This window comes from Vanellus vanellus, assembly GCF_965231255.1.
Source record: "Vanellus vanellus genome assembly, chromosome: 3".
NCBI lineage: Eukaryota > Metazoa > Chordata > Aves > Charadriiformes > Charadriidae > Vanellus > Vanellus vanellus.
In genome coordinates, this window is record NC_138907.1 from 93,587,671 (window position 1) to 93,697,755 (window position 110,085).

Here is a 110,085-nt window from a genome sequence, read left to right on the forward strand (position 1 = left end):
ATCTGAGTAAAAAATTACAGTGGATTTTTCATCAGAAAAGTCTAGTAGTTCACTCCAATTTCCAGAGGAGCTACGTTAATAGGAATTAAAAATCATACATGTAAAAGCTTCTGTTTCTGCTTTAGTCATTTGCTATGCAATACATAAATAAAATAAAAAAAATCAACAGCATGGTTTTCTCATCATGGTGTAAAGTCTGCTTGCTTTTTCAGCTCCTTCTTTACTGAATTTTTGGAAGTTAGATTCTTCCAGCCGAGAATGCAGTACAACCTCAAAAATCAACACCACAGTTGTTCTGTTTGAAGTCTCTGATCTTTAAAGAGTGTACTCAGTTTCTTAAGTGAGAAAAATAGGGCTGTCACAAGGGACTACTTAGATGTCTCTTCTGCTTTTGCAGCTATCCTGCAAATGTGCACCAGAAGTACATGCATTTTTTATGCTAAGTAATCTAAAACTTTTATAAGAATTCTTAACTGTTATTCTATCCGAAGTGAAAAACAATACAAACAGATACATTTAATTAGGTAGCCATCTGATACCTTACACTGCAGAACACAGCCATGCTACTCTTAAAGCATTTGTAATCTTAAATCTTATAAAGCAATATACAACTTATTCTTTCCTCAGAGTGTATGTGTTGTCATATAATCATCAAATAAACATATCTAGTCCCCAGCCCACTAACTTCCACTGAAAAAATCTGATTCAGAAAAATTCACTGGTAAAACTTGTCAGACCACAAAACACGGTAGTGTAGCTGACCATTATGTTACAAACAGACACCTAACAAGCACATGCAGTAGTGAGCTCTGTAAACCACGTCAGTAAGGTTTTAAATAACTCATTCTTAATTCTGTGGGGTTTTTTCTATTAACATCACATTTTATTAAAAAAATAAGTTTCCTATATTTAACATGTATATTAGCTTGCTGTATATGACTGAAGATCTCAAGACCTTTAACATTAAATGATAATAAATCAAACACTTTCTTCACAGCTTTGAAAAAGGGGAGGGAGGAAGAAGGGGAGGACAGGAAAGAGGAAGGAAAAGGAGGAAGCACCAGGCCATTCCTAGCAAGAGAACCAAATAGTTCTACAGCATCAAATTATGAACCTGCATCATCACAACTGTTAGAAGGAAAAGTAACTATTATATTGATCAAATTTGGATATATTCCATATAATTAGAACATACCATTGGGAAAGACTAGACTGGGAAGGAATACATTCTATTTGCAATTGTCTCTTTTCTGTATTTCCAAGAAATTCTTTTCCTTCCTTCTCTACAAGCCATCACTGATTTACTTGCGTTTGTCTATTTTACTATTCCAGTATGTCAGTTGCACTGAAGCCAGATACACAAGGCCCTGGACGGAAACAGTCTGAAACTATTTTATCTCAGATTTTCCCCAACAATGACAATAATACTGGCTGAATTTGACGGAAGAAACAACTCGGAGGTGTGCACGTTACCTATTTAACTTGTAGTCCACAAGATTTCCCCCACACACTTTCAACAAGAAATCTATGTAGAAGTCATCTCTAACAGAACGTATATACATGGTGCTTACATATTCTCCATGGGGCCCAGGGTCTACGCAAGAAGAGAGAGATGAGGGATGAACAACTCCCCTAAATCCCACGGGTTATCTGTGCAAGAGATTAACAGCCCATGGTTGTATTGCTCTACATGCAATCAATCACTCTGCCTTGGTGAGTGAACCCCCTTTTAAAACAGAGGGTTTCACAGAGAGTCGTCTGTGCAGAAATGCCCTGGCAGAAACGTCATTAGCAGCCATGTTTTCAGGGTTTAGTGAGAATGAAAACTCATGGAGAACCTGAAGTACTGGTTTAGACTTGATCTTGTGTATAAAAATTGATCTCAGGGGACACAGAGTTCACCTAACAAATCCTCTGCTGCTTCTCTTTGAGAGAAGGGAATGACAAATGACATTCCCAATAGAAAAATCAGGAAAGACTATCTGCAAGGAGAGATAGACGGTCCCTCTCTTCCCCCGACAGGTTCTTTCCTGGGAAGGGACAGTTTCTGGTTCCCTTCAAAGATATCTACATTAGTAGAACACTAGAGAGAGATATATATCCTTGCACAAACCATCTCCTACTTTCCTCATTTGACTACCAGAGCCTTTCTATAACAAGGATAAAAGGCTATGTTAGCAGTTTAAGCAATGATGGCATTTTAGATTGTTGTAAAATCAAAATACACTGGAAATATCCAAACAAATCCCAACATTAGTCTGATGCTACCTAAAGCCAAGAACAAACAAGCAAGCAATGAACACTGGTATTTTGGTTTTTTTGCGTGGATATTACAAAAAATAGTAATCGTACACTTTTTTCTTTTTAAATGTTCATTACTTAGATAAAGCACATATGAATGTAACATTCAGAATTGTAACATAGAAAATGTAACGTGGGCAATCTGCTATTCCAAGTACACTTACCAAAATACAATTTTATAATGAAGAAAGTCTCAAAATACACCTGTACAACAATTGGGATCCACAAAATATGATTTAATAGTATCACTCAAGATCACTTCATTGAAACCACTTTTATAATACTGTTTGAAAAGTAATCTCTGGTCAAAGAGCATTCTCCCCCTTTTCCTAGCTCATCCCACTAAAGCACGTGTGGAATTTTAATTGCAATGCGTATCTTTTAAAACCCCAAATCTGAAGCAGTCCTATTAACTATTACACTGCCTACACTTAGATACTGGGAGGACAGGAATCACCCTCTCTGAGGCCATGGTACATTGAGACACCCATATTATTGTTTGTAGCGCAAGCAGAATAATCTTGTAAAGGGCAACTAAATAGGGTCAAAATAGGAATTAATTATCTCACTACCAAATCGTTCCCTATGTGTTACTTAAGCCTGTAACATTACAACTTTACTGAAAAAGAAAAAGTTAACCATTTTATCCTATAAATATTTTCTTTATTTGCTTTATGTTTAGAAGTTGCTATTTAAGATCTATTAACAGAAATACATAACGAAAGCTCCCTAACAAGTGGAAAAAAAGTAATTACAAATGCTGAAAAAGTTGGCCTCATTAACATATGTACAGACTTGCTTACTTAATACACATCTTTGTGGGAATTAAATCATTTTATGACACACATTTATACAGGCATTAAACATTCCCAAGTAACTTTGAGCAGAGAATACGCCAAATCTTTAGTCTGGGCAGACAAAAATGTATATTTCAGTTTTGATTGTGGAGCTAACATGCAACAGATACAACATTCAGTCTGAGCTGCTGTTGATAAGTTGTTCTGTTTTTTCCTGCAAAGATCTTTCCATTGAACTTGGGTCCTTTTGTCCCTTCTTTTCCTTGTTCTGCTGTTCCTGCAGCTTCAGGATTATTTTTCGTATTTCTTCTCTTTTGGTTTTCATTCTTGGGCGTGGAAACCAGTCTGTTAAGTTCATTGGTAGCTCAAAACTCAGAATGGGATTCTGAAAAGAAAGGGCATTTGGATATTAAAGCAAGGAGTTATAACCTAAAAGACTGGAAAGAACTGTAGTGGGGAAAAGTACATTCTTCCTCACCTCATTCCATCAGCATGGAACAAAATTTCTACAATTTGTGTGTTTTGTACATGTACAATTAAGGTAGAATCAATCAAGCTTCAGTATACTACACAGTACCATTCATCCAGATCACAGTTCTAGTTATGGAAGTGCCCAAATAATCTACTCAGTTTGCTACAACTTTTATACAAAGTATTTGACTGCATAAACGTGTAAAATTGTTCAAATTAAAAAAAAAAGGGGGGGGGGGAGATAAAATTATTGTAATGATATAGCACATTTTTTTTAAGGACGACTAGCATAAAAATCTAGAGCTGATTAGGAATCCGTTCCTGTTCTTATAAATACCTTTAGGACCACAACCACCTAGGAAAGTTAATTTTACATTTCACCCTAAAAACAGGGCCTGTGAAAAGCCCCTGGCTACTGCCAGCCCTTTTTAGGCTTACATTTTGTTTTCTTGATAGCAGTCATTCATCCAAAGAATTAAGAGAATGATTATTATGCGACACTATCTACACCACTTCTGTGACACTACAACAATTTCACCCTAAACAAACAACAGGTTTTGGAACAGTGTTTTCTCTCGAAAGAAATTCCTCCCGTTGTGTATTGTAGTTTACATCATTAATAGGGTTACTTAACAGTGAATTATATTAATTCACTGAGCTAACGCTAGCAAGGCTGCTTGGGAAAAAACTAGTCACATTCTGCATAGGAATCACAGAATGGTCAGGGTTGGAAGGGACCTCTGGAGATCATCTAGTCCAAGCCCCCTGCCAGAGCAGAGTCACCTACAGCAGGTTGCGCAGGACGGCATCCAGGTGGACTTTGAATGTCTCCAGAGTGGGAGACTCCACAACCTCTCTGGGCAGCCTGTTCCAGTGCTCTGCCACCCTCAAAGTAAAGAAGTTCCTCCTCATGTTTAGGTGGAACTTCCTATGCTCAAGTTTGTGCCCATTACCTCTTGTCCTATTACTGGGCAGCACTGAAAAAAGACTGGTCCCATCCCCCGGCACTCTCCCTTTAAGTATTTATAAGCATTAATAAGATCCCCCCTTCAATCTTCTTTTCTCAAGACTAAAAAGACCCAAGTGTCTCAGCCTTTCCTTATAGGAGAGATGTTCTAATCCCCTAATCATCTTAGTAGCCCTTTGCTAGACCCTCTCCAGCAGATCCCTGTCTTTCTTGAACTGGGGAGCCCAGAACTGGACACAGTACTCCAGATGTGGCCTCACCAGGGCAGAGTAGAGGGGGAGGATGACCTCCCTCGACCTGCTGGCCACACTCTTCTTGATGCACCCCAGGATACCATTGGCCTTCTAGGCCACCAGGGCACATTGCTGGCTCATGGTCATCCTGCTGTCCACCAGGACTCCTAGGTCCCTTTCCACAGAGCTGCCCTCAAGGAGGTCAGCCCCCAACCTGTACTGATGCATGGGGTTATTCCACCCCAGGTGCAGTACCCTACACTTGCCCTTGTTGAATTTCATAAGGTTTCTCTCTGCCCAACTCTCCAGCCTGTCCAGGTCACGCTGTAAAGCAGCACAGCCTTCTGGTGTGTCAGCCACTCCTCCCAGTTTTGTATCATCAGCTAACTTGCTGATGGTACACTCTATCCCTTCATCTACGTCATTGATAAATACATTGAACAGGACTGGAACCAGTACTGACCCCTGAGGGACACCACTTGTTACTGACCTCCAACTAGACTCTGCACCACTAACCACAACCCTCTGAGCTTTATCTGTCAGCCAGTTCTCAATCCACCCCACTGTCCATTCATCTAACCCACACTTCCTAAGCTTGCCTATGAGGATGATGTGGGAGACCATGTTGAACACCTTGCTGAAGCCAAGGTAGACAACCTCCACTGCCTTCCCCTCATCCACCCATCCAGTCACCCCATCATAGAAGGCTATCAGATTAGTCAGATGTGACTTCCCCTTGGTGAATCCGTGTTGAGTACTTCTGATAACCTTCTTTTCTTCCAGGTGCTTTGGGATGACACCCAGAACAAGCTGTTCCATCATCTTTCCAGGGATGGAGGTGAGGCTGACCGGCTTGTAGTTTCCCAGTTCATCCTTCTTGCCCTTTTTGAAGACTGGAGTGACATTGGCTTTCCTCCAGTCCTCAGGCACCTCACCTGTTCTCGAGGACCTTTCAATGATGATGGAGAGCAGCCCAGCAATGACTTCCCCTAGCTCCCTCAGCACTCGAGGGTGCATCCCATCGGGCCCCATGGACTTGTGGATATCCAGTTTATCTAACTGATCTCTAACTTGTTCCTCATCAACCAAGGGAAAGTCTTGCTTCCTCCAGACTTTCTATGTTACTCGCAAACTCTGGGTCTCCTGAGGACTGGCCTGAGCACTGAAGACAGAAGCAAAGGCGGCATTCAGCAACTCCGCCTTCTCTGCATCATCTGTCACCACAGCACCCGTCTCGTTCAACAGCTGGCCCACATTTTCCCTAGTTTTCCTTTTGTCTCCTTTATACTTAAAGAAACCCTTCCTATTGGCCTTGACATCCCTTGCCAGGAACACGTCAGTGCTTAATGTCATACTAGCTACATTACTCCACATCCAAACAGAACATCAATTAGATAATACAGCAATAAAAAAAGCCACCTGTGTTGAACTGACTTTGCTAATGAAGCTATTGAATACCAGCAGCAAGTAGACTTCAGAAGAATAACACTAAAGATGCAGAAAATCATGAGCAAAACCTGAATCGGTTTTCCATTGTTTCAATTACAAAACAGACCATTAAAAAAAAAAAAAAAAATTAGTGTGTTTACCAAAACCAGAAAGATATTTATTCTGAACACATCCTTAACTAGGGTTTGTTGTTGTTGTTGTTCAGTTTGGGGAAGAAAAGCAGGGATACAGGCCAGTCGCCAGTTGTGCACATATTCTCCTGCCACAGAGCTTCCCTCTTGCTTTTCAAGTTCTGTTGTCGTGAACTGACGTTCCCCATTCCCTCACCAAAGCCCCGGCTCCCGCTGCCCGACCTTTCGGGCCGGCAGCCGGCCGTGTCTGCAGGCGGAGCCCGTCCGCAGGCGGCCCCTGGCGGCGACAGCCACGTCCCGGGCCGCCGGGCTGAGCCGGCCCCGCCACGGGCCGCGCATCTGGCAGGTCAGAGCTGTCCCCCAGAGCCGATGGGCAAAGCTTGGAGGGAGGGCTGAAAAACTACCTGCTGTGACAGCTGACAGGTATGCTCCTTATCATGCTACCCACTCTGTCAAATGAGTCTTGAGTTTAAAAACACACGTCATTATTTTAACCCTTATTATTAAAAAGAATATTTGAAATAAATCCACAAAGATGTGCCTGAATAGTCCACAAACATCAAGTTAAGCACCTCATCCCACATACTCCCCATTCAGTTTGTACAGCTGCTGAAAACCATGAGACACTGCAATTTTTCAAACACATTAGCAGCCAAAATTATTACTTCAATAACCGTAAGACAGTCAAGTACTGCGCAGGTAGTACAGGTCTTCCTTTCCCGCTAGTGTTACTTCTGAGAATACCCTGTGATTTGCTATCTGACACATCAACATGCCATCCCTGTTCCCCAGCAGCCAAAGCCGCCGCATACTGCAAGACCAGCCAGGACAAGGGATTTGGCCTGACATAATTCAGCAATCAATTTGCAAGAAGGAAGGGGCTAAGATTATTAAAACTCAGTTGCTCCTCATATCCCCTGGGTACAAAAAGGAAGCACTTGAGGATGGCTCTAAGCTCGCAAGGGCTCAGTGGTAAAGCAAAAAAGCTTTTGGCTTCGATTTGCATGAATGCACTCTGCTAAAGCCCCACTGCTCTCGTGTGAAGTATGAACGAGGAGAAGAAACCACTGGCTTTCTCAGGCAAGGTTAGTTACCAGAGTTTAGGAACAGTGCTCAAGTACTATGGACTGTAAACAGAGTTAGTGTCCTATGCAGGCAACACCTCACTTGACCATCATTTCTCCTCCCAACCCAGACCTGAAGGTGCTAACGCCTCCTCCACTTGTGAAAGGAGCTGTAACTTGAAGATCCAGACAGTTAAAGTAAGATTTTAACCAATTTCAATGGAATCAAAATTTGGCATTTAACTGAAGTGATTCCACTTACATGTTTTAATGCAAGTTAAAAAAACCTAGCTGTATCATATTAATAAATTTATTCAGAGTGACATTTCTTAGGGAAAAAAGAACAAGATTTTTGTACTGCATCTTTAGTTTAGAATACAAACTCAAATTTGAACTCTGTTTCTTACCGGGTAATCTTATAGTGCATACCCTTTAAAAACACAAAGAAAGACACTAATTATATTTTCTTAACATCCTCTCAGAAAATTCCACAGCTTCCGATTTCTGATACATGTGTGCAACTAATAATGACAACTAGTTTCTTTTCCAAAACAAATTATTATGTATATTAGTGTATAAATTAGTTTATAATGCACAATCTAATAAATAGGTATGAGCTAAACTAGAGAGCCTTTTATTATTGTAATAGATCATATTTGATTGCTGCAGGAGACCCAAAAAATAGTTACACAAACAGGTATACATACCTCAAAAAAGCTCTCCACATACTGCAGTATGTACACTCCACAATCACTGAAGTTGTTCTGTTGTGGCACTTTCGGGTTGGAACCTTTCATGACATCTTTGGAAAAGCTTCTTTTGTTGCCTTTCCTGACTTCCCATTCCACCTCTAAATATCTATGATAAAAGACCATGCAAATTCAAACTTTCATTTTCTTGCAGAATTTTGGGGAAAACAAAAAAGAAAAGAAAAAAAAAAGGAAACCAACAACCCAAACCCCCAGATACGAAACTTACTCTCTTAGTGTTTTCACAACATTTGACCGGGAAGGGCCTCTCAGTGAGTCCATAAGCAAAATGCAGGGCCTAAGAGAGAATACAGTTTTTAAGTACACAATATTTAACAGCAGTTTGGAAAACACAATGCTACACAGCTAGCTAGCTATGAAATAAATTGTGGGGTGACCTGGAACAAAACTAGATTAATACCACGAAGCGTTACCCGAGCTGCTGTAATCCCCTAACTGGGCAGCTAAATGCTAAGTTGTCTTTAGATTTAACCATACAGTAAGTACAGAGAACTTCGGAATACACTTAGAAAATATAGTATTGTCGGATTGAAAGCATTTGTTACAGTCTAAGTCTAGCTGCCTGAAACCTCCTCGGGTGTCTCATGCTCTTTTAGATGCACAGGTATCTGGAACACCAGCAAGAGACCAGCAAGTGAGGCACAGCACCCATACACATCCTTCTGGAGTACAGATGGGACAGTCCACAGCCCCTAAGAAGACACTAGGTATGCGTGTTCAAGAAGAGATCCCAACCAATGAATCTGAAATCTACCCGATAGTTACCCACAAAACACACATGTACTCTATTTCACAGACTTTAGAAAAATAACATGTCCATAAACAAACATTTTCTGGAGAACCAAGTCTGCTTGAACAGTCTCTTGCACATTACGGGTGCTTACATCCTATCACTAGATCTAGAGGGTACTTTTTGATTGCTACCTTTGCAGTAGCTATAAACATAACAACCATATCAGCTGCTGTATAGCCAACAGCTGGATTTATACATCAACGCTGACTCATACCAGAGTTCAGAATCTCAGCCTAAGATGTAAGATGTATTTTGAGGGATAAATGGGATGCAGATCGCTTTTCATAAAGCTCTGCTTTCTCTTTGCTAACAGTAACACATGTGCATTCAGACAAGGTGTCTTTTAAAGAAACTGCAAACTAGTAAATTCAGACCAAATACCTGCATGCATTTATGTATAGGTTTGTTTGCATTTATAAACTATTTTACATGCATGCAATTTTTTAGGCATAAGCATATAATCACTTGAATAATGTTTGGTTTTACTTGTACTTGTTTTAATTTCTAACAAAAGAAAGTTATTATTTACATAGGCAATGCTCTTTAAAAATACACAAGCCAGTGCTTTGGAGGATGGGGCAGAGGGGGAAAGAAGTGAAAGTTTTTTCAAGGTAATTTTTTCATATAGAAGTAATTAAAAAATATGCTAATAGTAAATATTTAAGTACCCTTAATGACTTTTGATACTTAAATGTCCAAGATCTTATGAAATCTCATGGTTAGATTAAAACAATGTCTGCTGGAAAGTATTATGTACAGATAATCCATCATCAGAATGAGACAAATTTAGCCAAGATATAATCAGAAGTTCATAAATGTGCTTAAAACTCACAACACAGATGGATTTTTACCCTTTCATGAAAACATATGACGAACAATTCATACACATTCCATATCTTGTATAAATATATAATGTTATCCCGCACGATAAGAATGTATTGTGAAAGCCTTTACCTTTCTAGTAACCATTATATTCACAAAGAAGGAAATATAAAAACAGATAAATTGGGGAAAAAATACAAACGAAATTGTGAAGACAGCAATACTAGTAACAATATTTCTAGATTTGGAATCATGCATTTTGGTCACACCAAAATGCAAGCAACTGCAGTCAATGATTATAAATAAGTAATTTCTGCATTTCAAACATAAAAAAAATAAATTTTAAGAGTTTTAAAATCCAAAACAGGTAAAAAGGTAAAAAAAAAAAAAGTAACTGAATTTAGTACTGGGGACTATTCTTATTAGACAAAAAAGGAATAATGCTAAGAACAGAGAGAGAAAAAAAAGAATACTACTAAGATTAGAAGGAGACAATAAAGAGAAACAGCTAGAACCCATTTAGAAATGGGAGCAAGTAAATGGGAGCAAGTAAAATTATTCCCATTTTCCTGTACTAATTTGAGTAGTGACAGGTTTTCTTTAGTAGTAATTTAATTATTTTCATCTAAAGGCATTTTTTTTTTAATATAGAAGGATACATTTAAACATGCTTCTGCACCTTCTTTTTGTAGGAATCTAAGTGCAGGATATCAAAGACCAGCCTTATTTGAAGAAACGATCTTCAATTGCCTGAAGCAGCACACAAGCTTAACAGAAACCCAAAAAGCTTCACTCATACTGTCATTCATTAAATTTTCGGCTCACTGAAGATGTTGATACTACAAAGTACAAAATTCTTTCTCAAACACTAATCAAACATGCTCATTAAAGTGTTTGAAGACTGATGTATGACCATTTCCCATAATTACTGTCATTTAAAGTCCATAAACTTTTATGGAATTTCCATTTTAACTGTTTTAATACTTACTGTTTGCAGATAGTAGGCTTCAGGTGCCATTGTCCCATTTCTGAATTACAGTTATCATCTACAAGGCCACCATCATCACTACTGTCTTCCTACAGAGGCAACACATTTATAGGTGTTTAAAAGCTAATACTGTTTTTCAAACAGATGCAAAAGACACTATTGCTTTACTCACCATTTTTAACCAAGACCAGTAACATAAGTTTAATAAAGAAGTGGTAGCCTTAATCTGAAACCATTCATTGTTTGTAAAGTTTGCATTACCAACTTTTAGTCACACAGTTTCTCAAATCCATGCTGGAATGACACGGAGTGCACAGTGCTATTTATTTAATGACTGCCAAAACTAGAAAAAAACCTGCAACTGACACTTCCAAAGCATTCCTGGCTTAAAAGAGGTGCATCTCCATTACTTGGTTATAATCCAAATTATCAGTACTGTCACTTGCTAGTGATTACTAGAAACTTGCTTGGCGGTTTCATGTATGTTATATTGTAGATGGAATGAGACAAAATATGCAATGTACTCAGCAGGAAAATTTGATCTTTGTTCCAGAACGCACCAACTTGGTCCTTAGGGCAAGGGAAATTAAACCGCTGTGATATATATCATGGGTTGCAAAAACAGTCATGTCACAAACGTAGAAATATCCTTTGACTTCAATATTGATTGCTATGAAGGATATGGAAGTTGTATTAAGAAAACCACTAAGTTCTTGTATCTAAAAGTAACCAAATGATCCATGGTCTTACCCTTGTACTGAGTTCACTATTACTACCACAGACCATTGCGTTATAGGGAAACGGATGCTTTCCAAAAAATGGGAACCCACATATCAGCATGACTTGTGAAATTTTTGGTGAGAATTATGTACACTTCACTAACACACAGGATCCTATGACTGAAATCCTCATGCTGGATCATGAGGATGTTACCATATTAAAAACTACTGCCTAATTCCTAATACACTTGCTTCTGTTGCAGCCTCAACTCCATTTTTGGCAGGTGCGAAGGTGCACTCAGCCTGTCACGGCCTACCATTTCCATACTTGCTTTGTGTATTCTAGAAGGTATCAGTGACAGCTTCAGCCTGATTTAAGTTCTAAGCTACAACACAACCAGGGAACTTGGCATCTTTTCCTCATGGAACACAGCTGGCCATGCACTTTCTTCCCTGCCTTCAAGCCATGTAGGTTGGAAACTCTCTACTACTCATTCTCCATCTTCAGGGAACTCTAACTGCTACAAAATAGGCAGAAAGGCACTTCAACCAAGTGCGAAACACAGAACGTTTGAGGAAGTGGCAGGACAGAGGAGGTGGGTTGAGTCTGTACGAAAAGCATAGTAAGGTTTCCACATAAACCGGAGCTTTTATATGTGTGCACACACATACATATTATTTGGAAGCCATTACAAATAGCTGCAGACTTTGGAAAATAATTGTTTGTTCTGGACTCAAAGGTCAAAACCAGATAATTCCTAGCCCATATATTTGATAGCCTCTGAGATTCTTTATTTTGGACAACTTGGAGTCATACACCTGGAACACAAACAGGAAGGCCAATTAGGAAGAGTAAATATGTAACTCCTAGCTTGTCACATTTAACTTACACTGTAGAGGCAATGGGGCTATGGAATAATGCCCTCATACCCAGTAGTGAGTCAGTAAAGGACATGTTAATGATCAGTCTTTCCACAGCTGTAAAATCTAATTGTCTTCCAATTTGAACAAGGACACTACTTGATTATAAATCCATGTCGTTTAAATTTGATTAGGAGACGCACCAATGAAACAAACCAGCAGAGTAGCACCTACTTACAAATGTGTCTGTTTATGTCCGGGAAACGCAGCTGAAAGAAGAGTAACTTGTTCTTGGGTCTGGTAGATAAGCGTGGGGGTGGGGGAGATGAAAGATCGAAACGTGTTGACTTTCAGAGTTTCCACTAAAATTATTGTGTAATATTGTCACTATGCAAGAGATTCACAAAATTAAATGCAGGATCAGTACAGCAGTGTCCTATTAAACAGTTTAATGAACGAATGTACAATCCTCTCCTGTTAGATAATTTGCAAATTTTTGTTGGTAACCAGTGCTTTGGATTTGACACTTGTAAAGATAACTACCTTTAGGCAATGCATATTTACAATGTGTATACAGCTTCTAAGCTGCCTATTCAAAATACAACACAACAGTTAGCACTCCCAAATAAAACTGCTAAATTCTTTACCTGGTTATCTTGGTCTTCAGAAAAATCTATAAGCTCATCTTCATTTAGCTTACTGCCATCAGCTGAGTCTTCGCTATAGTTTAGCCTGATTTTGTGTAATCCATCTGTATCAATCATAGACAGTAGTATATTTAAACATCAAATACTATGTCATCATTGAAGACCAAACTCATTTTAAATACCTCAGATTTCCTCACGATTGTTCACAATAACTGTGATGCAACTGACATATTTTATTCATGCATATGAACAAAAGTGAAAACTTTCTTCTAAGTAACAGCAGATACTGTTCCTTATTTTGTGAAAAGCTGAAGTAAGTTCTAGAGACCTAGACTAAAATCCACCATGAAATTACCCTGTAGTTCCATGAAGTCTTTGCAACAGTATAAATTGGTACTGCTACCAAAAGGAGCAGTCTCATTTGGTCCCTAATATAACTGTTTATTCCCATCCCTAGCTGGTTCCTTCCATCGCTCCAGATACATCCACACACTGGACCAGACTGAGAAAGTCAGTCACAAGCTTATTCTTTAACTTGAACAATTTCTTTGATCAGATTCACTGTGCAGTTATATGAAGACTTGTGCTGGTAAAAGGGAAAAGGCAGCTTTGGAACATGCTGCTAGGGAAGGGAAAATGCAGGATGAGCTCTCCTGGGAGCAGCAGCTTAGAAATGTTTGTGAAACTTCACTGTTTGCTACATAAAAAGAGTATCTGTGAATTCACTCCCTACCCCCTCTACATATTTAGTCACTTGGGAAACAGCATCAGAAGAAATAATGAACTTTATAGCTATACCAGTGAAAGATGTAGATACAGACAGCTACAGGCTCACTTAGTCTTACTATTGTACCATGCAAGACTTCAGAACAGACTTTGAGAAGAAAAACAATAAGCTACATGGAAATAAGTTAAAAAATAGTAAAGTGCCAGCAAAACCTGAAATCTTCATAAGAAAGCTTTTCCTAGAAAAGGGCTATATAATATACCTAAACAATCACAAAAATAAAAGCGTTGGTTATGCTGTCACTGGAGGATTTATTACTTATTAAAGAAAACCAGGACTTCTGTAAGAAGAGTAAAGAGGGCAATGAACTAGCTAATGGAAAAAATGGAGACGACCTGCATTTGAGAATACTTCAACAGAAAAGTTGAAGTAACACTTTGGAAAGAGGTTACCAGTGGAGTTCCACTGGGACAAACTTGGGAATTAGTCTTACTCAGTATCTTTGAAAAGACCTTAGCACAAGAAGTAGGGCATATACTAATGTGACTTATTGCTGACAGATTAAAAAAATAAGAAGTGGTATCAAGAAGAATCACATCTCATACAAGAATTGAGCAATAAAAAAAGGATTATTTAAGTAATTAAAAAATACATATTTGGGGTGATTTCTTCAAAGTTATTTAGCTATCAACTCCTACTGATTTACAAGTCCAACACCAGGATTTAGCTTGAGATCAAGACATCTAAGTTTAGGCTCCCATGTAGAGTAGGCATCTAGGGTCTCACAATGTTAAGTGGAGACCATACTCAGAGCAGAGAGCTACTCAACTAAACAGCTATTCTGCGTCTGCTTTAGGATGAGCAGAGGAGGTCTCTTGGTTTCATTGACTATACCATCAAAGAAGCACCTGCTGTCTTTTGAGATATCCTAGGATATCCAGGACACACATATGGATTTGGCAGAGTCAAGACCCACACCCTTTTTGAGCAACAGCTGAAGGCTGGGCAGAAAACTCAAGGCCTACATCCCCATCTTCCATCTGTTTGAAACGGAAGTTTAGATACATACTGCATCTAAATTTAGCTACCTAAACATAGGCTTAGTGTCAATCCCAAATTGAATCTCACCCCTCAACCAGGACTGCGACCCATAAGAATGTCTGCATTAATGAAAGGGTGCATCCTCTGCAATAGCTGAGCAAGAGAGTCTGGGTGTTTTAGTCAGCAACAGAAGAATGACCATCAGCCAATAATACAATGCAGCCATAAAAAAAAAAGAAATGTAAACCCAGCAAAAATATGTCATAAAGTACGTTCCAACTAATTACAGACAAGTAACAGCAGCATCATCCAAGACTCAAGACCTTATCATACCCCAGCAATATCATAAAAAGTAAGTCACACATACAGTGAAAAATAAATTTTAAAAAGTGCAGATCTACGCACACCCCCAGTCCCTGCCCCCACCCCGGACCTTCTAGGAGAAGTGACAATGTTATCACAAATTAATAAATATAAATTAGAAAGTAGGAGAATGCTTATACCCACAAAGATATTAAATTTGTAATGGCCTGAAGGATACAGACAGACCATATGATTGATAATATTTTCAGATTTGTACTATAAGCGATGCAATTACTTATTGTGTAAATTAAGTCAGTAGGAATATTATCTGACTAAAGTAAAAGTTTTTGCATGACCAGATGTTTTGTCGTCTATGCCTCAAGGGAATCCAAACCTTGCAGTGAGCAGAGAAAACAATCTTTTCCTAATTCCTTCATATGCCTTTAAAAGTATGTCAGCTCCTTTGTTCACTTTAGTACAAACACTGTTCGAGATCACTGAAATCAGCCTCCACAGCACTGATGCATGGAGAAAGCCTCTCTAAACGTAACACAGAGGTAACGCGCGAGATTTTTTTATTATTATTATTTCTTCTTACTCTTTTTACATACCTTTTTATCAGGATATTAAAGAATTAATGGTGTTGAAGCAAAACTTCAAATACCAGAAGACACTGGAATTAAGGTTGCTCACACAATCGTAATTCAGTTCCCCCATGAACATACATTATGAGGATCCATGGTCAACTACTATTCTTTCCTTAACAATTACAGTGTTAAGTGATCCAAAGTGATAGCTACAAAATGATTTTGTGTGGAAAAAAAAAAAAGGTCACACAACTGAAAAATTAATCCGATTTAGGAACAGAGTGTTTTATCTCCAGCCCTTTGCCATGAGAGTTACGTCAACAGTCACAAAAACATTTTATATGCAATGGCTATAAATTACTTATATTGCAAGCAACCAAACTTCAGCCACATACTCAACTTTCAAAATATGAAGTTTATACAATTGCAAAAGTAGTAACAGAAGTGAAATCTCCAATTTTTTCATTAAAAAAGTGCGTATTATTAAATTACATACCCATAGATTGGCTAGCAGTTGTGAATTCACCCTGTATACCATTTTTGTCCGAAGTCCTATGGTCTAGTTTATGGCATGCTGATTCCACAGCGTTAGGTTCTTCCACATCACTGTCTATTTGATTTAGTTTTTTGAAAGCAATTTTTCCCCTACAAGGACTTCTTCTACAACATGAAGACTCACTGTCCTCTGTTTCAGTGTTTGGGTCAATTAAAGCTGTATTATACTTTTTGGTCAATGTCTTCTTTACTGTGGACTTGGAAGGTGAATTTTGTGCATCTAATTCATTTGGCAAAGGAGATGGTGTGTTGGTCTCTCCATCTGAAGAGGAAGATTTTATCTGTGTTGTAGCATTTTCATGATAGTGGGGATTTGGTTCATATTTGGGTTTTTCTAAACCAGGAAAACAGATGACAGCCAAAAACCAGTGGGCACTGCAAAGGAAAAAAATACAATAAATACCAGTAAAAAAGACATTAAAAACTAGTAATTACAATAATGCTCACAGTTAAACACTGAGTGTGTGCGCAAACACACACAAAAAACCAAACCCTGCCTCCCACAGTTATCAAAGATAGCTGTTCACTCTTCTGAGCAGGTTTTACTCAAGCCTTCATAATCTTCTCTGAAGGTAAGATCACTCCATGCAAGTAGTCACCAACAAATTAATTAATAGGATGCAGTTAGTTGAAAACAGGTGCTGTCTAAATATTTATTTCAGTTCGCTCGTGCTTTATACATTCTTTCTTCCTTCTTTGAATTAAATCTTGTTTCTTTTTTAACATTTTCTTTATCACTGCATGAATTGGAGATTGTGTAGTTCATGTTTTATGGCTGTATAAAGTTTTCTAGTAGTACAGCACTAGCAACACAAATAGTCAGATCTAATGGTATAGCTGAATTGCCTGTATTCTTCCGACTATGAGATCTTCCAATTGTATATAACACTTCAACTTCACATTTTAAATAAATCTTGTCAATAGTGAATGAAAAAAGGGGAGAAACGAGTGTTTGTAATGCCATCACAACGACTGTGTTGTCCTCCTCACCCTTCACAGAACTGACATTCTAACCCTTTCAGGATCAGAAATATTTATATGCCCCAACATAAAATAAGATAGGAGATACGTTTTGCCCCAGTTTCTTCCTTCTCTCCTTGCCTCTTCAGACTTAACTGACTTGCCACTCAACCAGAAATGGAGCAGCAGAAAATTCAGGGATTGAGGCATTGCAAGTAGGTATCAACTGACCTGATTTAGAAATTTTCACTTGTGAAACCACATTCCAATACGTTTTATAAAAAAGAAAAAACAGTAGGTAAAAATGCATGTCTAACTGACGTACTAAAAAATTAGACAATTATGAAGCCTAAACTCCATCAAAACTCTATGGCAGTTACAGTAAGCGGCCTTTGAAAGCAGCATGTGAAGTATGGAGGCATTTTGTCTTGAATGATTCACCACACCTAGTTAATGAATATATTAAGTATTGCCAAACCCGGAAATTTGTGTGTGCTCTATTAATATAGGCTTTATGTACCAATTATGTAAATAGATGAGCAAATTAACCTGGATCTAAAACAGAAATAGCTTGTAACTTTTAAAAGAACAACCTGTTTCCATTGGAGACTTAAACAAAAAGGACTCTACTGCCAAAGGACGCTGATGCAGTCACGATTAAATTAGCCATATTGTTCTGAAGTTAACTCTCCCCTAGATTCATCCTGCCCACCTCCAGTTATTGCAGTTTGACAACTTGTTAGATGATGAGCCCGCATTCCCTAAACTAGTGCTTATGGGAGAGTCTGGAAAGACTTTCTGGAAGTAGATACTGAAGTCCAGCAACTCCAAAGCAGTCATTTCTACAACCAGATGCCAGAATAAACAGCTATGTCCTGAAAGAAATAAAAGCATCGCTCTAGGCAGCACAGGAGAAATGTTATCAGCAACAACCATTTGCAGCATTCCTATAATGTGAGAGAAGCTCTCAAGTCTTCTCAAACCCTAGAATAATTTGTTTCACATATTACTTAAATTTGAGACACAAAGAAGCAGAAGAAACTCTGAGACTAGTTCTTAACCAAACTAATTTTGCCACACATTAAGGTTTGACACCTTTTATAAATAGTAATGAATGCAGAACTTTCACTGGAACCAAAGAAACTTCCATACCTTTGATCCACTGTTGTATCACATAGAGAAAATTCTGTTTACAAGGACTAATTACCAGCATGAAACCAGGTGGCAAATTCCTGAAAAATACCTGCAGTGCTGCAATGCTTCAAGTTGCAAACACTGAGAGAGTCTAGACAACTCAAGGCTGTATACAAGTTCTATGATCATAATCTATGAAGACAAAGAATAAACCGATGGAAGAGAAGTGGGTGATGAAATCCTTACTACACTATATTAGGTTGCACATCACAGAATCATGGAGTTTTCGGAGTTGGAAGGGACCTCTAGAGCTCATCTAGTCCAACTGCCCTGCTAAAGCAGGATTGCCTAGAGCACATTACTCAGGACTGCATCCAGGCGGGTCTTGAAAATCTCCAGAGAAGGGGACTCCACAACCTCCCTGGGCAGCCTGTTCCAGCGCTCTATCACCCGAACCTTAAAGAAGTTTTTCCGTGTATTTGAACGGAACTTCCTATGTTCTAACTTGTGCCCATTGCCCCTCGTCCTGTCACTGGGAACCATTGAAAAGAGCCTGGCTCCATCCTCCTTCAACCCACCCTTTAGGTACTTGTAAGCATTAATAAGGTCTCCCCTCAGCCTTCTCTTCTCCAGGCTAAAGAGTCCCAGCTCTCTCAGCCTTTCCTCATAAGGGAGATGCTCCAATCCCTCAATCATCTTAGTTGCCCTTTGCTGGACTCGGATACAGATGTCCAGGGTAAGGCATGTTGAAAAAATTCTGAAAACCAGGTTCTCCAAAAACCCCACACAGAGCAGCACGTACTTTGCTCTCTATACACCACAGGCATTAACTGGCTCTCCCTCCTCACCATTGATTGATTCTCTGTGCTCTTAGCATTTTCACTAATCCCTTGAAGTTATGAGGCAATGCCCCGATTACAAAAAACAAACAAACAAAACCAACTAAACAGCTAAACACCAAGTAGTTGGAAGTTACATTCTGCTGAACACACAGCATCTAAACGCCCCCATTCTTGTCAACACAACGCATGACAGTCTTCATACTGAGAGTGAGGAACAGGACAATGAGGAAATTTGGGGAAATTACATAACACAAAAGAAATCACGAGGGAGTTTCTGAAAAAGCTGCAACTTAGTACAGGTATTAGGTCCCAGCCCACAGCCTTCATCGTAGGACCTGCATGTCCGAAAGACTCATTGCAGATTAAGAAGCCAACTAATATACAAATCAGCATCACAAATATATAAAAATATCGTATTTGGCACAAAAGCAGGGTTTCACAGTCCTATTAACGAAGTCCAGGGGCTATATATTTCATAACACATTATACACACAGCTACAGAATGCTACCTGAGGCTGTAACTTACACAAATAGGATCTATATTGTACTCCTAACCAGATCAGAAATCCTTTAGGTTAGTATTTTGCCATTTAAGACAAAAAAAATAATCAGCACTTCTTGGGGATGGCAAGGATGAAATCTGCAGTGGACAGGAGGAATATCTTCCATGACTCATTTTCATCACCTAAGGACTGTCTGTCTTCCCATGGCTGTACAGAGGTCACAGCATCCCAAATTCTGAAGTCGGTGCTTGTGAAGAGATTTCTCAGGAATTTACTTATGACTTTATAACAAAGACAGATCTATGGTCAGTTACCTTAAAACCGCCTCTTTACAGGTGAGGAGGTGGGAAAAGAGAAGATTCAGAAATTTTCCCCCACTGCACAATGGCACCATCTCTAGATAAATTTCTTTGAAGAGCTTTTAATTAAAAGAACCCCTATTCTTTGAATTTTTAAAAGATCAGTTAGGTATGCCTATGATAAGTCAGTTACAATTCTCTTGTCTCTCTGTCCTTACTTTAAATGCCTCTATGTGAACACACATAGCATGGGGAATAAACAGGATGAGTTAGAGATGTGCACAGGCCTGCAGAGCTATGATCTCATTGGCATCCCAGAGACATGGTAGGATGGCTCCTATGACTGGAATGTTGGAATGGAGGGATACAGGCTCTTCAAGAAGTAAGGCAGGGCAGATGAGGAGGGGGTGTTGCCCTCTATATCAATGACCAGCTGGAGAGCACAGAGCTCTGCCTGAGCATGGATGACAAGCTCACTGAGAGCTTATGGGTTAGGATTAAAGGGGGGGGCAGGGAGAGGTCTGTGGGGGTCTGCTACAGGCCACCTGACCAGGAAGACTGAGAGGATGAGGCCCTCTATAGACAGGAGCAGCCTCACGTTCGCAAGCCCTGGCTCTCACAGGTTACTTCAACCACCCTGACATCCATTGGTGGGACAACACAGCAGGGCATAAGCAATCCAGGAAGTTTCTGGAATGCGTGAATGAATTTCCTTCTTTAAGTGACAGAGAAGTCAACAGGAGAAGTGCCATGCTGGACCTTGTTCTCACCAACAAGGAAGGGCTGGTGGGGAATGTGAAGCTCAAGGGCAGCCTTGGCTGCAGTGACCGTGGAACGGCAGAGTTCAAGATCCTTAGGGGGGTTAGGAAGGTGCACAGTAGCCTCACTACCCTGGACTTCCAGAGAGCAGACTCCAGCCTCTTCAGGTATCTGCTTGGTAGAGTACTGTGGGATAAAGCCCTGGTGGGAAGAGGGGCCCAAGAAAGCGGGTCAATATTCAAGTACCACCTCTTCCAAGCTCAGGAGCGATGCATCCAAACAAAGAGGAAGTCAGGCAAAAATGCCAGGACTCCTGCATGGATGAACAAGTAGGTCCTAGACAATCTCTAACAGAAAAAGGAAGCCTACAGCAGGTGGAAGGAATAACACGCAGCCTAAAACGACTACAGAGAAATTGTCTGAGCAGCCAGGGATCATGTTAGGAAAACTAAAGCCCTGACAGAATTAAATCTGGCCAGGGACGTCAAGGACAGCTTCTACAGGTACCTCAGTGACAAAAGGAAGACTAGGAAAAATGTGGGTGTTCTTTGGAAGGAACTGGGTGACCTGGTCACCCGGGATATGGACAAGGATGAGGTACTCAATTTTTTTGCCTCAGTCTTCACCTGCAAGTTCTCTAGCCACACTTCTCAAGTTGCAGAAGGCAAAGGCATGGACAGGGAGAATGAGGATGGTGTGAGACCATCTAAGGAACCTGAAGGGGCTCAAGTCCATGGGACCTGATAAGACCTGGGACCTGATGATTTAGATTAGATATTAAAAAGAAATTCTTCCCTCTGAGGGTGGTGAAACACTGGAATACGTTGCCCAGAGAAGCTGTGTATGCCCCATCCCTGCAAGTGTTCAAGGCCAGGCTGGATGGGGCTTTGAGTAACCTGGTCTAGTGGAAGTTGTTCCTGCCCATGGCAGGGGGCTTGGAACTAGATGATCTTCAAGGTCCCTTCTAACTCTAACCATTCTATGATTCTACGGTTTTATTGTATATTTTTAACATGCAGTAGTTCAACCTTCCTAAATATTTTGGCTTAAGGACTGCTTATAGTCTTTTTGTGAAACGTTGAAATGTGTTTGTGAGAACCTGCTCTGATCTTAAGGAAAGAGAGCATCATTAAAAGTCCTTAACAACCACTAGAATGCTAACAGCCTGTTTCCTGACACAAGAAAAATATCAGGACAAAAGGATATGAAAAACAAAATAAAAAGTTTCCAATACAGGGCAGTAGAGATTTTCAGTCACCTTTTCTTCCAATATAGGTTTATTGTAACTAAAGGATGATTGCATCTATATCCAAGAGATCTCATTAGAACAAAAACTAAGGACTAAAAAGGGCAAATTGAAAAGCTATCAGTGACAGCAGCTTAGAAGAAAGAACTCCAGAGGACTGTTTAAAACCTAGAAAAAGTACTCAAAGTTCATTTTTGCTTAGTCTTTATATTGTCTGATGCCTCTTATACTACAACAACACACTTAAAGGTCTTACATTGCTATTTTCTTTTTATCACTTGCAAAAAGACGTTTATTCTCTCAATTTTTAACTTCAATTCATACTATAACTTTCAAGTGCAGAATTCTGAAGCTTAACACTTTATCAAATGAAATAAAAAGGTATTTTTACTTACGCTTCATTAAGGGGAACAAAAATGAAATCTTTCTCAAAAATGTCAACATGCCGTGTCCACGTTTTCACTCGCCCATGTCGTTTTTGTTGTATTCTACAAGAAGAAACCAAGATGTGACTTGTAGAGTGGCTTATTTTAATTGAAAGACTACCTTTGCAGATATTTTCAACTTAACAGCTTCTTAAGATTTTCATGGCATATTCTAGCTTTATTATAGGTGCGGATGCTTCCTAGAGTTCTGTTGCTATCATAATGAGGATTTTATCTCTGTAAAGCATCTGTTCTTGTAGTCTTCACTGTACTTAGCTCTTAGTTGCACTACCTTATCAACAGACTTACGAAAGGTTTGAAGTTTCATGAATACTTCTTCTTTCTCTTTGATTAAGGCGTTTATAGAAGAATGAACTGAATACGTGTATTCTATCAGCATCTTCTTTTTTCAGTTTTTCAAGTACCAAATACCTAATTAGTAAAAAAAAAAAAAAAAAAATCATGGAGGTGTTAACTCAAAGTATTCATCACCAGAGTAAGAAGGACTACCAACAGTGCTACCTCCCCACCAAATTCTTGCAGCCTCTCACAAAATAGCTATAATAATATAAGAGCAAACTAACCATAGCAGCTAATTAATGCAAAATCTGTGTCAATATTTCAAGGTACTAACTGCTCTGCTCAATCAACAAGTTGTTCTGCTGCTGTTGTATTTATTTTTATATCATGGCAAGAAAACAATCTTTCAATGAGTTTGTTACATGATGACCTATCTAAGAAAGACCCACGTTTTGTAAGTGAGCCACTAAATCTCCAAATAGTCTCAGAGCGATGCACTTATTTTCTTTCCACCTCTAAAATATTGTAACAGACTGAAAATTATGCACATGCACCTTACGTGTAGCTTAAACACAGCAGAACGCAACAATTTAAGACTCTTCTAACATCTGTAGCATCGGTGACACCAAAATTAATTTATGCATTATGTTAATTAAAAAAATGAAATTCCAGGAAACACAAATACTCTGGAAAAAAACAAACTTAAAAAAGCTTTTTTTTTTCTTGCAGTTAAAATTCCTCTTCAGATGTTAAGAAATTTTAAAGGACATTTTTTCCAAGTGAGAACAATGTCATTGTCAAGACATTGTCAAGGAGGGGAACCAAAATTTCTTCCAAAGGTACAAAACAACCTTTACAATTACAACAATACATAGTTGGAGACCAAGTGTTATCAACTGACCTATGAATTTTTAATCTCAGAACTTTTCAAGTTTCAAAGTAAAAGACTACTAAAAACTGATTTGAAATAAAACTTACTTTAAATAAAAATCAATAATAACATCATTTAAAAATTCTCCTTCATTTAGACAATGGAGGTCTTCATTGGTCACAGAAATACCACCTTTAGCTGGAGGAGGTGGATAAACTATCAACCTAAAAAGAAAAATACATTCAATAATAAATATGAAATGCCGAAAAAACTTACAGAATTGTTACAGGGCAAATATGAATATCTTACTTTTCTATAGGACCAATAAATACTGTATGTGGTTCTCCAATTTCTTCATCATCATCAAAATACGGCAACTGTTTATTTCGCTGCTGCAATTTGGACTCAGGCGCAACCTTAAAAGAATGAAGTCAATATTAATTTGCACACTGTGCTCAAACTTACCAAAAAAATAATAAAGCTTTGTGAAGTCAAGCAGTGTACTTCAGGTTTGTGATTTTTCCTTTCCTAGTTCATTTATTACATTTAGGTCTGTACTCATTTCTTGCAGAGCCACAAAACTTTCAAATTCTTTAAGAGGTAGTTTTATTTAAAGAAAGCATTAAACTTAACTACAACATTGCAACGAAACTTCTTGCTTGAATTATTACAATTTTACCAGTAGATGAGTTTGGAAACAATTATTGTTTAATTATAGTACAAATTTCTCATCCCTTAATAATTTTTAAATGACAGCATTACTTGTGGATCATTGTACAACCTTATGATCAAACTAAACACATTAAAAAGTATTGTGAATGCACAGACTATTTCCCATACTTTCATAACCCACCATGGACCAGACTGGGAATCCTTATATAAAAGCCAGCAGAAGTTGTTCGGATTTTTTTTTTTTTGGTCTAGGACTAGCACACTATCTTCAGTGTATTTGTAACCCAAATAATATAAGGACTTTGTTTTAAGACAAAAACATAATTACGTTTTTTATTTTGTTTTCTCTGTGAGATGGACTTCCTTTGGAATTGTCTTCCAAGCACTTAGTAAATGCAACAAGCCTGCCATTGGCTTCTTCGAAGGAGATTTTCACAAAGAAGTCAGAAATATTATTTCTAATACCAATGTCAGTAATTATTTTTTCAAATATTGAGTTTGCATGAGTATCAAGACCAGTTTCAAAAATCAAAATGATGTACTGTTCTTCTTGACCTAAAAAAAAAAGCAGACAGAATACTATTAATTTGGAAACAAAATGAAATATGTTGCAATTATAAACAGTTTTCAAAGAAATGTGGACCAACACGTGTACACGCTGCTGACAATGCATACAAGCAGTAATATACATGTACACAGATGGACAGAAAGATTAACTACCTACATTTGCAAACAGAGTGCATTCAAATTCTGCCTTAATCTAGAGATGTTAATTATTGCACCTGATACATTTTTAAAATAATAGAATAATAGAATGTTTAGAGTTCGAAGGGTCCTTAAAGATTGCCTAGTTCCAACCCCCCTGCCACAGACAGGGACACCTTTCCACTAGACGAGGTTACTCAAAGCCCCATCCAACCTTGCCTTGAATACGTGCAGGGATAGGGCATCCACAGCTTCCCTTGGCAACCTGTTCCAGTGCCGCATCACTCTCACAGTAAAAATTTTCTTCCTGATAGCTAATCTAAATCTATCCTCTTTCAGTTTAAAACCATTACCTGTCATCCTATCACTACACTCCCTCAAAAAGAGTCACTCCCCATCTTTCCTGTAGGCCCCCTTCAGATACTGGAAGGCTGCTATAAGGTCTTCCCAGAGCTTTCTCTTCTCCAGGTGGAACAACCCCAACTCTCTCAGCCTGTCCTCACAGGAGAGGTGTTCCAGCCCTCTGATCATCTTTGTGGCCTTCCTCTGGACTCTCTCCAACAGGTCCATGTCCTTCTTACGTTGAGGGCTCCAGAGCCGGATGCAATACTCCAGGTGGAGTCTGGGTCTGACCAGAGCAGAAAAGAGGGGCAGAATCACCTCCCTTGACCTGCTGGCCACGCTTCTTTTGATTCAGCCCTGGATGCGGTTGCCTTTCTGGGCTGCAAGCACACATTGCCAGCTCATGTTGAGCTTCTCATCCACCAGCACCCCTAAGTCCTTCTCCTCAGGCATGTCAACCACACCACTCAGCTTGGTGTCGTCCGCAAACTTGCTGAGGGTGCACTCAATCCCACTGTCTACATCATTGATGAAGATATTAAACCGTACTGGCCCCAATACAGATTGATCCCTGAGAGACATCATTTGCCACTGAGCTCCATCTGGACACTGAGCCATTGACCACTACCCTCAGGAAGCAACCACCCAACCAATTCCTCATCCACCGAACAGTCCGCCCATCAAATCCATATCTTTCCAATTTAGAGATATACATGCATAAACAGCACTGACCTCTACATGTCAGCTCTTTCAGACAATAGAGATTCTTAGAAACAATGACAGGTTGGAAAAAAAAAAAACCTGCTCTAAACTGGGGTAGCTAGCAAGTAGGATGCAAAATGTATTAGCGACTAAACTGAACAGAATACTACGTGGGGAAAAAAGTACATTTTTGAGACAACTGTTTAGAGACTTAAGTGGGAAAATAAGCACGACTTTTTAAAAAGTGGATACAAACTGTATACCAGATATTAAAAGCACAAAGTTCTAACAAAACTACTCTTACTGACTCTAGGCAGGTGTTGTTGGGTACATAAGTACAAAAACCTGTAACAGCAATTTCACAAAAGAGTTATTTTTCTCTGATCAGATTTCTGTTACCATAGAAACAGAAACCTCTTAAGGATCTCCATTCCACTGGCAACCAGTTTTCATTTCTAAAAATTACGCATTTGAACAAGGAAAGGAATTTAACATGTCACAGTAATCAAAATCTTCATCTCCTTGCACAGGTAAATGGATCTCACCACCTAGAAGAGCAAAGCCCCGATTTTAGGTCCTGCAACATAAACAACCCAAAATCTCCCTGCCCCTGGTGAACATTCTGTGAACAGAATACCGTCAGGTGTTCTCTTGTGCTTAGTCTTGCCAGCCCTAATAAACCTCATATTTCTTTTGATACAGTGGTTTAGCTTCAACAGGTCAGCCTACACCTTTAGCAAAAGTTGCAGAATGTGAGTTGGATCAATCAGCTATTGTATAAATACCACCCGCCCACATCATCAGAAAAATAAAAAAGCAGCAAGTTGCACAAAGAGCAATTATTTAGGCAGACAGGAATATGATTCAGGCTGCAAATCCCAGTTTCATGTAGCTGGCTAACTCAGAGCTGCGGGGACCTCTTTTTCTTTAAGAGAAGAGTTTCAGACACATGCGTAACCATTTCCTTTTGGTTATTCTTGACTTGGCATGCTAACTGTTGTGAAAAATAATTTTTCAGCAGCGTATTTCCCAATTCACTGCACAGAGAATTTAGGTGTCTAACTGGGTTTTGTGTGTTTCTATTTTGGGAAGTAGGCATCTACACACAATTGTTTACACAGCTATGGATTCAGGCTTAAAGTAATTTCATTGCTTACAAAGCCAATAGCAACTGTTATCAAAACGTACTCCTATATATCAAGTACAATAAAGCAGTTAGGTGTAAAGCTAGAGCAGTGCCACAGCCTCAGAGGGAAAAGCTGGAGAGAGAAAGGCTGAGACATGCTAAGGGAAAGATTTCTTAACCGGCCAAGTCAGGAAGCCTTTCCTTTTTTCACTTGTGAACATCTGTGTTCATCTTGGGTCTAATGTCTGCTCCCAGGATTGTGTCTAGCTCCCCTGCGTGCTCTCCAATTAGTATTGTAATTACAATACTCCTTACAGCTCATACTTTTTATAGGAGATGGATGAAGTTGTTATAACAGTATTATGTGTTCAAAGCACAGAATTCTGAGATGGTTAAAAGCATTCTTCCTCCATTTGAATGCATCAAGTATCTATGAAGCTGAGTAAAAGTATAAATAACTACAAAATTTAATCTAAAGAAAAGCCTATTTAAGGGGAAGAAGACTCTATGCTAATTTAAAAAATAGTGTGCATATTAAGATAAAAAAACTATGTTGAAATTAAACTTAATTTTAAGATACATGAAGATCATCCATTTATTTTCAAAGCAGATATTTGTCTACATCACAACATCACTACAAGCATATGGGAAAAAAAAAAAAAAAAAAAAAACAAGCCAACCCACACAACAGTTTCTACTGAAACTAAGACCTGGAAGCATTGCAACACAGAAAGCAGAAGTAAGTATACTGACAGCTGTCATATAAATGTAAAGGCCCGTACACAAAAGCTACTCAAACCAACTTGCTTTCATTCAGTATAAATATTAGTGATAAAAGTAATACTAAACTGACTACACTCTGTAACTAGCATGTGGCTGGACAAACAGAAGACTACAGTTTTGCCAAGCTGTTCTGAACTGTACTCCTCATCAGCCTGGGAAGGTGAGGGTGCCTGGAAAAACACTACACCTGCCCCAGTCAATGATGCCAATTTTATTCTTTAGAGCAGTCAGTCATGATCCAAGACATTAAAATACAATTTAAAGTGAAATAGTAGACCAAAATTGTTTTACTTACTGTCTCCTTTACATTCGTACCAGACATTATCTTTACTCATTTTCAGTTGGTCTCTCAGGCTACTACAAGTTGACGGTACTGTTTGTAGGAAAACTACTGGCAATTTTCGGACACTACACCATTCACATTTGGTAAGTTCTGAAGTTTTCAGGTTAATCTCTCGGATATCACTTTCTGATTCTAGAAGAAATAATGACATTATATTAAATTATAGCAAAAATATGTACGTTTCCTTTATAATTTCCCTCTTCATTTTAACAAGAAATCAGTATGTGCTCATTAACTTCTAAGAAAGTTTTTAAAAGTTTAAAATTAACACATATCCAGGAAGTGATGTCTGTTAATATCTTAAAAGATGAAGTGAACTTCACTGCCACCTTCCAGGAAAGTCAGACACAAACTGTTTTCTTCTCACCAACTTTAATCTAATTTTTATTCCACAGAAAAAACAGCATTTCCAGTGACAATTTAAATTTGCAACTACTGCTATGACATATTTTACAACAGGTTTGTAAAACTTTCTTTGTAGATTTATCTTTGACCAAGTTCCCTTACGAAAAATAACTTTAAAATGAAGAGAATAAACACATGCAGAGAAACGATCTGATTGCCTGAGGAAAATAAGGTACTGCTCTCAATTTTCTACCAAAGAGAAATGTCAGCAACATGGTAAATTTTTTAACACTACATCCAATGCTGCTAGTGCCAATGTTGAATATTTTACAGGTTTTATTGAATTATAAAAAGGGAAGGAAAAGTGTGTGAAGTCGTAATTCTTTGAATTTGGTTAAGAGACCCAAAATTTCAATGCCAGTAATTACTGCTAGATCAGAAAAAATGGTTAATGGTAGTCACTTAAAAAAGCTTTAGTTAGTGGCAGCTTCCACCATTCTACCACATGCTTGATGGCAGCCTCCACCAGAAAAACTATATCCCCTTACCTAGGGGACAAAACATAGACAGGATAGAAGGACAAATGGAGACAACATGAAGTCCTTCTAACAAATAAAAACCAATGCATGAAGTATGTCTCCTCCTTCTTTCCCCATAAATTGAGGAGACTGGAGGGAATTCCTGAAAAGAATAAGGCCTTTCTTAAGTTAAATTCTAGTAAACTTTTCATGACCAGAGAGATGATGAGTAAAAAATTAGTAAAAAGGTTACCACATGAAGAGTTTAATTTGCACCACCCTGAACATAACTGCATAAAACCATATGATGAAAAAAAAAAAAAAAAAAAGACATAAAAGCATAAAAGACATACCATTACTTTCTACCTTACTAGTATTAGTTATTAGGCGTTCTTATTATTGGTGGAGAGAGTGCATTTTTTTTTTTTTACTCCCCTAACCCCCCCCCTTTTTTTTTTTAAACTGATTCCCCTACGCCTTCTCTTGGCATTTAGCAGCCAATGTCCAGCAGCAGCTCTCTACATCCTCTCTTCTTGTTAGCAACTGAATTCACACCCCTGTGCCTGCTGCTCATAAAGACAGGGCAAACAGTTACCCAAAGCAAAGCATCCACTGTCTGCAGACTGGAAGTAGTGGCCACCACAGTTTCTGTGAAGAAAAGCAGCTCTCTTTTCCTTCTAAACCTCCAATACCCCAGGGTCCCACTAGCTGGAGAAGCAGCAGCCCAGCTCTGAGTCAGGCTGCAGCAACAATGTGCTTCCTTCAAGCCAACTGGGCAGCATTTACTGCTCAGAACAGTAGTTTGCCATCTCATCAGAAAAAGAGCAGCAGAAATACACTGCAAGGATCTAACTAGTCCATCTTCTTGCACTGATTCTCCTTTATTTCCCTGCGGACTTACATAGGAGAAAATGAAGCTAGTAACTAAAAGGTTTATAGATGACTCCTACAGTCTTCTCTCCTTTGTGTTTAAAACAAACAACAAAACAGCTTTCCAAGGCTAGGCTGTAATACCACAGTCTTTACAGTAATACTTCAGTTTTATACTTCCTAAATGTACGCACTTTCCTTAATTCATTTCACCTAACTTTCCACTTTCAGAGGCAAACCGCAATAACGACAATCCCAACTTAAAAGTGGATTCAACCCATTTAACTGAGACATGCATGTCCTTCTAATAGTGTCTAGATAGAAGGTCCTTGCTAAAACACGAGCTACTTGGTCTTTGCAGAAAACTCTGAATCCTTCTAACTATATTTGCACTGAGATGGAGCATACTGACTTTCATGTGACAGGAAGACTGCCTACTCTTCAGACGAAAATTTAAATCACATTCATCCTTTTGCATTGAGACAGGCATCTTCTAAAACATTTCAGCATAAACGCCTTAACCTATTAACAATATTCCCTGTAACACTGACATAAGACAGATAACAGGACTTATCCATTAAAGGCAATGTGAATAGTTTTTCACACGTTAGAAACGGAAAGCTCTTTCCTTGAAAAACCAATTGGGAGTTGCAGAAAACTGACAAGGGATGTGGAGACAATTTTGAGAACTTGACATATATTTATATATGCAAAAACAAACTCAAGGCAGGACAGTACTGCTATTTCTACAGCTGTTCAAAGCATTTGCCTTTCCCTGAAAAAGCATGACCATTGATACCAATCTAAAGAAAAAAAATACTAGGTGCCATTTCTTTTCCTCAAAAAATGAGAAATTTTTTTCTCTCTCTTATTTGTATTATAACAAATCATCTTATGATTATGAAGTTAATAGAAATGGAGCTAGCTGGGAATACACCCATCCTCTTCCAGATACAGAACTCAAAAAATGAAATGGAAAAGTGCTAAACGTTCCAATAAATACAGCATTTAGTGAATCACCATTTTTATGCTAATAAGGGATCAAGTCCCATGGAAATAATTTCACCACAGAATCACAGAATGATAGTGGTTGGAAGGGACCTCTGGAGATCATCTAGTCCAAGCCCCCTGCCAGAGCAGGGTCACCTACAGCAGGTTGCACAGGACGGCACCCAGGTGGACTTTGAATGTCTCCAGAATCAGAGATGCCACCACTTCTCTGGACAGCCTATTCCAGTGCTCTGCCACCCTCAAAGTAAAGAAGTTCCTCCTCATGTTTGGATGGCACAAACTTGAACATATGAAGTTCCCATTACCTCTTGTCCTATCACTGGGCACCACTGAAAAAAGACTGGTCCCATCCCCCGGCACTCTCCCTTTAAGTATTTATAAGCATTAATAAGATCCCCCCTTCAATCTTCTTTTCTCAAGACTAAAAAGACCCAAATACCTCAGTCTTTCCTCATAAGAGAAATGTTCCAGTCCCTTAATCATCTTTGCAGCCATTTGCTGGACCCGCTCCAGCAGTTCCCCATCCTTCTTGAACTGGGGAGCCCAGAACTGGACACAGTACTCCAGATGTGGCCTCACCAGGGCAGAGTAGAGGGGGAGGATGACCTCCCTCGACCTGCTGACCACACTCTTCTTGATGCACCCCAGGATGCCATTGGCCTTCTAGGCCACCAGGGCACATTGCTGGCTCATGGTCATCCTGTTGTCCACCAGGACTCCCAGGTCCCTTTCCACAGAGCTGCTGTGCAGCAGGTCAGCCCCTAACCTGTACTGATGCATACGGTTACTCCTCCCCGGGTGCAGTGCCCTAACACCATGCAGCTGTTTTGACTAAGAATTGGTAGACATTTTCTACAGATTTTACTAAGCTTCTTAGCATTTTTTAAAATATATTTAATGCATGAAAAGTGGTAGTTTCTATGCACCTACATGTTACATGCAACATACTTTAATATTTGACTGAGCAAAGGCTACGCTTATCTTTACAGGTTGTCAGACACCATTTTGCACATAATAATGACAAAATACAATAGTTCTGTTTTACAAATAACAAAAGGCAAAATTTGATAGGACTGCATCTTCATGGAAACTTAAGATTAACAAAAGGAGGCAAAACTTATTTCAGGCCCAAAGCAAAACAAAGGAAAAAAAAAACAGTTGTAAGGTCACCATTTCCTAAACCATGTCACTGTATTTCTTTCACTAACATAAAATATACAAGTTATAGGCTAGAGAATAAAAAAATTTCAAGGGAGATATAGACAGGAAAGGTCAAAGACACACGTGTGGTTTTTATTCTACCTACTGTCTGCATCCGAAATAAAAAACTAATAAAGTGTTAAAAAGCTAACATGTTTTACAGGAGGTTACTCGTCTTTTGTTTTTGTTAATCATCTGCAAGACAACCTTTGCCAATCATGATCAGAATATCTACAACTCTTCAACCAGGATGAAGGGGAAGAACTATTAACTCCTACCAAATTTTCTTTCTGTCAGTAGAAGGCAGAGATAATGCAACATCATTTTGTTTTTTATTCACCAGGCAGTTCAGGTCAAATTTATACTTTTTTTTTTTTTTTCTCTTATCTGACTACAGGGACCCAGTATAATTTATTACATACATAAAACCAGAATCGACTTTTCATTATGATTCACTTGTTAATTCCTTTTGCAAAGTTATTTCATTCAAAATATATTGAGTATTAACATAAAATGAAATATGTACTCACCTTCTTGACTTTCTAGGCGTATTTTGATATAATCCAGGCAAAACTGTGGAAGACAACACAATAATAAGGTTTCACATCTTCTCCAAACCAAAGTTGACTTAATGCCTTTTAACTGTTAGTAAACATATTTCAATTGACTAAGTACTTAAGTAATGAAAATTTTAAAATAAAAATGTAAAATGTAATTTTTTTTTAGAAGTGTACATTTTAGCACAACTCAAAGAAAGCAAGTATATTCTTTAGTATTCCGTGTCTCTTTCAGTCATATTGACTGTTGAAACTTACGTACTCCGTTTTCAAAAAGGTTTAAAAGATACTGAAAAATACCAGAAATTATAGGGAGAAAAAAAATATCTTCAAAAGAGAACGTCATCTATCAGTATTTAAGGAAATCAAACAATAGGGTTTTGCAGAGAGGTGGGAAGAACAAGTAACACCTCTCTGCTATTTATGTAGTTACCCCAGCAAGCACGCATTTTATCTCGCTTACTACGTACAACGTCTCCTTGAAAGCCTCCATGTAACTTAGAAGGCTAACAAAAAAAGATACTGTTCTATAGAAGCAAAATTATTCACCTGCAGACATGCTGCTTCTTCCCACCTATCAATATCCATTTTTTGGTAATTGTTGCTTTCAATTTTCTTAACAAATGCACGCTAATCCATAAGCCCCCCTCCCAACCAAGGAAACACAGTTTTCAAGGGTTTCGCAGGCATGATGTTTTTATTAAACACCAGAACTAGACCGTATGTGTTAGTATGTAATAGTACTTTGGGATTCTTTCGGAATCACAGCCTCTGAAATAGAGACAAACTTAGTGTTCCATAGACAAAGGCAAAATATTGTGTTGATCAAGTATGAAAATGACAACAACAAATCTCCTTTCAGTTTTGATGGTTAAATAACAAGTTTACTTACAATGACAGGTTCTACTACCATTCTTCGTAGCGTTCCTATTCGTATACTTCGACAGTTCAGAATGACACTTTCACAGGAATTTTGGTAATTTAGAGGTACAGCCTCTGTTACAATCTCTTGAGAAATAACTTTACGACGTTTTATTGGAGCGTTAGACACAATGTTCCCAAACTGAAAAGTAATTTTCAAGGTTTCAGAATGTCTCACTAAGATTTATTGCTAAAACAAGCACGTTAAAAAATAGTGATTAAATTTTCGGCTACTTTTCTGTTGGTCAACAGGATTACTTACAATAGCAGCCACCTCAACCATATACAGAAGGTAGAAATTTCCTAAGGGACTTTTTGAAACACCTGATGATGTTAATATTGCTAGATTCAAGAAAAAAAAAAGTAAGCTGAAACTTGTAGACTTTTTTTTTTTTTTTAACATTTCCAAATCACAAATAAGGATTCTAAAACTGCCAAAGCCAATTTAGTTTTTGTCATTTTGAAACACCATTCAGCCCAGCAAAACAAATTTAGTTTTCATATATTTGTTTATTTATATAAAAACACTAATGCTGTAAGAGCACCACAATATTGGTGATTTTACTTCTTCTTTCAGTTTTTATTAGTCCAAGCTTTTGATGACTGAAAACACTGAGTAATTACTGAAGTACAGTAGCAGAGCAGGAATATATACAAATAAGTAAGCCAAATCAAAATTTCTTAAAACAACTTTACAGAACTATTAAGATGTTTTCAGGATAGATTCCAGGGTCAGAAGACTACATACTGAAAGAAGGCCACATGGACTTTGGCTCCAGATGCTGAGTGAAGCTGTAATCTCAATTAAGTCTCCTGTTTATCAGCAGAACAATCTTACAAAAAAACTATTAAAACAAAGGAAAGCTGGCTGAGAGCCCTCAGATTAATATATTTATTTGTTGTTTTGCTTATAATGCTCTACTTTGTTGAAGGATTTTCTGTACACTAGTCTTTTCTTTGGTACTTATATTGTTTCATAAAGCTGCCCATTAATAAACATTCTTTTGGGTTACAAAATACAATTAAAGTCCCACAGGAAAACATTTTAAGGGATTCAATACTTCTATTAAGACTAAATCTCGACAATTATTTCAAGTCCCTGATCACTAGCCTATCTTGGCCATAATTCAAAATATAGTTTTGGATGCTTCATTTAAATACAGTGGAGAAGCCATAGATTCTAAATGCCTGCAATTAAAATATTTTCCTAGGGCTCTCGTTGAAGACAGTTTTTCATTTTTGTCTGGTGGACTAGCTAAATTTTATTAAAAGCTCAAAACTCAAATCACAGACAAACAGTAAAACAGTAAACATTAAAGTGGTGCTATATTCAAGTAGTCTCTTCAGTAAAGAATTGATGAATATTGTGAGAGAAAAACAGGCAAAGCTTAAAACTTCTTCTATAATAACTGACAAAAACACTGTGATAGCTGCAATTCTTGGCAGTTTCCTTGAATCAATGCAAAGTTTGTGCCAAATTTAACCAAAAAAAAAAAATTATCTTTCCCTTGTTTTCAAAACCAAGCTCTTTTCTACTTTTGTATAAAATATGCAGGTAATTTCCAATGTTACAACTGGTTCTTAAAGACTAGTGAACAGGAACATATGGATATACAAAGGAAAACATTTGGCAGAGTTTCACAAGTCTTAGACACCAGTGCCTTCACAATGCAATGCTTTCAGTTAATCCAGCATGTAATACTAGAATAACTGAAAATCAAAGTATTTATCATTCAAGCTTTTATATTGTAGGCTAGAGGCTGACAGCTTTATAATGATGATTAATTATACACCACATTATAAACACTCATAATTTCATCAATTACAGCACTATAATATTGGCTTCTGAATCTCAAAATAGCATGAAGGTTTTGGCGTCATTACTCTAGTGTTCTAACTCTGAAAACAAAAGATTTGAGACTGCAGGTGGAAATCCGATCAGATACTCTTGTTGAACCAAACTCTCAATAGTGAAACTGGACAAGTGACTCAAGAATGATTTTAATCAGCACTATTAATTTAACACCAGTTATTACAAGGAATTTATTCTTCTTAATGGCTCACTACTGAGGTATTTTAAGCTTTTAACATAGCATGAAAGCTGTCCCCTTTGACAGCACTTAAGGAGCCTGTTCATGGTGCATTTTTTGTCTTTGTTTATCCAATTCTTGCAGTGGTACTCAACTAAAAATAAAAAAGGCCCACCATGAAATCCTTAAAATAAGCGCTATTAATTGAGACAGTTGTCAAAGTATTTTAAATTTAAAGGGCCACTATTGTTCCCAGTGTCTCTTTTTATGTTTGAGTTTGTGCGTCCAAAGTCTTACCAGGCAACAGCTGGTACTGACATTCTTCTGCAAACTAAGGAGGCCCTTGAGTTTGAGAGATACCCTGCCCAGTCTCAAAGAGTATACATTCAACACAGAAGCATCTACGTTAAAAGCATAATTCAAATCATTATGAACACTTGTGAAAATATAATGAACACATTTTCGTATGTTTCCAGTATTATTTAACCAGATACTACTGGGTGAGCTGCTAAATAAAAAAAGCAATCAAATACAGTCAACTGCTGACAATGCAAGACAAGCCTTTACATTTTCCATTTACGATTTGATTTTTGTTTTCTTTAAACAAAGCATTAAATAGTACCTGATCTTTCATTCTTGCTTTTCTTGGTAGTGTGACTGCAATTTCTGTATCTGTTGTTATACTACCTATCCTCTGTTCTATTCCACAACTGTTTTCCTTTAATGCTGCTTCCACCTTTCCTGTAGAAGGAGCTGGGGAGGAGCGGGCTGAATCTGCAGGACGAGGTGAAATGCTTTCCATTCTCCTAGTGCTGCCACTATCCTCCTCATCATCATCATCACTAGACAAAACAACTAAACAGAAAATATTAAATTCTCAACTACTACATTTTTCTGTAACAGAAATTTCTTTTCAAGCAACAGCTTAAAAATAATTTATGTAATTGTCCTGCAGTGCCAAAAAAGTCCACATTTATCATTATATTATGCTATTATTAATGTTTATTTGGAATCTGCTCGCAGGTGCTCTCTCCCTCAGTTTTTATGTCTTACAACGACTATACAAAAACTGGGTATCATTAATCCGCCTCTAGACACAGAAGTGAAGGCATACATTTCTGTGTTCAATCAAGAATTGACAGTGAATAATACAACTTTAAGAAAAACTGACATAAGAAATCATGACTGACACTGTTCAAATGAGAAAGACAACATGGTCTAGTAAACTAAACATGGAACTAGAAACATAATTTCCCAAATTCCACTTCCTTCCTGATTATAGATGAATTCAAGTTTACTCAGAGAAAGCACAACAATTACCATTTTACAAATGATAAAATTCAAATAAATGCATAGCTCAAAAGGAAGGAGGGAAAAAATATAAAATAAAAAAAAAAAGTCCTTTGGGACAATAAATGATGGAATTTTGCCAAGAACATTTTTCTTAAAATTATAAAGTGTAAGTCTTTAAAAATAAAAAAAAAAATAGAAAAAGATTCATGAAATAATGTTTGTTTATCCCAGTGTTCATCTTTCTCAGGGAGTGCCTCAGCATATGAAAAGGAAATTATAAAAAGTTGTGTCTCTCTTCCCCAAGAACACATCCACAAAAAATTTTCATTCAAAATCAGAAATGTAAACCTGCAAGGACAGTTCCTTCACTATAAAATATTTTGGGCTTCCAGTTTATGGCTATATTCACAAAAAAGGTACTTACTTGGGTCATTTAGTTCAGATGGTCTTGCACTCCTCTGTCTTAAGCTTCCTGTAATTTTAGGACTTTTTGTCCCAGTTATAAGACCAACTTTTCCATTTTGTCTTAACATAGAATGTCCTACAACTTCATTACTCAGTAGAATATCCGTTGGACCTTTCCCAACAGCAGAACTATAAAACTTCTTTGTGTTGAACCCTGTACCTGAAGATTTTTGCCCTGTTGAATTCTGATGTATTGAAGAACGTGATAAAGGTCCCACAGATTCACTTAATGTCACAGTTTGTCTGGAGACTCTTTGTAAATCTTTTAGAGAAGCACTTTCACAATGTCGGCATTTGGTCTGGTTTTCATTTGCCCGGCCACAATTTGGACAATCAGTTGAATAATCAATTTGTTCCAAAAGCTAGAGGGGAAGCACACACACAAAATCAGTAACTGTATAAGTACAAAGATACCATTTCCAAATCTTGCATTTAATTTCTGTTGAGAATGAAGATAGACAACACTATATTAGCAATTACAGCGAAAGCAAACATTAAAATACAGTTTGATTTTTTTCATTTAAGAAAATTAAAAATGTTCTAACAGGAACAAATGCTATTTGTGGCATTTTTTAAAAAGGGATTAATGTTGGACAATTCAGATTTTCCTTTTTGCCTTTTTTCTTTCCATATGTAAAAGGTTGCACACTGTTCAGATATATATATATCCATCAGCAAGAAGGTCCAGTTACATCAGTTCTGCAAAAATAGTTTCACTGGACGAAAATAAAGTAACCTAAGGATCCACAAAGGTAAAGAGAACTAGAAGCGACCTCCTTGGTCATGAAGTTCATCTGTCCTCCCAGGATATCTTCTAACTGCCTGGCAAAACATGCAGAAAAATCACTCCTTAAAAAGATAAATTAAAAAAATAAAGAGGGAGAAAAAAAAAAGAAAAGGAAATACATTGCTCTGAAGTCCAGTATCTCAGAAAAGAAAACAGGACTTGAGGAAAAGAATTCTCTAAACTTTCAAGAGGAAAGCAGGGGCTCCAAGGGAAAACATATCCTATCGCTTGAAAGACAAAGATGTGTTTTGTTTCTCCCACATGTACTAGGTCTTACTTAATTACGTATCACAAGTGCAGAACTTGGACTTCTAAGTCTACGGGATTCAATACTAACACATAACCTACTGAAAGCGTACTGAGTTGAATACAGAACACCCTCTAGAACTGAAATTTAATGTTTGTTATTGTCTCCTGGAGCACTTTTCCAATAAAGTGGACTTCCTCAGGTGTGGGATCTTCAATCATTTTTGAAAATAAATGTAAAGACAAAAGTCATACAAGAAGAATATATTATTTTTACAAAATTTCTGCAATTTCACAAAGCTACACATATTGTAGCAAAACAGATGCAAAAAAACCCAAAAAGGTGTATAAAATGTATCAGACCTTTAAAACCCAAGTGGTGGGATAAGATAGCAAGTGACATGAAAACCACTGTTGTGCCTCAGTGCTCAGTTAGTTACAGGATACAGTTTTTACAAAGATATTGCTAATCACATTGAAGAATTTCAATCAGACATTAAAACACTCAACAGAAGCTATCAATAGTACCTGAAGGATCTTAAGTATAAAACAACTGCACCCCTATACTTCGACCACACGCCAAAAATTTAAAACCAACTTCCTTTCCATGGTTGCACAGCCTGCATCTTGATGGTGGGGGTAGCAGTGTTTAACAGGGGCATACTCTTTTTTAGACTCTATTTTAAGATAAATGACTACTTAAGTAGATGTGTTCTACCTAAATATGTCTGCTTTACAATTTTTATAATAAAGGATTTTCTTAAACTTTAAAATCTGCAAAATACAAATACTATATGCACTATACAAATACTCTGCCCTATCTCTAAGTAATGATTCAGAATCCAAAGCTTTTGTTATTTTTCAGCTTTTTTATATATAGTAAGCACATATGAAGTAGAAGATCCGCCTTCCTTTAAAATTATGTACATTTTTAACAATTAGAAAGTGCAACCTGTTATAGTCTAGTAAGATGAAAACCATTGCACTTTGCCTGGCAAGCAGCTGGTTATGTCTGTAATTCCTCTGGCACAAATCCACTAACAACAGTTTTGAATTGTTCAGAGTTTCCACAAACCTCTGATTGATCACCTGCACACTTCAACTCATGGCTCATGAAAATGCATATGGTTCATGACAAATGCATAAATCATTGTGTTAAAACCCTTTGCTGTAACAAAGGATAAAACTCTTAAGCCATTTAAAAAAAGAAAATAAAACCAAGAGTTGTATTAGTGAATTCAGTTGCACCAAGATCTGTTCTATATCCAGAAAGCATATCCACAGACTATACAGTTTTAGAGGATCATAACTATCCTATGCGATTACAGTAAAGGCTCATCTAGCCCTGTGCTGTACTTTCAACAGTAGCCAGTGGTAGTATTGGGAGCACAGGGAATAGAGTAAGGGCATATCCTCCTTACTTTATGTAATTACCAATTCAGATATTTCCTGAATCAGCATTTGAATTTAAATCAATCTGTTTAATGATGATGCAGCCTCTCAAATGTTATCAATCCCTTTTTGAAATCTCATAATACGTTGTGTGAAAAATATTGGGGTTTTGCCTTTTTTAAGCTTACTGCTTGACACTTTTACCACAGGCACTTAGATCTTGTGTCTAAGAAAAAGCAACTAACTGGTTTCCACTCGTGACTGTTGGTGTTCTCAACTTTACATATTTCTAAGACACGCATGGGAAAAAGTACCACATGTAATTATTAAATACTGTTTACAAGTGCAATCTGTCCGATGGCTTTGGAAATAAAACCATACCCCTGGAACAACATAATCGAGTCTGCGTTTTTTCATCAGGGAGACAGAGAACAGCTTGTTTTAGCAATGTGGTCAGCTACATGCAATCTGGCTCAAAGACACCAAGCTGCTGATGCTGCTACATGCAGCTCCAACCCTCACCCTCCACATGTATACAATGCAGGAAGTAGTTCTGGAAGTCAGTACCATGGCTTTAATAGGGAGGAATATGCTGAAAGCATGCCTTGCTTCTACATGTACAGAGTCTTCTAGTTCGAGCTAGGAGATAACGCAAATGGCCTGCACAGATCACAATCCAGCCACAAATGATGAAGTTGCTCTCCTTCCTCTCATGCTAATTCGTTATTTGTAAGCAAGAAACTATGTATTAAAAGATGACATCCGTTAGGTCCTCAGACTGAAAATTGTTTTATCAAGGCAGTGACAAGATTTTATTTGTTTTTTTCAATGACCATTTCAATCTAGGAGACTGTTTCCTGCTCTTGTCCCTTACCTGACAGGACATAAGCAATGAACATTTCACTTTTTTAAACAAACATAAATAAAGTTATCAATATAATGATTAAAACAAAACCCACAGAACTGTAATGTCTTATTTTGCTTTTAACTGCTTTGCTACTTCATTACTTAGCTTTTATAGATCATATCTATATAGATGTCATAGGTAGATCAAAACATCATTTTAAAATTTCCAAGTAACATCATATTAATTAGCTAAATATATAATGGAAATGCATAAGATTTAGTACTAAATGTTTCATCCTAACAAAGAAATACAGTCTGACTTACTTTCTAATATACAGCAGCAATAACAAGCTGATTATACGTTAACAGTCACAGATCTACTTTTTGGTTTGTTTTTGTGCTTTGTTTTTTTTTCTGATCAAAAACTCCTTACAGGAAGTTTGGCTTTGCTAGTCAGTGTGATCTCTATGTGGGTATTATGAACCTTCCATAGTAACCTTGGAAAATGATAAGAAACACAGAAAGGCTCACAGGAATTTCCAAAATATCTTACATCTGATATTCAGAAAAGTTCCAGACAAAACACCCTGGTTGGCTGCATCTAGACCAGAAAATGCCATTTGGATACCTGCACTATTTTCACTGAGAAAGAGAGCAACTTAGTAAGAAACACTTGTATCTTTGCAGTACCTCTGTCTTCATTGTTATAATGAGTACAGAAAATCATGACGCCTTAAAAAAAAAAAATCTGTCAAAGAGTAAAATATTATTCCTCTATTTCATAGACAGCAAACCAAAATTCTCAGTTTCTGGTTTACTGATCAGCCAATCAATTTAAACACAGGTTCTTTGCTTTCCAGTACAGCATCTATTTGTTCAAATCAGAAAATAAATACTTCATAGCTAGTGTCAATATTAACACTTCACTATCTCTATCATTGTAACTTTTTAAAAAATTTAATTATCTAAATCTTTCTCCCAACTCTAAGGATTTTTAGAACATCAACTTATTTTACAACTGAATGCCTGTTTTTAAAATATGTATCAACTTTAAAAATTAACAGAAGTTTACATGTTTTTAAAATCTAACCCACCTTTAATTGGCTTAAGCATTTTTTTGTAGCAGAAGATAGAGTCAAGTCAGATTGGTAAGAATTGCAGTGACGTTTTTGTTGCACCTTCCTCTTAATTTCCGAATCTGATTCTGATTCTGACTCTTCTGTGTTTTCCATTATACTGTCTAGTAGGGAAAAAATGCAAAAATGTTAACACGACTTATCAACTCATATGCTGTTAAAATTATCATCAACTTATTTCTTCACATACAGTAACTTGAACTAAACATAACTTTTTAAAGACCCAAGCTACACTGCTTCAAGTGTCTCATGGTTTGTTGTATGAATAAGAAAAAATTCCCCAAAGTAACTTTGAAATTTTTTGTTCACGAATACTACTTCAGTGTTCCTTGGTGACAATAGGTAACTTAATATCTTTGGAAGCAGCTTTGGACTTGAATATCAATACCAACTTCACTACAACTAGAATGGAGCCTTTGCTACCAAAAGTAGGAGGGGATCTGGTAGATTATGCTGACGATAATTTTCAATAAAGGATTGCTGGTGAATGCATATAGAATCATTGGAAATGTGTGTAATTAGGATTTATTACTTCAAAACCAGACTCAGCAGTACAGTGAACTATACTGCCATATCCTGGTTTATACTGGGGCACTCATTTAAGTACTGGAAGAGTACAGGAACAAAGAAATCCATAATCTACTGGATTATGGATCCATAAACTAACAATGCAGAATGAGATTTTCTTTTAATAAGCACAGTATGTTGTACAAGAGAGCCTTAATTCAGTTTAATGTAAAAGCACTATTTACACTCCCCAGTCTAATTGCAGTCTCCACACTGGAACTTTAAGTTTGTTTGTTGGTTGGGGTTTTTTTTTTTTTGTTTGTTTTTTTTTTTTTTTTTTATTGAAAACACTTTTCAATATACAAACTGATAGTCTCACAAACATCCTACCATTAGAAGACATCTCAAAACTACAGAATCCGTCATCTTCAAAAAAGAAACAATAAGTGAGTTTTTCCTAGGTTACTACTTTTGCAGAGAATTCATGAAGTTCTACTTAGATTAACCTAAAAAGGCACAGCAGAATAGCTGGCCAGTGTAGATGGATAAGCAGCTGCATAGCACATTTACAGACTGTGTCTCTATTTATACTGACAAAGCTCAACCAAACAGCGATTTTTCTTTTCCAATTTCACAATTTCCACACCTCAAAGCACACTGTATTTTCTCTCTTGCATCTCCATCAATGGCCCCTAACCAATAATATAAGAGCGTATTTCAGTTGAGCTACAGGGCAGTGCTGATGCTGACTTTTCTACTCACAGCCTCAGTGCCTGAATATACTTCATACCAAGTGTTATTTACCGTGTTGTGTTTTTCACATACTAACAGTGCTACAGAAGTTCCTCGTCAATAATTAGAGAATAAGTTGGGGGCTTGGATTAGATGATCTCCTGAGATCTGATCCAATTCCAACAGTTCTATGATTCTAAATTTTCCCAATTTCAGTTATTTTTAAAATAACTGAAGCCTAATTTAAAATTAATTCTAACATGACTGAACAGGTTGCAGAAATCTGTCAAAAAGGGCAAAGTCATCCCTTGCTGCAAACTTGTATAAGTCTAGAATAACAGGATATAAGGATAGAAATAGATATACTAAAGGTTACACAAAGTTTGGCAACACACCCACCCAAAGCAGGTATTCAAAAATTATTCTGCTTAAAAGAAATGAGAACTCTAAACATAACTTACCCACTCCTTGAGACCGTGGTAACCTAATGTGGTCTGCTTCTACTTTCTGAAGCTGAGGGGGGTATTCTTTTCTGGAAAATAAATTAGATACACAGTTGTTCTTTTGACAGGCACCATTATAATTTAGCCACAATTATACATGAACAAAATAAACCTGAAATGTATCTGAAAACTACAAATAAGTAAATTCTCCAGTTACACGCTATTTGTACACTTCAAAAAATATTACCAGAATGCTATGAACAGCTACAGTAGTGTTTCTGATCTAAACCCCTTTGATAGTAATCGACAGTTCAGGAGTTTCTCACTTTCAGACCCAAGTCTTCAAAGACTGAAGCCTGAATCTCCTCCTCCTCTTCCATGAAGTACAAGACAGATAAAGTCCAAAAATAGAAACAACTATTATTTTAATATTAAAGTAGATTCCACAAGTTCCACAACTTAAAAAACAGGAAGAGAAGACGTAAAACAGGAAAGGGATCCGATGTCAAAAATTGTTGTGGCCAAAAAATAAAAAGAACAAAACAGAAGAAGATATAGTTCCTATGTATTTGTTTAAAAAAATATAATAATATAGACAAATTAGTGAATAATAAAACTTTTCTTGGTATAATTTGCATAATATGCATACCACTTTTTTTTTTTGTGCAAATTAATGCAATATAAAGCATTATAGTAAGATTTTTTGAGTCTCCTGAAAGTTATTTTCAGTTTATGCACAAGCATGTCAAATCATGCTACTCCCAAATTAAGACTCCTGAAGCTCACTGCACCTCAGTTACTGTTTGTTGCAGTTCTCCTTCTCAGATGTCTTACCCTGCTCTGGTGCTGCAGATTGCTGTTCCTGTTACAACACAAGATGGCACACACCTGAAACTCAGGAGGCCTTGCCAACCACTTCAGCAGAAACTTTTTATTGGCAAGTTAAGCCAGTACACTGGGCTGCAAATGGGTAACATTCATCCCACACTGCTACCTCTAGTTACAAGGACATTAATCAACAGCAACAGGGCAAAGAAAACAGCCGTGGGCAGTAACATCTCAGACTAAGAGCTAAATTTTGAGGACTCACCTGGCAAAAATTTGGCTATGGCTGAAGAAGGCTTCAGCACTAGGCATAATTTTTCTATTTCTTTCAGCACAACATTTCCTAATGCAGCAAATCATAAAAACTTTGAGTTTTCTGCATTTCTAGGTAATATTTCTCAGGGTTTTCCCATATTTTGTTATTAACTAACGTCTTTGGAACAAGATTAATCTACAATGCCCTTTAAGATAATTCTTACCTAAATGCAAACACATTTTATTGTGTCGAGGGGCTGCAGCGTGAAGGAAAACTCAGGCAGAAAGAAGGACTGAGAAATAAGCGTGGTTGGATTGCAACACAGAATGTAGAGATGTCAGTACTTTACCATGACTGTTCACAAGCACATCACAGATGACAGATTAAGTAGTTTATTTGTTACCGTGTCAAACATTTCTGAAATAATCCTACTCCCCTCAAAAGTTTTTTTTAATGCCTGCACACACAAAAACTGAACCAAAATCAGACACTCAACATATTTGTTCATAATTCAGATGTATGTTGGTTTTTTTTACATTTTCTTTAAAAATTTAAATCACGAGGGATTATTTTAAAGGCAGGATTGGTGGAAATATAAGGCAGAGCTCAAACTAATCATTACCTAATGAGAAGCTGTTACTACCAAAACCAATGATAATGACACTCTAAAGGGTAGAAAAAATATAAGCTTTGCAGTAAGGATGTGTGAGTTGTTGTTTGACATGTTATAATTATCTTCCAGTAATACCTCATAACAGTAAGTCTTGTTTTGAACATAACCATTGTTAGAAAAATTATTTTCTGTAAAATGTTTTATATGTGAAACATTTAATTGATATTTAAGAGAAACAATACTGAAACTGACATTTAATTGAAAGCAATGAAAACAGTATGGTAGATTTAGAATACTAAAATTTCTTTTAAAAATTAGTTTGATAATTCAAAGTCTTTGGACATTTGTAAGTTATGATTTTTAGAAGAAAAATCATAGAGCTTTGTATTACATTTTTAACATGCAACATTTATTTATCTTTCTAAGATGATACATTCATCACTTACCATACATTGCTGAATAATTTTTTGACAAAAAATAAGAATATAGTAGCATTATTTACCCTTGTCTGAATTTTGTGCTATCAGCATAGACTCATATTGATACTTATTAAATGGCCAAGCATTGCAAGAATACACAAGGGCTAGCATAAAACAAGTATCTTTCTTCTCCCACAATACAAGACTTTTACTCGTACGCTCACAACAAACCAGTAATACTCAAACCTAAGGTACAAAAACCAGCTCCAAGTCAACTGAGGCTTCCTAACACACTTTAACTTGGTCAGCAATTCAAGGTCAGATTTGAAGTCACTTTGAGTTAGAAACAACAGCGAAGATAATTTTAAATACTACTTAATTGTAGACTTAATCTGAAAAAACTGCTTTCTTGGAGACAGTAACAGCCATCCGACAAGAGGACAGCAACTTGAAGCGCCTCCTACTAGTTTCCTTTCCTGAAAAACCTCCACACAAGCAGTAAGGCAGAGCTCCCCCGCCCCCCCCAAGTTTCTACAGATGACAAAATGAAGGCTCCCCCCTCAGTTGCCATTTGAACAGCTGCAGATCCATTGATACCTCCTCCAGTAAAGTACTTAATACACTGAACAGTTTAATTGTGTGTCAGTGCAGAAACAGCATGGAAACTATAGTAGATTTTTTTTTTTTTTTTTTTAAATTGAACATGACACTTATCTTTAAAAGGACTATTGGAAAAGAAGAGTCTTGTAAGTAATGAAAAAGCATACAGTACTTCAAAACAAATGCCTTCTTGCTGTTAAATCTTAACTTAAACCAATAGTCTCACATTTCAAAAGGAATAAGTGATGGATAAAATAGCTATACAGATCCAAGAGGCAAGACTACATACATACTGTGTCTAACAATGAAATACATTCTTGAAAAACAAGAAATACAATATTGATTGCTATTCCTACCATCCTAGCAAATATTAAAAATACACAACATTTTTTGCCTGTTAGGTTTCCTAAAAATAGAAAATTTAGATAAAAAATAAAATTAAAAATAAAAATTTAGATTTTGCTTGAAGGCAGCAGCTCCGTGCTTGGAGATTAAATCATTTTAGGCATCTCATTTATCTCACCCATTATAAGCAGTTCTGGTTTTAATACCTTTAAGGGCAGGTTGACCAGTATTTGATAAAAGCAATCTCAAGAAGCAGTAAAGCCTCAAACAGCAAAACTAACTACAATATCAAGAAAAATCAGGCTTTTCCTGCAACAGACTTGACAGAAATACTGAGGTAGTCTGGACTTTGGAGAGTCCTGAACTTTCGACACATCTTAACAGCTAAGTGGTACAGCATTCTTAACTAAACACGTTTTGCCCAGACAGAACAGTGACACTGATTTAGTATTTTCAGCAACATTCAAGATTACTGCCACATTCCTTTACTGATGGAACTGGACCTTAATATCTTCACCTTGGGCTGGCAGACACCCTCCATCCAAAGTGAAATTTTAATATTAAAATTTATTCTCTAGAAACAAAAAAAAAAAGGGGGAGGCGGGGGGGGGTGGGGGGAGGGGGCGACACGATGATGACAACACAGGGACAACAATTTTTGTTCTGTGCCAGAAAGTAATAAACCTAAAGAAACATTTGGATCTGGGAATTTAGGATACAGTGCTGTCTTAGATCAGAGCTTTCAAAACTACCTGCAATCTGGTCTGAGCCACATCAAAAATACCCTATATGTGCAAGGCTGCACCAACTCCTAACTTTGTTGGGGTGTGGGCTCACACAACAGCTGTGTTTAATGTGCAGCCTGGCTCTTTGAGAGGCTGCTTTATTCAGCCTTTCCTCACTCTGTCTCTGTATACTACTATTTGGAGGTATACCACCACAAACAGGCTGTTGGTGTCTACATCATTACACAAAAGCAGAGTAAAGCATGATAAGACAGGAAGCACCAAGCTGCTGAGGTGAGATTCACCTCCCGTGTGTCTTATAGGAAAAGCAAAATACAAAAGTCAAAGGCTGAAAGAGAGAAGCAGCAGCACGGGGAGTTGGGTTTTTAATACACAGGTAAGGAGCACCATTTCACCCAGAAAGTCAGGAGTTGCAGCTGCACTTACCATGATAGTAATGATTAAAACTAAATTTAGTAGCTCCTGCCTAAATCATCTCCCCCTGCTAGGACAGCACAAAAAGGAGGGAAGGAAAAAAAGAACACATCCAGTAGTACTGGATTAAGAAGCAGCAGGTGTCCCCAAGGGAAAATTAAGATCGCCAGCATGCAACTCAATCCTAGTATTGTATGACACAGTGCCAAATTAAAAACATTAATAGCTGGATGGTTAACTAATAACATAAATGCAGCACAAAGAAAAACAGGAAAAATACATGAACTCAAAGCCCAGACAGCACGAGGATGATCAAATCCCTTCTAGAGGGCCAAAACTAACTGGTGAGTATCTCTCTGGTATTTCTTTTAAGAAATAACAAGACACAGTAAAACAGAAAGGCTTGATTTTATGACTGAATTTGAAATAAACCTAGAAAATCCTGAATTTACAAAGAACAGATCTACACTAGATTTCTGTGTTATTTATATCATTATCAGTTAAACATGATATACACTGTTTAAACAATTCAATCTGATACCAAGTGTATAATGCTAAAACACACCTACATAGGCAGGATATTTAAAAAAAAAATAAAATCAATGAGTTCATTACTACCAACAAAACATTTCCACTAACATAAATTTACGCTGTACAGGAAGAAAAGCAAATGTATGGTATTTCATATTGCTAACAAAATATTAACAGCAGTAAAACAGAAGCAAAATGAGTGAGAAATGAGCCTGAAATGAGCAATGAAAAACCAGTGTGCCTGGTTTTGCTATGTGTTTTCTGTTAATTGCTTTAACATATACACTTCATGAACAGAATGTAGGCAGTAAGGCAATAAAAACCTTTAATGCTATTCAAACCAAGCTGAGATGACAGAGTGAAAGCAGTTAAACACCTTACTAAGAAATGCTTCAGAACCATCCTATTACACAGTTTGTTGCTGTATGAAAAGAATTAGCAGTGAATTCTTAAATTCCCAAGAAAGTCAGAATTTATCTGTTTCACATTGGATATATAAATAGATAAATAAATTTAAAGTGGAAATGTACCCACAGTTCACATTAACATGGCATTGTCTAGAGATGAACGTAAAGGTCCTTTTCTGGTAAAAAGGAGTAAGTGAACCACAAAACAAAAAAAATAAAAGCAACTAACCCCCCTCACACGTGAGCAGATAGGATTGACTGGATTGAATATTCTTTAACTAGCATTGATAAAGCACTCATTCAGATAATTTTCTTAATGCTCATTGCCATGCTCATTTCATCAACAGTAAACTTACCTTTCCTTTCGGTCCAGATTGCTTAAAATATGAAAAAAGAAAAAAAAACATAAGATGCAAAGCCCCACATGTGTTGCACATCACTAAATCCAAGTTATTAAATATAAACTGTAACTGTTTTGTTGTCTCTTGCACTCACTGGACTAGTTTTTAAATGAGCATTATTATTTTTCACAGCATTTTTGTAACAGTAATTATAAAAGCACAAATGTTACTTCACAGACAGAAATGGTCAGTGGTCTAAATACTACATTGTCTTGCCTCTTTTTCAATGTGTAAATTTTGATTAATTCTGAACTCAACCTGGTTGTCTCACTTAATTCACTGCAATGTAGAACCTGATGTGACAGAATCCCAATACATGAATTAAAATAAAGCCTCATTTCCAATCCCTGATTGCCATGCAAAAGGAGATAAAACAAATTTACATAAATATTTTTTGAAGAGTTGAAAACAAGTTGTTAAGTGTTAAAATTGAGAAAAAAAAAATTCAGAAAGCTCTACTTAAATATTTAGGAGACCACGTGCAATCAGCTACTGGATAGAGAAGGATAAACAAAAGCAACCGGCCTCTTCCTGAGGTTTTGGCTAAAAACAATCTCCAAAAGTATTTAGGGCTACTAGTCTCAGAAGCGTCTCCTTCAACATCAGTGAATGTAGCTGGTGCTCACAACTCAGGTCCTTTGTATACCAAGTCTGATATAAAAATAGATCTAACTAAGCACCGCACAAAGACAACTTGAAAACAGTATCTTTATCTCTCCTGCCTTTTCAAAACTTGCGATACGGACTGCTGTAAGCTTGTAATCTATGTGGCTGTTCCTCCCAAATATCAAAAGCCTAGCAAACTTCTAATATATGCATTACACTAACAGTATTCTAAAACAGAACAAATTCAAACTGTTTCCTGCTTTACTTCAGTCAAATTAAACAGAGTGATAATATTACAGAGTAATAGAAACTCATCCTCCTTTTCTTTTACAACCAAAACACTCACAAGTATAAAGCAAACTCTAACTCTCTGTTACCCAGAAGAACGCCAGGATTGAAAGTATACCAGGTAAAAAGGTAATCCTGATAATTCTACAAAGCACAGTATGAAAACACATTCAATCCCCATAGTGCTCTGGGTTCTGGGAAGAGAGTAAAAGGAATTCAAAACCGAATGTGGTGACTACAACTCAGACTGGGGTGGGGGTAATCAGCCAATGCTCCATGAAAGCAGGGAAAAATTGCTTCCAACTCAACCTAGCCTTTACAAACAATAAACACTGTTTTTGTGCAAGTCACATCCAAGTTTATAAATCCAGTCAGATCCAAACCATGTCCATATGGAGTCATATCCAGTATCTTTGTATCCTTGGCGCAGCTAATATGTAACTTGGATTAACTGTTTGCAGGTGCTGTAAAGAGTCACACTGTTAGGAATTGTAAATTTTAATGCTAAGGAAACTTAAAGGCAGGAAAAAGATTTCCAGAATGCCTGATACTGTACACTGCCATTATATTAGATGCCTTGCTTGTTTTAAGATCATAGAATCATTTATGTTGGAAAATGCTTTTAAGATGATCGAGTCCAACCATAAACCTAACACTGCCAAGTCCACCAAATCCCTTATTAACATAACACATTCAAAAGAATTCTCACTTTTACATTTCAGAAAGAATGAGAATTCTGGACAGAACCAGGAATTATAATGAGCAATGACCATACAAATTGCTTCATGCAGCCCATGCATTAACATTTGTTAGACATGCTGTACATACATGCTACTCCAGTGCCAAGTCTTGGAAAACAGTCACTAGCGTAAGATAGAACTATGCGTCTATTAAATGAAGCAAAATAGTTTGAACCAACTACAACACTAGGCTACGCTGTATCTGAAAATCTGTTGTATCAGAAGAAAACAAATTTTAATTTCATCCCCATATTTCACTGGAAAAAAACATGAATATTTATCAAAATAGTATTTTGAAATGCCCAATTTTGTTGTACTGGAAGCTTATATTTGAATGATGAGTGAAACAGATACTCAACCAGAATTTAAATTAACATGCATGTGCAAAAAAAGTTGGAGAAAGATGAGAAATACAGTACATATCACAAGCTCCAAATTCAACTTGGTAGAGATTAGAACTGAGTTTCATAATTAGGTTGCCCCATGTGACACCAGCCCCACTCAAAGAACCTAGCATAAATAACAAAATCTGTAATGTCAGTGCCAGAGACTCAATCTGCTCAGAACTAATTTAATCATGTTTTTATTTTTGGTTATCCTTTTAGTAATCCACTATACATTTAAGAACAACATGTCAGGTTAGTTAAAACTATTTTCCCCATGTTGTTACTGATCACCATACCATAAAACAACTCTACAAATACAAACACAAAAGAACACAACTTTGTGTTGCCTGACAATTAGTATAGAAAAAACCCCAACACCTTAGAACTCAATTTCCATGCTACCAGCTTTTCTTTGTCTTGGTATATACCCAGAATTTTATTCTTGGTTTACAACCCACGTTCTCTGCATATACTCCTTTCTGAGGAGACACCATCAAAATTTAGTTTTAAACTCAACAATTGTCTTATGTAAGTAAAAGTAGCAAAAAAATATATTAAAAAAATTCCAAACAACTAAAATTTTATGACCAAAAGAAATTACCCAGTTTATATGCACTGGAATTTTGTATTATGAACAGTTTTACAGTCCTAGTTATTTTTTCTAACAACTATTGTCTTCTCATTGATAAACCTACATCTTCCATACCAAGAAGCCTTGAGAACCCCCTTCTTTATTAATAATAATAATAATAGAAAAAGTATGTCAGGAGGCTATGTTCCCATTATTTTCAACCCTCTAACTCAGAAACAGATTTAGAACCTTTTAAAAAGCAGTCAATTGAGTCAACTGGCAAAAGATACTGGAATTAATCCTTTGCATAGTTCCCATATAAAGTTCACCCTCAGTCAGTTAGATCGTGCTGGTTCTGACATCCTCCAGTAGCAAAACATTGCTTGGAATTGTTATGACTATTTCCTGCTTTTGAAACTCCCAAAATATTCTTAGCATAAGAGTTAACTGTCTGTTGTTAATGTACACTACAATGTTGTTAATGTTAACTACAGTAACAACCCTAGAAGAAAACATATTTAGAAACATTCAAGATTACTACTATCCAATTACTTCATGCAATATTCAGCTTGTCTATATGCATTAGTTTTATTTTTGTGTGTCACACATATGAAGTCACTACTTTTTTTTTTTCCCTCCACATTACATTGTAGGCTTATAAAGCAGCAAGTTGCATAGGTGAGAGAGGCAAGCTGTCAAGTCTAACATCATCTCAAGATTAAGAATCTGTGGAGTAGACTCTCTTGCATACTGAAGAAGCCTACAGCGCTTACCTAGATGTGATGGCTGTTTCACAGAACCATCTTACAACAAAACTTAATCAAGTACACTAACATTATTAAGGTCAGCATTCAGAGATCCAAGAAAGAGCAGTCTTGCATGATTTTGCTTACTTCAAATAATTTTAATTAGCACTGCATATCAAGATTTTATCCCTTAGAATTACAAAAAGAAAAAATAAAGTGAATGGTAAGGGCATGAATACTTAAGAGATGTCCCGTGCTTTCCTCAATGAAACACCGAACAAAAATATTCTAAAAAGGACTGCATGCAAGAGAGAACAGTTGGTTCAGCCTAAACCACACTGGTAACATAAACCTTGATTTTCAGTTAATTTGTGGGAAAGGTTCTGCTAATCCTCCTCAGTCATCCCTGCCCTGCAATGATGGGAAGAAATGTAAAGAAAAGGGAGATGTCTATTACTGCATCCAGTATTACTAAGGGGAAGGAAATGTCCATGCTATTTATTTTCCATTTAGAGATGATAGTACAGCTTAAAATGGAAGGAGGCAACAATGGTGTAGGTCCTCAGGGACAGGACTGCAAAATCATTTTTCAGTCTGTTTCTTCAATGCCAGATTACCTCAATACATGTTTGGATCACATCATTCACTCACATTAGTATACAGGCTTTGTTTTTTGGAAGACAGCAAAGGAAAGCAAGGGAAGTGGGATGAAAAAGAGGATGATGCCTACATATGATCTACCACCCCAAAAAATCTATACTAAAAACCAGAGAGGTACAAAGGAGGCAGAAAAAGGAGGCTACAAAAGGCTGACAGGATGAAGCACTCGTGGGCTGGTGGAAATCCACAAAATTCATAGATAAAAAGAGCTCTGAATGGACAAACGTTGAAAGAAAATTCCTTAAAGCAATGGTATCACAAACATATGAGCTAACATGTTGGGTGTGAAAATCCTGTAAAAAAAATTTTAAAACAACCCTGCAATTTATAGAAGTCTGATATAGTTTTAAGTTTTCAAAATAATTAAGTTTAATTCAGCATAGCTGAGTAAGATTCCCCAATTTCCAGTTGTCCATTCTAACAATTATTTATATAAATGCAAAACTTTGCTTCTGTGAGATGTTCCAGTTGATATCTTCATGCTCTATTTACAGACTACATAGAATCAACAGATCTATAACTTAGTCTTTAGATGGATCTTATTCAAGCTGGAATTTCTGTGAATTAGTATTTGATGATCATGTCAGTTATGTGAACTTCTACTGCATACTATGTTTGTCCATTTAGAAGTATTTTCTATTGTATTTACACAAGCAGGTGCTCTCCTGCCATATGTGTGCTTTAAAATTAGTAAATTCTAAGATTATATAAGCCATAAATGTTAAGTTTTATGAAACTTTAGTATTTAAGATCAAAGCTCATGATCAAGAATGCACCATATAATCACTTATATTTCCTTAAAACACTTCATAGCCTGAGGAAAACCATTACACACAAAACCACAAAGCGCTTTTTTCAATTGGAACACCTGGAAAAACAAATGTTATATCTTACCTTTGGGCTGCTGTTTTTACTGCTGCTGTCTGTGCATGTGCATGGTGAAAACGTCTACCATGTACCACAGTGACAGGACAAGACATATTCTGAGCATTTTCACTGCAAACATACAGAGAAATGGTTAAAGAAAAGACTCTGGTGTACTTGTACGTTGTCTTAGCTAAAAATTGTGGTGTCCTGCTTTTACAATAACAGCCATACAAAACCAAAAATCAACAAAGTATTTCTAAATCAGTAATATAACTTATTACGATCTTCTGACAGGCATAAAAACATTCAGGCTAGAATGAAAGAGACAAATAAGAATATATACAATTATTTTTTTTTTCCTGGAAGAAAAAGTAAGGAATTTTTAAAATTCCTTTTATTAAAGCTTATTTATTTATTAAAATATTTATTAAAATATTCATTTTATTAAGCTATTCCTTAAAGCTCTCCTTTACTTAATCTCATCACTGCAAAACACACTGCCTTTTAAAATTAATTATAACCATTTATAATTAATTTTATACTTCAATCTAAAAATTTTATTAAGGCATAATACTAAGTTTTTTAAGATGACTTAAAGGGCATAACATGTGAACAGATTGAATTGCACCTTCAGGAATTTCCCTCATCTTATTACTCATAAGAGAAAACGAACGCAGAAAATTTATGGATGTAAGATGGCTGGTAACTGAAACAACACAATACAGCTCGAAAAGAAAAGGGAAGGATTCTCCAGTGCTCAAATGTCTCAGCAGGACTCTGCAGAAAGACAGTATATTCACCAATGACTTTTAGCATTTCCTTGATTTCTTCATTTCTTGCCTTTTGGCACTTTAATCTTGTTACTAGGTAAAACATGTAATTCTGGAGAGAAGATTACTTACCATTACCCTCTCTAGTAAAAGCTGATATGAAGATATGGCAGATCAATAATACAGTACTCCTTTGAAGATCATTAGACCGTAGCAATTATCCTGTACACTTCTGTGACAGGACACGCAATATTGCATTTGAAATGTTCAAAAAACATGCAACTTTTACCAGACAGCATGTTGGTAATGCCAACTGTTTCAAATTATGGAACTACAACACTTAAATTTTGCTTGTAAAATTGCTTGGAAATTTTATTTGCACTAAATAAAGCATTCTGATTGATAGAAATATTTATCAGAAATATTATTCAACAGAATTTTTGCTCCTGCCGTTTGTCCTGTTATGGCCAATGAAAAAACCTGAAGTACCAGAATTCCCCCAAAAGCTGACAACCAATTCCTCATCCTTCCTCTACATTCCCCCAAAAGGTGAAACTAAGCAAATTGCTAGATTGCTTTTTAAATTCCTTTTCAGTTTAGAGCTACAAATCCTTTTGGGAGCCTTATATCAAGTATCATAAGTTATTATTAGAAGCTTTCAGAGGATTTCTGACTGATGACTGTTATGATCTGACTGATCATTACATAACCATGAAAACGTAACAGAACAAGACCTATCAAAAGCAACCAAATGGTAAAACTCTCTTTTCTAGAATATGAAGTTTAGAAACATCATAAACGTTCTGAGGTAAAAGTTCAACTCCTCAAAACTAACCTAACAGCATCCCATTCAATCACCAACTCCTTGAAAGGTAAACACACTCATCACACATGCTTCCAAGTCAAGACTAAGCAACTCTAGCTGGTTAGTCACCATCCATACTAATTTACAGACAACCTTTGGTTTAATGTTGTCTCTTGAGAAATAGAAAGCCGACAGCTACCTGCCCTAAATACTTTAGGGTGTCTCAAATCCTCTCCATCTTCCAGTTTAATGTCTTTGAAAGAGATACTATAAAAGAAAACACATGCAGAGAGCAGCAATGCCTTCTCAAATGCTTAAGACTTAAGGAGTTTAAACAAGCAAGCAATTCTATAAACAAACCTAATCTCATGTTTTTCATTTTATTTGTTGAATCTGAGCTTGTGATTGGGAAACTCTAAGTCTTGTGCCCCTGCAGCACAAAAAAAAAAAAAAAAAAAAAAACAAAACCACCAACAAAAAAAAACTGTTAAGCAGCGCTTCTGCTTCCTGCCTCACACTCAAGTAGGGAGAAACGCCAGTAATTGCTGGAATAGATTATCACAGCCTGCTGGGTGATCCCATTTGAATCAAAGCAGACTGTTGTAGATGACACGCTTAAATGGTTCACATGGCATCAGATATGCTTCCAAGTAGGACAGCAGTAAAATACAATCTGCTCTATAATCCTGTTCTTTGAATAGAACATACCCAGTGCAGACAGAATCAGCAGAAAATTTAATCATAAATTCCTAGCAAGTTGCAAAATGGGCACATCCAAACTGAAATCTGGGTTTTCAAGTTTCAGCACAGTTTCAAGAAAACTAACATACAACACTAAAGCCAGGGTACTGTAATGGTCAGAAAGTTCCTTGAAAGAGCAAGCGTTCCAGAAGTCTCAAAGAACTTACAATGTATTAACAATATGTATCTTCTTGACATGACCTCAGAAACCACAGGATCACTTAAAGTCTAGGCTCTGATGAAAATAAGGTTACACTATCACATTCTATCAGCTGATCTTAGGACCTTCTTAACACCACACATTCAACAAAGTACAGGGTAATCTTGTGCTGGGCAAAGGGATGGATCTAGAAGTAATGAAGGCATGAAATTTGAGGAACAAAGGACATAACTATAGACTATATTAATTCTGCTGTTCATCCAATTAACTTTTTTATGAAATATTACCAAAAAAATTCTAAAAGGGACTTAATAAGGTGAAAAATTTTTATACAAGTTACTGAAAGCTATCAAAAATAACAGCAATTCAAAATAAGACCTCATGATTAAAACCTCCAAAACCCAAAACTATTAGGGTTAAGTTAGAGTTTGATACTGGATTTGCTTAACCAGATAACAGACGATAATTTTTTGGTTGGTTTAAATTATTGTACATGTAAGTGGATATGTACAGGGAAAATTTCTTCTCGCTGTCCTTGCATATCCCATCTTCCTATCACTCATTTTCTGAATTTTAGGGAATACTGTACTACAATAATACTAATTTAATTCCACCGATCTAAAGAGTTTTTAATCCCTATTCTGTAGACAAAGTGGGGAAAAAAAAAAAAAAAAAAAAAAGAGATAAACATCACCATGAACAGCTCGAGAATCTCAAGTATCTGATCTTCTTGTATTAAACCTAGCAGCTTAACTGCATGATCAACCTTCAGATTTTTCTCTCAAAGAGTCCAGATATTGAAAGGACAACTATTAAGCACCTTCCATGCTGCATGGCAAAGTGAACACACCACCATTCTTCAGTACAGATAGCGACTGGATCGCAAACCTTTACTGATTTGTGGATTTTGTTAGGATACATCAGTTATGAAAGATATAATGCTATCACAATTAAGTTATTAAATCAAGATAACCACTTATAGCATAATCACATTTCCAAGCAGACTAGTGACCAAAATCTGAAAAGAAGTTAAATAATGTTTGATTAAAACTCATACTACCAAGTGTTTACGGCAGTCATAGTGGACTACACACATCCATTATTTGCAAATAAATTCCTTCATTAATGACAGTTTATTAAGAAGAAGGTGGATACTTATATTTTCTATTTAAATTCAGCATGCAGCTCAGTACTAGACAGAAGGCAGATGCCTGCATTCAAAGTAGATCATGTGACCTTTAAGTAAGGTAACATACACGCAATATATTTTACTTTTTTTTAGCTGAATTTTACAAATCATACTAAGTCTTAGGTTTATAATGTAGTATTTGTCAATAGAAGAAAGTCCCAACCCAAGTAACAGAATGTCTGAACTAAGTGCTTAGATTGTCTAAAAAGCCCTCAGCAATAATTTACCTTAAAAACAAAATAAAACCCACATACCTCTCTGGAACTTAAGAAAAAACATACACAGTCAAGTATGACTGCTTTAACAGACAAGGGAGAAAAATTATGTAGTAAGGTTGGATTTCACTACAAATCCCACAGACAGACAGAAGAAAATTCTAGTTTCCAGAGGATTAGAGGAATATTATTTTAAATGGTTAGGTGTACTGAAAACAAACAACAAGTAAAATGTACATGCTCGGGCTTCTTCAGTACTAAAACAGATCAAAGAAGTCCTGACAGATTTGTAACAGGCATTTGTATCTTTACATCTACATTCAAGAACAGAATCCTAAAGACTGGAAGTAACCAGGGCGATTCCCTAAGAACTGGCCAATTTGAAGAGAAGCATGGTAGAAATCTGGATATAATCTTATAAATCTGTTGTGTGTACTAAAAATTAAAGACTGAAACACAAAACATCATTTGCATAGCATAAATCAAGGATAATTAAGTACTACGCTAATTTATGGAAATGTAAAAAGAATTCAAAAAAGGGATGGAAGGAAGTACCCATGTTCAGAGTTAGCAAGAGCTGCCAAAGAAGTGCTTAAATATGTTGAAAAATAACAGACTCCTGTGCAATGGCACAACTTTTAACCTATAACAAAAATACTTGCCATTATAAAATCTATTTTATTTTTAAAAAGATTTTAAATTCCACATAACATCCTATTAGTCTATCTCAAAAACCAAGACATTGTCTGTATTCCCATCAAAGGCAGGCAGGGAAAATGTACGTGCACTCTCACCAAAAAGCTCAGTGAAATCTTTTTCATAAACGTCTGATCATGTCTGATCTGTGGACCTGATCTGATCAGGTCTGCAACATCTGTGGAGGGAATGCAATGGTTGCTTTTATGTTTTATTGGACATTGGAAGGCAGTGACTTCAGTTTAGGTTTATATGAACAAACCCTATATAAGAAAGCTCTGGGCAGAGGTGAATTTTTAAACAGAGATGGGATGGAAGAGACTAATACTTTTATATAAGTCTACACGCCTTTTTTTGTCTTTATTGATACAACATTTAGCTAGAAATCTCAATTCTTCTGACAAGACGACAATTGAAAACTTAACAAAATGTAAATAAAGTATTAAAAACAGATACTTAAGATTATTCAAAATAACCTAAGTATACAATACTTAATATCCTGTAGTTACTGTTCCAAACATACATTACATACACCCACAGAATCCCCTATACAATGGTATGTTGGTTATAACAACAATAACTCGAACTATTATGAGTGCAGAATTTTATTCATCAATGAAAGTTTCACTGTTTTTTGTCAAAACTCAGCCACTAAAAAACAAAAATGCAGGATAAGAATATCCTTTATTCACCTAATAAGCTAAACTATTGTTTACGTGGTCCTTACAGCAATAGTTGCTAACAAGAAAATGTTCATAACGTCTTCTTTTATAAGAAAATTCAGGATCTGTGGGGGTTAGTTTTGTTTTGGGTTTGTTGTTGTTTGTTGGTTTTTTCTTTATTTAAGAGTGCGCATGAATTTAAGACCATCCACAAGCTACAGAGAAACTACATTAGAGCCCTATGTCTCATAATTGGTTAAGATTGTGGGTAAAGGGTCATTTAGGTTTTGAAATTCAACAAGATCTACTAATATGTGGGAACAAGTTACAATTACTATATAAAGGCAAGAACAGTCCTTATTTTGACTGAACTATGTACAAATCTTGTATTCATTCTTTCCTATCAAACTGATGGGCTACCAGTCGAGAGTGGAAATTCTGGATTTGTTCTCTATACATCAGGCAGAACAGCAGGACACACATCAAACAAGACTTCAAGGATTTATTTTCTCAAAAGACTTTGTGATAAGATGGTCCCACTAACCTACCAAGCTCTACGGATCAGCACGCAAGAACAAAGACAAGGACATCCCTCGTACAGCTATGTATGGGTTAGATAACTGATGACTGGCCCAACTACAGCTAGCTATCTTATGAACTTTTCCCTCCTGCAAAGGTAACCAAATTGAGTGCACTGTAGCAACACTCCCAGAGGAAGTTATATGAACGTATCATTTTTTATTATATACTAAATAGTATAGTAGATCAGTCTGTTACAAGTTAGGCACAGTAGTAACAAGCAAGTACAGCACTGAATGCTTAAACACTGTTCCTGTCAGCTCTAAATGCAAGTGACAATCTCATGCTATCATGTAGGAGTATGGATATTTGTCGAATCCTTTAAAGGAACAGTCTGTGATTCTTAAATCAAATGATATCTTGCAGCAAAAAAAACAGAAAATGCATCCTCAGTTAACCTTGTCAATTCACAGTCATGGAAAGAAGAAATAATTGATGGGGATATTAGAAATATTCTTCTACCTGGTAGCACTGTATAGAAGAAACAATAGCACATGCAGACAACTTTGTTAAGGCACTGACAAGTATGCCAGTGAGTACTCTAACTCTATTTTAATAATTTTCTGGTACTTTACTAATGTACTATTTAACATTTTGAAAGAGGAAGAACCTTAATCTAGTTTTCTATCTTTGCTCAGAAGCACAGAACAGCGTAGCTTCTTAAAATGCACAGCAGATAATGCAAATGTACTATAAATTCTGTTCATTTAGCAATGATTTATATCAATGATCAAGTAGGTAAGTAAACAGAAAACTATATTTAGTACCTCAGTTTCTTGCTATTTCCCATCATGTTGAGGCCAATTGAGTTCCCTTTAAAAAGTCTCAAGCTTGCAGCTTTGCCTCGCCTTGCATATGTTTTTATGAAATCACCACTGGTGCCGACAGCTCCAGGCCGACAACGAAGTGACTGTAACGACAGAATTCACATATATTAAAATACTTGTATAAAAGTTAAAAGGAAAAAATGAATTGCAAAGTATTCACATAAATATTACTTCGACTTCATTTTCAGACTGCTTTTGTACCAAATTTCACATAAAATGCACCTCGCCTACACCCTTACTCACTAGAATTCCTTACTAAACAAAATATATTTTCAAAGTATTATGAAGCATCTTGCAGTTGTAAGCGATTTTGGTATACATTAAAAAAAAACACCACAAAATGCATCGTCTCCTTTTCTATATATATCCACACATATATATGCATACAAAACTGGGAATATGACAGTAAGCAATCATGAGATACAAGGATTGATATTTTTAATTAAAAAATATAATCCCATTAATGATAACTGTCGACACTTAAAACTAGTTGTTCATGCTCTTATTTTCAGAATACTATACAAACCAACAGGAGTATGAGGAACAAAAACATTAAGGGTACGCAGAAGGATAGCTTGAGCATATGTTGCTAAATTAACACATAAACTTTCATTTTATAATACCGCACAGATAAGTAAGCAACATTGTTTAAGAACCTAGCAAGCTTTAAAGATACATTTTCACCATGAGATAGGGTACTTACCTTTCTTTCTTCATTGGGACTGAAAGGCCCATCACTGTCATCTATGCTGAGCAGATTTGCCTCACTAGGTAGGTATGCGAGAGAAAAGCAGATACATTGTAAGTGAAATAGAATACCAGCAAAACATTGTAAACACACAAAGGGCTTTTTTTTTTCCTTCCCTCTTTATATTTAAATGCATCACATATACATTGTGTATATATGCCCAAAACATCAGAAACATAAATTGGGCAACGTAGTGATCTAGACATATTACGTGAACCTGAACTTAAAGTGTACATCAAATTATTTCACAAAAAGTAAAATTAAAAGGATGTTATTAATTCAAAATAGAGAATATTATTGAACCTTCAATATTTTTATACCAATGTTACTGACATCATGAAAGATTCTATACAACCCTATGCATCAATTGAGTCAAATACTAAATTAACCTATAAAACATAATCTTAGTTTGTTCATGCATATCAGTGTTCAAGTATGTAGTTCAAAACTGCAAACTTCACAGTGCTTCAGGAGAAAAACTTTCGTATAAGTAAATTTTATCCCATAGGAATTACTACCAAAATATGTCTTCCTAAAAACAGTGTATTCAGTTTGGCTCAACTGCTCATTAAACTGTGTTTCTTAGTACTTCTGTCTGTAATCTTAAGCTATTACAATGGGGAAGAAAAAAAAAAAAAGAAACCTGGAACAGGCTGCCCAGGGAGGTTGTGGAGTCTCCTTCTCTGGAGACATTCAAAACTCGCCTGGACGCCTTCCTGTGCAACCTCATCTAGGTGTTCCTGCTCCAACAGGGGGATTGGACTAGATGATCTTTTGAGGTCCCTTCCAATCCCTAGCATACTGTGATACTGTGTGAAACCCACCCCATGATACTGCGAAAATGTACTCTTTTCAGTAATAGACAATTATGCTCAAATAATCTTAAATATTTAAATTAAAACCCCAATCATACATTTTATACTGATAGCACCTCGATTAGGCTAACACATTCCTGCTTCCAGGAAAAGCAACCTGCAGATAATCGTTTCTCGTCCATCCAATAAGGTTACTCTTCTCTTGGTCACAACAAAATAATACAACTTTAGCCACCTTGTAATTGCATGGGTTTTGGCTTTTTAATCGAGATAATTCAAGGCAGAAATTACTTCAGAATACAAGCAGTTATGCCAGGAGCTACACAAGAGAAACAATGATGGAGGTAAAGGTGAAACATTTCTTAGCTGCAGATATGGCATGATGATTGCACTATGTATATCGTAGTGACTTTAGCTCTCTATATAGGTAACTACTCAGTATCACCCCCCCAATTTCCTAAAAACTTCTTTCGTGCACAAGATTTCCCGTCATGTTACAGTTTGTTTCTCCACAGATATCCCTACATCAAATAAATAAAAGAAAAAAAGTTCTTGACTCACAGGGTGAGAACTGCAAACCCTGAAGCTTTAGGAGATAAGATTGTGCACACAATTGAATTTGATATGGGAAGAATGATGTAAATGTAAGTGGCACTGTTGCATTATCCTTTCATCTACAGACCACAACAATTCTAGGTGCATCATGGTAAAATGAACAGTGTAGTGGATCATCACTAATTTCCAATACAAAGTGTCACAAAGACAAAAGAGTATAGTTGCACTTCTGTACAGACTATCCAGGGATATTAAAATTTTAAAATACTGTAACCTTTTTTTTTTATACTGTCTTCCAGAATAGCTTATTCCTTCAAGGGAGGCTCATTGAGCTTTCTCAATTCTTCATCAGAAGACAACGAGTTTAACGATTTCAGAAATTTTCCAGATCCTAAAGCATAAACAAAATCCTGCAGCACAGACATGAATAGCAGCCTACAGTAGGTACCTGCAGCTCTGGCATTCACCTACTGTGTTGACCTAGCTAGATCACTCCACCTCTAGATATGTTTTCCTTCTTCAGCTCCAGCTTGTACAAAAATCATGACTATTTTCAAAATGCCCTTGTACAGATGCTTTTAGAGCTTTAAGATGCCACAATACTGCAACCATTTTAACAAAGGGTGTTTTGGTGGGTGGGAGAAGGTAACAGACTGCAAAGGAACAAAACACTGAAAAAATCCTTAAATCAAACTGAACAAGAATAACTCTTATGATGCAACTAAAATAACATGACTACAAAAATATTTGGGAATTGGATGCTTTTAAAGAGCCAATGATTTTAGATTTTAAGGAATGCAAAGTATAGGCATCAGTACCAGAAAGGCTGTTTTTTCAGACAGCAGAATACATAGCAACTGAGTAATGTCTCTTTGCTCATGTATCACATGCTTACAGTTGCCTGCTTAAATGATGTAAATTATACAGACTGGGAAAAAAAAAACACTATACCACACTCCCACATACCAGACAATAATGTTTTAACACTACTGAAATGAAACCTCAGAGGTCTTCCTGGAAGGAAGCTACGCCTCCACACTTTGTCACTTTTAACCAGGGAATCAGAGAGAGATATTTTCACATTAGAACAATAATTTCTAACTTTTCAATACTTTAATTAAAATTTTATAACAAATTAAAGTCTTTACAAAAATTAAGCAAAACATAGAAGCAAGTAATTTAGGTAAACAGAGTCCTTTCCAAAGGGGAGTTCACAATTATGTATTCAAATGTAGGCAATGAACAAGAAAAAAAAATATTCCATTTACTTAACTCTAATCACTTGTCATTTTTTTAGTATTTTAAAACATTAAGAACCATGTAATAGTTTGTTAGATACCTCAGTTTAATAGACCATGTTTTCACTATTATCTACAAGCAACCCAAACTTTAAACTTCTGTTGATCATGGAGGTTACACTCCAATGAGCTGCAAGCATATTTCTACCAACTACCAACTGATTCAGTCACGTTTCAAACATAATTGGAATTTCTTTCTCAAAACTTTTACATACAAAAACAGGAGGCTGACATATTTTCTCCTACTGCACACTGTGTACACTCTTTATTTTAAATTACATGGTGGTAGGCAGCACATTTAAAAAAGCCGTGATACCAGAGACATAAAAGAAGTAGTGGTATTATTCAACTCATGCACAATGCCATCCCATTAAAAATAACCTTAACTAAAACTGCTAAAAATTAAGAACTGAAGGTGTGAACAAAGAGTTTTTTATCAATTTAAAGGCTATAGTGCCTTACTAACAGGGTCGCAAAAGAGGGATAAAACTTCTACATAAATATGAGGGTGTGGGGTGGGAGGGTGGTGTGAAAAAGGCATAAAAAGGAAAAAAGTTAAAACAGAAATTAAAAAATTAAAAATGCTCTTCCAGTCAGGAATACAAGGGAAGAAACAGTTTATCCCTCTAAATAAAAGGAAAAAAAAAAAAAAAGAGTTTTGAAAGGAAATGTTAGTTAAGAAGGGATACCATAGTGCAAATAACTTAGAGACACAAATTTATTTGTATTCAGTTTTTTGATAAGGCTATTACTGAACAAATATCAGGGCAAGGCCCAAGTCTGGACTATTAAAAAAACCAGCATAACTGCCAAGAGAAAATTGGGCCCATCCGTTTACAAAACCACTGTGGGGCATATCAAGACATATTTCAAAAACATTTACCCAGATATTAAAAAGGAAGTAAACATAAGTTATTCCAAGACGCTTCAAGAACAATAATCTGTAAAACTAGAAAGCATCTTATAACATGTTAATTTCAGAAATCAATTTAATTAATATATTACTTTGACCATGTTTGCATAAGTCTGCCATCCTTTCATGTCTTCTGCTACAGAAGACACGTATAATTTCCATTATTTATCCTGGGATGGTCTACACAGGCTTCAGTGTGTTCAACTGACCAACTGGTCTTATTGTGATACAGCTCATCTAATTCCCCAAGTAAGTTCAACAACACACTTTTAAAATAATCTACCTATTCTAAAAATTGCTTTGGTAGGAGGTCATTAGCCACATATTTTGTGTTCATCTCACCGAGGAAAGACAATCCAAGCAGACATCCAGTACTGACAAACAACATTAGCACAGGTCTCATGGGGTAACACAGCCAATCACTTAAATGCTGGAATGTTATTCTTGGGCCAGTTCAAAAACTTATTGTGTGTCTGCCATTAAGAGGGCAAAAAGCTGTGATAAGGTCAGACATTAAAATGCTAGTGCCTCACCAAAAAGCATGACATGCATCCAGATGCTTTCTTCAGATTTACAGCTTTCTCCACGCAAAAATGCAGTAAATGAAAGGCACTGCTAGTAAATATCAGCATAACATAACAAATAAGAATGACATTTAAAAAAAAATTGCCAGAACATATACTTATTGCATAGTATAGTCAAAATATTGGGGAGGATGACAAAGCTTTAGGCTAGATCAATTCTATAAACTAAAGCTGCTAATCTTTGAAATGTGCTAAGGGTTAAGGGAATTTAGAAAGGAAAGGACAATTTACTGTCAAATCATTTGTCTTCTAAAGATGCCCTTCTGTCAATATTTTGTTATATAAAATAAAAACATACCAGAAATACACAGTTGTTTGGTTGCTGTTGTTTTGTTTTTTGTTTTTTTCCAAAATGCTCAAAGCTTACAATGCCATTAAGACACAAAACCCCAGGTGTTACCAAAAGTAAATATGTGAGCAGCTTAAAACATGTAGCTGTTTGGAGGGAGTGAGAAGCTGCCTGGAACGGTATCAAAGAAGGGGTAAGCAAAACAGTCAGGATCTCCAGTTTAAATCAGTTTTCAACTACTCTTTTTTCAAAACTTTCAGATAAGATTCTGCATAATTCATAGGTATGAAAACATATTACTAATGTGAGTAGGTAATAAAATTTCAACACTGGCCATGGGAAAACCATATCATACAGAATATTTTAAAGGAATGAAAAATCACTCAGAAATACAATCTTAAAATCAGATATAATTATATAAAACATATATTCCATAATCAGTTTTTCAAACTTTTTTTTTAGCATCACTACACTACACATGCGTCATTCTGTGTTCTTAAGTCAACATCAGCTGGAGACAGATGGAAAACAGCAGTAAACTACTACAAGAAAAAAAGCTGCTATGCTTACAAATGTGAGTTACTTTTATTTCTGAAGACTAGCAAAATGCAAATACTAACTGTATTGTATGTACTGCCACTACACTTAAAACATATTACTATGCACCAGAAATGGATGTATAACTGTGAAGAAAAAAAAAAAAAAAGCAAGCTTAATTTTATAACACTAAAATGCCCTAAGTTTGAGCATCTTTTAAAAAGGGGTTTAAAGTTCTGATACAGTTCTGTTTTGACAAAAGCTCTTAATGCTTACCTCACACTTCAATTAACTCCTGAACTCATTTTGTAATGACTAAAACATCGTATTTCTTAATGTTTTTGTCAGATTACAGCATAGCCTGCTGCTGCAGCCTAAGTGGTTATTTGTCTACTTTCCCATCTCCCTTTCAACGCACAGTATTTGGCAGAATATTAAAGGATATACATTCATATGACAATTATTTTTGTACTTAACCACAGGATTCAGTTTTTCCTTACTAGAGAACCTTGGCATTCTTCTTAAACTTGCAGGTCCTACTCTACAAATATCTAAGAACAACAAATAAACCTAGCATGAATTCTTCATGCATGTAAACTATTGTTCTTTTAACAATTCATTAGTCTTTTTGGAAATAAATACGTTAATATCGAGGAAAACATTAGCAACAATAAAATGTCACAGGGACAAAGTATGTATTCAAACTATACACCCAGGGTTTAAGTATTAGTCAAAACCCAAACAAACTAAGTAAAGAAATAGATGATCAGGGAACAAAACCAGCCTTAAGTCTGCCCAGTGAGATAAGACAATGGAGTCCTTTAAACTCAGTTTAACTTGATTTAGACTTACGGCTACTAAAGTACCTTAACCATAACTGTGAAGTACTGAGCAGCATCCCCACTAAAGGAAAAGTTGAAGCTGCTTGGATACCCTACCTTTATATTTCCTTACTTTGCATGTTGACATATTTCTCGTCTTGTGTTCCATATGCTTACACAGTAGCTCCCAAGACAAATGCAACATTTCTGAAATGTACTGTGCCCTATGTTGTAAGCCCCATGTTCACAATTAACTTTACATTATAATGCACTTTTATATGGCAATACTATTTAAAATAATTACTTCTTTGAAACTGTTTTTCTTAATCACCGAAGTTTTTAAGATATTATATGTTGTTTCTTATCAATAAATTACAAAAAAGTATTTATTTATAAATGTACACTTATACTTTCAATAGCCTAGATAAAAGCATCCTTACTCTTTCTCTGCATCTCCTTCACTTTCTTCTGCATGATCAAAGCTCCAATTATTTTTAAAACCTCCATCTCTCTTGGACTGTGATCTATCCAAAGCTGAAATGAGAACAAGTTAAAATAAGTCTTGATTTCAATCTGAGTTATTAATCAACACAAACTAGAGGAGTAAACCAGATGCATGGATTTTCCCCAAGTATTTATTTTGTTGATGTCAATGTTTAACTATCATTTGACAAAGTAAGTTAATCAATGCAGCAGTGACTCATTTTCCTAAATAAATACAAGTGAGTATCTGTCAACATCTTGATTACTAATACAACAAGTTAACAAGCTATTAAAAATGACGACGTGAGGTAGTTTTACAAGGATTTCAACTGTTTTACTGACCCATGTAAATTTAAGTGTTCTTTCTCTGATATGAACTATATGCACGCAGAAAGGGTCCTAAACTCTATTTAAATGTCTAATACCCAAGCTCGTATTTAGTTTTTCCATATACAAGTAACAGTTCTGAACTGCCCAAAGGACAATTTCAACATAATACGCTTTTTTTTTTTTTTAATTCAACATATGACACTGGCTGGAATTAACATCTGATGATTTCAGTGCTAGCATGAAGTAAGTAAAAACCTGAACTTTCTGAGAACAGCCATATTACATCAAATTTCAGATTTATCTACTGCAATATCCAACAGTATGGAGATTTTCATATAACATGATGGCATAAGGGTATTCTTAAGTGAAGGAGGTCCAAAGCATGAAGACAGCATTCATTAAGGCAAGGCACTGTTCACCCCATGCTTTAATTACTGTGACTAAGAGCTGTCTAGCACAAATTCTGCATGACAGACTATGCAGGGGCTTCAATTTTGGTATAGTTTAAATGTGTCTTACTGTGTTTTTCTTTATATAGTTGGAAATGCATTCAGAAATAATGAATGCAACTCTATGTTTTGATAGAAAAGAAAAAAGATCACAACCAACAACAGAGGTCTAGAGTAAAGCATAAAGAGTGCACACGGAAATATCTATTGCATGTTCAACCTCTGATTCCAGCTACTTACATCTACCAAGGACTTCCTGAGCCATGGGTGATATTTTTGTTAATAACAGCCATTGCTGGCCTTTTTCTTCTACCCACTTGCCTACTTTATAGAATCAACAGCATCTTGCAGTAGACAGTACCTCAGCTTAATTATACATTTTATGAGTAAGTATCTCCTTTTGTTTGTCCTGATTCAATTTGGCATCTTTTGCTCCTACTTAGTACTCCACTCCTTCGGTTCTTGTACTTTGGAAAATAGTAATAAGTAATCCTTCCCTATTCACTCATGATCGCATAGATCTCTGCTGTGTTCTTTCACGGTCATCCTTTTCCCAGGCAGAAGAAGAAAAAAAAAGAGTCAATTTTCCTCACATAAAAGCTGTTTCATGCCTTCAAGTCACTCTCAATGCTTCTCTCTGAACCTCTTCTAGTTTACTGTACCCCTTTTGAGATTAGGATACCAACTCTATGAGGAATATTCAAGATGCATACGTGCCATGAATTTCTACAGAAGCAGTATGATGTTTCTGGTTTGTTCTTTATTCCTTTCCTAATAAGTCTTAACACTGGATTTGCTGTTTTCACTGCTATGGAGAACTGCATTGATCTTTATGCACTAGATAATTCCATCTTTCACTCACAGTTGGTAAGAACCAGTTCAGAGCCATTCATTGTCTACAAAAATTCTCTCTCCTACTTCTTATTCACTCGGCATTTACCTACACTGAATTTCATATATGATTTTAACCCACATAACCCAAAATCTGAGCATCTGCAATTTTCTTTAATTAGCTAGCCATTATACTAACCCAAGTAAAGTTTGCAACATCTACAAACTCACTATGAAACCCTTTTCTTTATATGTGTGCACCAACGTTAACACAGTACCTTGTAGAATTCAATGGGTTACTCCTATTAACAAAACGAACCATTTTTGCCCTCTCTTTCCATCTGTTGCCAGCTGTTCCTTATAAAACTTTCCATTTTCTCCACAGGCAACTTAGCCTCTCTGAAAGCCTTTGGTAAAGGACTTTACAGAGGGAATAATGAAATTAATTGTGGTCTTCATTATCATTTTTACAAATTTGGGTTGTATGGTCACAAAGCTCATGGATGTAAAGCCTCTCAAATACTACCTTTTTAAAAAGCTGGTATCATCTAGCTACCTTCTTTACCTGTAGCAGAAAGCCTGTAACCAACAAGTAACACACTAGTCATTAGCTCCTTTATCCCCGAGTTCCTGTTAAAACACTTGGATGAATGCCATTTGATCCTGCTGCCTTGTTCATTGTTTGCTTAATGTACTGCAATTTCTTCCACTGATGTTTTGTTTTGAGTTATATACTCTATCACACTCTTTCTTAAGAAATATTCTGGCATAAAGACCTTTCTAAGTGTTGCCAAAGTGGGTGCAAGCAATTCCATTTTTCAGCTATGACCTTCTATCCTCCAAAACCACCTTTTACAACTTGGGTGTCTACTGTCCCTACAAATACTCCAGAAACTTTTCTGCTGAGTTTGAAGAAACACTTAACAATAGTTTTTATGCCTGTTGGGAGTTACTAATTTTTTTTTTTTGCCTGCCTCATTAGAATTATAGGTTTAAACCACCACCTTTTTTATTATTCTTTATTTTCATCATTTGGACAAAAGTTCAGAGGCAAGAAGGATGATATTTTATTTCAGACATCTCCCCTTACTCTGCTGTTTAGCCATACCAACATATTGCGGGTCTTTTCAAGTCTATTTAATTAAGCAGCATGCATGTACTGTAAGCCTCCAATATGGCATCTTTAAATAACTTCCAAGCTGTCTGCAAATATTTTACACTCTGGCTGCATCTTTCAGTTTCTTTTCAAAAAATTTCTTAATATTTTCTTTAGTCCTTTTTATTAATTAAATATTTCTGTATCAGATGGTTTTCCTTCAGGTTTAAAAATTCAGCATTCTTGCAGGACATGACAGACTTCAAAAACAAGTTGCAAGACTCTCCAACAACACTCTCTATATGCTGCAGAGCAAGTACATTCAAGAGTCCCAATTTCACATGAAAGGAAATTGCTGAAATACACTGCCACTTCTTTTTGCACACAGCATTCTCCTCTAGCAGGAGAACTGGAAGGCAGTGTTGCACCGAGACTTCCCTCAGCATCTGTGTCTGCAGCTTTCAGAGTTTCTCTTAACTGGTTACAACAGTCATCATCCTGGTCAAGTAACTGCTAATGTAATTCCAATGTCATATTTTTTACATAGTCCTTCAATCTATCTGGATTTCGTATAACTTTTGGAGCCATTAAGTCTGATCTGACTTGAACATTTTCTGGAACATAGAGTACTTCTTCAGTCAACACAATCAATTCTCCTCCACCAATCCCCCTTTAGTCTCAAATTGTCATAAGGTCCCTGTAATTATTTTCCTTCTATCTGATTTCAAATAAGTTAATTCTACCAGTTTCCAGTTCTCCCATTTTACCTAAAATATTTTCTCTAGGTTTTTTCACACAAATGAAGCAAACACATTTCTTGGTATTGGGGTTCTTTTGGTTCTTTTTCTGTTTAAATTAGGCTGTTTATATGTGATTTTCTACATCATTTTTACCAACTTTTACCACCTCAGTTTTACCAACTTCAGTAGAGGACATTTGTTTGGTTGTTTGGTTTTTTTTTGTTTTGTTTTGGTTTTTTTTTGTTTTGTTTTGTTTTTAATAGTTTTATCCACTGAGCATAAATTACATCAAACCATGTGCTGCTCACATGTATCAGCCTCCTCCCACTCCAGGTGCCACAACACTGGTTCTATTTTCATTTTGAGAAAATCCATCCCCACTGCATAGAACTCCCACTCTAAAGAAGGAATTTACAACTCATCTTCCCTGCACATTATTTTCTGTCATTGCAACTGCCCATTTTTGTGACCCTGCACCTGCTACAGAAGATGCTAAGATTTCTGTCATGTGCATCAATGCTACCAGTTCTTCTGTTGCATTCTCTACAATTCTTCAGACATCTTATAAAGTTTACCATCTCTGCTCCCAAGAGACAATTTGCCATGTATCCTGTCTGCTGTCATAAACCCAGCAACCTATTTGTGCAATAATCCAGTTCACCGCTACAGACAACCTCAGTTGTCCATGAAAGAATAGTCTTAGTATCCCAGCTCAGATCACTCAGATCTGGATCAATTTCCACTCTCTCTATTACTCTTGGTCCTACCAAAAATGCAAATCTAGAAGTATACCATCACGTTAGCCAGATTGTTCACCTAACAGAGTTACTTAATCTGAATGGTCAATTAGGATCTGATTCTATACAGGATTGAGATTTTTTTTAAACAGGGATGACAAGTGATCTGTCACACAGCCTAAGTCTCTATTTTGTACTAAGACTTAAATTTGGAACTTCTGTGTTGCAATTTTTACTATGTATATTGTGAAGACCATTTTAATCAGCAAGACACATTCATACTCAGAAGGCAAAAATATTCAAATGAGCGGACCTGGCCCTAAGATATTGAGCGAACAGAAGTCAATGGCTATGCCTCTGCCCAAGAAAGCAAGCACAGTGGAGCAGATTTCACTAGCAATGACAAATCATTTTTCTTCTCACTATAAGCTCCCTTTGGTGCTGTTATACCAAGGGAGATTAGCAATTCTAAGCCCCAGAAACTAGATGGAATTTAAATAGACACCTTAAACTGGTGTATCTGACATACATCACTGCTTTTTAAAATAACTGTGGTGAGTGACATTTCATTTTTAAAAAGCCAATTAAAAAACTGCTGAAAAATAATTTGTTAATAATAAGTTTTGATAAAAGCTTTTATGGCATTATTAACCACATCCTGAAGTCACCCTTTTAAAAATCCCCATACTGCCTTTTTGTGTAAAACCCAATCAGCAAATTCTGAACTACAAAACAAAGTATGCATGTAGGAAGAATGGCAGAAAGCAGAAACCTTTAAGCTACTCTGTGTGGTCACTGCTTCGTAAACTCCTTTAGCAGGAGTTTCTATCATTCAACAGTGTCATTAAGCAATTCCAAAATGGAAGCAAAAAAGTTCACAGTGGGTCTCCATAAAATAACAGCAACGTTGTGCATTTGCAAAAACAAAAAAAATCCTTTTGAGTTCTGCCTAAAACACTGAAGTTAGGAGTGACATATACAGTATTTAGTAAAGTCCTAGCGTCTAACAGAAAGTATCATCTTAGAAGACTTTTTTGCATGTCTTGTACCCCATGCTCTAAGGCAAATCATTCCATATGAATCTATATTACAGCCAACCAGAAAAACACATCTATTTCTTTTCATTGTTTTGGATACAATGCTGTATTTGGTTTGCATGGCAACATTTCGATAGCCAGGGGGAGGGAGGCATTGCAAGGGGGGCTTCTGTGAAAAGATGCCAGAAGCTGCCCCCACATCCAATAGAGCCAAGGCCAGCCAACTCCAAGATGGACCTGGTGCTGACCAAGACTGAGCCCATTGGTGACGGTGCTAGAGCCTCTGTGATGACATATTTAAGATGGGGAAAAAACTGCTGTACAACAGCAGCCAGGAGAGAGGAGTGAGAACATGTAAGAGCAAGTCTGCAGACACCAAGGTCAGTGAAGAAGGAAGGGGAGGAGGGGCTCCAAATGCCGGAGCAGAGGAACAGAGATTCCCCTGCAGCTCTGGTGAAGACCATGGTGAGGCAAGTCATCCCCCTGCAGCCCATGGATATTAATGGTGGAACAGATATCCACCTGCAACCAGTGGAGGATCCCACACCAGAGAGGTGGAGGCACCCAAAGGAGGCAGCAACCTCATGGGAAGCCTGCACTGGACCAGGCTCCTGACAGGACCTGTGGAGAAGAGCCCACACTGGAGCAGGTTTGCTGGCAGGACTTGTGACCCCATGGGGGACCCATGCTGGAGCAGTCTGGTCCTGAAGGAGTGCACCCCATGGAAAGGACCCACGCTGGAGCAGTTTGTGAAGAAGTGCAGCCTGTAGGAAGGACCCACATTAGAGAAGTTCATGGAGGCCTGTCTCCCATGGAAGGGACCCCGCACTGGAGCAGCAGCAGAGCATGAGGAGGAAGAAGTGGCAGAGGCAATGCATTGTGAACTGACCACAACCCCCATTCTCTGTCCCGCTGCACTGCGTAGAGAAGGAAGGGGAAGGAAGTTGGGAGTGAAGTTGAGGCCAGGAAGAAAGAGGGGGGTGGGGGGGAGGATTTTCTAGATTTGTTCTTTCTCGTTATCCTACTCTGATTTCATTGGTAATAAATTAAATTAATTTCCCCAAGTTGAGTCTGTTTTGCCCATGACAGTAATCTCCGAGTGATCTTCTCAGGCTTCTCAGAAGCCTTTTGTCATATTTTCTCTCCCGCTGTACAGCTGAGAAAAGAGAATGATAGAATGGCTTGGTGGGCACCTAGTGACCAGCCAAGATCAACCCATCATAGATGCAAGTACTGGCCACACAAAGATCAGCTTTTCTAGGAAAGCAACTTTTTCAGACGTACCACTGGATTGCCAGAAGAAATCCCCATCACCCCCAGAATAGAACAGTAGAGACTTTTAAGGTTTCTATTACAACACACAGAAGCTTTTACAAGTCTTTCGTCTGCTGAGATCACATCTCTTTCCATGTGTCCAAGAACCACCCTAAACATGAAACCTAAATCAAACAAAGGTTTGATTCAGGACCCAGGACCGAGGAGTTTTTCCAGGAGGATGTGAAGTTCACATTCTTTCTCCCCAGTTACACTGGTCTGAAAAAAAGAAATAATAGAAGGCTCATCTTACAAATGCTTAGACTATCACAACTGCAACCAACTTATCAGATATTGCAGCATTCACACAAAAAATGCAAATTAATTTAAATGTGCTCAGAATCACTGCCTTCATCTGGACTCATATTTAAGTAAATTAAAAAGAATGCCTCTAAGCTTTCTAATCTGTTGTTCATTTAGAGTCATCACTTACATTGTTACGAGGATACAAGTACTCATAAAAATCTGACACAGAAACATTTTTTAATTTTTACCTTCCCTGTTGCTTCATTATTCTTTCAGAAAGGCTTCTATGCAAAATAGCTTTTTATCTTCCAGCTTTGATACCATCAGCTCTAGTACATCAACTGTGTAACCACAGTGAGGTTGCATTTTCACATTCTGAAGCAGCGCTACAAGAACAGGCTTACGCACCCCTCACACTTCCTAAAAGCTGGGGCTTCTTGCTCCTTTCCTGTACTCTGTGTACGTCAGCACAGCTGTTTCTTCACTGCGAGCAAACCTGGGGAAGGAAACTACTTCAGGAAAAAAATAACCTTCCCCCTCCCCTGCCACTCAAGCTATTTTTCAACCATATCAGTTCCCCTCTCTGTTCAACTACACTATCACAGCATAGCTATGACAGCACAGCAGATGTAACAGGCATCCAAGAACCAAGATTGTTTCAGGCACTAAGGATACCAAATAAATCTGCATGGAACAATAGCCTAACCTACATTTATAGGTATAGATTTAGAGATCTATTGCTTAAAAGATGCTTTAACTTTCCTCTCCCTAAATTAGTTGCAGACACAGAAAAGCTGTTAGAAATGAGTTTGACAACAGGCAGTAATCATAAATTGATAGTAAGTGAGATATTACGTGAAGCACAGAGTTCAGTAGTTCTGTAAGTTTGATCATTTGCTAAACTGTGTTTAATATTTTCTAAGTATTAACAAGGAGTATCAGAGGAGGATAGAGCTTTGAAGTATGTTAAACATTTTCTTTGCAATGTCTTTGAAGTTTTTTCTGGTAAGATAGCAGCGGTAACCACACAATGGATTAACTAGTGTTTCTTGACCTCAACAGAGATGTAGAGGTATCACCCAAGGATGCTGCCCTTATGATAGCATCAGAAAACAATGCACAAGTACTTCAAGAAGGCTTCTTTACTTACCCCAGCAGCAAAAAGAATGCTAAGGAAAATGTGGGCCCACTGCTCAATGAGACAGCAACCTAGTGACAAAGGACATGGAAAAAACTGGAGAACTTGACCCTTTTTTTTTTTTTTTGCCCCTCCAGATTTCACTGGTTCTGCCTGTTGACCTCTCAGTTCCCCAACTCTACCAGCAGAACTTTTGGGAGTACATCATCACCCACTGTCAAGGAAGATATGATTAAGGAACACTTAAGCCAGTTGTACATGCAGAATTCCATAGGACCAGACAGGATACATCTGATGGTGCTGAGGAAGCTTGCCAATGTCACTATTAGGCCACTCTACATTATCTTTGAATGGTCATTGCATGAGAGAAGTTCCCAATGACTGGAAAAACGTCATACCTATCTTCAAGATGGGCAACAAGGATGATCTGGTGAACTACAGGCTAGTGTGCTTCATCTCCACCCTTGCTCAGGTTATGGATTAAATCTTTCAGAAATCCATTCCCAGCTACAGGATGACAAGAAAGTGAACAGCCAGCATGGATTTACCAAGAGCAAATCGTGCCTAACTAACTCAACTCCATTCTACAGTGACAAGGCTGGCTGCGTAGGTAAGGGGAAAGTAAGGCCTTTTGCAAGGCCTTTGACATGGTCTCCCACAGCCTCCTCAGAGCCAGATTAGAGAGACACAGACTGAGTAAATGAATGAGAAGGTGAGGGGAAAAACAGCTGGACCATTTGGGTCAAAGAGTAATGACTACCAGCACAAATCCAGCTGGTGGCATCCCTCAGTGATTAGTACTGGAGCCAATACTGTTTAATGTCTTTGTTAATGATCTGGATGCTAGGACCAAGTGCACTCAGCAAGTTTGCAAACAATACCAAACTGGGGAAGCAGTTGACACACTGGAAGCCAGGGCTGCTATTCAGAGGGACTTAACAGGCTCAAGAAATGGGCTGACAAGAACCTTAAAAGTTAACAAAAGCAAAATGCGAAGTCCTACATCTGAGACCAAATAAGCCCATGCAGCAGTGCAGGCTGGAGGCTGACTGGCTAGGAAGCACCTCTTCAAGAGGATCTAGGGGTCCCAGCAGACCACAAATTGAACATGGATCATCAGTGCACCCCCCCAGCAAGGAAGGCCAACCTCATGATGCAAAAGTTTAGCCAGCAGTCAAGAGAAGTGACTCTTCCCCTCCACATGGCACTTCCATATGAAACTGTAACTGGATCACTGCACTCAGTTTTGGGCTCTCAGGTATAACAAAGACATTGATACACTAGATCAAGTTCAGTGAAGGGCTATCAAGATAGCCAGGGGGTTCGAGCACATGACATATAAGGAGAGGCTAAAAAAGCTGAATTTATTCAGCCTTCAAAAGGGCGGAGGGGAGACATTCTTGCTGTTTTCAACTACCTAATGGGAAGACAGAGAGAAGATAAAGCCAAACTCTCCACCGAGATACACAGCAAAAGGATAAGGGCCAATGGACACAAGATGGAAAGAAGAAAAATCCAACTCAATGCAAAAATGTATTTTTTACCATGAGGGTGATCAAGAGTGGACCAGGTTGACCTGAGAGGTCACAAAGCCCTGAGCAAACTTCTCTAACTGGGCTTGATTTGGATAGGAAGTTCCAACCCACGTCAAGTAAAACCTGTGACTACTCACTCGTAGGTACAATCACCTAGGGCAACTGCACCATGATCACAAACACTTCCAAGATGAAGTACCTCAGTCACTTTCCTTCTTTTCTCTCTCTGAATAAAGTACGCCACCCACCCAAACTTTCCACACAAGTAAAATAATTTTAATAACATCAAAAGCAGGATCCAACAATAAAGGGGAAAAAAAGAAGTAAACAAAAAAGTATCTTTTTCATCTCTAGTACTATGAATACACGTAATTCTCTACTTACGCAAGACCTTTCTTGCTAGACTGGGGATACACTAAAAATTCAGAAAGAAAGAAGGCGGCTTCAGTGTTTTTATAGGAAATATAACTATAGAAGAGATACCTTCCTATTTTATAGGAAAAATTGAAGGATAAAAGGTTAGGATAGGCTACAGATGATTTCTGAACTGCCAATTTACTCTCAAGATATGAAAAAGTATATAAAGCTAACAAGCCATTTCAAGGAAGATAACGCTTGAATAAGAATTCCAGAATATGATTTCTGTGGCAAATCAGTATGTGATGTTAATCACACATAATCTCAAATTCTGAACATTGGAAGAGTTTTACAAGACAAGCAAAACACAGCAGGAAACCTTACAGTATATTATGCATCAAATTTGCACACTTCTGATTTTAGACTTAGTTATGCACCACGGGGATCCATCTTCATAAAAAAAAAAGCTAAGCTTGTGCAACTGAGAATATAGCAGCACTAAACAAACAGCAACCTATTTTCAGAAAGTGCTGAAAGGCAGTTATATACCGAATAAGATTAATAACCTAGCCTAACTACCTGGAAATTAGGCAACCAACACTTTGAGAAGGTTTCCAGGTTTGCTGCAATAATTGGAATGTCAGGTTGAAATAAAGCACTGTATTTACATACCAAAAGGAAGAAGAAGAAAAAAATATCAAGAATTTGTACTATTTAATACTTCTGGATTTACCCTGCAAACTGTCAAAGATGATGTCAGATAGATATTAACCCCTTTATAAAAACATACAGAAATTAAAGTCCAGAAAGGTTCCATAACTTCTACAAGAAAATAACTTGCAAATGTAAGACAGAAGAAGAAATTCTGAAGTGTAACTAAAGCAGAAAAAAGCAAGACACTTCTTTGATGTTGTCATCTATTCAAAATTCACCTGAAATGGACAGCAAAAAAAAAAAAGCACACAAAACCAAAACACTCAACAAACAGGAAAACCTCAGTAATTTGGTCAAAAGAAAAAGGCACATCTTGGAAAAATCTGAGTAGGAAAAGGACAAAAGGAGGATGAAGAGTTAATTAAATTGTAAGCTGTGAGAAAAATTTGCATTTGCCTTTCTGTAAAGGCCAAAGACCTGTTTTTTTCTCCCTATTCTTAGTGACACTGGCAAGCTTTCATACCCATATGAGAGGGTAGACAGCTGGATTAGATTGCTGATATGGCTGAAAAGTAACAGAGACTAGCTCCACCAACACTTCCCTTCCCACCGCCCACCTCCCCCTCCCCCCCCGGATTAGTTTTCTGCCAATTTAGTTCCTTCAGCCAACTTGCCATGAAGCCAGAGAAGTGCCAGTGTTGACTCAAGCAAAGCTGCAAGCGCACTGTCTCTCGGAGGGGCAGCAGGACTGTCACTCTGAGAAGCACTGAGCAGTTATGTAGCCTTGGTTGCTATGTAAATTGCTGGCACAATTATTTGCATAGCCATACAGTATGGCCCCAGACACAGGGACTACTTACTAAGAGTTAGAAAACGACCCTGCAAATATACATACAGTTAAAAATCGAGTAAATCATATCTGTTTATTAAAAAAAAAAAGTAATCAGAGAAATGCAACACAAACACAGGCAACAGCCTCCTGGCTCACACTAGATACACTATATACTTCAACTCCCTTCGCAATTAGAGAGCATCAATGCAGTAAAGCATGATGCAACGCAACTACATTACTGCATTAAAAACGCATAAATCTTTGTAATAGAAGTATCAAACTTCACTAGAGCTAACAACAAGTTTAAGGAACACTGACGACTGCAGACTAAACCACAGTACGCTAAAATTCACTAAGCAGGCTTTATTTTTAAAAAGATAAAAAATAACTTTAACATCCCTGGAAAAACAAACATTTTCTCAGTAATTACTTGTAAAGGCAGTGAAGATGAGGAAGTACTATGGATCAGCTAATTTTTAATATACAAAATAACACATGCCAGCTTGCTAACTGCACTCAGTTATGAACTTACTTTCCAAGAAATACCACTCAAAAGACATCTGAAGCAAAACATCCAACTTTTTAAGAGACCATCCTGCAAGTGGAGATGAGTTTCAGCTACCTTCATCCAAACATGAAACACATGCTTACCTTGATCTGTCAGTTCTTTCTATCACAGGGCACAGAGTCAGTCTTTCTTCCAAGTAAGGAGCAGTGCCTCTACCATCTAACAAAGGCTTTGCCAGATGACAAAGAACATCTTTACTACATTAATGACAAATATTATTTTTTGTGGTATTCATCAGGTAAAGACTCAGCTACAACATATTTGCTTTATGGCAGAACTACTAGTTTAATCTCAGTTTAAGGTTTACTGCTCCACTGTGCCAGGCGTATGCAATCATAATAACCTGGACCAGAGTAGTCCAGAAGTTCCCTTTTGAAAGTTTATTCTCAATCGTAAAGGACACTTAAATTGCCTTCTGAGCAGTAAGCCTTGGTAGAAATAAAGTTATGATGGACTCTTGTAAGTGTTTCAAAAAGAAGTGAGCCTCAGAAATTACAAAGGCAATTGTATGAAACCTAACTTCTATGGAATAGTTCAAATTCTCATCTAATGGGCTCTTGAATACTCTTTCTGTTAAGACAGACGTATTAAATTCTGTCATCAGCAGGATACTCATATTTTGCTAATGAGCCTTAAAAATTGGACATGCCAAACAAACACAACATTATATCCTATGACATTAATAAAAATACATCAGTAGAATGAATTTTAGTACAAGTGAAACAACTGTGTGGCAATGGATAAAAATCTCATGAAAATAACAAATATTTTTGCAGCTGTTTCTTACAGACATAAATTTGTAAGATTACATAATATTAATCATGTCATATAGTATTATGTTTTACCACACCAGCAAAATATTATTGGTATTTATCATTCCTAAAACATGGTTGTGGCAAGTCTTATAATAAACAAACAAAACCCAGGTAGACTTTGCTCCAGCTACAGCTTATATGGTCCGAAAACAACCAAACAAAACCCCAGGAAGGCTTAGCACAGACTTTCTGAATCATCACTGTTCTTTATTTACAATCAGAGAAATATATCCCAAATTCAATGTCTTTCACTCCAAATTATTCTTTCATAGGAATTATTGGGACATGCATTCAGACATGTTTCGTTGCCTCATGAAGCACTTGCCTGTTAACAAAAACTTTTTAAAGGCCTGCTGACCAACCTGGGAAGAATAACCACAGCCTGTTAATTTATTCCCTCCAGTCTCCAGCCTTCACCATAAACTTCTGTGCAGAACCTGTTATTTAAAATAAATGAATTTCCCTGGGCAGAATAAAGTTGCTATTACATAAAAGTATTTATTCTAAAGTTTAAGTTATGTATTACACCTTAACAGAACTTAACTGGTCACCAGGGAGAGATGAAAGGGGGAATGTCCTACTCACATGCAGAGTCTGCCCTCTCCAATCCAAGCCATTGTCCTGCCTCTCCTGCTTACCCTTCAGTGAGCAACAGAGGTTTGGCAAAGTGCCAATCTGGCAAGACAGTACATAGCAAGTTCCATCTCTTTGGCAATAAACTGGTAAGTCTCAGGGGTGGCGGACAGTAGGAGACACACAATGAGGCTGGAATTCGCAGGGGGGGCAAAGGGGGAAGAGAAGCAGACCCCTCCCTCTTCCCCCACCTGCAGCAGTGAGCCCTAAGAGCAGCACAGCCGCAACACATAACTAATCATAGAAACAGAACAGTTTGGGTTAGAAGGGACCTTGAAAGGTCATCTAGTCCAACTCCCCCCTGCAATAAGCACAGACATCTTCAACTAGATCAGGTTGCTCAGTCCTGTCCAACCTGACCTTAAATGTTTCCAGGGATGGGGCATCTACCACTCCTCTGTGCAACACGTTAAAGTGTTTCACCACTCTCATTGTAAAAAATTTCTTCCTTCTATCTAGTCTGAATCTACCCTCTTTCAGTTTAAAGCCATTACCCCTTGTCCTATCGCCACAGACCCTCCTAAAAAGTTTGTCCCCTACCTTTCCTGTAGGCCCCCTTCAAGTACTGCAAGGCCAAAATAAGGTCTCCCTGGAGCCTTCTCTTCTCCAGGCTGAACAACCCCAACTCTCTCACCCTGTCCTCACAGTAGACGGTTCCAGCCCCTCTCATTTTTGTGGCCCTCTTTTTGTGGCCGTTCCAACAGGTCCATGTTTTTCCTGTGCTGAGGACTCCAGTTTGACACACTACTCCAGGTGGGGCCTCACCAGAGCAGAGTAGAGGGGCAGAATCACCTCCCTCGATCTGCTGGCCACGCTTCTTTTGATGCAGCCCAGAATACAGTTGGCCTTCTGGGCTGCAAGCACACATTGTTGGCTCATGTGCAGCTTTTCATCCACCAGTACCCCGAAATCCTTTTCTGCAAGGCTGCTCTCAATCCCTTCATCACTCAGCCTGTATTGATACCAGTGGTTGCCTTGACCCAGGTGCAGGACCCTGCATTTGGCCTTGTTAAACCTCATGAGGTTCACATGGGCCCACTTCTCGGGCCTGTCCAGGTCCCTCTGGTTGGCATTCCATCCCTCAGGTATGTCAATTGCACCACTCAGCTTGGTGTTATCAGTTAATATGTTCTGCTAGTCCCTATGCCCAAGTCAGTTAATAATTTTAAGCCTTGCAAAGAGAACCAATAAATAGTTGGCACGCAGCTTTGCATCCAAAATTGAGTCGCAGTATGATAAGATAAAAGCAGTAACGTCACAGTTCACTGCTTTAGGGAATCCATACACCCAATTCATCATTACCCTGTACAAGACAATAGCATCGCACCTTAATCATTTTACTCTTCTTTGGACAGTTTGAAAGCATGATTTTCAAATTTGATATCCATGCTGCAAATTGCTAGTGTACAGTAACTATAAGACATTAGTACTCAAGCATTTACTACAATCCTTTTAATAACCAATGTATGTTAGAACATATATATTACAACATAATTCCTTCCACAGATTTAGAAAAAAGTTACTCAAACAACAGTATTGCCAAAATGATATTTCTTTAACTTACAGCAGACATTACACCATAAATAAAAAACACTCAATCAACTTATCAAAAGTTATTTCCTCTTAATCATTCCTGTTAGCTACAGTACCCAAATAACCATTAGCCATTCTGTATTTTGATCTATTCTAGACTGTAATTCAAAGACTGATTTCCATTTGGCACAATCCCCAGTTCTGTGCAGGGAGACTACACCATACAAGAAAATTAAATAAGTTTTCAGTACTTTTACGACATTCTGTTGCAAGTACTCAAAAGACATCTCACAAATTTGTCTATGTACTAATGAACAACTAAGCTCTACTTATAACATGTTAGTAGTTCTCAAAAAAAGCTTCCAACCTAAATACGTATCACTGAATTAGGCAGTGATTTAATGATTAAAAATACACCACTTGATTTTAACCTATTATTTAAGAACTGGTTATCTTTTCCACATTTCCTAACTCAGCAGCAAAATGAAAAACATTTTTTACCTTATATTTGTGAAGGATCAGGGAAATAAAGATTGCCAGGTAATTCTTTTTGCATCATTATACTCATCAACACAGGCTGCTGAGCACCCACTGCAGAAGAGCCATTTATTCCTGTGAACATGACATCCACAAGCAACTGACTTGACCAAGACAAGACACCAACTTTGACTTCACCACAGCTTAAGATCTGCTTCACCTGAAAGTGCTACACATGCTAGGCTGTTGAACACAGTAAAAGCAAGTTTAAGAACACATGCTTTTAAAAATGAAACATGTGAGATAAAATTGCCACCAGTTTTAATTCTATATAATAAATAATTTTAAGCAGGAAGTAATCAAGTACAGAGCACCAGACAGATTTCAACCTATGTAAGAATATCCCTCCAAATTGAAACCAAATAGGTGCTAAAATGTAGGCCAAAAGAAAGGAACTTTACAAATCTGCCTCCTGTCTCACAATGGAAGTGCCTTTTAGAACAATCAGTTAAGAGACGAATTACAGTTGCCCTTTTTCCCCAAAAAAGAATTTGTTCCCTGTATCTTTACAGCCTCCCTTACCACAACAGCTCCACTTCTATTTATCTTGTTTTCTCAGCCTCCTCCAGTATCTTAAGCTACCCTGTATACTCTTCCACTCCTTTCTGCAACACACACACACACAGACAGAGATGTACACTGTCCCGTGTACTGAGTCCTCTAGCTGCCCTGACTCCTGACTGCTCAGACAGCATATGTACTAACACCAGTTAGCAGCAAACCAAACCATGCTGAGGGACCACCGAAACGTTCACTTAAGGGACACCAATTTTGACTTCTCAGTTTATGGAAGTGGACAAGTTTCACAAAATTTCTAGCTATTTACCCGTGAGATCTCTACTCCCCTGCAAACAAAAAGGTTTAATAGCTATTATCGGGAAGGGAGGAGACAAAATTATGAGAGGTGACTCAAAACCCCCTCATATTCATATAAAGCAGTATTTATAAGTGGTGAGTTTGGTGATTAGTCTCACATTATAGTACCTGCTACAATGCAAAACACCTTGACAGCTCAAGTATCTCAATTAAGAGACACAGCGAAAACTTTATAGAAAAGGTGAACTCTGACACTGCACTGAAATCCATGCGTAATCTTCCAGAAACAACAGTAATATAAGTCAAAGTTGTTGTTGACACCGTTACAATAAATAATTCATTATGTTTTATCCTTGTACATAAAACAAGAAGCAAAAGACTAAAATATCCAAACAGGCTTATCATAAAAATATCTGTGCAAGCAAGACATTTGCAAAATGTCAGTTTATGCTTGCTATCAAGCCACATATTGATGTTATTACTTTTTTATTTATACTTATATGAAGAAGAGTGTAAGGATCTCTTTTAGGAACATTCTCAATTTAATCTTTTTTCGGCCACTAAAACCCGGTAGAATTTCTGTACTTTTTCTGAGGAAAGAGTAGTACTTTACTACCAAATCCAAGTGCGAGCAAATAAGGGATGAGGCGTACCATACAAGATAGTTACTCTTACACCTGAGGCTTCTATGTCCCACTGTGCAAAATTATTATAGCAGCAGCTACTTAGGAAAAGATACCAAATAATAAAAGCCTCCATCATGAAAAGCAGAAAATTGCACACAGACGCTTTCCAATTTAGAAAGCCAAGAACAAGCCTGGGATTCTAGAATCCTATGTCTCAAAATTAAAAAGAAGGTGATGATGTGGAAGAGGACTTGGGCGCAGGCTATAGTTTTAGAATGCACTACCAGGCATATTGCAACATATCTTACAGAGCATTCATAGATAAATGAAGTTTATTTTTAGTATCTTTCTATATACTTTAAGACACAGCCTGTCTTTCTTAATATTTCATGCCGCCTATCACCCGTTAGATTTACACATACAAAAAATAAGACAGTAAGAAGAAAGTTTCAATTTGACTTTGCTGAGAAATAGTTCTCAAGTGGGTTTCATTCATAGAAAATAATCTGTCATGGAAGTCAATGAGAAGGTTTCTTAAAACCACTGGAAAGCACAGCTGAACAAAGGTGGACAGCTGAAAACACATATGCAGTGCTGGAAACAAATGGGTCAGAGGACTGGGAGACATAAGCAAGCCATGGAAGAGTCACAAAGTTCCCACTTTCAGATAGAAAACTACTCTCAAGAAAAACAGAAGGAAGGAACAGAACATGTCTGGACACCGATGGGACTGACGCAAACCAGAGAATAATTCAACAGCCTAAAACAGGAGTATAGATTATGACAGACACAGGAGAAGGTGAATGATACCCGAAACATCCCTTGCCCTTATTTTCAAGCTAATACTTATCTCCACTAGGTTATAAACAAAGCATCAGAGACTGCTTCAGAGACAATTACAACAATTAAGAATTAAATTTCACTGTTAAGAGAAAAATAAAGAGAAGACTCATAGCAGATAGAAAAATTTGAAGTGTTCTATCTGAATATAAATGTCACTCTGCCCTCCTAATTTGTATTACTCCCAGCAGAGATTTCTCAATATGATTAAAAAAAAAAAAAAAAAAAAAACCAAACAGGAAAGGCTGACCACCACTTCAAACTGCAACTCTAGGTCTATACACTAATACACAAATGCTGTGTTTCTCCACCACTCCAGAATCTCAGCTACCTTTAAGAAAATACACAAGTCTACAATCCTTGCTTTGGTGAAGACAATTCTTTACATGTGAGCTGAATGAAAAACAAAGTCTTCTAGAGTCCTCTGGCAGACAACTGCGAAGTTTCTTCTGCTGCTAATGGGTAGTCCACATAGTTTTCTCTATTGTTATTAGGAAACCTGTAGCCAAGAAAATGGAACAAAAATTGAGTGAATTCCTGTCATGTTTGCACTAAAATCTCTCAGCAGCTTTGAAGGTAGGGACTGGCAACATTCCTTAGAAAGCAGATCCTCAAAAAGAAACTTTGATACTGCTTCTCAGCTTCACTACTGTAACCACCAGGATGAAAAAATTAAACAGGAAGGAATAAAACATTTCTTCTTTCTCCTGGAAAATACGTGCATTTAAGAATTCTTTAAAGTTTGCCTGTTATATACTGTACGAACATAGTGAAACTTTAAATTTAGGGCTGGAAAATAGAAATTACAACTTCCTTGCAACTCAGTAACACCCAAGGAGGCAGAATGTAACAAGAGTTCTCACAATTTTTCTCCAGGGGTAATGATCAACAGTCCTGTCCATTCTTACATGTTGAACACTCCTCTATTATAAATCCAAATAGATTTGTCTTTATATTTCAGTTGTGACCATCATTTAAAAAACACAGAAATTCCTACAGATGGAAATCTCTAATCACTGCATTTCTAGTCCTCCAAATCAGGAAAGAATTCCCATGCAACAGAACTACTTTGTTAGCATGCATTTCTGCATATTCTGCCCATAACTTTGAAACCTTACTGCAGAAAAGTAAATTCAGAAAAGTTTTACTAATTCCACTTGCAAACTAGCTGAAACAACAAAAGTAAGGTACCTGCCACACTTACAAATTTTCAGTCCTGACAGTTCAAGGAAAGTAAACACACAGGTCATGTATATGATACATACCAACTGTTAGCACTGCTCCAGAATGATAACAAACGCATCTTTAAAAAGAGTCAAACATTATAGTTCTAGGGATCTTTTTCACATTTTCCATTAAACAGTCTATATACAACATAGCATAAAAAATGATGACACATTAGATACGCAAACCGGACAAAAAACATGTACTAGTATGAATCACTGTGTTCAAGAACAGCATTACCAGAAAGGCATCAGATAAATCACTCGAGGAACACCCTTCCAGAAAGACCATTTTGTTTTTTTGTTGGAGAATAGAATAATAAAAATATTAAAAGGAATCACTTTAAGAGCAGAATGACAGCCATATTTCTTCATAGTAACGTCTGTTACACTAAATGAGAGAAAAGCAGTATCTTACTGGACATACGGAATCAAAACTGAAATTCTGAACAACTACACACTTAAAAGCAATCAATTTCATTTAACTGCATGTTTACCTTCAGTCTGACTGTTAGTCAACATAAGCATGACAGCACCAGACCTTTCTAAGTACATATATGTATACACACATACATACATAGCTACATATTTAAACAGCACAGTTTCCATTAGACTGAGTTCAATTAGCGATATGGAATGAATAGACATCCATTTGGCACATAACTCATTTGTTTCATGTATTAATGGCAGGGATGGACAGAGGAGTCCTCCCCCTCCTCTCTACCAGCCTTTAACATAACACTTCCAAAAATATCAATTAAACAATTTTTGGCTGTTGCTTTACACAGACTTCAGCAGAGTCCATGAAATATACATATTCAGAATAGTTACAGATATAACTCTAGGCTCACGTATTAATTATCATCTTGCAACAGAAGTTGCCATATTTCCTACTCTATACACTTCTATCCCCATTATACTTGTTTCACAAGTCTGACACTCTCATGCTTCTCTAGCCTTTGGATAATGGGGGTTCTGACATCATTAAGTTGATCTAATGTGCTGGTGTACATTTCCAGATTACAGATTGCCAAAAAAACACATATATACATATATATATTCTATGCCTTTACTTTTTCCTATAATGTCAAAATCCCTAATAACAACCTCTCAAATAACGTCTGAAAGCCTTCTTTTTCCTTTGCTTCAAATCAATACAAAGTTTACCAGCTCTTACTAGATCTGCTATAGTACTATCATCCTATTTGGACTTGGGCCACCGTCAGAAATTTTTTGTCACCATCATCCACATTCCGTTTTCTTCACACATGCGTGCACTCTTGCACACTCTTAGGGTTTCTATGACATCATCAGTCCCAAAATTAACATGTCCCCAAATAATGGGGAAACACAAAACCAGCTGAAAACTCGGTTCACCAACTGTGGGATACTGAAGCTTGGAATGGGGATGCTATCCAGGGTTGTATTGGTCCTGCTCTTGGAAAGAGATCTCAGAAGCAAAAAAAGAGTGGGTGTTGCATATGAAATCTGTCTTTTCTTAGCCACCTGTCCAACCAGCAAGTAGCCAAGGTGCACATAGAAGACAGTAACTAATCATCACCCTGAGACTTTTAGTTGTCTGCACAAACCTCACTGTATTCTGTGGAGAGAGATCAGGAAAAAATGGAGTGTCTGCATTTCACCACCAAACATTTTAAAGGCAGAAGAGAGGTAATGTGACAGCGGTTATTAACCAGAAAGAGTTTCTGAACATCAGAATTTCAGATTAATTATTCAAAACAAGCAGTATTTTGTTCACACGGTACTTCTATTCCCAAACCTCTAGCAATAAAAACCAAAACCCAACATCCTGCAGCAAGACAAAATCTGCAAGAGGTATGCTCTGTATAATATAGGTACTACAAAATATCCAATGCTAAACTTATCCCTAACTTGAAAAACTTTACTTATGAGGAGTCATTTATTTCATTAACATTATCTTTTTCTTCATTATCATCATGGTAATTTAGCAGACTCTTGGCCTATGTCATCAGGATATATGCTAACAGGAATTTTGCAAGACTACAATAGCAGATTTTTTTTTAAATCGGTGAAACTGTAAAGGCTCAACAGTTAAAGATATTCGAATTTCAGGAGACTTTGCATTATAATTAAGAGCTTTACAGTGACACAAAAAAAAACCAAAACCAACAACAAAAATCCCATACATCAAAAAAAAATACTCAAGGCTTTATAAACGCTAAAGGTTTCTTTCAGTTGCAGCCGATAGATTCATCATCTTCGTATCACAAATGTAAGAATGATCCCCCTCCCAAAATTAACGTCTGTCCCAAAGTAGCATTTTAGAAGCAGACGAAACTCATTTTATGGTGGGGGGGAAAGGGTACGGGCTAGGCCGGGGCCTAGGAGCAGACTAAAGGCAGGGAAATGCAGCAGGGAGGCGGCCCAGCAATCCTCGCTTCCCCTTCTCACCTAGCGCTAACCTTGCCCAGCCGCCCACCAGCCCACCGCCCCTCCGAGAGAGGATTCCTCCCGCTGCAAAACCGGCCCTGCTGCACCAAGCCCGGGCTGCTCTAAGCGCTCTGCCCCTACAAAGAAAACACCGCACTTCCAAAGCCTTAGAAAATTAAAAGAAAGAAACAAGAAGAATAAGAAATAAAATCGCCCTCACTAACCCCTCCCTCAAAAGCAGGTCTCTTCACCAAATCAAACCACCCCTTACGGCACCCACCCTTCCCCCACCACGAAGCCACCTCTCATTGTCGTCCCCAAAAGGGGACCCATTCTCCCCACCCCCCCACCCCCCCAACCGCACACACACGCCCGCCTCCCCCATTCCCCAGTCTGTACCGTGCCCCTTACTGGTTGCCAGAAGGGAAAGGCAGCCCATGGGCCACAATCCTCCCCTCTCAGCCATGCACGCACCTTCCAGAAACAAGCTGTCTCTGCAGCCGCCGCCGCCGCCGCCACCGGCCATCTTCCTGCTGCCGAGCCTCGCTCCCTCACTCCATCGCCCAAAGAGGCGGCGGGGCCTGGCCCTTCCCCCGGCCTGCGCGCTCCGCCGCCCACCCCCACTGCGGAAGGCTGGGTGACCCGCAGCGGCGGCAGCGCCGCCGAGGCCCGGCCCTCTCCCGCTCCCCAGCCCGCGCGCACGGCGGCCCGGGCCGCGCTGCCTTCCGGCCCGCGTGCAGGAGGAAGCGGCGGCAGCGCGCCCGCTCCTCCCTCACCCTGTCCGCCACCAGCAGCCCCCCGAGCGGTTGCCGGCCGGGCCTAGCTCAGCAGCCGCCGATGGCGCCCGGCGGGGGAGACGGGCCGGGCCGGGACTCCGCCGGAGGCGCCTCCGAGCACACGGGGAGGACGAGGAAACGGTGCGCGTCGCGCTGCCGCCCCTCTCCTCCATGAACGGCGCGGCGGGGCCTCACCAGCGCTTCCCTGCGGAGACCCCCCGGCTGGCCCGCCCCGCCGGGCGTCCGGCCCGCCACCCGCAGCGGGGGCCGCCGGCTTCCCCGGCCCCTAGACAATAAAATGGCCGCAGTAGGGCTGCGCCCGGTAATGCCTCGGGCTCTCCCGCTCCCCCCTTGATGAGCTCGGAGGCAGCAGCTTTTGGGAAGTGAGGAGGTGGATCGTACTGCGTAAAATGAATGAACTTTGACGAGTCCGGGAGTCCATTGCGCAGGACTGGGCCCGCGGGTCTCACCTCTCTCGTGCTCGGGCAAAAGGCCACAAAGGTCTAACGAGTTGTTACCAATCATGAAGTCCTCTGTGGCCTTATCAAGGCATATTTAAATCCAAAACTTGGATTCTGCAAAATGTACACCGTTGCCAAGCCAACTGTACAGATTTTGCAAGTCATGGCCTCAGGTATATTTGGCTTTTAAAATCAAAAATTCCTTTTTTAGCATGCAAGGTTTTACATTTTAAAAAGCTTTCTTGTGAAGCCTAAGTACCAAAACCATACATCCTTTAAAAACTGGGAGGTAAATTATGACAGTGTACAGTTAGCGAAAACCAGATACTCCTTTCCGGGACAGGTTCCTTCATCTGGAATTCTACTGACCCTGCTTTTACTGCAGAATCAGGGAATTTTTATGTCTAATTTAAAGTACCCAGTTTCTAAAATTACTAATCCCTGGAAAAGCAAGCTTCCAAAAATGCTTGAACTTCAGAGTATGTAGACTAAAGTCCTAAATTGGGTAAGTTTGACTATGTAGTGCATATGAAAATTAAAAACTAGAGAGAGGAAAACTCTTTTGTTTTCCTTTAAGCCTTCTAAATTTGTTATTTTCAATCCTGAATTTTCTGTATTGACACCAACCATATTCATAAGTCAATGTGTTTAAAGATACTTTTAAGTAAGAGTGCTCAGTTTTTACACAAGCAAGAGATAAAAAGAAGCAGAGTGCAGAGCTGGCCTGGAAGAAGACACGCAAGACCCGTGAGACTGCTGCTCTCTGAATGATATGTCACAGCACCAGAGCTAACGAGCAACTAGAATTCCAAAACCTGGAACAGTGCTGGCAAACCTACACATCTCAATATTCAAAATCTCTTTAGAAAAAAGACTTTTTTTCTGAAAGAGAGATCACAAGGTATTCTTGTTTCATTAGTAATAAAATTAACAGGAAACAATTAGGAAAAATTGGTGCAAGCTAATTATACGGAAACCAGGAGACCATATGTTTAATAGAATCCTAATATAAAAAAAAAAAAAAAAAAAACAAAACAGAAAAAAGGAAATTTAGAATCTAATTTTCAAAAAAATACTCTATTGTATATCAGAAGGGTATTTGTCTAGACAGAGAGTTTACTGCGGAGGTTATAGCACTAATCCACAAAAAAAAAAGTTCTTATTGACAGTTGAAACCAGGCTGGTTCAAGTCTATCCAATTCTTCACAGTTTTTTAAAAACTAAGGATTATGAGTTATGATTATGAGTTATTTGAATAAAAGTTTGAGACAGAATAGTATGTTTTTGTTGATCAAGTCAAGGCATAAAATATAGCTTCATAGTCCTATTTTTAGTGAACTGAGGCACAGTATAGATTAAAATACCTTTTAAAGTAGAAATGACAAGGGAAGAAGTTACCAATATTCATCTGGATGCATGGTTGATTTTAGACTTTTTGACTGATAGTTTAACATCTACTTTCTTTTGGAGAAGAGCTGCCCCAAAATTACATCTCACTGCAGTGTTGTTTTTTCCTTTATTTTGAAGCTCTCGAAGGATGCAAGAGAACAGGATGTAATCAAATCTCTTGTTAATTTCTTTTTCATTAAGCTTTTATTAGTAGTCTATTCTCAGCCTTAGAGTGTTTTTGTTCATTTGAGAAGTATTTGTGAGGGAATGGAATACCGATGACACTCAAGTCTTACAAAATCTTTTCAGCATCCTCTTTGCTTAGAACCAGAGGATTTTCTTCATGTATAAGAAATAACTTAGCGATAAATGAGAAAGAGAAAATTAGCATTCCCCTTCCTGCTGAGGGAAATCATACAGAATTTACTGAGTTTTCTTTCTCTTCTCAGCCAAAATGTTAATTGTGTTCACAGAACAAGAGCCCAGGGATGAAATACATCAGATCATTACTTCCGGGCCTTTAGCAGCCACTAGAAGTTGACTAGTCCCACTATGAGTAGTTGACAATTGCAGGACAAAGATCCTGAATTTACAAACACTTCCGTGTGTGCAGCTCTGTTGGCACAGCACTTTGTAGAGTGTAAAGCTGAGTACTTCATTAGGCAATGATGAAGAATTTTTGTTTTGCCTTAAAAACCTATTTTTTTCTTTCTCTTCCCACAATGAAAAAATTGTTATTAATGAATGTGGTTTACATGATTCAGTACTGAAATTATGGAAAAAATACGTCTTTTCTCTTTGTATTTCTGATTCTTTCCAATTACTTCTTGTTTCCTTTACGTTTTTTAAAGTTAGCCAACAAAATGAGATTGGGTACTCCATAGAAACACTATTTCCTTACTTAAGGAATAAAATTTAATTGGGATTGCAGTTTTGCAGTTTCCGTAGTTGTGGTAGTGTAGATTACTTAATTTACTTTACTGCTACATAAATTGCATACAGAAGTCTAAGGAAATTTATAGGCACCTTGAATAATTTTTTGTTGTGTACAACCCATGAACCCATTCTACGTACTATAAATTGCTGCCTTATAAATGTCCCACCTTTCAGAAAATAATGGTTATGAGCTGAATTATTTTTCACTGTTTTCCACTATTGTTCTTAGAACTGTTCCTTGAATGTATTAATGATGCAGAATTTGTGTCCTTTGTTAAAAAAAAAAAAACCAAAACAAACAGTTTTGTTGCTGTCCTCATGACCTTATGTCTTTTTTTTTTTCCTCTGTGGATTTTTTAAGCAAAATCAAATTTATTTCTTGTGCTTGCAATGTTTTGTTCTTGCTACTAAAGCTAGTGTTTAAATTTTAGGTTTTTTTTACCTGATATTCCAGGATAGCTCACATACTGTAGTTAACTCTTCAGGAACGCTGCCAAATGGAATGGTACTCCCAAATGGAAAAGTACCGTTCGTCTATCTGCTAGGACTTACAATGATACATCAAGATGTGGAAAAGTTTTCTGTTAAATTTTGGTATCAAAGATAGCTTGTCAAGTAGGTATTAAATAACTACGGACTGCTTAAAATCATCAGACTTTGTCTAAAATATTTTCTTAATTCCTTCCTTGAAGGAGACCTGTTTTTTAAATCTGATCAGCCTACTCAAAATGCAATATTGTGTTGTTGGAGGATAACCATAATAAATACTTACTAGGTTTCCTGCTATCATTACAAACATTTTGAAAAGAAAAATCCCTTTTTTCATTGCTGTGGCTGTTACTTAAGTATCTGCTGCACTGTCTTAGTCATTACTGCATTCTAACCATTCAAGGAGAAAGAGTTTTGCTTTAAATCTGCAAGTACTTTTGTTGGACAGTGAGATCAAGCAACTGTGTTGGGCTAAAAAAATTATGACTCATTAAGCATCAAAGTGAGATTTATAGATATAAAAGAGTGATTGAGAGGTGTGTCAGCATCATTAGCCACAACACAGCATTAGGTATTACGTTTCGAAATAAACATTTCTTTCTGCAGGGTCTGGGCTATACCTGGAAGCCTATGTTTTCTAGAAGAAAGAAGTAACACAGCCCAGAACCATTACATCAGTGACCTCTCCTAAACAGAATAATAATTATGATCATGAGAAAAAGTTAAACTTTATAAAACAGAATGATTTAAAATGTACGCGTGGAATCATACTAAAGAAGAAATGACCAATTATAAACCAAATATAAAATATTCCATCTGGAAAAATTTGGGATACTCTTCTACCTTGTTAATTATTCCTTTGTAATGTACATAGGGTAATTATTTTATGACACATTTTGAGGCAAATATTGATCTTTAACTGAAGAAAATCAAAACTGCTGATAGTATTTTTGTAAGTGTTGAAAGGGGAGCACGTAAAAGGCTCAAGAGAATACACCAGATCGGAGATACTTAGAATGTACTTCCCAGTGTATATTAAAAATGTCTCTATAAAAGATATGTCAGTATATTTTGACATACTTTATCATATTTGCTGTAAGGTTCCTGAAGCAACTCTGTTTTTAATCTGAAATAAACTTTTCCTTTTCTCTAATATTTTTATGGTCATACTCTAATGGAAGTATGTTTTTGCATGCAGACTGATGAAATACATTTATTGATTGCAATCCAAGCTTTATGATTAGGCAACAGTGTAAATTAGTTGTTTGTCTTTCAGCGTAACTCCTTCATCATTTTACTAATAAGAGCAGAAGCTCTAACTGATTTAAAGGAGGAAGAATAGAAAACGTTGCATTTGTCAACATAAATAGTCTGGCATAATCACAATAGTCTTTCAGCTACTAGCAAAAAGAATATAATAAATGCATCTACAGCGTGAAATATTAAAATCAAAGGCTATGTAATCAGGAAAATAACAGATTTTTTTTACAGCAATAAAAATAAAAGCACAGCAAGACTCAGACTGTTACATAAGGCATGTCAGTCCAAAAACATTCAGCATACAAAACATGCTATGCATATATGCACAGGGCCAGACTCTGTCTCTAATCTCTTGCTTTTCAAATCAATGGGAAATATGCCTAAGTATTTTTAAACACATTTAATAGACATTGAAACTTTTTCTGTATGAAGTTATACAGAAGTCACAATCACACATGGAAAGAAATACATGTTCTTAATTGCCAGCTAACAGAACTTGAAGGTGGTCTTTCTTTATAACGGTCTACCACCCATCAGAAAAAGAAACTCTGTTTTGTAGCTGAAATTTTTGGAGATACTTTGTCAATAATTATTAGTGTTAAGATCTTTATGTTAGTAGAAATGTCTAATTTAAACAAATGCATATAATAAACAGAAAATATCTAACTGAAATTGTCTCAGCAGGGTCACACATCTTAGAGGAGGATCATGTTTTCCCTGACTGTTTCATTAGATGTCTATTTGTCTAAAGCGTTAAGAAGACTTAGGTTTCAGAGCAATTTTAGCAAAAGTTATTACGTGTTTTATGTAGGAAATGTCTGTATATAGCAGAATCATGTTTATAAAAATAAACTATACCAAGGGCACATAAAATGGCAAATATTAACCTATACACATACAAGCAAAAAATACATAGAAAGAAAAAGGTCAGGTTTGTGTATAAGGGGTTGTATAATAATCATAATGAAAGCAGAGGCAAAAAATCACTCCATCCTACCTAAAGTCAGCATGCATGACTTACTCCCCTACTGCTCATGCTGCTAAGACACTGAGTTTGTTTCGTACAATTTCCCCTTCTAATCAGAACTTCTAAAACATTTCTCGATATACAAAGGAGATCAGAGATCTGGGCCATGATGATGGATGTGCTTCTGTCTGTGGACTTCAGTGGTTTTAAGTACAGTAGTGTACTCGGTCTCATCTGTGAGGTGGAACCAGTAAAAGCATATGTAGGAATAACCATACTGAAAAGAATAGAATCCACACAATACAGGATTTGAAAGATATAAAGGGATCATTTCATTTGTCCTTCTGCATAGAGCTAAGTTGTAAAGACTTAAAATGTCACTGGCACAGGCCTTTAAAAATCACAGCTTAAGACTGATCTTCGGCCTCCACAGATAGTGAATTAGAAAGGGTATTTTTTCCATATTAACCTGAATAATCTCTACAAATAAGTTTCATTTTGTACCTCAATTAGAGTTCACTGTGCTCGTTTGAGTAACTTTTCTATACTGAGAGATTGCTGTTGTGTTTCTCAGTCTTTTCTCTCCTACAGTTCCTTCAGTATGCCTTCATTTATTATTTTTAATCTCTCTGGAGTCTCTTTAACTTGTCTGTATTTTAAAGTGGGACATTCAAAACAGCATGCAGTACTAATGTAGGTCTCTCCAAAGCTGAATAAAGCAGAATGACTGTCTTCTGCTTCTGACATACTGCATTTTTTTAATATATCCTAATATATTATTAATATATCCTAAAATATTTTTCAACAAAATCATAGTTAAATCATAGTCAATTTGTAGTCCAATATAAATCTCAGGTCCTTTTCTGCGCTGTTCTTCCCTAGCCAGCTATATCTCATTTTGGATTAGTTCATTTGATTTCTCCATCTAAGGTGTATGGTTTTCTACTTGTCTTTACTGTATATTATATTGATGGTTTTAGATAATTTCTTTTAATTTATCCACATCACTTTGAACTCTAATCCTGTCCTTAACATAACCACTTGTTAGGTGCTTGCAACACTTGTGGTCTGGCAGTGGAAATAATAGTAGAATTATAGCTAGAATAAACCTCTGTAGCATCAAGCGCCTTTCTCAGACTGTCAGTGAAATACCAAGAGTGCATTTTTTCAGCCTGTTTCCAGGTTCAGTTTTAAGAAGTCACACAGGACAGTGGCTAACGCCTTACTAGAGTCAGTATCACCTGCATTGTCTCTGTCCTGCATGCCAACTATTCCAATGAAGATGGACAAAACTGGAGTGTGATATCAGAGCTTTCCCGTGATTCTCAGAAGACTGGAATACAAGATGTGTGAGAAGGCTTTCCTATCTGTGTAGAAGTCCAAAGTTCTTCGCTCTTCTCAGTCATTTTCCTCTTTTTCACAAGATGAGGAATGTCATTCTGGGACATTTATTTCCCCTGTTAGAAGGATGTGGATGTCCATTGCTATTTTTGAAGATTTAATTTACGTTCTTTAATAGAGGTATATTCTAACACCACTGGTCCACATGAAATACTGAGTTATACATATAATAATTGTCAAATGGTGGAATATGTGTTTGGAAGGCTCAAAGCAAGATGAAGTTTTCTCCAGAATTGTATGGCTAACCAGACTAGCCCCTTTATAATCCCTATGAAATAAGAAGTAAGAAATACTCATAGAGAAGAGCCGTGGCCCTGATGGAGTCTCTAGAGAACTTTGATTGGTGTAAGTAATATGAGCTCTGAGACAGGAGAGGCTAAAGAAAAGAGCGTTGTCTCATGTGCTCACAGTTATATTGTATAAGGACATCTCAGTGGGAGGAGATGTTCTAACTCATAGTGATTTGAGTTGTGCAGTATTTGTTAACAAGCTGTCCCAGTTTATAAAATGGCCTATCACATGCATTTATTTTAACTTTAAAGATTCTCCAAGTCTTTATGCTCTTTGATAAATGACAGCGTCAGTCATTATATACCTGTCTTTGATTCATTCCAGGCATATATCATTCTTTATTTTTAAACAAATTAAAGATATGAAAACTAATCAGTTTTCAATCAGTTTGAAGATATATGTACTTTGACTGAGGATTTATGGTTGCTAAAACAATGTGAAATTTTAGCAGACTGTTTAAATTACAGTTACCATATGAGGACATTTAAAATGGAGCTGACCTATTATTAATGTCTGTCTTGTTTGCTGCCTTGTAGTATGGAAGTTAAATGTATTGTTTTTCAGCAGAGAAAAGTTTTAAAGTGCTGTATCAGTTTTCATTGTAAAAATTCCAGGCTCTGTACCACCCATAAAGATGAATAAAGTTTGTAATCATTCTATGGAAAATTCAGCAAATGAAATATAACCTTCTGAAGAATGGGTAATATAATTTAAAGAAAGGAAAATCAAATCTTATTCATTACTGGTATATAGTTTTCAAGAGGAAAATTATCAAATGACAGTTGAAATGTATTGGGAAGAAATTCAGTGCTGTAGAATGTCTCCTTTCTTACTGCACAAAACTTTGTTGCTTTCGTACAGCAGAAGATTTGAACTGGCCTTAGAACAATACTCATGCTATCTATAATAAACTAAGTTACAATGTTTTTGTGGTTTCTAATTTGTAGGATCTGATTAATAATATTTTCATAATTTGGGGGTATTTTGAGTTTTATTACTGTCCTCATCAGTTTATTTAATAGCAACCCATCAGCTACCATCTTCTCCTCCACAGGCAGACTCACCTTGTTTTCAGAGTCTCTTGATCCACTTCTGTCTCATTTGTCCCTGTGGCTCCTGTGCTAAATGCAATCTTTCAACTTCTTGTCTGTCATTGCTCAAATTCTTCCTTCCCTCAGTCTTCCCTAAAATATTTATCTCAGTCTCTTTCCTTTCATTCAGTTTCTGTTTTCAGCTTCATTCCACCTACTCTTTCAGTACCAAAATCCCTCCCATGCTTCCAACAGAGATTTCTCCAACCCTTTTCTCCCACAATTGCTACCCCATTCCTGCCTTTTGTTGTGGCTTCCTCCCACTGCTGCTTCTGCTATATTAGTTAGGATCCATGATCCATGATCCATATTCAATAACTGAGGATAGTAATAGCTGAAATTTAGCTAGATGAATAAAAAGAAAATCTTGTCCTTATTTCTTGAGTATATTTTCTTCAGTGCCATAATTCAGTTTGGTAATAAAACACATTCTTCTCTTTTTGTATTGCCTAACACATTTCATTTTGTTTTTAAAGATGTTGCAGACATACATATAAGACTGAAACAGCAATCCAACAAATCTCATACTTCGTGCAAAGAACCTCAACAAAAACATAATTAATGCAACACAATGTTTGAGATTTTTAGCCAACAAAAGCCAGACCATTTAGAGCTAAGTTCCCATAGCAACCTTACTCTATCTCCTCCTGTGTCTGTGTGATAGGGTCTCTTTTTACATGACCACACATTGCTAGAGAATGTGCGGTATTATTCCATAAATAGAACATCAGTTTAATAGGTGACTTAACCGCCCAAGGACTTACAAAATTATATATGTGTCTTCAAAGGAAATTAAATTAGTGTGGCATGTAGAGGTAGTGTATGTATATAAATACTAAAAAAAATTTTCATGTAAGCTTCAACATGATGTTACAACATCACTAACATAAATCCTGCCTGCAAGTGAATTTTTGGCATGTTTTTAGTTTCTCAATTATCTATTTCCCCGTATACATAAAATATAAAGGCTAAATAATTATGGGAGGGAAATTGTTGGTATTTCTTAAAAATGATACAAGGAGACTCTTCAATTTTAAGTGATTATTTTCCAGAGCAGGCAGCTGCATACAAGCATATGGGAACTCAAAAAAGGCATTGGTCAGACTTCAGGGCCTGAAATCATCCAGTTTAACTGTAAGCACGTAAATAAAGGGCCTAAAGTTATATATACCTTGTAATTTCTCTCCAGTTTAGGGAGGTGGAAGAGCATCTCCAGAGGCTGATTCAGTCCTCATGAGATGAGATTTGCCTTCTGCCTATCTTACTCTACTGACTATACAGTAGGTTGGGAGAAACCAGTCAAAATTCCTTCCTAGCCCAATTTATTGCTTAAATAAGCTGTATTGTCAAAGCAAAAGGAGTGAGATTTTCAGACATTTCTGAGAACTTAATGTGTCCTAGGAGTTAAGATGCAGGAGTCTCCCCAGACTACACTGATATCTATGTCAAAATCCGTGACTGCACATTCACTTGCCAATACAAATTTGTTCTGGATTAGATAGGACAACACAGGCCATCTCTTTTGAGTAGATAAAGAAACAGTACTGTGATTATTCTGAGTTTACACTGACTGCAGAAAGACAAATGATTATTTGACCTAATATTAAAATGATGCAGACAATAATACCTGATTTAGATATAAAGTCTGTTGGAAGAACTTAACTTCATTTGTGTGTGTGCATTTGAACCAACAGAATCAGTTAACATTGATTCAGCACTTTACATTCTTCAGGTGTGACATTTTTGATAGCGGACTGTCTCAGAGAACCTAGGAATCTGTCTTTACAGGCATTGTATAGGGTGCATCAGCATCCAACTCTTGAGTTTTGATGTCTGCTTTTGAATGCTGGGTTAGGCACTGCAGCTCAAAAGTAATAAAACCGTAAGTTTTTTGTTGGATCTAGATCAAGGTGACAAAGTTGAGATCCCTGGTAATTTACCTGTACGCTTGAAATGTATGTTTGGAATTTGAAGTGTTTTATATGACATTGATACAAAACTCTGGCAAACCAGATGGCAACCAGTTAATTTGAAAAGGATTTTAAAACAAGAATAATATGATGAAGAAAAGCAAGGAATAACACTGAAAGAAATACTTCTGGCATGAAAGAGAGAAATGTTACCCATTTCCTCAGTTGGGCAGCAGAATACATTTTCCAAATTCAGTTTCTTTGTAGAAAAGACCTACAGAGAAGACCTGGTTAATGTTCTGATGGTTGTTACAAGCTAAAGTAGGTGGATACTGCTAGTATTCAACCACTCTTAGCTCTGAAGAAATCTGACACTCAGCAATTAGATGACTGGCAAAGCAGAAGTATCTGCTTTCCTGTAATAATATATTGACAATGAGGCAATGTGTCCAAATAAAAGTGGGTAATAGTCTGAAATATTGAACAGTTCCCCAGAGAAATAATAATGAGGAACTATTCAACTAATATCCTCTTTCTCACAGGGATGTTTCAAGGCAGTAATTATATTGTGCTATGCTGGATTAAACTTTGTTGGAACTAACACATTTAATTGTAAACCTTCATTTAAGACAGCAGTGAGAGAAATTTAAGATTTTTTTTTCACCCAAACAAAAAGCAAATGCGTGAGATCCTAGGGATCTGAATGCTCTGAATGAAAAGGTTTCATCTAGATACAGTTCAGAAAGGCAAAGTGGGGAAATAGCTCAGATGAAAATACATAAATAGAAACCTAACAGGAAAAAAATCTTGAGTTTGAAGAGTACGAGTGTACGACCACAGTTAGAAGGCAAGACTTTTATGTCAGAGCACAGGCTGAAATGGTTTCTGATGAACAGGGGAGCTCTAAGTTATCTAAATCCTCTTATACCCAGGGAAATAGAGCCTTGCAAATTCTTTTAAGTAAATGGAGTAGCAACAAGAATAGTTGACCTTCTTACCAATTTGGCATCTTAGTTGAAACAGTTCAAAACATTCTCTATAGTGGGTCAATATACCTTTAACCTACATTACAAAGTTCACAGACAACAGCATATTATTTCCGCATCTAAGACAGGAATAACAGCAGCTTCTCACTCACTAGGAGAGCAGCACCAGACCATCAACACCGGCTGGCGTGTTAGGAGCACTGTACGCTTGAACTAACTGTATCCTGAGACAAGAACCTCACTAGCCCTGAGGGTCCACAGGCAAAAGTGTTTTCTTACCGGGTTTTAGGTTGGTTATTTTTTTAAACTTCACACATGGTTACTTACAGGCTTGTAGCGACTGCCTGAAGAAAGCAGATTTTGACACAGGACAGCGAAACATCTTTCCTGCGTTGCCCAGGGAAAGGCCCACGTATCCGGAGAGGAAGAAAAAGCTTTGACGTGTGGGAAGAGCCAAAAGAAAAAGATGTGTCTGGTCCAGAAGCAACAAGTCACCTGTCGGGAGAGCCTTCTGGTGAGGTTTCCTGAGGCAGCACCTCACCAGCTCCCTCTTCCAGAGCCCGCAGGAAAGCCTGCGGCCGCCTGGGCAAAGCTGGTTAGCGCACGGTCTCTGGCAGTTGCCCGGGCCCGCCGCCCAACGGTCACCCCAACCGCCACAACCCCATCCGCCGCCTCACCAACCAACCGCCTCAGCGTTTCCCTCGCCGCCTCCCTCTCAGCGCCCCCCGGCTTCACTACCCGCCTCAGCGCCCACCAGCTTCGCTCCCTCACCTCAGCGTCCACTGGCTTCCCCGCCGGCAGAGCCCAGGCAAAGGCCGGCCCGGCCCGGCCCAGCCCAGGCTGTGGGGCATGAGGGCTGTTTGCCCTGCGTGGGCACTGCCCTGTGCTCCGCACCTGCAGGGTGCCGCCTCACTTCACGGGGTAGATGCCGCCATCCCTCAGAGAAGGGCTTCTGGCATCACCCTCTTCTCCGGCTGCCTTCTTGTTTGTGCTGGTTGGGTAAAGGGGGAGGAAATATCTTTGGCTGAGTGTAAAAATGTATTAGTATTTATGTAAAAAAACCTGGGGTTACAGCTACTGTTAAATACAGACACTGTGTTACAGATTACTGTGTTATTCTGAGAAAGCAATTTACAAATATAGTGAACATAAGCATTATTTTCAACTGGAAAACTCACAAGCCTTTTTTCTTAGGTCAAACCAGTGCTGCTTGTTACAAACTTCATAAACATCTACATTTTTCCACCGGTATTCATCAGGTACAATATTTGTAAGTATACTAGTCATACCACTCAAATTAATATAAATAAATATATTAGTCTTGCAACAGTCAGGTTGATATATATATGTACAATACTAGCATTGCAAATAAAAAATGCAATATTTCAGTTTCTGTAAAACAGTAGTAACCTATAAGCAAAAACTGTACCAAAGGGTATGTTGAATTACCCATAATTTATGTGTACTTGTAAGAATAGCATACTGCCAAGGGTAAGTGCAAAAAGATGAAATTAGCTTTATCATCAATATTTGCCTTTCTTGGGTGATGAAGATTTTCTTGGTGCTTTTAACTCCACGCATATCATCTGTGGGACATTTGCAAGCCATAATACCATGGGAAGTGTCAACATGTAAGATACCATAGAACCATTTTGGAACAGCGTAATGGCATTCTGATACGATCTGTGGTTTAAGAAATAACCGCCACTTCTAACTTAGATGAACTCAGAAACTGGCAACTTACTTTTCAGAGGTGACATTTTGCGGATGCCTGTCTGCAGCAGCAATTAGGGTTAGTTTGCTAGATATCTACCATCTATGATTGTCTGAGGCGTGCCTATTTCTTAATTGGAGCTTCTGGTGCAATAATTACTATTCTGTTTATAGCAATAACATAACTTAAATCAGTCATTTTCTCATAGGTCTAAACAATAAAGATTAGCGATGAGGTATCAGTGCTGCAAGGTACATTAACCTAGCAACAACTTAGATTACTACTCTTTTGCTTTGATGCACCATTAAACTTCGGAACCAGCAGTCAGCTGGAGAGAGGAAAACCCAGTTTTGCTCTTGTTCAATATTAAATTGATCACTAATACAAGATCTTGAAAGAAGTTGATAAAGGTAATTTGTTCAGGTTTCAAGCAGAAGCTGTTGAACACAGCAAAACTTTCAATTATGGGAGCAAGGAATCTGAAATAGTGAAAACAGCAGAGCTCAAGGTGAGACGGGAAAGATACTGAGAATATATGAAAGAGGACAAGGAGATCCAAATCAAGCTTTTAAATCCATCAGCAGTACCAGCTGGTGAATGTTTTGGAGAATTGGGCAATTTACTTGGACAATTAAATATGAAATCATAAAATTCACTTGGCCTTAGTTTGTGTTTTAGTAAACAGCTGCATAATACAGATAATGCTGACTGATATTTGTAGAGTATGTGGATGAAGCCGGGTATTATTCAGAACAAAATATCTCACATATATATAATCTCATAATACCTACCCTTAGAGGTAAGAATTCTTTTATGAATGCTATTATAAAAACACAATTCTGTTATAGCTACCTGGCCTGTGAGAAGTCGGTCTTTGAACTATTCACAGCTTTTAATGCCTTAAAATTCTCCTAATTAAGAAATACAGTTACCCTCACTTAAAGGAACATAGGCCCAGACATTGGATTTGTCTTTCTTGTCTTTAGATGAATGCAGAACTGTAGTACACATCTGAGCTAGAGGTCTGACATTCTTTTATGCTTAATAGAGAGAAATAAGCACATTTAAGGTATGACTCATTTGAGATATTTTTAGCTATATACTTTAGAATGAGATGAATTGCTCCTTCAAATCTCCTGTTTCTTTCCATTAACTATAGAAGGTATCTAGATGTCTAGTTCCGATGTAGATTTCTATAGTGTAGGAGTCCCCATTTGATTAGATGAATTGTGTCTTGAGAGACTTGTCAGAAAATACAAGCTGGTTATCTGAGTTCCAGACTCACACATACACCCCTAGTCTTAAAGAGAAAAGTACTGGATAATGTTATATTTCTATGCCCTGTCCAAGTGTCTCAAGATTAATTTAATTTTTTATACCTTTCCTCAGTGATTTTTCTGAGCAGGTTCTCTTCCCTAATGCTTTTGGTGCCTGATTTGTGTTCAGAATATGCCTACGTGTCATGCTGTGAGTAGACACAGTCTTTCTATGCCAGTGCTGAAAACTGAGATAACCTCACACTGCAAGTGTTCTGTACCAACTGAGTGTGCGCACTCAGTGCCTGGCCCTGGCTAATTAACCGTGCCGCATAGCAGCCTTGTTAGCTCTGGCATGGTGCGACATTTACTACGCTTACGCATCTCTTGATCAGCAGAGAACATAGGCAGGATCATCTGGGGCCTGTCTAAAGTAACCAGGTAGACAGAGCTGCAGAAAGGTTATAAACCTTTCATGTGCTTTTTTGCAGCTGCGCAGTCTTCTTGTCGTCTGATCAGGATTATGACTATATATGATAGAGTAGACCATTGCATATAAGTAAAATAGAAAAGATCTAATGAGGTCTTAGAATTGGTGAATATATGTAGCTGCTTCTTTCTTTGTGATCTGATTGAGTAGAGAACTCTAAAGAAAAGAATGTCCATTCTTCGAGATAGGAAGAGCCAAAATTTGGTGCTATACCAGTGTGAGTAGTAAGTAACTAATAAGAGCTATTTTTAAACTTGCAATCAGAGTAATTAAGATTAGAGGGTGTCCTATACTGGGCAAAGGATATGATGTACAGTCATTAGGGTGTAGTAGTTTTCTTAGCTTCATCACTTACTGTGGAAACAGCTATATGTCATTTTCCCTTAACTGTTGTGTTATCTCCTGGGATCAGGGAACTTAGAACAAATTCTTTCTTATCCTGCCTCACACAGATGTCATTTTACTTGTGGAAGCAGCACATTTAATTAGTTTTAGTAAGGACTCCTCTGTTCTGTCATCTCTGGAATGAAAATTTCTTCACAACTTTTTCATCTCATGAAATTATGTTTTTATGGCAATGTTTTATAGTGCTGATCCATGCATTTGATAAATATAATTACAAAGTTTTAAGAAAGCGTAAGAATTTATAGACTACTTGTCCATGCTTCAGAGTAAAGCGGAACACTGTCCTTCCACAAATAATTTACAAAGTAAAGGATTATGTTCTTTTGATTTTTCATTCCCTTATAAAATTGAAAATGAAGAATAGCTCTTTTCAAGTTTTTTGAGGGAGTGCTCTAATTAGTGAGCTGAAGAACAGCTCCTATAAATGTCAATAGTTAGGCAGTCTTGGCTTTCTAAACTACGTATGTACAGTAATAAAAGAGCAAGTGCCTCTGAAAATTACTTTGTCACCTTTTCAAATCATACTTTCAGAACTATATTTTAGTCAAACGAATTACAGCTGAAAATATTTCATTTTTATGAAGCTAGTCTTGACCAGATTGTGCCATTATCATACTTTTGTTTTCAAAACAACAAAATAACCCTGTCCTGACAGTCTTAATCTTAAAAATAGGCTAAACTAGCTATAAAAATATGTATGAACATTTCAGAAGAATTTGCAAATCTTATAAAGTGCCCTGTCAAATCACTGAACATTAGGACACAAGGAAACTGCAATATTAGGATAAAAGTAGCCCAAATTGGTATAAGACATCAGGACATATTGCACTATTTGATGACAGACCTCTTCTATGACTGCATTTGGTGAATGTGTTATAGTGGATTTTTAGTGGACTGCATTTAGTGATGCTGTTTTCTCACAACAGTGTCAAGAAGCTTTGATATAGCCAGCTGAACTTTGATTTCAGTTTCACTAACTGAACTCTCAATTAAATTTTTTAGTGTAAAGACTCCAGGATTTTATTGATGGAACAGTTTTTCTTAGTCTGTCACAAGGGGGCAGATTAGTACTGTTAAAGTTTGTAATTTTTTCCAGCAATCAGCAGTAGCAATCTGCAAGAGAAGACATATGTTCGGACTGATCATTTGGGAAATCTTGAAATACATTGTTGCATGTAGTGTGATTTTCTTATCAATATTGAATGATGAGGTTTTTATTTGAAGATTTCAATCACAGAACGAATGCTTGCTCTGGGGGATTGTATTTGTAACTTCTAATGCATGAAATAAAATTAACATAGTATAATGGATTTTCCATTCTACTTATCACACTACTCAGTGTTGGGTCAACGACTGCAAATTATTAGCTATTGCCACCTTTGTAACTTTTGTAACTTATAAATGCAAATGAGAAAGATTTGATTCATTAAAGCCTGTTTCCAAAACTTCTCTTTCTAAGTTTCTGTAAATCGTGTGGTAATAGTGTGTAATACCCCTTAAAAATAAAATTTATTTAAGAAGGTAAATTAAACCAATAGAAATTTAGTGCCATAAATAAACACCTTTCTTAAAAAACAAACCTTTATTCTCTCTTTTACCCCTAAGTTTTCAAACAGTATATTCTTACCTTAAACTACTTCCCTCTCTGTTTGCTACAAGCTTACTTCAACAGTCCACTCAGTTGAATGATGTAAGCCAATTTAACTTGAATATTCCTCATTTCCTTTTTCTCTCTTTTGTGAATTCTCATTTTTAGCTTTTCATTTTCTGCTGAAAAAGTAATGTTCTAAGTTTTCTTTTTTGATATTTACTGAATTCAAAGCAACAACATTCAAAATTATTTATGTTTGATTGGGCCTCACTAGGTTTACAATATACTGAAAGAGGAATAGTGATCCAGCTTACAGATTTTTCAAGATAAGGCTGTGCTCAAGATCCTAAACACTTAGCAAAAGCTAGTGTCTGACTCAAATGAGCTATTGAAGGATCCTCTGAATTTTGATCTAGAAAGTAAATAGCAAAATTTTGCTTATACCAGAGAAAAACAGTAATAAATCCATCGAATGCTGTATGCTGTAAAGAGAAATAAAATAATTCAATTTCTGTTAAAATTCTTGCTAAATTCTGTTGTAGCATGACAATATTTCTGTGCTGAGAAGTTTTAGACTGAACATCCACTGTAGTACTTTAAGCAAGTACTTTTAGAACATTTTTATGTACTAAAGAATGTCTTATTTTTAATGCCTATGATTCTAGGAAAATAAATACATAAATAATAAATCAATAATATTAAGAAGCTGCTAACAGAAGAAAGATAAAAGTGTCTTCTACTTCTGACCACATATAAGAGAAATGTTACCAGCATCAGTTGGTGAAAAGAAAATGAAAGGAAGACAGATGGTGGTATGAAAGTCAGCTTAACTGAGTTTCAGGGATTACTTTCACAAAAATACTGTCTGTTTTCTAGATTCCAACATGGAGCCTAGTCTATACAAACAGAATCTTCTGTGAAACTCTAACAAGTAGGCAAAGTTGTAATCACTTGCCTCTTAAGTATGTATAAAATAAGATAATTCAGAAGGTTATAATTTGATAACAAATGGTGGCTTTACACTGTAAAAGCAACCCACCTTCAGAGGTATCAGGTCCTTTATGTAAGACAAAGGCACACAAAAAAAGAACCTTAATTTTAGCAGAGTTGCAATCAATCTTTACTAGAAGATGGCAAGAATTTTTTTTCTGAAATAAAATGTCTTAAACCAAATAAAAATAACCTGAGGCTGAAACTGAGATCACATGTAGAAAATTTCAGCTCAGATATTTAAGGTATGAGAAAACTATAGGAAACAGAATGTTGCTAGTAGTTTCATGTACTATATATGTTTACATATAAGTATATTTGTGTATAAATATATATGTATAGTGATAAAAACTTTGTCAAAGGAAATAGCATTTGACTAAAATATTTGACATATTACATTCTGATGCCAAACTCAAACATAAATTATTTAAATGGGGTTATATATCTCCATGTGTATATAAAAATGCATCTTCAGATGTCAGGATTTGTTAAAAATAAGCAAATGCCTTAGATATCTGTTCTCAGTTTGCAGGTCATGTGTACGTGGGATGAAGTACAGACTGGTGATTGTTCTAAGATCAAAAGAAAGGCATTAAAAAGCCTTGTTGTTGAAATTTATGCTCTATTGTTAAAAGAGCAAGATGTCAGCTTGCCTTGGCTTTTTTCTACATCAAAACAGCATTATTTAAATTTATATAATTGTTATGTATACTTCTTATGATTTTAAGTGTCCCATGATAATAGTTAATGACAGAAACAGAAATGTATTTATTATGCCAAATATTTATTCCATGCTTCCATTACTCCTACTGGTAAATCTGGTGTGTACTGACCTTATTCATTGTATCCAGGACATTATGTAAGGGAAAAATATGCATAATGTTGTTGCGGACAGTACATCCCACACTTAAACAGAATCAAATTATTCTTTAAGGCATTTTCTAGAATCTAACCAGTGATACAGACCAGATGGCAAACATTCAGCATACTGTGTTAGCAAATTTCAGCTGAGCCCTCTTAAGAAATCTTTCTGGATGTGAATGGACTTTTTACTCTCTATGCACTTTAAAACATCTTTCAGGATGTGTATCTGATCTTTTCTTTTTGATTTTGTATTCAGTAACAAAGTATAATGCCCAGAAACTTTTGGAAAACAGTGACAAAGGTGATGGTAAGAAATTGGTTTTTTTAATTCATTTTTATGTTATAATTAGTGGTCCTAGAATAAAAATGTTGGAAAATTAATTTTAAAGCTGCATTCAGTGGATAAATTGATTCTACTGCTTAATATCTTTTCAGATATTGACCCCATACCGAACACAGTGTGAAAGAAGACCTGATGTCATTTGTACTGTTGCTAAAGTTTATGTTGTTTGTCTTAGATTTTTTTGGTGATGTATACTGATATATACATTTCTAGTATATGCTTATATGTAAAGTGTACAATAGTAAGATATTCAGTAAGTTTATTATATTTAAAAAAAAAATTTTAGCTTCCAATATTTAGGAAGTTATTTTTTTCACTGTTTTACTGATCTCATGGCAAAAGATTGTACATTTCTACAAGAAGGCATCCATCTTGAAATGAAAGCTTAGACTGAAAAGGGCTGTTCAGGAAACATCATGTAACAAAGCATCAAAGCTGCTCCCTCTGTGATCTCTTTGGAGACCACAGGGTGCAGGGTAAAAAGGGAGGAGTTTCTGAATTATTCTTATGAGAAATATATATGGCTCATTTTATCCACATACTTTTATATCGTGATCTAAGACCAAAAATGTTGACAATTTAAGAATGAGCAATGAGAGATGGTTGTAGCTCATGTATTCAGGACTGTATTGGTATACTATGAGAGAATGTCCACTTGTAAGTAGTTTTACCTTGGAAAGAAAATAGGAAATGCACATGCAATGCTCCAGGTGCCTAAATTTCAATTCTGAGTCAAGTCTCTAAAACAGGAACTGTGCTGTCCAGTGACACTGTGGTTAACCGTGCTGTAGGCCTGCGAAGGTTGGCATAAAGCTGCTGGAATATTCATAAACCATTTCTTTCCATTCCAATCTAAATACTGTAAAATATCATTTATTGCTCCAGAAGACTATTTCTGAAAAGGCTGTCCTGTCATCTCCCAAAACATCAGAGGTTTGCTTTCCTACCAAGTGTGAAGCTTTCCAATGGAGACTCAGCTTTATGGATGTAGCTAAAAGAACAGCTATGAAAAAACAGAATGTACATCTATACTGGTGAATTAAACTGGTCCAAACTACAGGCCTGAGCACTGACACATCACCATCCTGTTAAATTATCAGAGAAGACCCTGCAACAATTTTGGTTTGTGCCAACCAACGTTTTCCTAGATAGTGCCTGGGAAAGGTTCAGGTTACCACAGGCCAAGGTCTGCTCCCAGTAGGCAGTCTTGAAGCAAGTAAAGGAGAGCCATGTGGCCACTTTATTATTTACTAACACAGCTGTAGCCAGGGATGGTGAAACCAGAAACCCAGTCTCAGGGTAATGAGGCTGGTAAAATAGAGGCATTTAAAGGGGGGTAGAAAAGCGTTTCTTTCCAAAGGAGTTGTATAAAGGATCCAATAGAATAAGAGCCTCTGTGGTTCATCTTGCTTTGCAGGTCATAGAACAGGGGGCCATGTACCATGTGGCCCATTCTGTACTAATGCTGAGGTGTGACCTCCACAGATGGAGCATATGTGTTAAATATGAAGAGTTATAAGTATGTAATAAC

At 37.2% G+C, this 110,085-nt stretch overlaps 1 protein-coding gene across 1 annotated transcript; it reads right to left on the bottom strand.

Moving 5' to 3' along the window:
* Positions 1-868: 868 nt before the first annotated feature.
* SENP6 (SUMO specific peptidase 6) lies at positions 869-89,532 on the bottom strand. The gene is made up of 24 exons (XM_082480686.1): positions 89,419-89,532; positions 67,603-67,696; positions 61,306-61,369; positions 60,543-60,685; positions 53,986-54,087; positions 49,050-49,070; positions 43,556-43,626; positions 41,814-41,959; positions 37,408-37,810; positions 36,313-36,545; positions 33,632-33,802; positions 32,713-32,755; positions 28,191-28,370; positions 24,566-24,792; positions 23,875-23,981; positions 23,673-23,789; positions 22,704-22,826; positions 22,365-22,457; positions 16,168-16,601; positions 13,014-13,117; positions 10,787-10,875; positions 8,392-8,460; positions 8,121-8,271; positions 869-3,483 (listed from the first exon to the last, which is right to left on the bottom strand). Exons 1-24 carry the CDS (start codon positions 89,468-89,470, stop codon positions 3,274-3,276), a joined length of 3,447 nt encoding a protein of 1,148 aa, XP_082336812.1. The 5' UTR covers positions 89,471-89,532; the 3' UTR covers positions 869-3,273.
* Between the last annotated feature and the right edge of the window lie 20,553 nt (positions 89,533-110,085).

Bases quoted from the DNA above. Each gene is read 5' to 3' on its own strand.
- SENP6 (XM_082480686.1), bottom strand. From the start codon at position 89,470: ATGGCCGGTGGCGGCGGCGGCGGCGGCTGCAGAGACAGCTTGTTTCTG. The intron at 8,461-10,786 runs GTAAGTATTAAA...ATTCTCTCTTAG, and splicing joins AAGCCTACTATCTGCAAACA to GCCCTGCATTTTGCTTATGG. The intron at 8,272-8,391 runs GTAAGTTTCGTA...CTTTTATCATAG, and splicing joins GTTGTGAAAACACTAAGAGA to ATATTTAGAGGTGGAATGGG.